Source organism: Micromys minutus (genome assembly GCF_963924665.1).
Source record: "Micromys minutus genome assembly, chromosome: 32".
Taxonomy (NCBI): domain Eukaryota; kingdom Metazoa; phylum Chordata; class Mammalia; order Rodentia; family Muridae; genus Micromys; species Micromys minutus.
Genome location: NC_137967.1, coordinates 8,888,979 through 9,031,254, shown reverse-complemented (window position 1 = coordinate 9,031,254; position 142,276 = coordinate 8,888,979). Strand labels below are relative to the sequence as shown.

The window sequence follows — 142,276 nt, the reverse complement described above, 5'->3', positions numbered from 1 at the left end:
ATCTTTTTAAAAACTAGCTAGGTGTAGACGTTGCCAAGATTGTACAGGAAACCCCTGTGTGTCCCGAGCCCAGTTTTAGTGTTAGTGGGAATGTGTTTCCTGGAAGGCTGTGGGGACTGAGCTCACAGCGCTAATGCGGTGCTGTGAGCCACCTCTGACTGACCAGCGCACAGCGGCCTTGCTTTTCTTCCGGTTGCCACTTTTTTTTTTAAACAGGGTCTCACTATGTAGCCCTGGCTGTCCTGGACTTCACTATGTAGACTAGGCTGGCTTTGAACTCACAGCAATACTGTTGCATCTGTCTCCTAAGCACGTACTGGGATTTAAAGGTGTGGGCCACTTGTTTTGTTTGAGGCAGGGTTTCCCTGTGTAGCCCTGGCTGTCCGGGAACTCATTCTGGCTGGCCTCGAACTCAGAGATCTGCCTGCCTCTGCTTCCAAGTGTCTCCCGAGTGCCCACAGTGCCGGAATTAAAGGTGTGGCAGCCATCACCTTGCAATGGTATTTTGTCATTTTATTTTGTATATGGGTGCACTGTAGCTGTCTTCAGATACACCGGATCCCATTACAGATGGTTGTGAGCCACCATGTGGTTGCTGGGATTTAAACTCGAGACCTCTGGAAGAGCAGTCAGTGTTCTTAACCACTGAGCTGTGTCTCCAGCCCGACACTTTGTTTTTATAACCTCATTTTCCTTAGTCTCTTCTGGCCCTGTGACAGTTTCTTAGCCGTTCCTTGTTTTCCTAACCATTGATAATGGGAGGGGGGAGGGTGCTGGCTAGTGTTTCATAAAATTGTCAGTTGTATGATGAGCTTCTTGTGAGTCTTGGGAGGGAACGCCCCTGAGGTGAAGTATCTTCAGTCCAGGGGTTCATGACATCTTGTGGTATCTCCAGTGAGGCTGACCTTGGTAGCTCCGTCAAGGTCATGTGTGCTGGGTTTTTTTCCCCCATTCTTAAGATTTCGGTTTCTCACCTTGTTCCCTTCGGGATGACTGACTAAGTTGATCCAGGCTGCATCCGTGACTATCTGGTTGCTGAAATGAATAACTCTTGGGAGGCTTTAAAGATACAGACCTAATGTGCCCAGTGAAGGCAGTTGTCTGGCACACAGAGAAACCACAGCTTGAAAAACAAACAGCAACAACAACAACAACAAAAAAAACCTAATAATCAAAACTAAAAACAATGTTTATAGGGGGGAGGGACTCTGTGAGGGGGGACCAGGAGGGGGTTTGGGATGTAAGGAAGACAGACAGATGAGGATGCATGGCTGCTAAGACGGCTTGGCTGGCACTTGGGAACCACTCTCCCACCCTTACCCACAATACCAAGCACCTGGAAAAAAAAATAATGAAAGCCGAAATCTAAAAATCATGTTTTCTGACCGGCCTAGGTTGTCGGCACACATTTACGATACTCAGCTGAGATGCTGAGGCAGGGGGGAGTCAAGAGTTCTAGGCTATCCCTGGCCCCATAACCCACAAACCAAAAGTAAAAGAAAGTAAAGCAGACCCCCCCTTTGGAAAGAGAAATGGTAAATCACGTTAGGTTCGTTTGGAAGGATGGAACGAAAGAATCTTCAAGAGAACTTGACTTGTTTCCAGGGTCATTTCCCTTGTGGGGAATTTCCTAACCTCAAACGCATGGTTCCTGTCACCCACTGAATTGATAAAGTGACTTCACACAAGCCTGAGTTATCTTGGAAGGGGAGCTCTTACTACACTGGCCTGTGGTCCATCTTCTTGATTGATGATTGGTGTGGAAGAGCTTGGCTCTCTGTGGGCTAGGCCGTCCCTGGGCTGGTGGTTCTAGGTGCTGTAAGAGCAGGCTGAGCAAGGGCCCCTCCATGGCCTCCGAATCAGCTCCTGCCACCAGGTTCCTACCCTGATTTCCCTCAGTGGTGGAGTGCGATCCAAGTTGTAAGATGAAATTGACCCTTTCCTCCCCACGTTGTTTATTGTCATGGTGTTTTCTCACAGCTGTAGAAACCCCTAAGACAGCCACACCGTGGAAACAGTTCCAGCCTCCCAGCTTTTCCAAGCAAATGGGTTTCCCCAGGAGGTGCACGTTCCTCTCGGCTTCTCCTTTTCGGAATCACAGGAGTGGGAGTGTTTTTCAGACATGAAGGGGACCTTAGGTGGCACAGTTCCGAGGTAGGGAGGGTGTAAGTGGGGGTGGGCACTGGGAGAAACAAATTTGAGGATCAATTATCTGGACCAAATGGAGTAGAGACCGCATCCACCTTTGCCCCGGTGAGTGCCCGGCAGAGGCTGAGCTTGCTGTGACTTGCTCGTGAATGTGCCCACTTGTCACGATTGTGACTGCCTTCTTGGCTAGAAACAAAGGCCGTTGTTAGAGAAGGAGGCTGACTAATTGAGCCCTTCCTTGTTTTCCAGGGGGGACCGTTGGGGGCCTGTTAGGTGCCTGGATGACAAGTGGGCAGTTTAAGCCCGTCCCTCAGATCTTAATGGAGCTGCCCCCTGCGGAGCAGCAGAAACTCATCAATGAAGCCACGGCCATCATTAGAGGCTTGGACTGGACAGACGCTGTGCAGCTGACGGCTCTGGTCATGAGCAACCAGGCCATGCAGCAGAAACTCTTGGCTATGCTCACAACCTACGTCACCAAGGAGCTGCAGGCTGAGATCCGCTATGATGACTAAGTCGCCGCTCCCCCCACCCCCGGGGGGATGGGGCCTTCGTTTTTAGATGATTCTTTTGTGGCTCTCAGAGAGTGACCAGGGAATGGGGGAAGCCTGACGGGAACATCTGAGAAACTTGCATATTACCGGCGTTGACTGTAAGCTGCAATGCTAGTCCAGCCCGTTGGACTGTCCTGATGGAGGGGCCTTGGCCAGGCTTCTTGGGCTCTGTGTGCCTGCTGGAGGCATTTCCCAAACAGCGTGGAGTCCTTCCGATCATGTGGGTCTAAAAGAAGGTGTCATTGGCTGGCCAACTGCACCAAATGCTCCTCTAGGTACCTGTCACAGGATTGGGTCCCTTAAACTCTGGGTCCCCTTAAACTTAGGGTTCAGAGCCAACTCTTCTGAGAACTGTGTTTACCTGCCAAGTGTCTCCCTTCCTTGGTCAGGCACTTCCCAGGGGTCTCAGGATGACAACAGTCCCTCTGAGTGAAGTCACAGATGCCAGGGAGCCCCCGAGCTCTCTTGAGTGACTTTAGTTTAAGTTTCTAGGATCTTCTGCCTCCTGGTGGAAAATCATGGCACTTCTTTATCTTTTCTTTTTAACGTTGATTCTGGACCCTTTCTGTTCTTCACACCTTTGTAAGCCTAAGTTAATTTAGCTCCATTTTCTTTTTTTCTCCTTACTATGTTTCCCCGGGCTAGCCTTGAAGTCCCAAGCTCATGACCCAGCTATGTAGCCGGGACTGTAGGCTTGCGCCACCATATCTCAGAGACTGTTCTCCCGGCCCCTCGTTCTAAGCCCTCCCGTGTTCTCCTCTCTGCTGGCTGCAATCTGCACATCATTTGTGTGAAAAGACAAAATCAGCAATGAATCGAGTTCAAAGACACTAACCGAGCTAGGTGCCTTGATGCACACCCACAGTCCCAGATAATGGAAAGGTCGAAGCAGGCGCATCCTTGGAGGCCAACTTGGGCACCGCGGAAGCCGGGAGATGAGACCAGCTGCACCTTCTTAGCTGGCTTTGATTTGCATTCACAGAATCAAGGGGCAGCAAGTGTTCTGATGAGATGGAAAGAGGGTAGACAGGGGAGACCAAGGGAAGGCGGAAACAACAACACTAGGTTAACCTCTCATGACGCTGGCTGTGTATGGATCAGGCTAGCCTCTCTTCCATTTCCCTAAGTGACAACGGCTAAGTGCCACCATTGTCCTTTCTAAGTGCACTCCTAGTGCTTTCTTGGTAGATCCTGGGCAAGTCCTCTGAGTAATCTGGAGATCTGCTGATCACCACTGAGCCTGGTCCCAGCCCTTGAGTGACTCAGCTGTGGTTTGGTCCGTTGGTTCTAGAGCTGGAGCTCAGTCAGTGACATCGCATACATTTGATTAAGCATTTGATACGCCCTTTTTATCCCTCATTGGAGATGTCACTCATGGAGGGCAGGAGCTGCGTGCGTATCTTGGTCACTTCTCCTGTCTCCAGCTTGCTTCTGCTCGGCACAATGGCTTTTATATAGTAGACACTCAATAAATATATTTTTTTCAAGCTACGTGTTTTATATCTTTCTGTTTGTTTATTTATTTTTCATGTTTTGTCTCTATTCATGTAAGTATGGTGTATGTGTCTGGTTCCCACAGAAGCCATAAGGTGGGCATTGGACCTCCTAGAACTAATGTTACTGAGAATTGTAAGCCACCATGTGGGTGCTGGGAACTGAACCCAGGCCGTCTGCAAGCGGGCTAAACCCTCCTCTAGGTCTGGGCCTTTAAACTTAGGTTTCTCTATGTGATTCTGATTGGCCTCAAACTCATCATCGTTTTCCTGCCTCAGCCCCTCAAACTCTGAGATTACTACCAGGCATTACCAAGCCAAGCAAATACTTTCTTTTGTTTTTTTTTTTTTTTTTTTTTTGCTGTTAGAAGTCTTTAAATTCTTATTCTGTTTTTGGTTGGTTTGGTTTTTCTGGTTTTGCTTGGTTTTTGTTTTGTTCTGTTGAGACAGGACCTCATGTAGCCCAGGCTGGCTTTCCACTCTACGTAGCCAAAGATGACCTTGAACTTTAGATTCTCCAGCCTCAGACACTGCTAATTGTTGGAATTACAGAGATACACCTTTACGTCAGACCAGTAAATATTTTTGGAAGCCATTGTTTTGAAACCACTTCCTATGGAATTCCTCCAGGACAGAAGAGACCTAGAATCAAATTCCAAGCTTTTTGAAGCCACTGAGCTACTAACCACAGAAGCTGGCGTTTGGCCTGGCATCCCTCGAACCTAGAGCCCTCGCTGGAGCACCGTGTGGTAGTCATTCAGTTTTCACAGACTTGAGATATGTTTTTGAGTGAAATAGTTTTAGTCAAATGTATGCTGTCTCTGAAGAGGGGGATCCCAACTTCAGATATTTCTACCCCAAGGTCTCCCCTGATGCTGTTATCTTTTCAAAACTACCACCTGACTATCATCAAATTACTAATAAATTACTTTTCCCCAAAAAAGTCATTTGTCTTGTGTATTCTTTTTTGGAAACCACCTGTGAAGCCTTAACATAAAAAGGAAGATTCTCGGTTTGTGGTTTTACTTGACAGGTAAAAGCTCCCAGGCCCAGTTCCTGACGGCCATTTCTGGGGTCAACTTCGACCACGTTGCTGTGTGGCATGCTCAGCCTCCTACAGCCCTCTGTGCCCAAGTCCTGCGTAGGCAGTGCTGGGAACTTGGTTACCTGCTGTGGTGGCAAGCCCAGACTTTCTGCAGTCCGAGGGAGATGCTGGACTAAGGGCGAGCCAGAAAGCTAGCATCTTTGTGTAAAGGAGGCCCCCTGTGGACTTCACCCAGTGGGGATAGGGTGAAGGGGGCGGAGCCTTTGTCTCAGAGACTGCCTCAGTGGGCGTCAGCTGGGTAGCCTAGGTGACACCTGGAACTCATGATGTCAGTGGGAAGGGGTTGGGTTGGCAGATTTCGTAGGGATACAATCACAAGATTTTTAGCTCAGTGTTTCGAGTTGGGGGAGGGGAACTTCTGTTTTATCGCGTGAAGTCAGGCCTCACTCTAATCACTGTTTAGTCCAGGCCACCATTCTCCTGCCTCAGCCTCCCAAGTGCTTGTGAGTAGAGGTGCGTTCTGCAGTTGCTTACACCCACGCCTTTAGAAAAGTCAGGAGCCGTGACGGAATCTCAGAACCAGCAGCTGTTGACGGCTCCGCCCCCGTGTCGTGCCATGCCCACCTCTAACTGTATTTTAGGATCTGTCCATGTCCTTGTATCTGTTACTGATTTTTTTTTTTTCCTTGCTGAAAGCTTAGAGAAATCCAGAAAAGTGTAATCTGTCTGCCTCTGCGGCATGCACCACCAACTTCATATTTCTTTTTAAAACGTATGTGTGTATGTGTGTATTTGTACGTATGTGGGTGTTGTGCACCACGGGTGTGTCTAATGTCCACATGGGCCAGAAGAGGGCGTCAGATTCCCTAGAACTGGGTTTACAGCCAGTCGGGAACCACCTTGCAGATTCTGCAGTTGAGCCTGAGTCCTCTGGAAGAAAGCCAACGCTCTTAACCATCTCTCCTATCTCCGTAATTTGGATTTTGATGGTCTTTGGATTATGACAGATTCCTCCAGAGTGAAATGGCTGGATTTAAAGGCATGCGCTGTTCAGTCAAAACCTTTCATTAATTTACCCTCCAAGTTTTGGCGTGCTGGTGTCGTTGCGTCCTCTCCCATAAACTCTCCTGTTTAATCTAGGTCCAGGCACCCTGAGAAGGGGTTCCTCCCCCACAGAGCTGTGTCGCCACCAGTAACTGGTGGCAGGGCACACGCGGCGGTGTGACACGCACCTGCTCCCGCTGGGGAGGAAGCAGAGGGGAGTAAGGCGAGACAGGGGCCCGGTAATTATAAAAAGCAGCCATCTGCTCCGAGGCCGGTTATTAACCTGCGTCGGGTGCTGAGGTGACAGCGCCAGCGAGATCCCACCCACCCCCCACCCCCTCCCAGACAGGCAGATGGTGTATTTTCAGCCAGACTTGACTTTGGCTCTGTGTTTGGAGATGCAGCCGGGGTCTGGAAGGAAGTGGGAGGGAGGGCTGCAGGGCGAAGGCACTATGGCTAAGGATGCAGGGCCTACGTCCCGTGGCCAAGGACGCGAGATTAAGACCCCCATGGCTAAGGAAGGATGCAGGAGGCTAGAGCGGGCGGCGCCCATTCAGCGGCGATTATGAGGCGCCATCTAGCGGCGAACTGCGCACTTGCTGTTGGGGTCTGGTTTATGAGCTAAGGAGCAGAGAGGGCTTGAGCACTTCCTGAGGTTTTACTACGTCATCAGTGGAACGTCGGCTGGACCTCCCGCAGCCCTTTATCTTTCTATAAAACTGGTTGTTTCTCGGTTCCGAGCAATCAACACAGGGTAATTAAGAGACAGCAGTATTCTTCTCACTCTGGGTCTGGCTGCCGTCTACGGTTTGTTGGGAGGAGGTAAGTGGCTTCTTTAGCCGGAAGAGGCTGCTGAGGTCGTTATGGTAATGGTGACTCCGAAGGCTGAGTTCTGCCCGGGCTAGCTGAATGACACACAGCCTTGGGGTGAGCTTTTGGAGTGAGCTCTGGCTGTCCCAGTCTCCGCAGGTGGAGGGGGGTGGTGTGTTTTTCTACTGTTGATGTGATGGCCATTCATTTTATTATTTGGATTTAAAAATTTTTTTAAATTAATTTTAAGACTTTTTATTTTGTATGTGTATGAGTATTTTGCTCACACGTATGTCCGATTCTTGGGCATTCTGAAACTGGGGTTGTGCACGGTTATGAGTCGCTATGTGGGTGTGCTAGGAATGGATCCTAGGTCCTTTGCAAAAATCAGCTGCTCAACCATGTCTCCAGTCTCCTTTAAGTTTTACCTTAGGGGGAAAATTAGATTTAGTTTTGTTGGGAGTGGTGGCTAATGATCTCTGGGTTTGAGACCAGCCTAGTTAGTCTACACAGCAAGTTCCAGACCAGCCAGGGATATATGATGAGGTCCTGTGTGGAGAGCGGGTGTGGCTGCAGTCCCAAAATGATGCTTGGGACTCCAGCACTAGCACCTGACTTCCTCCTGCCCCCTCCCCCAAGATTAGCCACTCCCACCGTGCGAACTGCGCAGGTGCACCCATGACTCGCGATCAGGATATAGGACTGCGCTTGGGGGCGGGGAGAAAGAGAAAGAGAAACTGAAAGGAAAAGTGAAGGAAAAACAGAAAGAGAAACTAAAAGAGAGACAGAAAGAGAGACAGACAGTGGACAGAAAGATTTTCACTGGCATGCTGTAAGGTTCCTGAATAAACCGCTTTGAGAAAAACGCTGTGTCGTCGCTCCTTTTCTGCTGGTCTGAGACGGCGGCGACAGTCCTGTAACAAATAATAATAATATAATATAAATGTACATATTTAAAGTGTTTTTTATACGTTTATGTCTGTGCACGTAAGTGCAGGTGCCCTCGGGAAGGCCAGATGAGAGGGCATCAGATCACCTGGAGCTGGAGTTATTTGGGTGCAAAGAATTGAACCCCGGTCTTCTGGAAGCTCAGCCGGTGCTCTTTAATCTCAGTAATATTTCTCCAACCCTATGACAAATTGACTGAGACCGGGTCTTGTTATGTCCCAACCCTGGATGGCTTGGGACTCATTATGTAATCCAAGCTGGCCTTGGACTCTCAGCATTGCCCCTTTCCCTGCCTCCCGTATGCTGGGAGTAACAGCGTGGGCCACCATTCCCAGCGTAACCGCGCTCTTTAGAAGAGTAGGAAGCGGTGGGATGGCTCTGTGGGCAGACGTCCTTGCAGCCGTGACCTGTGTCCGACCTTTGGAACCACATGATGGAAAGAAAGAACTGATTCCTGCTAACTGCCCTCTGACCTCTCCGCACTGTGGTATATGAGTGGGTGCACACACAACACAACACAGCCACACGGACACACCTTAGCTAATTAATCAATTAAAGAAGACCTGAGTAGGTTGGTGCGTACCTGTGATCCTAGCACTCAGGAGGCTGAGGCAGGAGGATTATGAATTCTAGGCCCAACCCGGGTTACTGGTATTTTATCTCAGAACCAAAGCAAGGACTGGGGAGGCAATGGAGCTGGGGAAGGCACTCGCTACCCGACAACCTAAGTTTGATCCTCAGGGCCTACAAGGTGGAAGGAGAGAATGGAGTCTCACACGTTATCATCTGACTTAAACGCACACATGCACGCATGCGCGTGCACTAAACATAATTTTTAAAACATAAGAAGCAGGGACTCTGAGGAGTGTTCAAACCTCAGCACCAGAGACAGACAATATGGTGTGGCTCTCTGAAGAGATCTGAGCCCCTGTGGCAGAGGAGGGAGAAATAGCTCTCAGAGGACTGGCTAGCATCACTCACATTCAAAAAAAATTTTTTTTTTTTTGGAGAGAAGGAATATGTTTTGGTGGATGTGTAGTCAGGTATGGGGCAAGGGGGTGCCTGAGCGGGGCCCATGCTGAGGTATCCCTTCCCCCTGAGGGACCAGCTACTCTATAGAATAGAGTTTATTCAGGATTCAGGGCATGGGGAGGGAAGTTGAGAGGGTAGTAGAGGTGGTGAAAGGCAGAGAGAGAGACAGAGACAGGGAGAGACAGAAAGGGAGAGAGAAGACAGAAAGAAAGGGAGGGAGGGAGGGAGAGAGAGAGAGAGAGAGAGAGAGAGAGAGAGGAAGAGAGAGGGAGGTAGAGGCTGACCATGAGCAGAGATGGGGAGGAGGAGGAGAGGAGGGAAGGAGCAAGGGGACAGAGAGGGAACAAAAAAGCAAAAGCAAGAAGAGCATCACATTCTTAAGCCTCCCTCTTCTCATCTCTGACTCTCATCCCGACTTCTGTCTCCTCCTCCTCCTGCTTCGGCAAGGGGAGGGAAGTGAGCAGAAGTAAACGCCCACTCCTGTCTGCACCCTCACCTGACCTCGCTCTCTGAGAACAGAATCCCCTTCCCCGGGAATCAGACTAAGTCCCCTTTCCCACCTGAAGACTCCCCCCTCAGAACAATGAAACCAAGCCCCACACCTAATGACATGGAAAAGTCTAAATCAAACAAACTAGGAAGTAAAAATATAAAATCCTCAGATGAACAGTGTACAATAACTCGAGGCTGGAGAGATGGCTCAGTGGTTAAGAGCACTGACTGCTCTTCCAGAGGTCCTGAGTTCAACTTCCAGCGACCACATGGTGGCTTACAACCATCTGTAATGGGATCTGATGCCCTCTTCTGGCATTTCAGGGGACAGCTACAGTGTACTCACATATGTAAAGTAATTAAGTCTTTAAAAAAAAAGTCTGTTAGAACACAACACAGCCCCACTCTGACCCCTCTGCCTTCCAGTTACTCACCACCCATCTCAGGGGCAGTGTCCCCAGCCTGTCTCTTCCAAACCATAGTCCTACTGTTAAGTCTGGAAGTGCCATATGGAGACCACAGCTCACACATGCAATTAGCGAAAACAAGACGTCTGCATGCAGGGGTCAGCCACTTACAAAAATAGCAACGACCCCAAAGATGCGCAAGCCTTTATAGGAATTCCTATAGAGGAATTTTAGCTAAGTCTAGCTAATCTAAAACCTCATTGGTGGGTTCGGGGGATGCTACATGGGTCGGTTTCTGATTGGCTTGCGTCCAGGTAGTTCATAAACTGCATTCTTGTATCAGGATTGTTTAGCCAAACGATCTAAGGCTGCCCAGCCTTGACTCCATGCCTTCCATCCACAGCCAAACCATACTCCATCAGTTCCTGAACCAAGACTGAGTCCTTCAGGTGGCCACATGCAGTGACCTTGGTGACACTGGTGCCCCAGCAAGGATGGCCCGTCCTGAGATATTTCTGCATCCCTGTAGGTATCTCTAGGCTGTTTTGTGGATGGGATATTTTATGGCTTTGTTCCTGGAATGTATGGTTTGTTCCTGGGGCTGGTGACTTATGGCCTAGTGACTTTGGGGTCAGTTCCTGGAGTGAATAACTTTCCTTTTGAGGTCAGGCCTGTTGGGATTCTGTAAACCCCACCCCTCAGTTACCTAGCAACAACCAGGTATACCTCACCCCTCAGTTATCTGGCAATAGCCAGGTATGCTCCGTCCCAGTGATCTGACACTATAAAAGGGGCTGCTTGCCCCTCCTCTCTCTTACTCTGTCTTGCTCTTGCTCTCCCACCCTTACCCCTCCTCTCCCACTTCTCTTCCCCCCTCTCTCTCTATGTGCTTATGACCGGCCTCTACTCCTCTACTTCTCTACTCCTCTCTTCTCTCTCTCTCTGCCTCTACTACCCTCTTAACTCCCCCATGACCTAAATAAACTCTATTCGTGTGGCTGGTCCCTCAGGAGGAAGGGATTCCCAACATGGATCTCCCAGAGACATCCCCTTCGCCACACCTCCACGGGCCATATCCCCCTACTCTCTCCATCCTTTTCCTAACATTGGTGCCGAAACTTTTAACAACAAGGCCTGGTCCTAAAATAAAGTTTATGTTGTTCTCTAGCGGCCGTCTTACTGAAGACCCCATCTCTGACCTCCGTGTTACCAAACCTGGGCTGGGGGGCTTGACCTCATCTGTCTTGGTCCAGAAGGTAGCGCGATACATGTTGATAAGGCTGTCATTAACCGGCTCCTGGACACAGCAAGATGGCCCTGGATCTAATGACCCTGCATGATCTGAAACTTGCTCCACAGACCAGGCTGGCCTTGAACTCACAGAGGTCTACTTATCTCTGCCTCCCCAGTGCTGAGATCGAAGTCCTGTCCCACCACACCTGGCCCTTCTCTCTGCTTCTCTCCCATGGTTCGGAGTGTGAGTTTTCATACCGATCTCAGCTGCCATGGCTGGCTGCTGCTTGCCCACCAGGCCAGCCTCTTAGCGCTCTGGAACTACAAACCCTGATTAACCCTTTCTTTTATAAGTCGACTTGGTCATGCTGGTTCGGCAAGGCAACAGAAAGGAACTAAGACAAGGGTCCTGAAAGCATTTTCTGAGCAGATTTCTGTGGAGGGAGTGGTTGCTCATAAATTAAGGCAGGGGGAAGGTGGGAGATTCCAGAGAAGGGTTGGTTATACCTAACTCTGCGTACTTTGGCACATAGGCTGGGCCAGGCTAAGTCACATGATGTGGAAGTTCTCACCTTCCCTGAAAAGCTGCAAGACTAAGAATTTCTTTTGTTTAGGGGATTTGAGGGGCTCTTCCCTTCAACCTTGAAATCTTGTACATAGTGGCTCTCTGCCCTACGCGGTTCCTCTTAGACCCCATCATGTGGCTTCTGATAGAAAGTCACATCTCCCTGGATGTTTTCTCTGGTGTAGGGGCTTTCTCCCATAGCGCACTCTGAAGGGTGTACCAGGCCTGCTCCTTTACTGAGAGCCTGCCTGTCTATTTCTGACTCCACCTGAGACCATAGCTTCATTATCTCCCTCCCTGTCTTGTTCTTTTCCCCATAGCTCATAGCATCTGTAAACATGGTACTGTACCTGCCTGCCCAGTTAGCTTTCTATTGCTGTAATAAACACCGAGACAAAAAAAAAAAAAATGGCAACTTGAGAAAGAAAGGGTTTATCGTGGCGTGGAACTTATGGAACTTATCTGAAGAGATAAGTGAAGAGAATCTAGGGTAGGAAGTTTTGGAAGCTGAAGCACAGGCCATGGAGGAATGCTGCTAGCTCCCCAAGCCAGTCCCAAAGCCTTGCTTTTTCATACAACCCAGAAACACCTGCCTAGGATGGTGCCGCCCACAGTGGGCTGGGCTCTCTCACAGCAATCACTGACTAAGAAAATGCTTCTGCCCGGCAGTGGTGGCTCAGTGGTGGCTCGTGCCTTTAATCCCAGCACTGGGGAGGCAGAGGAAGGCATATCTCAGTGTGTTCAAGGCTAGCCTGCTCTACAGAGCAAGTCTCAGGACAGCCAAAGATACATGGAGAAACCCATCTCAAAAAACAAACAACAACAAGAAAGAAAGAAAGAAAGACAGAAGAGGGCTGGGGTGATGGCTCAGCGGTTAAGAGCACTGACTGCTCTTCTAGAGGTCCTGAGTTCAATTCCCAGCAACCACATGGAGGCTCACAACCATCTGTAATAACATCTGATGCCCCCTTCTGGTGTGTCTGAAGACAGCTACAGTGTACTTATATATAATAAATAAATAATCTTTTTTTAAAAAAAAAGAAAGAAAAGATAAAAAAAAAAAGAGAGAGAAAAACACTCCCACAGACATGCCCAAAGGCTAGTCTGATGGAGGCAACTCTTGAGCGTTCCTTCTTTCCAGATGACCTAAGCGTGTGTTGAGCTAACACTAACCAGCACACTGCCCCTCCACCCAATGGAAACATCTGCATCCAGGGAACAGATGTTGAGACAATCTCTTCAATTTCATAAGCCATAAGGCACCCCAGCAGGGCTAACCTCATATTGACAGTCACGAGTGCTACTGACATCACGGGCCCTCTTTGCAGGAAACCTCCCTAGCACTGGAGAAGGTATGGGAGATCTGAGAGTTACGTGGACAGTGGAGAGGCAAAGGTGGACCTCTCCTCCTCTCCCCACAGAGCTCCTGTGAATGACATGAGACTAACATAGCAGGGACGGTCATAGTTACCTCTGGAGAACCAAGGGAGGCTGACAAGCTTTCCAGGTGCTGTTGTGTGTGTGTGTGTGTGTGTGTGTGTGTGTGAACTGAAAGAACATACTAGGCCACCTCACACAGTATCTCTCCAAAGGCCTTTCTAGTGATCACCAGGGGTGAAATTCCCTGGATTCCTTCAATAACAAACTTTAACTCTTTCCTGGCTCTCTCCCCGCACCAATAAGCCCCAGGAGGGAGTTTTACCTGTTTAGTTAATAGCTGAAACCCCTGTTCTATCTCAGCAGATGTTTGTTGAATGAATAAACAAAAGATGGAAAAGCACGGAGAGGGATCTGTTCCTCTTTCCCTTGGCTTAAGTGCCTCATAAACATTCATTGTCCTTTTGGAGGCGGGGCCGGGGCCCCAGCAAGACCTTGGGCTCAGATCGAGACTCAAGAAGGAGAAACAGTTTCCTCCCAGTGAGGGAAGGAAGGCAGACTATCACAGGACAGGATATGAGGCCAGAGTTACAAATGTAAGGAGAATGGTGATTGGGCCAAGAACTGAACACAGTGTTCAGGTGATAAACATCCTGCTGGACTCAGGCATTTGAATAAGTCCCCAGTAAGTGGTGCTGTTTGGAGAGGTTTAGGAGGTGTAGCCTTGCTTGGAGGCAGTGTGTCACTGGGGGGTGGGTGCTGAGAGTAGCTTTACTTGCCTTCCAGTTTGCCCCACTTTCTGCTTCCTGCCTGTGGTTAAAAAGTGACCCCTCAGCTTCCTGTTCCTTGCTCCGTGCTGTGCCTGCTGCTTGCTACGGATCCTCCCTAGCACAATGGTCCACACGTCTTTAATTCCAGCCCTCAGGAGGAAGAAGCAGGTAGATCTCTGAATTTGAGTCAATCTGCTCTATAGAGTGAGGTCCAGAGCAGCCAAGGTTATAGGGTGAGACCCTGTCTCAAAATACGTAGAACTGAAACAAAGAGTTAGCCTGGGGCTAGAGAGATAACTGTGGCCAGGAGTTCACATTACCTGGGTGTGGTGGCTGGTGCATTTTATCTCAGCGCTTGGAAGACAGAGGCAAGAAGATCTTTGTAAGTGCAAGGCCTGCTCAGTCTACAGGGTGAGTTCTAGGCCAGCCAGGGCTAGTTAGTGAGACCCTGTTTCAAAAAAAACAGAAGTACCTACTCCTCTTGCAGTGGACCTGGGTTCAGTTCCCATTACCCATGCCAGGACGCTCAGAGCTGCCTGTAGCCCCGGTTCAGGGGATCCGACGCCCACTTCTGGCTTCTGAACCATATACCCCTCACTCCACAGTGAAAAACAGTAAAAATAAAGCATTACACAGATGCACGTTCTTCACTAGGAGGAGGTTATATAGCAGTTAAAAGAGGGGGGTGGGGTGGAATTAAATCTAGTGGTTCAGACTTGGAACCCCAGCTCTTCAGGAGGCTGAGACAAGAGGAAAACAAGTCTGATGCTTGCCTGTGCAATTTAGTGATCCCTGTCTCAGGATTGGGATGTAGCTGAGCCAGGATATGGGTGAGGTCATAGTCACTTGCCTCGGCTGGGGCGTAGCCGAGTGGTACCCAAGTTCTCTCGCCCGGCCATGTAGGACTCTGGATTCCACCTCCGGCACCACAAAAAGAACCGAGACAAAACAACTCCAAGCCAGGGATGGTGGCTCAAACACATCATTCCAGCCGCCCAGGGCACCGAGGCAGGAAGAGGACAGGTCCGGGGCCATGTAGTGAGTCGCACATGGGCTAGCCTGGACAGTCAAGGGTGGCACAGTCTCAGTCTGTCTCTCGGTCTCTCTGCATCTTTCTTGGTCTCTCTCAGTCTTTCCCCCCAAGCCCCGGACTTTTGCAAGGAGGGGGAAGAGGGAAGATGGAGGGAGGAGAGAGGACTGGGGACTGACCCCTATTGTGTCCCATGTCAGGCCTCCTGCTGATGCTTCCCAGGACTTCTTTGGAGACAGATTTCCCCTCCTGACCAAATTTGAGGGCTCAGGCTGCTGAGACACAGTGAGTCTAGCAGGACACAGGTCTTCCTATGCTGCTGTTATTTTTCTGCCTTGAGGGGATGGGAAGCCTTTGTATCCCCAAATCAAGTTGTATCTGAATTGTTTCTTTGTAGGCTGATGACTCGTGGTACTGAGACTCAAATAAAGAGATCACTGTGTCCATTGTGGTTTTTGGACACGCTGTTATCCTCCTTGGGCTATCCGTTGTCAGATGGATCTCTTTCAGTAGAAATCTGCACAGGACTGGAGAGATGGCTCAGTGGTTAAGAACACTGGCTGCTCTTCCGGGGACTTAGAGTCACTCAAGATGGTCCAGCATCTGACACACTGTCGTAGGCTTTCCTACAATACAGCCTCTAACAAAACAAGGCTGTCTCGAACCCCTGGCAACAGGATTGTTTAAGAAAGCACACACATGTGGTGTGTGCCTGGGCAGACTGCGAGGGGCTCGTGCTGTGAGACCCAAAGTCCTTATGAGATTATCTAAGACAAAGAAGCACGTCAGCAGAGCCTATGGTGGTTCCGTGTGTGCCAAGTGTGTCCGTGACAGGATCAAGCAAGCTTTCCTTATCGAGGAACAGAAAATCATTGTGAAAGTGTTGAAGGCACAAGCACAGAGTCAGAAAGCAAAATAAATGTGCAACTTTTTTAAGTAATAAAAATCAAGACTTGGGAGAAAAAAAAAAAAAAAAACACTGGCTGCTCTTCTAGAGGACTCAGGTTCAACTCCCAGCACCCACGTGGCAGCTCATAATTGGTCATAACTCCAGTCCCAGGGGACGTGATAGCCTCTTCTGGCCTCCATGGGCACCAGGTTAGCCAGTGGACCCCAAGACAACACAGCTAAGTTGCTTTCCTTGAATCTGAGACTCAGGATGACACCTGCTGATGTGACCTCAGGATCATGTTCTCTGACACAGGGGACCCTGTTCTGTAGGAAGATAAGGTTGGCTCTCTCAGGATGAAGGTTTCTCTGGTTGCTAAGACCTAAGTCAGGTGTCTGTTTTTAGAGCCAGGATATGGGTAAGGTCATGATAAACTGCAAGGCTCCGGGGAGGAAAGAGGGCTCTCAGGGGTGATCTGCCGAAGAAGTCCGAGCCTCACAGGAGCCTCTGTCTTGTTCTAGACTCTCACTCCCAGCGGAGATGGGCAGGGAATGTGCCGGGTAAGAGTGTAGAAATGAGTAAGAGGAAGCCTCACACACGTGCCTCACGTGTAACCTGTATCCTTCAGCCCCCTGGAAAGCATCTTGTCAGCAGTCCAAGGGCAACGGAGGACAGGGCTCTTGCACAGCTGCCAAAGGCTTTGCTTCTGGGCAGTGGGAGGTCCCCACCCCCACCCCTGCCCCCCTAGAAGCCTTTGTTTCTTTTTGGAATCCAGGATTTTGGGGATTTGACGTTTCCATGGGTTTCCACAGCCAGGTATTGCTGTGGCTATGTGTGTGTGTGTGCGTGTGCGGGTGTGGGGTCACCCTTGGGGTGACTGGCTCAGATGCCACGTTCAGCTCCCTGCCAGTTTGGGAGCCACCCTGTGCAGAAAGGACACCCTGAGAGGCCTGCTCTTTGGAACCAGACATCTTCCAGACTCTCCATGATGCACCAGTGATTGAAATTTCCCCTTGTTTTTTTGCACAGAACCGTCTGGCTCTGTGTTTGGCCCGCCCCTGCCATCCCCCACCTCCACCCAGTGCTTCCTCTTTGTTGTGAGGTTTGGAACACTTGGCTCAGGTTGGTCTGGGAGGTCAAAGTGAGAGAGAGCAGGACACAGGAAAGGCTTGGGAAGACAGGAGACAGCGCTGCTCTCAGCTTAATCTCTTCTGATTCTAAGAGGGGTTGAGTGTCTGGTCCCTAGGCCTTGGCTTTCCTCACACTAAAGGTGCAGGGTGAAGGGAGGCGTCAGAGTCACTGGTCACTGGGGTATTCGTTCCTTTCCTGGGTCAGAGCTCCCTGGAGAGGTGGAAGGGGACTCAGGTGGAGAGGTGTGTGTTGGGAAGGACTCTGACAGGAGGCCTAGACTCTACTAGTGAGTGAGTGACCGAGGCTGTCAGTCAGTTTGAAAACCTTACTTAGAGTTCAGCAGCGAAGAGTCTGGGGGCGTGACTCAGCAGCACAGCCTTCAGTCCACCCTCAAGGGACTGGGACATGACTTGGCGAGAGGCCTTGCCTAGAATCTAGTAGCGAGGAGCTTGGGGCATGGCTTAGCAGCAGACCATTCACCTAGAGTGAGGGTTAGGGTCCCACAGGTCAGTGATAGAATGCTTGCCTAAAAGCCACTGGTGAGGGGGCTGGGGGTGTGGCTCAGTGGTAGAGCCCCTGCCTAGAATCCCCCAGTGAGGGGCTGGGGGCGTGGCTCAGTGGTAGAGCCCCTGCCTAGAATCCCCCAGTGAGGGGCTGGGGGTGTGGCTCAGCAGTAAAGTCCTTGCTTAGAAGCCTCCAGTGAGGGTCCTGGAGGTAAGCTTGGTGAGAGACTACTTGGCTAGCACACATGAGGCCTTAAGTTCAGTCTGCACAACTGAAGCTCTCCTAGCACCTTGTCTAAAGATGATCCAAGGTCAGATGCTGTCAGATCGTTTGGAAGCGGGAAGGCAGACAAACAGGTAAGTCGAGAGGTCAGGGCTGGAGCTGAGAGGGACTGTGGAGTGTGTGCATACAGAGGTTCTCTCCTTCAGGATAGGGACTCTACCTAACAGGGTGCTCCACAGTCTGGTCAATGTTCACCCCTTTGGTCTTGCTGGAAAGTCTTCTGCTCTGCCCAAGGGCACTCCCTGGGTGTTAAAATGTACAGACTCCATGCCTGTGCAAGATTCCTGTTTACTGGTGTGTCACAGATAAGGTATTGTGGGCAGTGAACACACCCACAAAACAGATTTGAAGAACTGGTTTACTGGGAGAGGTGGTGGTGATAGTATTTATGCCCCCGGGGAGGTGGCCAGGGGCTCTGGTGCAAGATTTGTGTGGCTGTGTACCACTGGCCAGGGCAGGGGTGTTGGAAGATGGGTTATTTACATTCTCAGGGGCTGAGGGGTTTGTGGGTACTTCCTGAGGTCAAACCAGGAGCAAAGCCCCCTGATAACTGTCTGGTAATAAATTTCTTACTGGAGCTGATGGTGGGGGAGGTGGCTTCATGGTGCCAGGTTGGGACAACGCAGGTAGCCAACTCCTGTAGTCCTTATGATTGAGGTATTGGAGTTGAAGCTCTCTCTACCCTTTCTCCATTCCTCCAGAACCTTGGGCCATTATTCTCCAGCACAGATTGGACAGGAGTTTCCGGACAGACTGCAGTTCATTTTGCCGATAGGCTGAGGCTTAAGGGCTTGCTTGGAGCTCTTATCTAGGTAGGTACCTCAGGACTTCTGCCTCAGCCTTTTCTTTAAACACTGCTGCAAAAGTCTGCTGGGGGGACGTCAGATCCACCACTGGGATTGGGCCGCCGAAAGAGTAACTCAAAGGCTGACCCAGTTCTCAGTCAGAATCTGAAGTCTTGGAACAGGTACAAACAAGGCTAGCCACTTCCCCTTGGCCTGTTTGTGACTGAGGCCTCTAGGAAGTGGGCTGCTTAGAGAGGGGCTGTGGGAAGGGGAAGGGCTATCTCTGGGTGTGGAACTTTTCATAGGGTAGACGGTCAGGTTCTGACAATCCTTAAGCCTCAGCCTTTGCCACTGTCTGCAGAGGTCCCCGCCTGTGAAAGCCCACATCCTCCTTGTATATGCTCTGCCTCAGAGCATAGGAACTGAACTCAGGAGTGGTACCAGAGGGCAAAAGATGGGGGCTGGTGCAGTGAAGAGCGGTCTGCCTCAGCCATGGCTGCTTTCTGGCTCTCCTTTCTGGCCAGGCCTCTCTAGCACCCCCTCCCTCTGTTCTGCAGCCTTGCTACATGGTAGGCTTGCCTAGCCTCTGCTCTGGTTTCCCCACCCTCCTCTGAACTGTCCCAGTTGGTCCCCTGAGAAGCACCGGGCAGCTGCAAACAATCCCTTTGAAAGTGAGATCAGTACCTCCCCTAGCTTCTGGGGCATTATGGGAAAATGTGGCGGTTCCAATGAGAATAGCCCCCAGAGGCTCATATGTTTGGGTGTTTAGTCACCAGGGAGTGGAACTTGTTTGGTAAAGCTCAGGTGTGGCCTTGTTGGAAGGATAGTCTTGTTAGAGGAGGTGTGTCACTGAGGGTGAGCTTTGAGGTTTCAAAAGTCCTTACCACTAGCCCATGTCCGGTCGTCCCCCACGCCCTCCTGCCTGCTGCCTTCTGATCAAGAAGATAGTGTGTCAGCCCATGCTCTGAATCTGTAAGCCAGCCCCCATTAAATGCCTCTCTCTTATAAAGTTGCCTTGGTCATGGTGTCTCTTCACAGCAATAGAGCAGTAACGAAGACAGCTCTCAAAGGCTGTTGGCATCTGTCAGCTTTGCCGGGCTCCTTACTCTGCACCTACCACCACCAGCACTGGGCAATCTGTCGCATGCTTACCACCAGTGGAGATCCTGCTCAGCCGTCCTCCCTCCAGCCCAGGTCCTCCCTCCAGCCCAGGTCCTCCCTCCAGCCCAGGTCCTCCCTCCAGCCTAGGTCCTCCCTCCAGCCCAGGTCCTCCCTCCAGCCTAGGTCCTCCCTCCAGCCCAGATCCTCCCTCCAGCCCAGGTCCTCCCTCCAGCCCAGGTCCTAAAGGGCCTGGCTTCTCCAGGAGAGAAGTGGACACTGGCGGGAGGTATGGTGGGCACTTCTGTTCCAGCTTGTGAGGGCAACTCACAGTGGGTGTCACGAAGGTAGAACCTGCCCTGCTTCTGCCGAAAGGCCAGGCCCACCAATTCTGGGACCCCATACATGACTTAGCTATTGTGACTTTGCTGTCGAACACACCCGTAGTGTTTGGGTGCCTCTCTGGTGTGCTGATGTCGTTTTCTTTTCTTAGGATTATTTATTCTCTTTATATATGAGCACACTGTAGCTGTCTTCAGACACACCAGAAGAGGGCACTGGATTCCATTACAGAAGGTTGTGAGCCACCATGTGGTGGCTGGGATTTGAACTCAGGACCTCTGGAAGAACAGACACTGTTCTTAACCACTGAGCCACCTCTCCAACCCATGTCATTTTCTTTGAACGAGATGGGAGAGCTTGCTCAGTTGTCAGATCTCCCATTGAACCAGGGGACCCCTCACATTGTCATAGAATGGCCTAGTGAAATTTCCCTGGCAGTGCAGGTGGGCTCTTTAACCCACAGCCTTTTAAAAACAGCAGGTTTTTAGCAGACATTCTAACGGGTGAAATGACAGGTCAATAAAGTTTTGATTTAATTTCCCTGATCGCTAATCACCTCCCAAGGATCACAGGCACCACCGCACTACAGCCGAAGGGGCAGAGGCAGGTGGATCTCTGTGAGTTCAAGACCAGCCTGAACTGCAAATTTTAGGCCAGCCAAAGCTATAGGGAGGCCCTTTTCGTTTGTTTTCTTTCTGGTCTTTCCGTCTTCTGATGAGTCTATCAGTTGACTGGGGTCCCCCTGTCTAGTTTTGCTTTGGGTGTCCTATGGAAAATCATTGTCTATATAAGTCTCATGAAAGTCTGCTGGGGCCTACAGTGGAAGGAGCAATCAGATTCCTACAAGTTGCCCTCTGACCCCTACTTAGCACACGTCACCCATCCCTACACAAGTAAATGTAATAATACATTGTTAATGGTTTTTGTTTGTTTGTTTGTTTTCTTTGAGACAGGGTTTTTCTGTGTAGCACCTCCTGTCTGTTCTGGAACTTCCTCTGTGGACCAGGCTGGTCTCAAACTCAGAGATCCTCCTGCCTCTGCCTCTCCGAGTGCTGGGATTCAAAGGGTATGTCACTATGCTTAGCCACTTCTAGTAACTTTTTTTTTTTTTTAAAAAAAGGAAATTTAATAAAACAAACAAGACCCAGTATCCCAGTCCTCATGGAAACCAAGAGGAAGTTTGCTGAGGCATGTTATTCTGAGGTGCCAATGTCACCTTTCCAGGAAGATCTCCTAAGGCCATCCTCACTGAGACTATTGGGTTTTGTGTGACCTACCTGTCTCTGCAGGGAGCACAGACCCTAGTGAGTAGATGTCAGCATTTACCCGCATCACCACAGAGACAGCATCCCTGGGGTCTCAGGATCCCCTGCCTTCCTCCCCACCTTGGCAGACCACACGTGGGAGTCACTAGTTCTACATAAGAAGCTGTCTCCATTAAGAAAACATGACACCTGGAGGAAGTCCCACACCCAAGTGCACACACAGGGCTGGAAAGGCCTCTCCTGTGTGGAGATTGGACCCCACTGAACTGCAAGAGCAGTCTGTCACCTGTCCCTGAAGCACTGGGTCACAGCTGCAGCCTTCCATCCTGCTCCAATTCTTGATCAGGGCTGCACCCTGCACAGCTGGTTGAGGCAATGCTGAGGCCCAAGTTCCTCAGGGTTCTGGCCTCAGACTCTCCCTTGTCTCTCATTCCAGGAGGGGCGAGGCAGGCTCCTCCCACGGGCCCCAGTGCTGCTGGAGAGTCACATGCTCCTGGCAGGGACAGTGTCCACACAGCTGGGGGGATACGTTCCAGGGAGACTCAGCTGGCAGGACAGTGGGTTCCCATGTCCTCGCCAGACCTTGTGAGCGGAGCCCTGGACAAGAGCGTGAAGCCTGGCCCCAACCCATGAGACACAGTGCTCTTGGATCCTGTTGTCTTTCAGCTCGGACCTGGGGGAATAAGACGTCTGCAAATGGCTGAAGTACTGCAGTCCATCCTGAGGACTCATGAGCCACTGGGTGGGGTGGCAGTCAGGGGCAAAGGTCAGCAGTAGAGCCTTGACTTAGTAGCACTTTGGCTGGAAGTCCCAATTGAGAATGGCCCCATGCCTGAGCTGCTCCCCTAACAGACCCCTGTCCGAGAAGAGCCTGTACAATGTGCCTACGACCCTTGATCCCAGCCTGGCTGGTCATGCTGCCTCAGCATGGGACTGAGGACAATCTCCCACACAGGTCCCAGGCTGCATTCTATGCCCACACGCTCAAGATCACTTTTTTTTTTTTTTTTTTTTTTTTTTTTTTTTTTTTTTAAATCAGAATCTGGAGCTGGAGAGATGGCTCAGTGGTTAAGAGCACTGGCTGCTCTTCCAGAGGTCCTGAGTTCAAATCCCAGCAACCACATGGTGACTCACAACCATCTGTAATGGGATCTGATGCCCTCTTCTGGTGTGTCTGAGGACAGCCACAGCGTACTCACATACATTCAATCAATCAATCAACAGAATCTGCCTACAAGAGGAAAAAACAAAACAAAAAACAAAACGTGGTCTTTGAGTCTGGCTTGTTTGATTGAGCCTGGCAATCTCTAGTCCATACGTTTCTCTGCAGGTGACAGAATTTCCTTCTTGGTGTTTGAATAGATCTCCAGTGGATATACACATTTTCCTTATCCGTTCACATGCTGATGGACACCCAGGCTGGTTCCATATTGGCTGTCAGGAATATTTCCAGGCTAACAATGGTACCCAAGTGTATGCTGGCCACCCCCAGCGCTTTTGTCTGCAGGGAGCCTGCACCATGACTTTGGTAGTGACCACACCATTACACCACGGTACTGGGTGCCGTTTGACCTCACACAAGAGCCCAAGGCAAAGATCCTGACCATCACCTAGGTCATACTGAGAGTTCCCTCAGGGAATGATGAGTCGGGGTGGGAGGGAGGCCAGGGAAGCCTGCCCACCACCATAGGCAGAAAGAGCAGAGGATGGGCTTTTGATAGATTTCCCCCTGGGGAATCGTAGGCTAGCTCTGGCTACACAGTCCTCACATCTGTCCATCTCTCCAGCCATCTGTCCCCCAAGTCAGCACAGGGTTCAGAGCAGAAGGCAGACTGTTGCCTATAGAGGTTCTGGGGCCTGCTGTTCTTCGGACTCCAGCATGATACTACAGGCCACACAGACCCCTTCCTCTTCAGGGCCTCAATACTAGTCACTGGAATGCTGTTTCTCCATTGGCATGGCTCACGCTCCCCCCCCCTCCCCCAGGATGCCCCTCTGCACCCGATACCAACCTTAGCCCACCTCTAGCCTCCCTTCTCAACTGAGAGCTGAGCCGGGACCCTAACCATCTTAGTCACAGCCGTGTCTCCAGCATCTGGCAGGATTCGCGAGTCTCCGCAGCTTAGCAGTGATGAAACCCCTTCCTAAGGTTGTTGATCACCAGGGCCTTTGTAGTCTCTCCAACATCTTAGTCTTAGGTCTGCGGGAGAGGGCGTCGGTCTGAGCTCCGGGGTGGGGGGGATGAGCCAGTTCCCATCTCTATTTCCCACAATGCCACACGGGTCTCCAGGGGAGGGGGGATGAGCCAGTTCCCATCTCTATTTCCCACAATGCCACACGGGTCTCCAGGGGAGGGGGGATGAGCCAGTTCCCATCTCTATTTCCCACAATGCTACGCGGGCCTCCACCATCCTGCTCGGACCACTCAAGCGCCTGCCACGCTGTTTATGTTGTCTGGTGGCTAAGGACCACCTCTCTCCCCAGCTCAGCCTCCAACAGCCCCCTCTGTCCATGGGAACTACCGCCTTTTGTAACCCGAGGGTTTCCAGGAGAGTGAGGTGTGTTGGCCGGCTCCCCTGGGAGGAAAAGATGAGGCTCTCTGACCTGGGCTTCTGAGAAGATGCCAGCCCCGGCTTCAGGAAGAACCCGCCTGACCCCGTGCCCTCTGCCCAAACAGGAGAAGCCGCTTGAACTAGTTTGTGTGGCTGGCAAAGGCCACCGAGGGAAAGGGCTGCCAACAAACACTCCCCAATCCTCCCTAACCCGTCACTGCCAGTGCGGGAAGGGTCACAGGCAGCTTCCGGGCACTCCATACTGAGGCCCCTCCAGCTGTCTATGAAGGATAACCATGTCGCTCACCTGCAGGCTTCATCATACCAGAAGTTGGAGGAGAGTTTTCCTAGCACCGAAGTCCCACGTGTGGCTAACAGTGACCCCACTCTGTGCACAGGGACTCCAGACAATGACAGCCAAGTATCAGGCAAAGACTTAATTCTTGAGACAGGGCTTTTATGTAGCCAGGGCTCTAAGTCCTGGGGGGTTACAGTATGGACTGTCGTGCACACATGAGTTTCTGACGGGCCCCGAAGCTTTACAGTCAACGTGAAAGGTTGGTGGCTTGCTCCCCAACTCCCAGGCACCGTCTGCGGTACCAGGCTGTGCAGGGGTCTACCCAGAGGAGTCTTTTCATCCCAGAAGGAGCGGGCTGAGCCAGACACTGTTTCCTTGGTCACACCCCTTTAGATAGCCCGCAGCAGTAAGCAGGGTATAGTGGCTCAGGCTAGATCCCAGCACCAGGGAGGCGGAGGGCAGAGGACCTCAAGTTTGTCTCAGCCCCATGTAGCCAGTCCTTGTCTCAAAAGGAAGGGGGAAATGGAGGGAGGAAGGGGAAGAAGGAAGGGCTACCAGAGCAACAATACGGAGCTCTGTTCTTGGGGAGCCAGCCTCCTGGTAGCTGGCATGAATGTCCCACTGGGTGGGAGGCACTTCCAGGAACGCCCAGAACAGCAGTACCAGTGATGGTTATCCGCAGAGCCCTGGTTTCTACCCTGGACTGGGCAGTGTCTGAAGCTAGGGTACTCTCAGCAACCAAAAGACTCGGCAGTTCATTCTTATTTATTGGTAAATCCATCTGGGTAGAGCTTTTTGTCCCTGAACCTAGAGTCCCAAGAGAAAAAACATTGATTCTATTGAGCGCAGACAGAAATGGGGACAGGACACATAGACGCCAGATACTTGGTGGTGACAGGGCGGTGGCCTCGGTGGGCTGGGCTGGGGGGCACACACAATACATCTGAATCCAGAATGGCAGGACTCAATGACCAGGTGATGGTATCTGCACGGTAGATGGCCTCATGCCCTCCCCTGGGCTGTCCCTCTTAAGGGTTGAAGGTGGGAATGGGACGACCCCCCCCCCCACTGTGGTCTGGTCTTCCCTTTGTCCTCTTCAACTCCCAACCTAATGCTTGGGGCACCTGGCCTGGTCTAATTCCAAGAACTGGGCGTGAAATGGAAAGGAAATTATCTGAAAAGAATTAGAAGAGGGCCTAGGAGCTGTTACCTAGCAGGAAGGCACTAGTGATGGCTCTGGAACAAGCCACTGGTCACATGCCCACTACCACGGGCAAGGGTCCCCCCGGCAGAGGACTAGTTTGATGCAAACACTCCGCAGGTGAGGGTCAACTGTGGAAGGCTGACCAGGAGACGCCAGACGCATAGAACTCCACCTGGGTGGGCCAGTCACCGTCTCCGCTGCCCTCTCTGTCCTCATCGGAATCATCGTCATCGCCACTGGATGCACTACAGACGGTGCCGCCATGGTGGGCCAGCTGCCCCGGAGAGTCCCTGAACCTCTCCTTGGCCTCCTCCCTCCGCTTCTGGGCGGCCAGCTCTCGGTAGCAGAGGCTGCAGACACGAAGGGGCTTGGGAGAGAGGCGTGGCAACAGAAACCGCTCCCTGGAGCACTCGGCGCAGACCACGAACCCGCATTTGCGGCAGTGGTGACGCCGGGTGAGCGCGGAGAAGCGCGTCTGCGTGCAGCGCATGCAGATGTCCGTGGCCTTGTCCGGGATCCAGGGCGCTGCGTGCTCCGTGGTGGGCTGGCGGCCCGTGGCCAGCAGCTGCCTCCGCACACACTCTTCGATGTGGCTTATCCATTCCTGGCGCTCCGTGGTGGAGGCTGCCGACACTACGAAGGACTTCTTGGCTGTCTTGATCATCCAGCGGTTCTTGGCCTGCAGGGTCTCCGGCAGTGGCTCCAAAGTTACCTCTTCCAGGGGTATAATGTGTTGGCTGCGGTACTTGCGCTTGCTAAGCACAATACTGCCATACACCAGGATGTCGTTGAAAAGGAAGAAGATGCGCGGCTTGGCCTTTTTGCGACACTCCTTGGTCAGCACTCCCTCGCCTAGGAGCACACGGCCCGGCAGGGCCAGCGGCTGCCCCGATGCCCCAAAACAGCTCTCCACCGCTGCAATCCGCTGGCTGTTGATCTCCGTGTTCGCCAAGTAGTCCACCATCTTCTCAACGGCTAAACTGCAGGAGGCAGAAAGGAAGGCCGTCAGCTAGCCTACGGAGTCACAACCATACTGCACCCCCCCCCACACACACACTTATCAGCTCAACTCACCCACCAAACCAGACAAACGTATTACCCCACTGTGCTTCCGCAAGCCCACCTAGCCTCCCAGGCACGGAGTGTTTCATTCAGAAGTTGGCCGGAAAGAATTACTGGGGGACTGGAAAGCGTGTGGAAGGAAGTCAGCCAGCCGGGGAGTTAACTCCGAGATGTGAGATGCCCCGAGGCCCTAGGATCCTTGGAAATCGAGCTCACCTCAGGCAGGCACCAGAAACAAGGAAACTGAAATAGTGAACTTCTAGCCCCCATCTGTCCTGGGGCACATACGGACCAAACAGTGTGCGTTGGACGATATGAGTGTCTGGGACCCAAACAGACTGGACTCTGCAATCCTTCATTTGCCCAAGGTATCCAACTATCTAACTGTCTGGGTGGCGAAGCTCACACTTATCACGGGTGCTCTATCTCTCCGCCAGTGGTGACGCTATCTCATTATTCTTCACGCAAACCCTAGCAGGCTAGAAAAACCCCTCCGCACCCCCTCCCCCTCATCTCACAGGAGGAAAACAGACTCTAGGATTAGTCGGAAGGAATACAGCTCATAACGCATTTCCACTAACGTATGGACAGCCATTTGTCAACCCGGGGATAACTTGTTACAGTCGAACTGAACTCCGTGGTCCACCGGCCCTCTCTTAGCTTTTGTGCCATCATCAGAAACATCATCCACCCAGTGGCTCAAACTCTAAATCTAGGCTCCATCCTCGGACCTCTGCTCTCTTACACAATGAATTTCTCAGCGTGGGACTCTTGACTCAAGACTCTGCCATCTTGACTCCCCTGGAAAAGGCCGTCCGTGCTGGCCCTGGCCCTGGCCCAGCTTAGCTCCCAGTCCTTTCAGAAGGATTCTCCATCAACCTCATCTCAGGTAGCTCTTTCCAGTGACGGCAAACTAGCCAGAGGTCAAATCTGGCCATTTTTTTAAAAAATTAAGTCTGATTGTATCATGGCTGTGCACATTTACGGTATGACTGAGCTAAGTGCTGACCGAAAATCAAATGTCCATAAAACCTGAAATATTGACAATCTGGACCGTTGTAGGAAAGTTTACTAACCCCTTAGATGCCGCCCTGCTTTTGGTTTTTGTTTCCCTTTGTGACACCTAACAAGACTTAGTCGTGGAGATGAGCTAGCACTTGGACTTGAGTCGATCAGGAGACCCCGTGTGTGTGTGTGTGTGTGTGTGTGTGTGTGTGTGTGTGTGTGTGTGTGGGATCAGGAGATCCCGTGTGTGTGTGGGATCAGGAGACCCCGTGTGTGTGGGATCAGGAGATCCCGTGTGTGTGTGGGATCAGGAGATCCTGTGTGTGTGGGATCAGGAGATCCCGTGTGTGTGGGATCAGGAGATCCTGTGTGTGTGGGATCAGGAGACCCCGTGTGTGTGGGATCAGGAGACCCCGTGTGTGTGGGATCAGGAGACCCCGTGTGTGTGGGATCAGGAGACCCCGTGTGTGTGGTGGAACATCTGTAGCTTCCACTGCCGGGAACGCAGAGATGGGCTCTTTGAAGCTTGCTACCGAGTTAAATAGCTGAATTTGTGAGTGTCAGTTAAAAAAACAAAACAAGAGGTAGGGGTCTATACTGCTTTCCCAGAGGATCTAAATTCGGTTCCCAGCTCCCAACCCCCCAAACTCCAGCTCCAGGGACTCCAGCCTCCTCTTCTGGGTTCTGTGGGCAAATAGCACTCAGGCTTGCTCATGCCCACCTGTGCTGGCCAGTCTTAATGTCTACCTGAGTTATCTAAAAGGAGGGAACCTCAAATGCAAAATTCCTCCGTAGGACCCTAACACATTTTCTTAATTAATGGCTCAGCCCATTGCAGATGACACTATCCCTGAGCCGGTGGTCCAGGGTCTATAAAAAGGCAGGTCAGGCAGGCCAGGGGGAGCAAGCCAGTGAGCAGCATCCCTCCATGGCCTCTGCACCAGCTCCTGCCTCTAGATTCCTGCCCTGTTTGAGTTCCTGTCCTGACTTCCTTCGATAATGAACAGCAATGTGGAAGTGTAAGCTGAATGAACCCTTGCCAACTTGCTTTTTGGTCATGGTACCTAATTTTAGCAGTAGAAAGACTAAGACACCACCCACACATATATGCTCATAATTAAAAGTAAAATAAAAAATTTTAAAAACCTGGACAACAAATGAGGAAGACGCCAGACATCAATCTTTGACCCCAACACACACACACACACACACACACACACACACACACACACCCCTACTAACACCACCACCAAGAACAACAACAGAAAACCTGGTATTTTCCTGTCCACTCACAGCACATGTCCCTTCTATTGCCCCCATTCAATCCTTAGCTCCAGCAAAACAGAAGCCTTTTCTAGCCAATGACTAGATCAGCAATTCTTAAAAACCGCTGTAATGTGCACGAACCTCTCTCTGTGACTCAGCCCTTACTTGTTGAAAGAGAGCAGGAGTGAGTTGAGCTCTTACCATACACAAACACCTAAACACACACACACACACTCCACACGCTTGCACGCACAGATTTCTAGGTCACCATTCTGTGGTTCTGCGTATGTGGCTGGCTGCCCGTGGGAACCTGGAGGTGGGGGTGGGGTGGGAAGGGAGGAGACACTGAACCTCTGCAGTCCTGCTTCACTCCCGGCCTCAGGCCTAAGCGCTGCCCACACCACCTGATGTAACTATTTTTAGTTAGCTGATCTTGGCTTCAAACTACAGTCTGCCACCTGATCATCAGTTCTTGGCTGAGGGACAATGTGACAAACCCAAATGTGCCAGGACACTACCTCCAAAGCCAACAGGCAATTGTGCTGGAGGTGAATGGCCCAGGGGCAGGAGGCCTGAAGGCTAAGGTGCAGTGGCTTATGGGTAACCTGGGACTCTCAGGGGCAGGAGGGAAGAACGAAAACCAGCCTTTTGGGTTTGAGCAGTGGCTCAGCACACTTGGCTGCTCTTCCTGAGGACCAGAATTTGGATCCCGGTACCCACATTGGGTGGCTCACAACTGCCTGTTAACTCTAGCTCCAGGGGTTCTTACACACTCTCCAGGCGCCTCCAGGACATTCACACACATGTGGCATTCAGTCGCACGGACACACATGTAAGTAGGAAACTGGCATGTAATTACACGCTACATCAGAAAGTGAGAAAGGTAAAGGACAAAATGCCTTGGTTTGGAATTCTCTTGTTAACACCCTTCAATCCCAACAGTTACAGTAATGGCTTTGCCCTTTCGGTGGCAGGGAGAGGGGATACTATTGTCACCCAGAGGAGTAGGTCCTTAGGACGAGAGAACCAGCTGAAGCAAGAGCAATGCCCCAGCCATAGCCAGCCACTAAGCTTTAACTATCACACATACAAAGGTGTGTTCACATGTGAGGCATTTAGCATCCAAAAAATTAAAATTCAAGCTTTTTTTTTTAAATGGCATCACCCGGTGGGTAAACAGTGGGTACTTGAGAAGTGAGATTTTCCTCTATAGAATAAAAATAAATCTTTAAATAAACAAATAAACAAACAGACAACCCAGACCCAGGCTCTCCTCAGACCATGGATAAATGGTCCAACAGGAGTGAGGAACGCTTGGTGGGCTGAGGTAAGCATCTTTAGGATGGTACATACAACTGAATGTCACTCTAGCAGAAAGCACACAATGTTCCAAACCGTTAAAGAAGGCCAGTCTGCAAGTAAAAGAAAACGGGAGATCTCACCCCTTAGAAACTTCCTAATGGGAGATCTCACCCCTTGGAAAGTTCCTAGCAAAGAAATTCCAGTTCTTGCCAGAGTGGAAAGGTGGGAACAGAAACTGTCACAGGCTGGGGGGATGGCTCGGTGGCTCTCCGTGCTCTTTCAGGGAACCAGGTTTTCAACACTCACTCAGGTGGCTCCCGGCCACCCGTAACTCCAGCTCCAAGGGATCTACGTATGTGCAGTGCTCAGAGGTGGAGACACTCGTAAAATTAACAGACACAACCTGAGGGGGGAAATGCCATAGCTATGAAGGGAAACAACCTGGAGACTCCTTAAAAAAATTAAAAATACATTCACCGCATATCTGCCTTTCCCGCTCCGCGTCTATCCATACTCTTGTATGTGGTGACTAAAGCCAAGAGGCAGAAGCAAACCAAATGCCCATCACCAAGGAACACCGATAGCCAAGGAGGAACCTACAACCAGACACTAAAAATCCAGACCCAATATGAACCACTGCCACCCTTCCTAAATGCAACCTTAGTGGATTACAGTCACATGCGGGCTAACACAACCTAAAATGTAATTTACTCTCTGCCCCTTACACGAAAAATGCACAAGACACCTTCTGATGCAACCGCTTATCTCTTGCCCACTGCAGTATAGCTCTTAAGAGAGGTCTGGGGCCCTGAACTCAGGAAGAAGACAGGAGAGGTACAGGGGTAAGAGGTGAGGTTACAGGAGCAGGCAGGACCTGTCTTGCAGGTCCCAAGGCTCCTGTGAGCATTCCGGAGTTATTACAGGGTAATGAGGGAGTGGCGCCACCCAATTGAGTCATTGAACCTTTCGAGAATCTTCCCCCCAGAGAACAGACTATAAGGAAAATGAACCCTTAGGTGCCACTTTCTTAGCGCCTAATGTTTGCCAGGTACAGTGTTAAACACATGCCATGGCTGATCCAACTCGGTCCCCACAAGCCCCTACACAGTCACCACCCTAGAACCTCAACTAGTGTCCAAAAAAAACCAAACAAACAAACAAAAAAAAAAAAAACTCTGAGCCAAGGAACTAAACCTTTGGCCCAGGGGGCATTCCTGTAATCTAGCAATTGGGAAGATTAGATAGGAAGTTAGAGTGTTCTAGGTCAATACAATGAGACCTTATCTCAAAAAAACAAATCTTTTGGGTAGCAAGGTTTGGTGCTTGTGGCCTGGTTCCATCCAGGAACTCACATGATGAAGAGGGGTCAGTGACGTCAGAACGGCATGCCTATAAAACAAAACACATGCCACCAACCTGACCCCCTCCAAAAAACCCAAAACAAAACACCACGCCCAGGATCAGAAGTTCTTAAAGTCCAGAAAGTGTAGTCTTTCCTCCTGCCTGACTCTGGTGCCTTTCGCCGCATAACACTCAGGGTGGCCCGTCCCAGCCCGGAGGCCACAATGCCAAGCCCATTCCTTGGCGGGACAGAGTTGACCCGGTCCCAGCGCTCAGGCAACTAACTGGCTAAGCTACTCTAGGCAGCTCTGAAGGCTGACGTGGTCAAGACGCAAGGCGAATAAAGCTTACAAAAACCACAGGGATCTTGACCCCAGCACTGATCGCCCCTCCCCCGCGGTCTCTAACCCGGTGGAATCTGATCTGGGCTGTGTTCAAATTCCAAGGCCTGCGCCCTCTCGGGCGAGCGCACTCGTTCCACGGTGACTCGGAACTGCCGGTTTCCCTCCCGCTGAGGCCTGGGGACACCTCTCTCCTGCACTTCAGTTGTTCCCTAGGAGAGTCCAGGCCCTGTTCCAACCCCAATAACTTCCTCTAGGAAGAGTCGCAAACTCAAACTCTCCAGGGTCCCAAATCGGAGGCTACCGAGAACCGCCCCTCCCAACCCAAGGCGTCTCTGGCCAAGACGTAGTTCCCGGAACATCATCATAGGATAAGGTGAAGGCAGAGACTCTGGAGAACCCTTCCCTTACTCACAGCTCGCACACAGCCCTGGGACTTAGTGGCCCTAGCGTCCCAGCTGTCAACCCCTTTCCAAGTCAGCAAACGGAGAGCACAGCACCCTCTGCTCCAGTGGAGCCCCAGATGCGGATTCCTGAGGCCACCTCCACCCGCAGCCGCAGACCTGGCAGGGTGGAGGGCGGGAGGGAGCGCTCTCCCGTGCCGTAACCTGCTTACCTCTCATAGGAACCCCAGCGTCCACCCAGCGCGTCCCCGAACTGACGCCCGCCAATCCCTAAGCCGCCCACGCCTCTGGGTTCCAATTCTCCGGCCACGCCCCTTCAAGGGCCTCTAAACCAATCGGAGCCCTGGCACGCGAGCGGGGGTGGAGCCGGCCCGAGTTCTCCAGAAATGTGCGCGGGCGTAGCTGAACCCCAGACGGCAAACGGGTCAGCGCCGGTTGTGCTTACGGACGCGCGGTTGATTTCTGGTTGGAGTCCGGTTCCCAGCTTTCCTGGCTGCCACACTCAAGACTGAATCGGCGCGGGTCCGAGGGACGGTCTGTGAGAAGCAGGCATGACAGGGTGGTGGGGGCCCTGAGATGCCCCTGCTGTCAGGATGGCTTTCTCTTTTCAGCACGTGTTTTATTAAAGACCTACAGAACTTTATAGTTTTTTTTCTCTAGTGGAAATGCAAAAGCACACGGGAGGAAATATATGAGTTTAGTGGACCCCAGGTATTTATCGTGTAGCTCCAACATGAACAGGTCACGTACCCCGCCCTGGCTGCTGGTAACACTCAACTCAGTTCCAAGGCTCCTTTTCTGTCTCACCTGCCCCCACGCAATCCTCATCCACTGTCTTCTTCTGGTTCCCAAAATCCACTGGGTCGGTTTCACTCCTACCCTTCGCCCCTTCCCTCCTTTGTCATTTCAGAGAGGTCTCCTTGGCTAAGAAGCAGGAGTTCTCTACCACATTCATTTCTTATTGTTGACTTGCTGTTACTGTTGTTATCCTTGGCTGGGCAGAAATTCTGTATGCAGACAAGGCTCACAACTCACACAGTAGCTTTGCCTCTGTCTCTAGAGGGCTGGGCTAATGTTATTAGCCTGTAGTGTAGGTTTGTGTTGCCAAAATGGTTACATTGGAGAGGGATTAGGTCTGGTTAGCCTGGTACCTGCTGGGCTAAGATCAAACCAGGAGAAGACAAGGGTTTTGAAAGGGATGGTGTGGCCCTCTAGTGTTAGGGTGTTAGGGGCAGACCCTTCCCTAAACTGTCCCTTAATCCCTACCATCCCACACACCCTTACCCCTAACATCACCGATTGAACATTTCTTTTAGGCTTGACGTTTGTTTAAACATTTACAAAATGCACTGCTGTGAACATTTCACATGGGGTGAAGTCCCCTAAAAATTGAGACTTTTAGTCCCCACCTTTCACCTTGCCCCATCAGTAGTGAGTAGGATTCAAACTCACGACCTCACCACGTACTAGAGAAACGCTCCACCAATGAGATCTATCCCCAGCCCCGATTTCAGCTTATCTTTAATTAGAAGATTTGGGGGTCCGGGTGGCCTATACCTGTGATCTCAGCACCCAGGAGGCCGAGGCAGGAGAACTGAGTTTGAGGGCAGCCCAAGCTACAAAAAGAGACCTTGTCTTGGTCACTCAGTCAAAGGTTGGGAAGTGTTGGTCTATTTCTGTTGAGGTTTGGTCTTTTGCTTATATTGTAATGCTAAATTACCATATAATTACCAGGCCTGGGTGTCTCAGGGAAAACTGCGAGTATCCAAGAGTGGTTCTAAGTAACCTTTCTCTCCCCCAGTTTATCCCTGATTGGGGAATAAAGCCGCCCATAGCCAATATCTGGGCAGACGAGAGATAGGCGTGGTCTTGGGTCCAGGGATCCAGGTTGAAGGAAACCACGAAAAGGAAGTGAGTTGGGGGCACCATGGGGTAAGAACCTTTAAAATAATCTCCATGTGGGCTGGCTAGTTGGAGTTAAGAGCAGCCCAGAGGAAACATGGCACATTATATAGTGAGATGACTGGCTGGGAAATACGCATAATAGCATAGAGGATAGATATCCGCCCAGCTCCGTGCTGATTAAAGTTTATTACAAATATGAAGGTTGTATGCATCCTTTATTTGGGAATTAATAGTCGAAGCCAAGGTAGAAATTCCGGATTGGGATTAAAAATATCCAACGGCATATTTCTCCACAGCAAATTGCCCTCTTTAGATGGGGCTTATCTCCTGCCGTCCACCACAGACCCCGCCACTCTCTAAGATGTCCCCCTGGATGCATCCCACTTGGATTTTTGGTTGGAGGTTCAGCCAACACTCTCCACTGTCCAGAGGGAAAAGACAGGGCCTGAAGTCCCCTGGGCTAGGATGTAACTATTTCTAGGCAAAGCTTACCTCTGGGTTTCCACTGCATAGGCTGGGCCACCTTTTTTTTTTTTTTTTTGCCAGGAGGAACTTCTCAGGGAGAAATGGAGGTGACCAAGATGAGGACAGTCCCTGTGAGGGCAGAGCAGTTTCGTTTATTTGTGCTGGCATCCTGGCATCCAACACTGTACCTGGCAGGGAGGGGCTGCCTGGAGGGGGGGGAGTCTAAAAGGCCAGACGTTGCTTTTGAAGTCAGGAAAACTCCTCCGGGTTTGTTCCACTGGCGACTCAGGACCCAGTTAGAAATCAGTACCTGCTGCCTCCTCGCCCCAGCATCTCCTGCTGCTGCCTGGAAGGGTGGGGGATCCAGCTGCCTAAGCAGATCTGTGCCTACTACCCACCCCTTCCCAGTGGGGGTGGGCTGTGGGTGGGGATGCCTGAGCAGGGGTGGGGGGAGCTCCCTCCCGTCTCCAAGGAAGAGAACAAACTCGTGACTCAGGAAAAGGCAGAAGTTGAGTCAGCCAAGCCACAGCTATGGAAAAAATGAAGTTTCCTGGAGGCCCTTTTCTGCTTCCTTGGCTAAAAAAGTCCATTCTGGGAAAAGCTGGTTTCCAGACTACAGGGTCCAAGGAACGGGGGAAACCCCAAGATCACGAGGCCCAAGCTAGTTTTTGTTTTGTTTTGTTTTTGTTTTGTTTTGTTTTTGCAAATCCCTGTGTGAGGAAAAAAAGCCTAGAATTATCACCCTTGCGTTTATCAAGTTCTGTCGAATACCAGACACTGTGAGCCTAACATTACATTATCTTGTCTCTCCTTACTCTAAGCCAGCTATTTCCTGCGTTTATCTCAAGAAGCAGAGAGCTGGAGCTGGAGCCCAGGGGTAGAAGAGCTGCCTCCTGTGCTTGAGGTCCTGGGTTCCATTGCAAGGAAAAAAATGTAAAAGAGCCACTAACATACTTGGGGGTAAAAACAACAAGGTCTCAATCCTTTACACACACACACACACACACACACACACACAAAACACAGACACACACACAGACACACAACACACACACACAACACACACAACACAGACACACACAGACACACACACAGACACACACAACACACACACACACAAAACACAGACACACACACACACAACACACACACAACACACACACAACACAGACACACACAGACACACACACAGACACACACAACACACACACACAACACACACACAACACACACACACATCATTTAATAATTAATGGGTAAATCTAGGTCAGGGGTTGGCAAACTTTCTGTATAGAGGGCCAGGCAGTAAGTATTTGGGGCTTAGCAAAGGGGTCTCGGGGACCAGCGTTGAGAGTGAAAGCGGCCGTGGGAAACACAGAGGCAAGTGTGATCATGGCACTGATGTTTGAATTCACTCTAGTTTTCAGGTGTTAGGAAGCGTTCTCTTTTCCTTTCGAACTTTCATTCTGTGATGGTTTGTACATGCTCGGCCCAGGGAGTGGCGCTAGTAAGGGGTGTGCCCCTGTTGGAGTAGGTGTATCACTGTGGGTGTGAGCTTTAAGACCCTCATCCTAGCTGCCTGGAGGTCGGCATTTTCCTAGCAGCCTCCAGATGAAGATGTAGAACTCTCAGCTCCTGCACCAGGCCTGCCTGGACACTGCCATGCTCCTGCCTTGATGATAATGGACTGAACCGCTCCGAGCCTGTAAGCCAGCCCCAGTTAAATGTTGTCTTTATAAGAGTTGCCTTGGTCATGGTGTCTGTTCACAGCAGTAAAACCCTAATTAAGACAATTTGCCTAAGTTCCGCCCCACAGTTACCTGGCAACAACCAGGTCTGCCTGACTCACTATAAAAGCGGCTTCTTGCCTTCTTGTTCCCACTCTCTCCCCATCCCCATTCCTCCCTCTCTCCCCATTCCCTCCACCTCTTCTCTCCTCGAGCTCATGGCCCACCTTTACCTCTCTCTCTCTCCCTCTTCCTCTTCCCCCACTTTCCCTCCCTCCCTCCCCCCTCTCTGCCTTTCTCTGCCTCTACTACCCTCTTAACTCCCCTCCCCATACCCTGAATAAACTCTATTCTGTACTATACCATCTGGGGTCCCTTCGGGGAAGGGATGCCTCAACATGGGCCCACCGACTCATCCCCTTTCCTCACACCTCACCACACATCCACCAGAACATATTCCCCTTCTCTTTATCTTTTTATAAACACATCACTAACCCCTTAAACATGTGAAAGCTCCTCTCAGCTCATGGATATTGTTGTGGCATTTGAATCCACTGGGGGAGAACAAGAGACTTAGTCTCAATTCAAATTCAGATTAAATGGATTTATTTGTACTGCTAGCAGAGGGACTGAAGCCTCGGAGCCTGAACAGCATGCCGTGCAGAAGACGGGTTTAAGGTGAGGCTTTAAGGCAGACATCAGAAAGGCGTGCACTGCAGCCATTCACGGAATTCACAGGTAGACAGGAAAAATTGTTTTGCTTCTCAGACGTTTCTAACTTTTCTGTTATACAGTAATAAGAGGATCATTTAATCCCTTTCCCACAATGATAAGCAGGTTTTACCCAGGCCAAGGCAGCTGTTAATATGGCTCACCTGAAGGCCACTATGGTCTCCCAGGCACTGCAGAGGGAAAGGGATTCCTGCCTACGTAATGCGTTCCTTTGGTCGTCACGGGGATCAGTGTAACTTACCCAGGTCTGAGCGTTGATGGTCTAATGACTGAGGTAAAGGAGGCAAAAGCACAGGGTCCTATGTTATAGGAAGCAGGCCCCCATTGCTTGGGTTTCTAAGACTCTGGGCAGGTATAAAAGTTCAGAGCAAACCGTTGGGAAAGCAGGGTTGGTTTGTTTGTTTGTTTTATTTTTTAAAGTGGCTATGGTGACTCATGCCTATAATCTCAATGCTTGGAAGGCTGAGGCAGGAAGATAATACATTCTAGGTCAGCCTAGGCAACTTAGTAGAACCGTTGGCTAAGGCATGGCTCAGAGCACTTGCCGAGCATTCACAGGGAATAAGGACCAGGGTTTTGTCCCTAGCACGTAGGGTAGGGTAAAGAAAGTTATGAGAATGAGGGTCATTTTTGGAAAGATTTCAGTTGTGATGGTTGAGAGGATTGGGTTTTTTGAATATTTATTTATTATATATAAGTACACTGTAGCTGTCTTCAGACACACCAGGAGAAAGCATCAGCTCTCATTACAGATGGTTGTGAGCCACCATGTGGTTGCTGGGATTTGAACTCAGGACCTCTGGAAGAGCAGACAGTGCTCTTAACCACTGAGCCATCTCTCCAGCCCGAGAGGATGGATTTTAGGATTGGAGAGATGACTCAGTGGTTAAGAGTGAGTATTGCTCTTGCCAAGGACCAGGGCAGGGTTTGGTTCCCAGCATTCTCTCACTGTTACTCCAGACCGAGGGGATCTAATTTCCTCGTCTGGCTTCCCTGGGTGCTCAGACTCACACACTCCCTCCCTATATATGAGCAGAAATAAAAAGATGAAACAAAGAGAATGTGTTTCAAGAGAAGACCTCAAGAAAAGCAGTGCAGACCTAGGCTGTGCCAACAGACTGTGAGATCCACCCAACTCTGAGGCTGCATGCTTCCCCTTCTCTTGCCTTTGTGAGGCAGAAGCATTTATCTTTGTATGTTCTCCTATGTGTAGCTGGCTACTGTGCCCCACCCTCCCAGGATTTCCCCCTTGATCCTCAATGTAGCCAGATAAGTAGAAAGAGAAATGAAAACAAAGAATGTTTTATAAAACATGCTTCAGAAGAATGAAGGCAACGTCTCAGGTAAGCATAATCTCCAGAATGTCAGGCACAGAGCACTGGACACCACGCCTAATTGCTCAGAATAAAACCATGAGGTCTTCGATAGCATTTTCCACAGAGTTCCACCTGGGTCACTCATTCATTTTAACAGTCATAAAGCTGTCCTTTCTATATCTGCCTGGCTTCTTAGGAAGATGAACGAGGCAGCCTCTGGCCTTGGGGACCATGCTGGCTTGAATAAGTATAGCCCCCATAGTCCCATAGTCGAATGCTTCTTCTGTAGTCAGTATGTGAAGTAGAACTTCTTGGGAAGGATCAAGGTATGTGGGGGGGTGTGGTTGGAGGTAGGCTCTGATGCTTAAAAAGCCCACACTTTTGTTTGTCTGTCTGTCTGTCTTGTGGTCATTGTTTCGATGGGAAAGCTCCCCGGCTACTTCTCCAGTGTCATGCTGGCCTGCTTGCTACCGTGCTGCCTGTCATAATTGGGATAGGTTCGAACCCTCTGGAATTATGAGCCGAGAACTTAGATGTTTTCTTTTACAAGTCGCCTTGGTTATGGTGTCTCTTCACAACAATACAAGAAAAGTAACTGAGACAGGGAGTTGTTCACGGCCAAAACATAATTAACCCATGAGCACACATTCATCCATGAGCAAAAGGACCAGGAAGGCCGTGGTGGTGGTGGTGGGAGGGGAGCAGCTACCCCATCACGCCCATCTCTTTTGGAGAACTGTGCTACTTTCTTTTATGATCACCGAGACAAGGTATGTGACAGACACGCTTAATGGAGGAAGTACGTATTCCAGGGCTCGGTGTCAGGAGTCCTAGAAGGGAACTGTCCTGGAAGGGAAGCATGGCAGCAGGACGGGCTGTCAGCCCGTGGGGGTGGGAAGCTCACAGCTGAGGCTTGTTCATATTATATCCAGCTAGAAAGCAGAGAGCAGGACAGGAGGAAGCCAGAGATAATGTCCCCCAGCAGTCTGCTCCCAGTGACCCCACTTGCTCTGTCTAGGTTCCATCTTCCAAAGCTGTACTCACCTCTCTGCACAGCACATTTCCAAGGGTTCCATACATGAGCATAAATAAGGGTTGGTTTGGACCCAAACCATGAGAAAAACCATCTTGGCAATGGACAGTTAGCCTTGGGTTAAAAAAGAAAAGAAAGGAACTTGCCTGCTATGTTTAAGGGAAGAACAGGAATTTTAGAGGCCATGGGCAAGAAGATGTGAGAGACAAAGAAATCCTAGCACACAGCACACAACTGTGGTCCTCAACCTGTGGGTCACAACCCTTAAACACCTTACAAAGGAGTCACCTAAGACTATCAGAAAACAGATACTTATGTTACGATTCCTAACAGCAGCAAAATTAAAGTTATGAAGTAGCAACAAGAACAATTTTTGGTTTAGGGGTCACCAGAACATGAGGAAGTTTACTAATAGGTCACAGCGTTAGGAAGGTTGACAACCCCTGGTACAGAAGAAAGAGAGCTAAGGGAAGAATGCGGCAGGAGGGCCGTCGGGATGGCTCAGTGGTTAGGAATACTTTCTTCCTTAGGACCAGAGTTCAGTTCTCAGCACCCATATCAGGCAACTCACAACCACATGTAACTCAAGCTCCAGGGGATTCTGCACCTTCCTGGGCACCTTCACCCATAAAACAAACAACAGGGATGAATGATATCTGATCTTAAATTTCTTCCTCTGCTTCCCATAGCTCCTAGCAGTTACCCAGTCTTTCCTGGGGGGGGGGTGGTTTGGGTAGCACCAGTTGTTACAAGCAACCTTTGAGAAGGTCACCATGGCACCATGAGTCATGGAAAAAGGGAGCAGGCCCTCCTGCAAGCTGGCCCATTTCTAGGAATTTATCTTTGATGTTCTTATTCTTGTGCAGAAGGATATAAATGTTTGTTAATTTAGAGCAACATTGTATACACTAGACAGCCTGAAGCCATCCACCCACTCAGCCACAGGGAGGGAAAACTGGCTATTGCATGTGAACACACAGTAACAAAAGAAGGACCAGTCACTGGTTCAGCCATGGGAAGGCTTCCCACCCATGGCGTGAAAAGATATACTCATGGGCAAATGCAAATGTGTGTGTGTCTTTAAAATACTGTGGGGAGCAGGCAAGATGGCTCAGCGGGTAAAGGTGTTTGCTGCCAAGTCCGAGGACCGGAGTTTGATCCTTGGAATTCACATGGTGGCAGGAGAGAATCAGCTCTCACAATCCGTCTCCTGACTTCTACATGCATGTTGTGGCATGAACACAGCCCTGACAAAGAAAATCAATAAATGCATGTTTTTTTTAAAAAGTTGCTGCTGTTTTGAGTGCTTGTCTCTGCAAGGACAGATGAGTGTCTTGAACCTGTGAGAAGAGTAGCTACATTTTGTTGTGTGCCCCATGACATCCTTAGGTTGGCTAGTCCCTTATCACTCTGAATGAGGTAGCTCATGTAACCTTGGGGATACTGGGAGCGTGACAGGCTGGGTGGCTTTTCAAAATTACTGTGTTATTTTATGTGTGTGGAAGTTTTCCCAGCATGTATGTATGTCTGTGCATCATGTGTGTTCCTGGTGCCCTTTGAGGCCAGAAGAGGGTATTGGATCCCCTGAAACTGCAGCGTAGTTGCTGGGAACCGAACGTGGGGCGTCTGGAAGAGCAGTGGGTAGTCTTAACTTCTGACATCTCAATTGTCAACACACACACACACACACACACACAAGTGTGTGGCTTTTAAGGTGAGGTCACAAAAGCTCCCTTGGCTCTTGTCCTGCTCTCTTGGCTCTGGGGAAGACAGCTTCTAAGTCATGACAATCCCAAGGAGTCATTTGGGAGAAAAGGGGCTTCGTGCCCATAGCTGCCATCCCCTGGCAGCTATGTGAACTGGTTGGTTTTTGTTATAATACAACCAAGTTACCTGGGGAAGGAGAGCCTTGGCTGAAGACTGACCTCCATCAGATTGTCCTGTGACCATGTCTGTGACAAGCTTTCATGATGGATTGATATGAAGGGTCCGCCTCACTATAGCGCAGCACTGTTGTTAGGCAGGTGGTCTTGGGTTGTGTAAGAAAGCTGAGTATGAGCCAGTGGGTACGCCGGAAACCAGCATTCCCTGTGGGCATATGTTCCTGCCCCGACTGACTCTTAGTGATAGACGTGACCAGGGACTTCGAGCTGAAAGAAACCACTTCCTCACCTGAGTGGCTTTTGACTGTGGCGTTCATCACAGCAACGGAAAAGCAAGCTGCAACAGGCACTTGGCAGGGTGATAATCGGTTCTAGAACGTTTTGGGGTGACTGCAGTCCGAATCAACAGCTCAGCGGGGATCATATGAGACAGACAAAGCCACTAAGAACAGCTAAGCCACTCCCTGTTTCTGACACCCAGGAACTGGGTGCTGTCGTAAGTGTTCACTGGTCTCTGCTACTCAGTTCTGCAGCAAGCTAACTCATGTACCATCTATACTTTGAATAATACATCTATACTTTGAATAATAATCTTAACATTGACCCATTACAAATGATGACTGGGTAGGACTGGGTAGGACTGGGTAGGACTGGAACTTAAGGCTACTGCAGATTACTGGGTATGAAGAGCAGATGAAACCCACCATAGGAAGCATGAGTCTAAGGAGGAGCTTCACTCAAGAACTGGGAGCTGTGGAAGCGGATGCTGACTTCCCTCTCTCTCTCTCTCTCCCTCCCTTCCTCCCTCCCTCCCTCCCTCCCTCTCTCTCTCTCTCTCTCTCTCTCTCTCTCTCTCTCTCTCCCCTCTCTCTCTCTCTCTCTCTCTCTCTCTCCTCCCCCCCCCCTCTCTCTCTCTCTCTCTCTCCTCCCTCTCTCTCTCTCTCTCTCTCTCTCTCTCCCTCCCTCCTCCTCTCTCTCTCTCTCTCTCTCTCTCTCTCTCTCTCTCTGTGTGTGTGTGTGTGTGTGTGTGTGTGTGTTAGGTGAACCTGTGCAGCAGATAGGTTCATGGTGGAAGGCTTTAATTAGCTGCCCACAGACCTTACAGACCTTTTCTTTTCTTTATAGCTAGCGCCTTGGATTTTAGAAATCTGAACCTGGCAATTATTCACCAGAATAATTGCAAAACCATAATGTCAGAGATTCCAAGTGTCAGAGGTGTGTAGAGGAGTTGTGCTCATCAATGTTGCTTCGGGAAGTGTACGCGGGCACAGGCATTTGGTAGTATCTGCTGAAGCTTAAGTCACCTTCAGAGATTCTCCTGCTTAGAGAAAAGTTCAAAAGAAGTAAGAATGGGGCTGGAGAGATGCCTCTCGGTGGTGAGGAGTACTACTGGCCCAGCATCCGCAAGGTGACTCACAACTGTCTGTTATTCCAGCTCTACGGGACCTTACGCTCTCTACTGGCCTTCACAGGCACCAGGTAAGCAAGCCATAGATGCAAACAGCACCCATAAACACAAAATAAGAATAAATAATATTCTGTATGTCAGAACAGACCCTTGGGAAACAAAAAAAAATTAAGTCATTTACAATACTATCAGATGAAATATTTGATAGTACTTGATAAAATATGTTCTAGATTTGCATCTTAAAACCCAGGAAACTCTGATAAAAGAAATCCAAGATGCCACCAGGTAAATTGAAGAGCTGTCATATAGTACAGTTTGGAAGGCACTGTTAAAAATCTCTGTTGTGGGCTGGAGAGATGGCTCAGTGGTTAAGAGCACTGACTGCTCTTCTAGAGGTCCGGGGTTCAAATCCCAGCAACCACATGGTGGTTCACAACCATCTGTAATGAGATTTGATGCTCCCTCCTTTCTGGTGTGTCTGAAGACAGCAATAATTAATTAATTAATTTTAAAAATCTCTGTTGTTCTCAACTTGAAGAGTGCATCCATCAAACGTCAACTTTTGTATTTCCATGGCAACACCGGTTGTTTCTAACATATGTGGGAAGTAGAATCATCGAACATTTCAGAAGAGAAGAAAGAAGGGCCAGAGAGATGGCTCAGTTATTAAGGACACTCTCTGCCTTTGCAGAAACACTTACGTGGAAGCTGTTGCTTTACTTCCAGGGGACCCAACACACACAACTCACACATATAAATTAAAAAAATCCAACCTTTTTTATTTTTTAAAAAGGAAAAAGGCTGAGCGGAAAGTTTACACACACTTTTCTCTAAAACTATAGATATTAAGATTGCTTGTTTCTTTTTCTTTCATTCTTTATTTTGTTCTCTCTCTTTTCTTTCCTTCCTTCCTTTCTTCCTTCCTTCTCTCTCTCTCTCTCTCTCTCTCTCTCTCTCTCTCTCTCTCTCCCCCTCCTTCTTTCCTTCTTCCTTCTCCTCCCCACCTTTGAGACACTTTCTCACTGGCTGTCTTGGAACTCTTTATGTAGACCAGGCTGGCTTCAGTTTTACAGAGATCCACCTTCCTCTGCCTCCAGAGCGCTGGGATTAAAAAGACACGAGCCACCACACCTAGCCTCATTCTGACGTCTTGAAAAGATTCATTGACCACAGAACAGACTCAAGTCTAAAGATAGCCCCAGATGAGCACAATGAATTATCTTCAACAAAACCATGACGTTTGTGCCGTACTTTATACGAAAATTGGCTCTAAATGGGTCGTTGAGTCATTTCTTGTAATTTGGTTTTTAAAATGTAATTTATTGCTAACTGGTCTGAATAGATGTATGGTTTTCTTACAGGACATTGGTTGCAGGTTTATGACCTGGACAAAGATGGAAGTCATGGCCAATTCCAGTCCACTGGTATTAAATACGTTTCAGCACTCGTGGGTCGGATGAAATGTTTACTGGCAGCAAACTGAAGGTGTTGTTACGTTGGTCTTAAAGACAAAAAGACTTCAACTCTGAAAGCAATATGTGTGAATTCTGGAATGTCTGACCACATCTGTCAAGTCAAATGCCCGGAGAAGTGGATGTCAACTCACTGTGTAATGCTCAGTTTGTCCAAAAACATATGAACCTGGGAAAATATGTTATTAATCTGTGTGTATCTTTACGTGAGTGGGTGCATGCATTCATTTCCATGGCTCAAGCTCTAGCGATTTTCCTGCCTCTTTCTCCAACTCCCTTGCTGAGGTTATAGGGAAGAGAAGGAGGGATTCCTGGTGCGGGTTTGGATAGAATGGGCCATAGGCTCCTATATTTGAATCCTTGGTCACAGTCGGTGAAGAAACTGTTTTTTTTAAAAAGAATTTGGAGGTATGAAATTGTTGGAGAAGGTGTGACACCGGGCGTGGGCTTTGAGATTTCACATCTATACCATCCCCAGTTAGCTCTCTGACTCTGTGCTTGTGCATCAAGATGTAAGCCCTCGGTTAAGGCTCCAGCATCATGCCTGCTTGCCTGTCACTACGCACTCCCTGCTACAGCAGTAACGGACTCACCTCTGAAAATGTAAACCCCAAATCAAACACTTTGTTTTACAAGCCGTCTGGGTCATAGCGTTTTAGCATAGCAACAGAAACATAGCAACAGGCACCTGGCTTGTTACATGGGTGCAGGGATCCAAACTTTCAGATCTTACGATTGCACGGCAAGTGATCACAACCACCGAGCCATCTCCCCAGCCTCTTCTTGTCATCGCTAATGTCTCAAATGACGGCGATGTAAAATACAGCTCTCGGTTCAAAAGGAAAGAGTAGTAGTTTGTCCTGAGCCAAATATTAGGGACCTTGGCCCACAAGCACAGATTCAAGTTAACCTGAAAGGCATATTCCATAATGGAAGTGTCTGCCTAACCCATTTAATTCTGATTTAAGGCTACAGGCTCAGAGGTAAGCCATCACCCTATTTTTTTATTGGATTTTTTTTTTTTTAACATTTCAAATGTTATTCCCTTTTCCGGTTTCCAATCCATACTCCGTATCCCATTCTCCCCTCCCCCCCTGCTTCTATGAGGGTGTTCACCCACCCACAAACACCTTTCCGCCTCCCCACTCTGACATTCCCCTACACTGGATCATTGAATCTTGACAGGACCAAGGGCTTCTCCTCCCACTGATGCCCAACAAGGCCATCCTCTGCTACATGTGCAGCTGAAGCCACGGGTCCATCCATGTGTACTCTTTGGATGATGGTTTAGTCCCTGGGAGTCCTGGTTGGTTGGTATTGTTGTTCTTATGGGGTTGCAAACTTTCTTATTGGGTTCAATTCTTTCTCTAACTCCTTTATTGGGGATCTTGTTTTCAGTTCAATGGTTGGCTGTGAGTAAACCATCATCTTAAATCTGAGGTTTCCTTAAATTGGAGGAATAAGAAACCCTGACAAACCTGGACAATTAATCACATCGAGGAGGCTGCGCCGAGGGCCAGAAATAATCACCTCCCAGGACCCAGAACATTCCCCTGAAGGCTTGACAAGATGGTAGCAATCAGGAGATAAAGATTTGCTGGAACCCGGTAGAACTGGAACAGAAGCAAGATCAACCAGACCACACCCTCCTCGGACCTGTTAACCACATAGTGCTCTGTCCCAGTTTTTTCCTTCTGTGTTTAAGCCCAAAGCTCGCAGCAATACCCTGACAATGGATGCTGCATTTTTGCACCTCTTTATCTGTTCTACCCCCAAGGTAGCCCTGTTAAATAAATCACTTCTCTCTGCCTTTCCAAATTTCTTTGTCTCTGACACTTTTCACATTTATATATTTATTGCACGTATGTTTGTACACATGCATGTGTGTGAGCGTGCCCATGCCATAGCCACATGTGAAGATTGTGGACAGCTTGCAGGAGTCAGTTTTCTCCTTCTAACACAGGGGTTCCAAGGATCATACGAAGGGCTTAAGTTGCCATCTCTGCTTCCCGTGTGCAGCTGTGACTTTTCAGCCCCATGCTCCAGCCACTGGCTGCCACTTTTCCTCTGACATATGGCACTCTCCCTCGGGAACCAGAAGCCAAAATAAACTTTCTTCCTTTCACTGTCTCTGGTCATGGTCCTGTAGGATTCCATCCCTCCATAGTCACAGAGTTCTTGTCAGTCACCCAGCCTGTAGCACTTGGCATGTGACGGTCCCCGAAAGCTAAGCCCAGACACCTCTCCTCAAGAGACGAGTAATAGTGAAAAGCAGAGAAAGGAGAGTGAATTTATCATGGCACACCGGGCAACTACAATCTCTTTTAATTTCTTTATTTCTTTATCTATTATACAGATCTAGGATGATCCTCAGCCCCAGACAGTAAATCTCTTTCCCCCGGAACATTAAAAGGGGAGGGTTCTTCTGAGAGAAAATGCTACAGGCCTGTAATCCCCCTAACTAGGAGGTTGAGGCAGGAGGATCAAGGGTTCAAGACCCAGGCAACAGAGTGGTTTGGGGCAGGAGGGACAATTTGATAAGATCTTGTTGCAAAACGAAGCATGCACGAGACTTTGAATTCCATTCCCAACACGGCAAACAAACCTCCGAGTGGGCAGCCTCCCCCGCCCCAGTTTCTGTGGAATTAATGAGTTGAAGCTACACAGAGAATGGGGGTGGCTTTCGGGCAGGAAAGGAGAAAGCTTGTGAAGAGAGATTCCTACGCCTGTCTTCATAGCTCTCTCTTTGGTAACGTCTCATTTCTGTGTCGCTGCCTCCCCAACCCCCTTCATTTAATGACGTTAACCTCTATTCAGCTAGAGGGCTGTCCATGGGCTCCCGTAGAGCATGCATGTGTGCACAGGTGGACAGAGATAGATCAGGTCTGGCAGCCCCCTCTGGCAATGAACAGCAGCCTCTGGCGCCTGAGGACTTGTACTGCCCCAGTGAGATGCTGCGGCGAATGCTCCTCTTCCGTCAACTCCGGGGAGAAATCATCTAATCACGTTCTGGGCTGATCTGAGGCACTCATGTGGACCGAATGCATCCCCTACAGCCTGGGGATGGCTGTATGAGACAGCAGCCAGGCCCTGCCAAGTCTTACTGTTTAATTAAAAACAAATTCCCAAGTAATTATTTTTTTTTCATTTGATTTCTTTTTATTTATTTTATTTATTGTTACTTTGGCATAGACCCTTCAGGCACTCTCATATGCAGGGTCTAGCTTTAAAAGATGGTGACGATAAGAAATGCATGTAGGAGAGGGACTATTTATAAAGAGGAAGGGGACAAGTAAGTATAATGGGGTGGTCATGATCAAAGGTAGTGTCTCAGTCACGGTTTCTACGGCTACCACAAAACACCAGGACCAAAAAACAAGTTGGGGGGATAATGGTTTATTTGGCTTACACTTTCTGATCATAGTTCATCACTGTAGGAAGTCAGGACAGGAGCTCAAACAGGGTTGAAACCTGGAGGCAGAAGCTGATGCAGAGGCCATGGAGGAATATCACTTACTGGCTTGCTTCCCCTGGCTTGCTCAGCCTGCTTTCTTATAGAACCCAGGTCTACCAGCCCAGGGATGGCTCCACCTACAATGGGCGGGGCCAGGGATGGCTCCACCCACAACGGGCTGGGCCCTCCCCCTTGATCACTAGTTGAGAAAATGCCTTACAGCTGGATCTCATGGAGGCATTTCCTCAACGGAGTCTCCTTTCTCTGTGATGACTCCAGCTTTTGCCAAGGTGACACCCAAAACCAGACAGCACAGGCATGCTGTACATTTATGAAAGCATTGTGAGGAGACACATTCTATTACACAATTATTAAGTGCCAATAAAAAGTGGGAAAGTAAGTGAAGGGAGCCTGTGTTGGGAGCAGATGAACACAAAACAGCTGTCCAACCCCACAAAGGGCAGCGATGGGGAGGAAGCCTCCGTTGGCCACTCTGAGTCTTGGTCATTTTCGGTGGGGTTGACCTCCCGTGACTCTGTGATGCATTGGGAGCTATGAAGAGTGGAGGTGGACACTTGGTATTTATTAAAACATACCGTCCCTTAGTCACTCAGGGTCATTGTCACTGCTCGGGACTGTGACAACCCATCAGAATGTCACTACCCTAGTGGTGTTCTTCATCCCTTTACCTGCTCAAGGCCAATGGCAAGCTACTTAGTGTCCTCCTGCAGGTGCAGGGGGCAGCACTGATACCTCCCACGCTGTGACAGCACCTGCTTGTGTTTGTCACAGGTGCAGTCTGATACGTGGGAGGCTGTGACCTGAGACCCTGGGCCTGCTTCTGTTTACCAGGTCTGAGGGGACCAGAGTGGACAATGGAATTATCTAGTCTGGGGTGCCTGTCACTTGGAGTATGCAAAAAATGGCGTCATGCATGGCAGGGGTTGGTCACAAAGCGTGTTTGTGAGTAGATGGTACCACTGAGGAGCACAGACTCTGAGGTCGTGATGTCATATGTAAGTTTCGGGTTTCATCATAGCTCCTGCCTGATTGACTTGTAAACTCCCTTGCAAGGACAGGCTGAAAAACTAGGATTGCTTTCCCATAGACAGGCCACAGACACTGTGTTGGGAGATCACCTGTTGTTGGTCTGTTCTAGATCATAAAGCCCTCCCATATCACAGACCACAGCGTCCTCTCAGCTCCCCTTCATTATTGGGCTCACCGCTTAGCCCAGGCTGGCTTAGAACTCATAATCTTCCCGCTTCAGTCTCCTGAGTGCTGGGATTGTAGACGCGTCTTAACCACACTTGGATAACAAGGCGGTGCTGGAAGAAACAAAATTCTTTGTTTTAATGTTGGGTTGGGTTGTTATATGGGACTTAATAAATCTAATAGTTCTTAAAATGACCAGGTCAGCCCCCCAGTAACTGAGACAGAGCCTAAGGATTTGTGTAATCAGCTTTAGCACAATTACAAGGGGATCACCTGTCAACTGTCTTTCTGCCCTCGTGTCTCTCCAGGGCTCTTTCAGCTAGCCTGTCCTCAGGGGCCACTTCTCTTGGCCACCAGTTCCTGGTCCATCTGGTCTAATGGATACCTTGTCTTTCTGTCTTCTTTCTCCTCCTCTCTCCCTTCCTCTCTCCTCTTGGTCCCTACCTGTGTCCCTTCACCCCAAGCACAGTAACCCAAACCCCACATACCTCTAGTCTCCCCAGTAACTGGCTGTCTGCCACTTTCACTTAACCAGTCAGAGAAGATGGAGCGAAGTTTATGTACCATCATTTGATTTGGTGTACATGAGAATGTGGTTGTCGGGACTGCAACTAGATCTTGGGGGCCACTATTAACATCTGACCAATAGGGTTGTGCTTTCTTTCTTTCTAATTAATTAATTAATTAATTAATTACACTGAGAAGAGAGCATTAGATCTCATAGACGGTTGTGAGCCACCATGTGGTTGCTGGGAATTGAACCCAGGTCCTCTGGGAGAGCAGCCTGTGCTCTTACCCACTGAGCCATTTCTCCAGGCCCACCACTTGTTTTTTTTTTTTGTTTTTGTTTTTTAATTTTTATTTTGATTATTTATTATCGACTGCTGGAACTCCCCTGCTAATGTGTGCCTTGAGCAGCTGTGGGGGAAAGCAATGGCTTCAGTACTAGAAACCTGGGTTCGATTCCCGTTGTTACATCTTTCCTGCTGGAGGCAGGTCCCTGAAGCTCTTGTGCACACTTGGATGCTGGCTAAATGTTAAGGTTCGAGAGCTCTGCAGGAGGTACTATTGTGTTAGCTTAATGTCTTCAAGAGTCTGTCTCCTCATGTCTTCCTGGGTGAATGCCCTGCCTACACTCCCCAGAATCCTTTCTGCCTCCTGTATACCCCGCCTCCTATTTCCTGCCTAAGCCACAGGCTATCAGATTTATTAGTGATAGAGGCCACATCCATACAGATATAAGATAATCTCTGTTCAGGGATCGTAACTCTCTGGAGAATCTCCCACTGGCCTGCAAAGACACCCATGCAAAGGCTTCGGTTCTTGGCATCAGCTAGGGAGTTACAAGCCCACCCAAACACAAAGGCACCAGGAAAAACTGGGCAAGAAAAAAAAAAGTTAAAAATTGCTACAGCTGTTCTCAACGTTCAAGACAGGGTCACATGCCCATTTTAAACCCAGTCCCTGGCAGGCAGTCTGGGATAGCCGTGAATGGTTGACAGCAGATATTTGGATGGTGGTAGGAAGTGAATGAACTAGCCCAGAGATCTCCACAGCCTATGAATGTAGTTGAGAATGTGGGAGTATACACTGTGAGACTTCTTCAACATTCTGATGGCCCTAGGGGACTCTGAGTCGTGTTTCCAACCAGGACTATTAGAATTCAAGCCCGAACTATTGCCTACAGGCACTGGTGTTTGAACAGTTAGATCTTTTCTGGTGGCAATGTTTAGGGAGTGTGGTGGTTTGAATAGGTTTGGCCCCCAGTGACTCATAGGTTTAAATATTTGACCCATTAGGAGGTGTGGGCTTGTTGGAGAAAGTGTGTCATGGTGGGAGGGGGGAGCTTTGATGGCTCCTTTGCTCGGGTTTTGCTCAGAGTGGAACTCAGTCTCCTTGCTCCCTATGCAGGAAGAGGTAGACATCTGGGCTCCTCCAGCACCATGACGGCGTGGATACTGCCGTGTTTCCCACCATAATGACAGCGGACTGAACCTCTGAAACTAAGTCACTACCAATGCGATGTTTTCTTTCTATAAGAGTTGCCGTGGTTATGGTGTCTTTTCCCAGCGATGACATCCTAACTAAGACAGGGAGGTTGTGGCCTAATCAAGTCAGGGGATTGCTTCAGGATGAGGAAATGCGGCTTGAAGGTCATCTACTTTTTGTGCTGACCAGAGATCTCTGCTCTTTGGTATACCTTCCAGGCCAGGAGCTCTGGGACCCTCTCCCTCTGCTATGGACTGAGCCCATCCTAATGTCCTGCCTTCCCTACCATTGTGTGTTATGCCCTCTGGAACCCCCCCCCCCCCCCCCCCGGCAACCACCACCCTCTCCTCACTTGAGTTCCTTCTGTTAGGTATTTAGTTCGGCTACAGTATGATGCCCCAACACTCTTCCAGAATGGCTTGTGTCCTGGCGGAGAGAAACCACTGAGTTCTTTGTGGGGTACTTGGGGAACCCTCAGGGAGCAGAGGGTGGAATGCTACTCCTGGTTGCAGCGATGGCATTTCCCCAGGTGTTTTCCCTGTGCCCACTGGAATGTGACCAGAGCAGGAAGTTCAGAACTGTTCCGTTAGTTACCCCCAGCTAAGGATAATCTGGGCCACAGACTCAGAGACAGGAATGATTGGTTGCAGGGCAGACTGGGGCGCAAGACTGACAGGTGTCAGTCACCTCACTGCCTCCTGGCTTCTAGTTTGTCTCAGAAGGGTGTTCTGCAGGAAAGGCTGATACCTGCTTCATGGTCCAGTAACCAGGCGTGTGGCAGGAGATTGAGCAGGGGCTGAAGATGTTGTGCTACATGCACAGAATCCTTACCCCGAGGCCATGAGCACAAGGGGGACACTGCCCCCTCCCCCAACCCTACGGCAAAACGCTTCTTCACAAACAACCAGTGTTGACTGCGATCTGAGATGGAGGAAATGTGACAAAGTATGTCAGGTGAGGTGGTAATACTCAGGGGTGACCCATTGTAGGGCCTATGATCTCTCCTGTTCCTCCTTCAGGAGTTCAGGTGAGGTGGGTGTGGTGGCCATGCCTGCAAGCCTAGTACTAGTAGGCAGAGGATTTCCTACTCAAGGGCAACTGGGATTATATAGGGAGATATTGTCTCGAATATATGATGTGTGTGTGTGTGTGTGTGTGTGTGTGTGTACACTTATCTGTGAATGTGTAGGTGGAGACCAGACAGGGTCTTTCACTCCATGTGGATCTTAATGTGTCGGTTATAAGAGCTGGCCATGAAACCCAGGATCCCCCTGCCTGTGGCCCCTCTTCCAGGGCTTGTAGTATAAATGTGTATTACTTGTGCTAAGCTGTTAGATGGTTCTGAGTACCTGCCCAGGTCCAAGCTAGCACTCACTCTACCTGGTTCTCCCCTAGCCCCATGAGCTCTGACCCTCATCCTGCACAAGGAACACTTTACCACTGAGCCACCTTCCTGCCTCCCCTACTTTCTTTAAAAAAGAGCACTGTGATATTCCCTTAAAGAAGTATTCTATTTCCTAATGATCCAAAGTAGACATATGCGACCCAGCTCTGGCCAGTCAGCATTCAGAGTATCCTAGTCAAGGGGTATCCATAGGACCTGACCCTAGTGGTTAAATTTGATCAAAGGAATTCTGGGACTAGAGGGAGGGATACCAGATAGAAAGAAGACTGTTATTTCTGGCTATCCTAGCCAGAGGCAGACACATCTGGGACAGCACAGAGTGCTCATGACCCTGAACCATGAGGGGAATGAGGAAGGGGAAGGGAGAAACGGGAGCCAAGTGCAGCAGCCAGGAGGGCGAAGGTACAACAGGATCCAAGACAGTGCCCAGTAAACAAATGTCTGGATTGTATAAGGAAGACAATACTGGGGGAGGGGCAGCCCAGGCCTTGGGACTGGAGAGTTGTGGGTTGAGGGTGGTATATGCAAGTCATACCCAGTTATAAGTAGAGGACCGAGGGATGCTGGGGGAATCTGGAGGCTAGGTCCGCATTGATATGTTCAATAGCACCCTCAGCTACGTGTTTCTGGGTTTAAAATGTAACACTTTGGCCCACTGAGGACCCTCGAAGTGACCTACAAGTGCCTGGTCACATCAGCTTTGTGGACTTTCACCAAACACCTGCAAGGACCTAGCTTTTGTGCTGAGCCCAAAGACTCTGTTAGATTTCTCAGGGTTCCAAGGTCATGACACATCTAGGTTCCTGCTATCTGGGCTTTGGTCGGAGGGCTCTCTGGCCCTGTTGAGGCTGTGGTTATCTTGGTGACCACAGTAAGGCATGGCTGATCTCCAAGTACAAGTCTTAAGAGTCACAAGTCATCCATTCAACCATAAGAACCAAGACAGAGAAAATTTGAGTATCTACTTGGGTTTGACCCTGTTTTCTTCCACTTCCTCAGTCTTCCTCCTTCTCCTTCTCCTCTTCCTCCTTCTTCTTCCCTGGGGCTGGAACCCAGAGTCTTGCCATATTCCCAGCCCTTGGTTTTCAGAGATAGCATCTTACTATGTTACTCAGGTTGGCCTTGAATTAATGCTCTTCCTGCCTCCGTCTGTCAAGTTTTGGGATTACAAGCATACAGAAGAACCACAGGCTCACAGAGGCGAATGCTTTATGAAGGCTGTATTAATTCAAAGAAGAGAGATGTTAGGGTTCATGTCCTAGGGGTTGTGGTTTAATTTTGGAGATGCAGTGATGCCTGGAATTTGGCTTTATTTTTTAGACACTCTTACATGATTCTAATATAGAGATGTGAGCTGGACATGGGATTTTCCGGAGATGTTAGCCTCACACTTTCCTGGAGTACCATCTGAGAACAGAGGAGGTGGAGCGGGGCAGTTTCTGGGAGGCCCATTCTCATGGTTTGAATAGGTTTGACCCCCATAGACTCTGTGTTTGAATGCTTGGCCCATGGGGAGTAACATGATTAGGAGGTGTGGCCTTGTTAGAGGAGGTGTGGCCTTGTTGGAGGAGGTGTGGCCTTGTTGGAGGAGGTGTGGCCTGTTTGAGGAGGTGTGGCCTTGTTGGAGGAGGTGTGGCCTGTTGGAGGAGGTGTGGCCTATTAAAGTGAGTGAGTCACTGTGGGGACAGGCTTTGAGTTCTAGTGCTCAAGGTCTGCTCAGTGTGGAATAGTTTCCCCTTGGCTGCTTTTGGATCAAGATGTAGAACTCTTAGCTCCTCCAGCGCCATATTTGCCTGCACTCTGCCATGCTTCCTCCATGACGATAACGGACTAAACCTTTGAAACTACAAGCTAACCCCCAGTCAAATGTTTGACTTTATAAGAGTTGCCTTGGTCCTGGCGTCTCTTCACAGCAATAAAACCCAAAACACCACCTTTTGCACATAGATGAGACTAAATTGCCCACAGAATGTTAGCTTCCAAGAAAAAGGGGACAGGCTGAGTTAGAGGGGCGGGGTAGGGCTCTCTGAAAGGTGACAACCAGCGTCTATCCCTCTGAGGCACCAACAGAAGCCAGGTAGACTGCTGAGCACTGAATATTTGTGTTCCCTCAAAACTCACATTGAAGCCAATCCCCAAATATAATGGTTTATTAGTTACTTTTATGTGATTGTGACCAGAATATCTGACAGGCCTTTTAGGGGAGGGATGGTTTGTCTTGCCTCGTGGTTTGAAGTTAATTTACAGCAGTGTAGTGGGTGAGAAGGGGCTGATTGTCCTGTGTGGTAGGTGCTTGTAGCTGTTACTTCCCATGGTGTGGACCACAAGACAGACAGGACAAGATGGAAACAAAGCCAGGCTATACTGTTGAGACTCCCAAAATAGCACCTCTTCCTGGGAAGCGTGTAATCAAACCCATGAACCCACGGGGGACTTTGCAGATCCACACTAACAGGGGATGTTAAGAGACTTGGTTGTGTGTGTTGGTTTGTGCCTGGTTCTGTATATATGTGTGTGTGTGTGTGTGTCTGTGCCTGTATGTGTATATGTCTGTATGTATGTGTGTTTGTCTGTCTGTCTGTATGTAGGTAGGTATGGTAAGTGTGGTATGTATGTATGTATGTATATAAGGTAGGGAGTTTGGGGCCATCTTGGATTGTATAAGCAAGTTACAAGTGCAGTCAGAGTTCCTTGTAAAACCATGTTTCACAGCCAAGCAAACACCAACCACAAAATTGTGGATAACATCCTTAGGAGAGATTGGGTCAAGGTTGATGAGCACTGTGGCTTTTTGAAGAGTTCCCAGAGACCCCACTGAACCTTGGCTATGTGATGTCTCAGTGTGGTAGCTATGTTATAGATTGGGGACTTAGTCTATATCAAACCTTAGGAAACGTTGACCTTGGACATCCCAGCATTCAGAGCATTGCAAAAGACTTTTATAAGGCACCTGGTCTGTGGTCCTTTTTGTGACAGCAGCCTGGTCAGGTAAAGACATAGGCCCAATGCAAGGAGACGTCCCAGTCTCGTGCCTCAAGCTTCAGCTAGTGTAGCTGAAGTAAGGAGACCAGTCAGGCTGGTTGTTTCAGGACTCTGGCAAACCTCCGCTTCATCTGAGCCAAAGGACAGAGGGAAGGCTGGCGTGAGGACAGGAGACAATGCACAGAGGCAGAAGTGCAGATCTAGTGAGATTTAGAGGATGAGCAATTTCTTTGTCTGTCCGAAAGGGAAGCCTAGTATGTGTCCCCGTGCCTTCTGAGGGGTAGCTGAGACTTAGCATCAGAAAAGAAGGAGCCATTGCTGGGCTGAGCTGCCCAGAGATTTCAGATTCAGTTTGAACCCCTCCCTGTCTTCATTATTTAAGACTATGTTTACCTCATACTCAACACAGCCAAGAAGAGGTTACTACCGTCCTAAAAAGCTCCTGGAATGGGGCCCAGGCGGCTGTCAGGGCCTACCCAGAGGAAAATCAGCCTCAACAGCAGACTGTAACTATCTGTTATGTTAATTAGGCAGCCGGATAATAGGGTGTTCAATGATTACTGCAGTCTGTAAACACTGCAGACCTGGTGGGGGCTCCTACCTTGCAGAAAATAGTCTTGGTTCTAGCTCGTCAATGGGGATTTTTACTCAGGGTGAGTTTAAGTTTTGGAGACACAGATGATTTGGGGGGGCGGGGTTCAGTCATGTGACCCACCTGCTGTTGCATGCTTCCAGGCAGACACATCTATGCCCTCAGCTTCCTAGGATCACCGATGCAGACTCCATAGGGCTGGTTTGTATTTCTAGCTAGAGTGTGCTGAGGCAGGGGCAGGTCTGCAAAGCACTTGGTCGTGATTTGGAGGACGGGTGCTGTAGGTGCGTAACTGTGCCGTGAGGCCACACACAAGAACTTTGTCAGAACATTTATTTCTAAATGACACAGGGGTACCACGAGGACTATGGGGCTTTGCCTAAGGTCACAAAAACAAGAGAGGTAAGGACACTTTTGCGGTACCACCCAGCTGTACCCCCTCCTTGATCCTGTTCTTTGGGGCTTAGCTGGCTTCTCCTGTCTCCCCACTGTCCTCTTTTTCTGAGACCTTGGTTGCTGTACTGTCTCCACCTCTTTCAGGGCTGTTTCCAGTAGGTCTCAGTGTCTCTACCAGTCTGGAATGCATGTCTCTCCTAGAAAGCCTTTCCCCCTTTAGGCCCTGGTTGTGTACGTGAAGGTTCAAAGGGACAGAGACTGTGTTTCTGAAACCTTGAGATGGCTGTGATGGAGTGGGCTCATCATAAGCCTAGAATCTTAGCATTTGGAAGGGTGAGGCAGGGAGATCCCCGAGTTCCCAGATAGCCTGGTATATAATAGGGTAAGTTTCAGGCTAGCCTGGGCTATAAAGGTAGAGATCCTATTTAAAGAAAAATATCAAAGCCAATCAACCAATCAGCCAATGGAAGATCAGAAAGGCTGGGCGTGTGGGTCAGGGTCATAGGAATTGACGTTGCAGGTTCAGTGGTGCGCGTTTCTTTCCCCAGCATCCAAACAAACAAAACAAAGAATGCCATATTTCTTTTATTTTTTATTTTATTTTTAAAGACTTATTTATTATATATAAGTACACTGTTGCTGTCTTCAGACACACCAGAAGAGGACATCAGATCCCATTACAGATGGTTGTGAGCCACCATGTGGTTGCTGGGAATTGAACTCAGGACCTCCGGAAGAGCAGACGTTGCTCTTAACTGCTGAGTCATCTCTTGAGCCCCTTCTTTTATGTTTTTTAAGACTTATTTATTTATTTAATGTACATGAGCACACCGTCGCTGTCTTCAGACACACCAGAAGAGGGCATCGGATCCCATCACGGATGGTTGTGAGCCACCATGTGGTTGCTGGGATTTGAACTCAGAACCTCTGGAAGAGCAGTCAGTGCTCTTAACCGTTGAGCCATCTCTCCAGCCCGAAAATCATATTTCTGCGCATCTCCAAGGCTAACCCTGGTCTAGGCTGCAGATATTCCTCATAGGCCACAGCCACCTCCTCACTGACCATATGTTTTTTTTTGTCCTGGTCCCTCTGTCCTTCCCTCTACTCTTGCCCCATTTCCCCTGGCTTCTCCCCAGCCCACTCACAGCCTGAAACTTCGACTTAGACCTCATCTGGGGACACCCTAGGTCCCACCCCATGCCTGTTTGCCTGCTTGCATTACGCCAGTGCAGATGTGTGGCCTCATCCTAAGGTCAGCTCCCAATGGACATAGGCATGTATTTTCCCTTTCCCACCCCAAAGTCACGTGACCTCTGTCCTTACTATTCACTGACTCACCCACTAAATTGGGGATGACCTATGGGGTGGGAACCAGCAGATTCAAGGTGACCACACCCTAGAGACTGAAACATGGCTGAACTCCTGGTCTCCAGAGGTCCAGGGTATAGAAAGCCAATAATTTGAGAGGTGGCAAGAGAGAATACATTTATATATTTGGGGACATACTGCATTCATTAGAACTTGGTGGGACTTTTCTTTTTCTTTATATTTGAAGTTCTTAGGCAAAGGCCCTTAGTAGCCCAGGCCCTACCATGTGGGATAAGATTGCCAGGGAAATGTTTAAATTATTTCACATACCAGCTAAGCTGGCATCCAGTAGGCTCAATATTCGTGTTCATTCTATAGACGACTCTCCCTGTCCCCAGTACCTTGGACTGAACCTAGGGCCTTGCACATATTAGGCACATTCTCTGTCTGTAGATTATAAAGCTATAATCCTGTTGTACAGGACTAGTCTCTGAGCAAAAGTGCAGCCATCTTTAGGAGTTTAACTGGGTTTGCTCTCCGAAGACTATCACAGCTAGGCCTGCTGAGTATTCATGTTTCCTCTTGGAAGGAGGGCCTAAGGGAGGGTCATGGTACCCTCATCTGACTACCCACACCCTCTCAGTTGTCTGCAATTCTGCCCTACTTCCTGTGGCCACTTGATTGATATGGGAAGGCCCGGGGTTATTAAGGATGGTACTGTGGTACTACTCCTGGGAATATGGTCCTGAATGGTAAAACAAAACAAAACAGACTGAGCAACCCATTGATAAGCCAGTAAACAATGTTCTTCCATGGTCCCTGCTTCTTTCTGTTCCAGCCCTGACTTCCGCGGATGATGGGCCACAATCTAATGGCTGTTGTCTTAGTCAGGGTTTCTATTTCTGCAACAAAACACCATGACCAAAAAAGCCAGTTGGGGAGGAAAGGGTTTATTTGGCTTATACTTCCACATGGCTGTTCGTCATGGAAGGAAGTCAGGACAGGAACTGAAACGTGGCAGGATCCTGGAGGCAGGAGCTGATGCAGACACCGTGGAGGGTGCTGCTTACTGGCTTGCTTCCCTTGGCTTGCTCAGTCTGCTTTCTTATAAAACTCAAGACTGGCAGCCCAGGGATGGCACCACCCAGCAATAACTAATTTAAAAAATGGCTTATAACTGGAATTTATGGAGGCTTTCTTTTTGTCAGTTTAGGCTTTCTCCTTCACCATAACTCTATCTTGTGTCAAGTGTCAATCAAGGCTATATCCATCACAAAGGAGAAATTAAACTGTTTCCTTCCCCAGCTGCTTAGGGTCACAATGATTTATCACACAATAGACACCAAAGGGCCTCCAGGTACACAGCCGTGGGGAGTGTTGGGTGCAAACCTTCCAGTGTGGCTGCTTTAAAGTCACCCATGCTTCTGCCTGCAGTCCCCCGCCCACTGCTCTGTGAGCAAGTCCAAGCCCTCACTGCTTCCCCATAGTGAGGTGTGGAATCCCAAATTGGTTCGCTGTTGGCACCATGGGAGGAGGGAATATGCATATTTTACATCTCCCGAAGGGACGAATTGCAGCAACAAAACCCTTCTTTCATTTCTACAGAACAGCATCTGTGTTGTTCAGGCTGACTTTGAGCTCTCTTGGTGTGATAGGCTGGCCTTTCTCCTGCCCAAGCTTCCTCCAGGCCTGAACTAACTGGTCTGGTTAACATTTTTTTTTTTTTTGATTCAAGTATGTATACATTTTTTTTCCTTGCAGTTACAAAATACTTGGCAGAAACAGCTTAAGCAGGGAAGAATTGGTTTGTCTCAGAGATCCAGAGGGCTCTGGCTCTTAAGGCATGGATAGCTTGTTCTTTGTTCAAATGGGGACAGGCAGGAGGCATTGGAAGCAGGTTAGAGCCAGTTATAACCTTCAAAGACCATCCTTCAGGACCCACCTCCCGGACCCCCACATGTGACTCCACAGCCTTCAAAATAATAGGAAACAACACAGGCCTGTGGAGAACACTTCAGATTAAAACTATAGGACACACATCATGAAAACACAGATATTAAGGTTATAATTCTCTCCATTTCCAATCAGCACATGTTCCTGTGTTTCCAGACCCTGGACTGTGGGGCTGTCTTGTGCATTCTCAGGGGTCTAGGACTGAAGGCAAGCTCTCAGGCCCAAGCAGGAAGGGCATGGCAGAGGCTGACACTGGGCCTTCAGAGTCTCCTACTTTTTGCTTGCTCTTCTTATTGCCTCTCCCGGCCATGACGATTTCATGTGGCCACCATAAAGACGGTGTCAGGTAGATATACACACCTGAAGCGTTTGTATGTGTGACCTGTGTGGTCATGGAAAACAGTACCATCACACACTGGGGGAGGAGTCTGAGGTAGCCAAGGCTTTCCACCTAATGATCCCTGCAAGGCAAGCTCTCTGATGACAGCGGGCCGGTGGGAGCCTTGTAGGTGATATCCTTTCTCCCTCGCTTTTGGGTGAAGGCACGGTTTAATGTGTGTAAAGTAAATGCTTCAACAGTGGACACCAGTCCCTACTCCTCATCCTCTGTTGTTGAAGCAGAGGCTTGTGTGTGAATTGGGCCTTGACCTGTGATCTGCATACTCTCAAAGGTCACAGCACAGAGGCTCACACTCGGTGTTCTAATGGTGGAACGAAAAGGGCAGGGTCCCACTGGCTACACCTCCCAGCTGTTGCATGGTCACACTGGTTACATGGTCCAGCTTTGGTGGAGTGCAGACTTGTGGTTCTGTGTGTCAGGACCAGACAATGGGGCAGTTTTAGTACTTGGGGACTCTTTCTGGATACAGTGCCTACTAGTGTGGAGGGTGGGTGGCATATGGCGAAACTGTGGACAAATCACAAGGGCACTGCCGTCATCATGGCAGCTGTGTGAACCAATGCCCATCCAACATTCTAGTCACACCTTGGTTCTTTTTTTTTTTTTTTTTTAAGAAGGCAACAACACTGACAATCCCTGCCCTATGTGTATGTGTGGGTATGTTTGTGACAGGGTATTATACTATGTACCCCTGGCTAGCCTGGTACTCATTGTTGACTTTGAATTCATGGCAATCCTCCTGTCTCAGCCTCCCAAGTAATTGTATTGCTGGTATGAGCCACTCTGACTGGATAAGCAACAAATGTGTATGACCATTGCTTCCCTGAGAATTGCTCCTAAGGCTTTGAGCACATTATGCCAGGGTCTCTACTACGAGACAACACCGGAGGTCTCCTTGTGTTTTTGACACAAGGTTTTTATGTGCACCTCAGGGTGGCCTGGAACGCATGAGCCTCTGCTCCAGAGGTTTCCTGAGCGCTGAGATTACAGGTGTGTGCCACCATGCCCAGTGACTGCTAATTATATTCTATACAAAGGGTGTTCCACATCATGTGAAGATATTTGAAGGTTCTAATGGCAAATAAATTAGGCAAAGTCCTGGCTTAAAAGGGCTATGGAGACACAAGAAATAACAGACATTGGTGGGGGAGGGCCATGAGGGAAACTAGCCAGTGTGACCATGCAACAGCTGGGACATATATAGCCAGTGTGACCATGCAACAGCTGGGACATATATAGCCAGTGTGACCATGCAACAGCTGGGACATATAGCCAGTGAAGAACAGAGACACATGTGGAGGATGAGGCTGACATGGGTTGAGAGACTATGGAAAGAAATAATTCTAGTGCAGACACTGAGAGTAGAGCAGAGGCACATTTGAGCAGTCTAGAGTGGACGGACAGGCGCTGGGCAGGGGGAAGCTTGGGGCCATCAGGGAGGGTCATGGGAATTCCGCTGAAAAGCATGACTTAACATCAAGTTATGGGGAAGTTATTTGTGGGTTTTTAGTGGTTATAAGGACGGAAGTCTGAGTCACATTACTCTATGTGGCCAAGTATGGAGTCAATGAAGCTATGGGAGATCTAAGTCATGACTGGGCAGTTTCTGTGTGGGAGGATGAGGGCAAGAGATGGGACTCTGAGAATAAGATCTGGGATCACTGGACACTTGAGTTCTTATGTAAGTTGACATCCAGTAGGGCTTCAAGAAAGATTGGGTTGGGGTGTGAACAAAAGGGAGGAAGCAAGGTATAATTGGGCCTTGGATCTGAGTTACAGAGACAATGAGACAATTTCCTGAGGTAGGTGTGGGTGTACTTACATGGAGAGGTCAAAGGGTAGTGTTTTCACACCAACCTTCAGTGAGCCTCTCCCACGACCAGGTTTTCTGGAGACAACTGGGGAACCAAAAGGATCAAAACACAGCTTTTTTCTTACTGAGCTTTTAATCCAGTTGGAGGGAGGAAGATAATGAAATCACACGTTCTCTTTGGTTGACAATATGTGATTTTGTAAGTCTCAGATGTAACCTGAAGTTCTGGCTGTGACCACACATGGAGGGAGGTTGGGAGAGAAGTCCGAAGACAGGGCTAAAGGCAAACCAGCATACACCTGTCTGGGCGATAAAGAGCCACTGAAGGAATTTAAGGAGTGGCCAGGAAGGTGGTGGGGTTGGAAGAGTGGGGATAAAGAGTTCTTGGGTGGGGAATGGTTATCCATGTTAAATGCCAACTGAAGGGAGAGGAATGACAGAAATTTGGAGAAACAATCTTGGGAGTTGAGCATCACTTGGTTGAGCTGCTGAACGCTGTCCTGGAGGCAGAAGCAATGTAGCATTTCGCATCTCATTCCATCCCAGCCAACCGGTGCTGTCCTAGTCCTTCTCACTGTGCCTGGTCCTTAGTCAAAAGTTATGTCCCACTTTTAAGCTTCTGTTCCTCCATCCTCTTTTCCCCAATTTTCTCTCTCTCTCTTCCACCTGGGGCTCAGCCTGATGGAGCAAAGGGAGAAAAAACATGTATTCTGTAAATGCGCAGAAAGGCTGAAGCCTTCTGTGTATCCACCTTGGTGACTGGAAAACATCTTTCCTCGTCGAAATCTCCCGAGACCCAGAATAGCGAACCCTCAGGGCCCGCTCTGGATTGCCTGCTGCTCCAACGCTGTCTCTTCTGTAGTCCGTCTGTGCCTGCCTACTTGGCTGCGTGTCCTTCACAGCTTATGAGAAATGACCATGAGTGTTACTGACTCTAATTTTGATTTGTCTAGCACTGTTGTGGATGGGATCTATTTAGGTCATCCATTAAAGGACTGTAAGTTTAATTACATGGACAATTCCAATATGGTTGTTGGGACCCCCCCCATTAAATTCATATTACAGATATTTAACAGATGTCTTAATGAGGCATTATACCTAAGAAGCCCTTGGAGACACACCAAGAAGCACCTTTTGAAGCACTTCTCACTCCAGTCAAGTTGACATTAGCCATCCCATTACTCTACACATGTCCAACCAGTCTGATGCCAGTGGAACTAGAACTTTGGCTGACACAACTGCAGAACTCTGGATACTGTGGCTGCTGCCCTAAGTCCATAAAACTCAGGAAAATGAGCTCGGAGTGTAGCTGATGAGTTGGCTGGTGGCACACCAAAGGGACCCCAGAGAACCCCAGGCCGTTTGTTTGCTGACGGAGTCCAGGCTGGATACTGACACCTTCCTGGGTGAGACAGCCACCTTTTTCTAATTAGGAACATTTCACAGCAGTTACTGTGGTGTGCAGTAGGGCCCTTCAAATTCCTATGTCGTAGCCCTAACCTCCAATACGACTGTTTGGAGATAGGATCTTTAAGGAGACAAATGGCTCATGATGTTAACTTGATGGACCAGTATCATTGTAAGAGGTACACTAGAACTCCCCTTTCCTGAGGACAGACCATATGAAGAATGGGAGGTGGCTGTTGACCAGTCAGGTGTTAGCAGAAACTCTGACAACAGCGAGCCCTCTTTAAGGTGCCAACTGCTCTACCCATTGGCTTCTTTCGGCACCCTCCCTGGCTCCCATTCCTATAGTGCATGGCTTACATTCAATAGAGCTAGCCATCTTTTCTACCACAGATCCTGTTCCTTGGAAACTGAGTCACGAGTGACAAGTACCATACCACCCTCCATGAAGCCCCGAGCTGTAGGGATTTGGCTGGTCATGCTCCATGTGGTCCCTTGGGGACGGGTTAGTGATACAGCAACATATTCTCAACAAGGCAAAGAGCAGACTGTGTGGCAGGTGAGCATCGCATTGCCTTCCCAGAGAACATCCTTAGTGGGTCAATGGAAACTTGAGTTGGGGCTGGCACCAGCAAGTTTTCTGGGACATAACTGTTTATGAAACATAGTGTGCCTTTTACATCCCAGAGGGGTGTGGATCAACAGTTCTGCCTGGAAATTATATTACGCATGCAGTTTCATCCAGGAAGAACAGCAGTCACTGTACACAGAAGACGGCGTTCCTTGGTAGAAAGCCAGGTAAATAAGGGACATATACATACTTTATTTAGTTATTTCTTTCACCTTCCTGTGGGTGTCCTGCTGGGAAGCCCATGACCCTGGAGCCAGGCTACCTGGTTCAGATCTCAGCTTTTCTTACCCAGTCAAGACCTTGGGCAATGCTTACTTTCAGGGTAAGAGTCCACATGTGTCCTCCTCCAGGGTGGTAGTGACTCTCTGATAACAGTTATCAGGTGGACTCAGGAAGTGCCATGGGGAATGTCTTGATGACACAGAGCCAGGGTCTAGTTAGCTTCTGTGGTACATAGTGCTGTGTTAGGATCTTCACTGCTGTGAAGACATACCAACCTAATAAAGGAAAATATTTAATTGGGGGCTGGCTTTCAGAGGTTTAGTCTGTTATCATCATGGTGGAAAGCATGGCAGCATACAGGCAGCCATTGTGCTGGAGAAGCTGAGAGTTGTACATTTTGATCTGGAGGCAGCCTGGAGACTATATTCCAGACTGTGCAGAGATGGAGACCACACATGAGACCTCAAAACTCACCTCTCCAGTGACACACTTCCTCCAACAAGGCCAGACCTAACAGTGCTGCTTCCTATGGGCCAAGTTATCATTTTAAGTATCCACACAGTTACAGGAGTCTATAATGGGGCCATACCTATTCAAAGCACCATAGGTGCACTTTGATTTCTGGAAGTAGGCATTCTGTCTTCCCCTCATATGAAGAATGTCAGCCTCACTCATTTCTCTTCCACCCAGTATGGTCTTTCAACCCAGCATAAGCACTGTAATTTGAATCCATTTATACCTGTGGTCTGGTTTTATCATTATCTGAATAACTGATTTAGCCAAAATGTTCAGGATACACAGAAGAGCAAAGACAGAACCTAAATGTTCCCCCACTTTCTGCTGTTGTTCACTGCTCTTCAGCCACGCTGCGTTCCCTGGACTGAAGGCGGCTACAGCCAGAGGCTCTTCAAGAAAAAGTGAATATTTAGGGTGTTTTCAGTTCTTGGGTGTCATCTGCCTCCAGTGGCAGAGTTCACAAGTCAATTGTTCCCTTTGCTTTGAACTTCTTGGCAGACCGCTCACTTGCCCGAAGCTGAAATTTGCTTCCATAAATGTAGGAAATGAAGTCATCAATTTCTATGGTGAACACACAATTTAGCTTGGGGATAACTGAAGGGAAAAAGAGAAAAAAGACAGTCATTTTTATGTAGCGCATTGTTCACAGATGGCTGTATTAAAGTGAGACAGGTGTGGTGGCTGCACCTTTAGTGCCTGCACTTAGGAGACAGAGCTGGGCGGCAGGCAGATCTCTGGAGTTCAAGGACAGCCTGTTCTACACAGCACATTCCAAGCTAGACAGGGCTACACAGTGAGGCTGTCTTTTAAAAAGTGTATAGGGATGTGGTGATCCAACTCAGAAGTACTAAGGAAGACATGGGCTGTTTGATTTAGACTAAATATAACTCAGTGCCTAATTATAGGTTTTGAGGTGATTAACTCCCATGACTGAAGGCTCCCAGACCCACCACCAGATCTGGTTTTCCATACAGTTTGCACTGGTTCTTGGATTTGTGCTCATGGGAAACTTGCATACCACTTCCTTAGACTTACCGTACAAAGAGAAGAACATACAGGGATAGAAAAAGAATGGAGCATGCTAAAACTCAAGTGTCCCAGCAAGGGTGCAGCTCTTAGAACTCCAGGTCCAGGCTGCTTTGGTTCCTCCTGCCTTTCTTTTACTCACTCATCTGAGAGGTGGTGACCTTGGCAGGTAGAGATCTCAAACAAACCTGGGTCCAAGAAACAACCAACCAGGCAGTTCTGTCCTGTTCATGGACAGGCTCCTGGGAGAGCCACATAGGCAGGGTCTTTCTCTGTAGTCCATAGCATGTAGGCACCTACAACCTGTGTGACTCTGCAGCCAAGCGAACCTGGGAACCTCAAGGAAGGGAGATATAGTGACATCTGACACCCCGGGACAAAGCACACACCTTTCAGCTGGTCTTCTTTGGTGATGATCTTGAAGACATGCTTGGTCTCCTGCAGGAGGATTCCTGTAACTCCCACATAGGAGGGGCACTTGGATTTCGTGACTGCAAAGGAGAAAGGCACTTGAAAGTAAGGCCTGGGTGGTGTTGGCAGTCACTGCCAAGCCTCAGGGACAAGACGCCTGGCTCTTCTAAGCTAAGGAAGAAAGTGCCCAGAAGATAGCGTCTCTTGGGCAGTGCCGAAGCTAGCAAGAGCCCAGACTTCCTAACCCCTTGTGCTTCACGACCTCTTGGCTGTTATTAGGTGTCCTTTAGTTTTGGGAAGGGTTCTGGAGATGAGCAGTAATACACAGAACCAACAAAAGTGTCTCTCCTTCACGTTTGGGCCTCCTGAACGCTGCCTAAAATGCAGTCCTTCTGTAGTGCTGCCCAGCAATGGGTGAGTCCTGCTTCCGTGCAGTCAGCATCCACAGAAGGAACTCTGTGCCTAGCGAGTTAGGTGGGTGCTGGGGCACTGAATGAGATGGCTTGTATTCTGCTCCTGTGGAGCTGAAGCTGTCACGGGGGCCAGGGTAGAGTAAAACATGGGCAATTCCACCTCTTGATACTAATAATGGCTATGAGGAAACTAAGAACTGGAGGAGGAAACTTTAATGCTGGTGGACTCTCAGGAAGTGACATCAGGAAAGGGAACCAAGGCACGTGAACCTAAGGACCCCTTGGCTGGATGAAGGACCCAAGCAAAGACACATGGTGTGTAAGCTACAAAGTGGCCAGCCACAGGACACTGAAGATATTTTTCTCTGACTGGAATGGGAAGGTGCTAGAGGCTCACAAAAGGAAAATGGCAGTCTGAAGTCTGACTACGGCCTCCATTCTGGGTGTTTAATCCTGTGGTGTATATGGGAATAAAACAGTAAGTGACTTTGGTAGGGTGTGGGGCAGCGAGAGGAAGTACTCACAGCAACTTGAAGGAGTGGGAGTTAGGTTAGATTTGGGAACTAGGTGTGTTAATGGATTGAGGTAGAGGATTATGAAGAGGTAATCTGTATGTACTTCCTAGGTTTCTAGCCTGAACAAGCTGTGCTATCATAGGAGATGAGGCAAGCAGGTCAGAGACAGCTGACCTCGGGGGACCAAGGGCTTTGCGTTGGATAGGTACTTTGAGGTATCATGGGATGAAGGAGTCTGACAGTCATCAGAAAGTACTGTACTGGCAGTGACCCCTTGGAAACCATGATGAAAGGGAATCTGTGCCCAAGCAAATTGTTAGAGGATAGATTCCAACAGTGTGAGCAGAGGCACAAAGAGACCACTTAGTGTGTGTCCAACAAGGGTTGGGTCAGGTCACGACCATCTCAGATCCTCAGTGCTTGTGACTTAGAGATAGCTCAGGATGCAAAGTGACAGATGACAGGTTGAATACTGTGGCACACACTTACACTGAGTAACAATCTCCAGATGACCACATGCTGTCATAGAAATTACCTGAAATAACGGCACCATGAAGATCTGCCTTCAGGAGCTTGGCCTGAATCATCTGTGGCTGCCTAGGAGGTGAAGAGATCCCGTACAGAAGAGTAGTAAGACAAAAACAGGATGACAAACACCCACAGCCCACTGGTTTCTCACAAAGTATCTCTAGTATTCTCAAGACTTGGCATCTCCTTCCATGGCAGGTTTCAGAAATAATACTCACGTGTCTGGCTTGAGCCCATTGCACAGGTCACGGATGTACTGTTTCCAGAGTTCATGTAGCGGGAGGAAGAGACTGTACCTGTCATAAAGTCAGGAACAGGCAGAACGTCAGCTTGGCATTTCCAGTGCTCAGCAGAGCAGAGCTGGGCTCCAGGCTGAGCGTAAGCATGAGGGAGCACTGGAGACTGTGCAAGGCCAAGGCTCCTCAAAGATCCAAGCATCTCCCAAACCCTATTGAACCTCAGTTTCTTCTCTGGCAGGACCTTTCCAAGGCTAAGTATCGGCTCTCAAAAAGTGGTCCTTTGCCTAGGCACCCATCCTCCTGGCCAGATGCAGGTATGACGGTGGAGCCACTGGCTCAGACTCCAAAGAACATCTGAAGGTGGCGGTGTACCATCGGCTATAATCACCCAGGTTCCTTTCACCCACATTCCTTAACCCACACTTACAGGTTAAACTAACAGCCCTTGGGAGGTACAGTCCCTTCTTTAAGGTGACAGGACTGTGTAGGAGGCGAGGGTAGAGCCTGACAAGCACTTCCTTCAAGGAACAAAGTGAGGCAGATCCTTGGCAACGTGACGCTCTCATACCGTCTGGGACATAGAAAGCTATGTGGCTGAAGAGTACTCTACAAAGCCAGGAAGCAGTGGCTACACACACAAACTCAGAACTATCTCAAAAAAGACATCCTCCCACAAGACAGTGACTGTGCCTTTCAGAAGGTCTGGATGAGTAGGCCGACCATTCCTTGGCAGTAACCTCTGAGTGGGCGATACTGTCTAGTTATATTCAAAGCTGCAGGAAAGTAAGTACACATTAAGGCATATCACTTCCTCTTTTCTAGAAAGCTCAAGGTCAAACAGCCTGTTGCCATGGGGAACAGACTCACTTGTTAATGAGGACAGAACAGAAGCTCAGTGATGAGAACCCTCAGTCTCACCAATGCCCACTTTTTAGAGGGCAAGCACGGGAACGAAAAAATAGGTAGGGGAGGCTGCCCCCTTGTGGCAAAAGGCAGAGGAGAACCCGAGCCTATGTGGGCACAGGTGTCCAGTGAGCTCAGGGCTCCCATCTACACCCTGACAAAGAAGACTAGGCAATGGTGGATGGCAAGCCCTTTAGGAAAGATGGGCATACCTCTGTTGCTCTGGTTTAATGTCAAAGAGCCGCATGTCTCTCCTCTGTTTGGCAGAGAGGCCTTTGGATTTCTTCTTTGGCCGTGGCTTCGGTTTCAGGCGAGTGAAATATTCCAAGACCACAGCCTTGCGCTGCAGATGGCTCTCACAGTCTTGTTGGCTCATGTGAGGTACGCTCTGCTTCAGGAAGGCCCGCACAAAGGCCTCTGCCCGCTGGGTTCCCAGCTCCTGCTCAGACACATAGCGGTGATGTTCACGGTTCTCCTGCCCACAGACACCAGGACGCTCACACCCTGTTCCAGAGAGCCACTATCTCTGATGATTCATCTCCCTACCCACCGAGACTCACGACTCTCTTCTGCCAAGTGTTTGCTACACACAAGATGTAAAAGAAACTCATGTGCTAACTGTGACTCTGTCCCACACTGCAGCCAGATCAAACACTGACTTCCTGTCCTGCTTCTTTGAGGTTCCTCTACTGAGGATTCAAAACCTATTGTAATTCAGTACTTCTCTAATCCTTATGGGGAAGGAAGCTTGAGACATGGATGATACAGGTTAATCAGTCGTGACCACAAGGCCAGCTTAAAGGGGAAGGGTGCTGGGGTTCTTAGGAAAATGAGCCACTCCAGTACTAGGGAAAGCTGCCTGGGGATTCCAGGAAAGTCAAGTCCTTTGAGGAGGAATTCTGAGAGTAGACATCATAGTCCTCTTTAATCACTTGTCCACTGGAGTTGCAGCAGCAACAGTGTATTCCTCACTGGGCAACAGGTACCTCACTTGGCCTCCATCAGCTGAAACCCTGTTACCTGAGGACCAACCTCTTCCCTGGGCCACTTGCTGGGCTCTTTTTGCACTAACCACACAGCAAAGACAAGTCTGGGCTCACTGCCAGCTGCAGGTTATCCTACGAATAGTGACTTCTACCCTCTCTATGCTAAAGCAAGGGAGTAAAGAACAGAATACACAACCTTCAAGGTACCTGAAGGCAGAGATGGCTCAACAATCCATCACTGATATGAGGACAATTCGGTTGTTTTAAATATCTACGTGGTTTCTCTCTCACTGGGAATTAAAAATTGAAGGCCAATTGGCCTTTTAAAATTCTTAATTTCAAGGCTATGTTCTCATTAGGAGTCACGGGTGAAGCTTTCGCCCAAACGACAAAGCATCCTGAAGTATCCGGACAGAATTTGTAACATGCGCTTAGGAAGTGGGATGAACACTGACCAGGCTCTGGTTTCAGGTGGGCACAGGCTGTCATTTCCTACAGAGTGGGAGATGAGAGAAAATCAAGGGGTCCAAGTCCCTCAGAGCTGACTCTGGTACCCTAAGAAAGGAGTCTGGCTCATGAAGACATTAGCACAAAAGGTTTTTTTACTACTATACAGACTATAAAGATGTGGAGTAATCCATGGGAAAGGACAGCTATACCAGCCTTAGAAGATACTGAGCCACTTTTGTCATCACCTCTGAAAGACTGTACCTGCACATCGTGGTCCTTGGCTTCTCTGTGGGAAAAGGCATGGTAGATCACAGCTGAGGGACGAAAGACAAAAACAAGGAGAAAGGATTATTCCTGTTAGGAACGAGTATAACAGCCAAGGCTTTTCTAACTATGATAAGAACTACACTCATTCGGAGAAGACTGGGTTAGCATGAAAAAGAAAAACTTTTGGACGATCCTTTTATCTCACGCTGCAGTGTTGGAGGACTAATGACAGGGGAGTGTAATGTATGCTAGGCAGGTGCTTGACAATGGATATAGAGCCCAACCCTCTTCATTTAAAGAGAAGGTCTTGCTTTGTATCCTAGGCTGGCTTCCAACCCACATCAGTCCTGTCTTGGGCTCCCAAGTGCTAGCTGCTGGGATCATATACATATACCACCACACTTATCTTGGATACCTCTTAGTCTTTCCTCTTGCCAACTTTGTCCTAGACATCCCCTGTTTTTAGAACGGCACCCCTCAAAGCTTCATGTGTTTAAGAATCACAGGGATCTTATTAGAATTTAGGGTTTTGGTTCCTACTGCAGACTCTGCATGATCAAAAAATTCCTCAATGAGTCACAATGAGAGTTGATCTGATTTTAAACACCCAAGAGCCACTGGGCAGTGGCTAGTAAGTCTAGACACTAAAAGGGAGATGATATTAATGAGTAAGGTGTATACAATTAAAACACTACATTCTGCTGACTACAAGAGGCTTAAAACAGATTTTTCACCCTTTAAAATTTATAGTGTATCCAGATAAAATACAATGTCTTTTTCCAAACTCTAAATACTATCTCCATTATGCCAAAAAATCTCATTAAACCTTAATGTTCCTGTTTTTTATTTGTTTGGAGGAAATCATCATGGTGGTATTGGGGCACAGACTACAGGAGTAAATGGGAAAAGGAAGGGCTCATGACCAGAAAATGCAGTTCACACTATACCCTATACATTTCACTTCTGAGCTAGGTGTTTATTCCATCCCTTGAGAAGTAGAGGCCAAGCTGGTTTTTACACAGTGAGTTACAGGCCAGTCAGAAGAACATAGCTGACCGTATCCCAACAGTAACAACAAGAAACAAAAAACTCCATCTGTTTCTCTGAGGACATGCATGACCAAGCAAACAAACCAAGGTACTCAAACGTTTTATATGCAGAATCTAGTTCTTTCTTGAACAATGAATTGAAAAGAACTTTGTTTTATTGACCCCAGATGCCTAGCATCAAAGCGGAACGTCTTTCTGCAACAGGCAATAGGTATGAAACACACATAACTTGTCAAGCGGTTGAGTGAGCATACATTTATTTTAATGTCACTGATTAATTCTAAGCAACTTTAAACAGCAGTTGTTCCTTGTTATGCACATAATAAAGTTGTAGCTGACACGTGCTAAGAAACGTGTTCTCGGATAAAAGGGCATGGATTGGGGTGTGAACCACAAGATCAGAGGCTCAATCTTTACCATTATCCCCTCTCTAATACTGCTCCAGTGCTTGATTGGCCTTCTGGCACAGGTCTTTTCGGCTCAAATTCCAACGCCTTAGGTGTGTGATACTACCCTTCAACAGATTTTTACAGGGGCAAGGGTGAAAAGCCAGGAGCGGGCCCTTGATATAAGTTATACGGGAAGGTAGTGGCTAAGTCCGATTAAGGACTTGGACCTACCTCTTCTAGTTCCCCTGAGAGGCCCCTGAGAACACACACACTAGATCCCGACGTCCATTCATTTCACAAACCAACTTCCAGCTCCCGTACCTCTATCGTCTCACTCCGGCCCCATTCAGCATCTCTCATCCCACTTACACTTCATGGTCGGTCACCTTCCGGAGCGCTCTGACGATGTCTCCTCCAGCCTTCACTCATTCCTTTTCTTTCTTCGCCTCGTTCAGTGGCTTTCTCCCGCCGGGATGCCTTCTTGTTTAAATTTCCACTGGAAAAATCCGAGAAGCCCAAGAAACAATTCATAAAGTAGACGGACTTGTTCCAGCAGGCGTCAACGGACGGCGACCGGATTCCGGATCGGGCGCCTCTCTGACGTCATCGGCGTGATGGCATCTCTGTGCGTCTGTCTCTGGCAGCACATGCGCCTTGGGGTTATCTCTGTGGCTGAGGCAAGGGCGAGGAGTGCAGGTTCGTTCGGTTTGCAAGTGTCTGTGGCTGGAGCAGTCGCGTTGGGGGTCAGGATTAATGAAGTATAGCGAGGCGAGCTGGCATAGAGAGGACGCGAGGTAGATTGGGGACTAGGGAGGACACAAGTGGACTGGGGAATATCGGCGGTAACGACTGTAATGAAGCCTTAGAATTCCATTTGCCTTAAAAAAAAATCATTTATGTGAGTACACTGTTGCTGTCTTCAGACACACCAGAAGAGGGCATCAGATCCCATTACAGATGGTTGTGAGTCACCATGTGGTTTCTGGGAAGTGAACTCAGGACCTCTGGAAGACCAGTCAGTGCTCTTAACCGCTGAGCCATCTCTCCGCCCCCCTCCCCCCTTAAAGTAAGGGGCTCACAGTGTGGCCCTGGGTGACCTAGAATTCACTCCCGACATTACTAGTCATACTTTGTACTGGTGGCCAGGGATTTACCTCTGTTTCTGCTACAAAATTCTTTTACAACCTCGTTTAAAAGTCTCTTTCTTATGAGTAAAAAAAGATGTTTACTTGGTGTCATAAGCAAGAAGGTAGATAAGGGTAGTCAGTGTATCTAGCATAACAAAAGTTACATTTTACTATGCTGAGGGTCATCACATAGGTTCACATTCTAAATTCCTAACTAAGCCTATCTCCCCAAGGCTAACCCTCCTGTGTGACTTACCTTAGCTGAAAGTCAGGTCCAGTCTCTAACAAGTCTTTGATTTGAGGGTCAGGATCCTGGGGGAGATGCTCCAGCCCCAGGACAGATCAAGGTGTCTTTTCTCCAGATGTGCAGGGCAGAGCATTGCTCTTGGTATCTGCTTATATACTGTCCACTGCTTGTCATGGAGTTCTAGGACCGTGTTTGGTTGTCTTGAGTGAGTGATGTAGCTGGGTTCTGGTTAAGAGGTGCTGCCTTGGGTGTACTGGGGTACCTTGACTAAATGTTTTCATGTCTAAAAGTCCTCTCTTTTCTCCTCCTCATCCTCTTCCCCACGTGTGTGTGTGTGTGTGTGTGTGTGTGTGTGTGTGTGTGTGTGTGTAAAATTATTTATAGAGGTCAGAAGAGAACTCCATTGGATCCCAAGTTACCTGTGGTTTGGAGTCACTCAGTGTGGGAGCTGGAACCTTTGGAAATGTAGCCAGCGCCCTTGATACTGGAACTATCTCCCAACCTCCCAGAATCTTTTAATCCCTTCATTTTTTTTTCATTAATTTATTTAGTTATTCACTTTACATCCTGGCTGCTGCACCCCTTCCCAGTCCCACCCTCATATCCCTCCCCCATTACCCTCTCTTCCTCTCAGTATATCAAAACCCCTCCCTGCACCCCCATCCCCGGGGATCAGCCTACCCTGGGACATCAAACCACACAGCAGGACTAAGTATGTTCTCTCCTACTAAGGCCCAACTAGGCAGCCCACCTAGGGGACGGGGGTCCAGTGACAGGCAACAGAGTCAGAGACAGCCTTTACCCCAATTGTTAGGGGACCCACATAAAGACCAAGCTGCACATCTGCTACAAATGTGTAGGGAGCCTCCATCCAGCCCCCTGTGTGTTCTTTTGTAGGTTTAGTCTCTGTCAACCCTCAGGGCCTAGTTTAGTTAACTCTGTTGGTATTCCTGTGGCGTCCTTGACCCTTCCAACTTGCTCAAGCCCGTTCACAACTTTTCCACAAGACTTCCTGAGCTCTGTCTGATGTTTGGCTATGGGTCTCTGCATCTGTTTTCATCCACTGCTGGATGAAGCCTCCCAGGAGACAGTTATGATAGGCTCCTGTCTGCAAGCATAACAGAGTGTCATTAATAGTGTCAGGGGTTGGCCATTCCCTCATCCTCTGCGCCATCTTTATCCCTGCACATCTTGTAGGTAGTACAAGTTTTAAGTTCAAGGTTTTGTGGATGGGTTGATGTCTACTTCCCTCCACCCGAAGTCTTGCCTGACTACAGGATGTGGCCACTTCAGCTCCATATACCTCACTGGCTGGAGTCTTGGTTACAGTCAACCTCAGACTCCTGGAATCTCCCCATTCCCAGGTCTCCAGCTAGTCCCAGAGATGTACCCCATCCATATCTGTTCTCTCTCCTGGCTCTCTCCTGCCCCACCCCACACCTTATCCTCATCCCTCTTCCCCTCCATACTCCCTTCCCACCCGGTTCCCTCCATCCACATCTGAATTCTATTTTATTTCCACTTTTGAGTGAGACACTACATCCTCCCTTGGACCCTCCTTATTGCCAAGTTTCTCTGGCTCTGTCGATTTTCGCATGATGATCCTGTACTTTATGGCTAATATTCACTTAGAAGTGAGTACACACCATATATGTTCCATCACCAAATTCCACAGTGACAGAGAAGGACGGACTTCAGAGAGTTGACCTCTGACCTCCAGACTCGTGCACTAGCATTCACGCACGCGTGCCCACTCCAGTCAGTACCAGCATGCTTCTAGATCTAACATGTTGCTACATTAGTGCAGGTCCCTCTTGCTGCCTCCAGATCCTCAGGCTGTCATAGGGAAGACCGAAGAGCATTTTCATCTAGGAACTCGAGAATAAGCTCCAGTTATTCTTCCAAGCACAAGTGTCTGAGAGTCAAAGTCAGGACATGACTTGAAGTAGATGCTTTTCTTTCATTGCTTCTACAGTTATTATGTGGTCGGTTGGCATGTGTGTCACAGCACATTTGTGGAGGTCTAAGGACAGCTGTAGGAGTCGATTTTGTCCCTTTACTATGCATGTCCCTGACACTGAACCCTTGTCATCAGGCCAGGCGGCAAGCACATATACCCACTGTTTTTGTTAAGGTTTCTACACTGTGATGAAGCACGGTAACGAAAAGCAGCGTAGGGAGGAGGGGGTTTATTACTCTTAAGTATCCAGAGCCACAGTTTATGCATGGAAACCAATGCAGGGCCTGAAGCTGGGCAGGAATCTGTTCTTATTAAAGCTTTATTTATATATTTTATATATTTGAGCGCTCTTCTTAAAGATTTATTGGTTTATTTTATATATGTGAGGTACACTATCACTGTCTTCAGACACACCAGAAGAGGGCATCAGATCTCGTTACAGATTGTTGTGAGCCACCATGTGGTTGCTGAGATCTTAGTTCAGGAGCTCTGGAAGAGAGCAGCCAGTACTCTTAACTGCTGAGCCATCTCTCCAGCCAAGTTCTGCCTGTTTTCTTATGGACCCTACCCAGGCCCACCTGCCCAGGGGCAGGACCATATACAATGGACTGGGCCCTCCCATTATCAATCACTAATTGAGAAAACTTCCTGAAGGTTGTGGAGGCACTTTCCTCAATTGAGACTCCCTTCTCTCAGATGACTTCAGCTTGTTTCAAGTCCATACAAAACTAGCAAGCACACCCACTGAACCATCTTGTCAGCCCCTTAGTTGTTCTGTTGCTGCTGTGACACCAGAGGCACAAGTGAGCAAAGGCATATTTTGGCTGGTGTTCAGAGCTCTGCAGTGTGTAGCAGCAGGCAGGAATGTGGAGTAGCTTGGTTTGTGGCACTGGCTGCTCATACCATGGCTGACCTGGAAGGACAGAGTACCCAGAACCATGCCTGGACTATAACCTTCCTAATCATCTACTTCTGTCAGGGAGGCTGGGCTTCCTAAAGTCACCATAGCCTTCCCAAATAGCACCACCAGCTAGGGAACAAGTGTTTACAACAGAAGCCTCTGGAAGACATTGCAGATTCAAACCATGTGTTCCAAAAGTGAACGATACTCATTCATCTAATGACTCCTAATGTCCCTATTGACAGCGTGAATTACTTTCAGTAGCTCACTTTTCACTTTCGGACAAGGAAAATAATTTCTACCGGATTCCTAGTCAGGAGTTTAAAAAAAAGAGTGATTTAAAAGAACTTATCTGCAAGCATGCAATAATAATCAGAATGCCTTGTTATGAGAATGGTAATCTACTAAATCTCATTCCTCTTTTATTTCATTTGTTGTATGAAATATGGATACACACATGCATACACGGGCCTCAGCCTGCCCAGTGACAGGCGACAGACCATCACCATCAAACCACATTCTGTTTCTTTTAAATGGTTGTGTGGGTGTGAGAGAGACAGGCGCTCTTGTGCTCCTGTGTGTAAACAGCTTGAGGACAACAGTGGGTGAGTTTTTCTCACTAAAAATGTTTGAAACCAGAAGTGTCTCGCACTTAGGAGTTTTCTCGACTTTTGGAGTATCAGCATGGATTTGCTGATTGGACAGTCCTGATCTGAAGTTTTAAAGCTGGAGATTGAGCTGAGATCTGAAGGTTTTACAAGATATTTTGGATTCTGGGTTACTTTGGATGTTGGATTGGGGATTCTCCTGTGCTTTCTTCATAGGGTGACTTGGGATATTCTGAGACAGCACTGCTCGACAGATGAGACCCTGCTTTCTCAGTGCCCTCAAAAGTACAAGGCACAAGACTGAACTTCCTGGACCCGCTGGGCACTTGATGCAAATACTGGCCTCAGTAGAGCGGACTGGCCAGTGGGGCTGGAGGTTTTGGATAGAGGAGAACATGGACACCGTGGTACCAGCATCCCCCAGGTTGGTTATTTATTCTGTCTCTGTGTGTGCATGTGTGTGCTCACCATGCATGTGGAGGTCAGAAGACAACTTACAGCAGTTACAGTGTTCCTTCTCTTATGTGAGTTTAGAAGATTGAACTCCAGTTGTCAGGCTTGGCAGCCAGCTTCTTGACTCCCTGATCCGTTTTGCTGGCCCCCGTCTTCTACTTTAACAGGGTTGCCCAAAGCCATGAGAAAATCAAGAGACTAACACCCAACCTTCCATCCCTCACTCTATGTTGTTATGCCTCATAGTGGTGGGGATGGAACCCAGGTTTCCTACTTGCTGCTTGACAGCTCTACTGTGGAATTTGCACTAGTTTGACTCTGGGCATATCTGCTGGGTAACCCCTTTCCCATATTGAATAAGCAGATACATTGGCAATAGAAACTGCAGGCCCGATCGATCACATGCACACCCATGCTCCAGAGCAGGCACTGTACTTTAATACTTGGAACTGTTAACAGTAGAAACTACGATATGTGCATAGATAGTCCAACATCAGTTTTCAAGTGCAAGTCGGGCTGACCTCATAGAGTAAAGCTCTGTGTGTGTGTGTGTGTGTGTGTGTGTGTGTGTGATGGGTTCACAGGAATTTGATCCTGTTTAGATTGGGAGGAATTCTCTTGATCCTGGAGGGGTTTCCAGGGTCCTCCCTGTAGGCTGCACAGGCACACACTCAGTTCACACTTGTACTCTCCTTTCTGACAAATTTAGTGTCAGACAAGTAACTGCTATCTGCAGGCCTCAGATTTCCCTGTGCAGCTTCCAGCTGGTTTGTGACACTGGGAAACGAGAGAGAAAGGAGTGAAAGTAAAAAGTAAGGTGTGGCTGTGTTTCTTGTGTCCTAACCCCTGGTTGGATGGAAGAGACCTACCTCCCATTGAGTTACTTAAGCCTCGTTCTGGGAGGCAGAGAGCCCCCAGCACAGCTGCTGCCAACAGTTTAAAAGTCATGTGCTTTCTGAGAGGTGGAAATAAATACCTTTAGCTTCTTCTGCCTCATCTGTCCTTTAATGTGTTGAATGAAGCTTAAAATTGAAAAAAAGCTTTAGAGGAATATATGGAAAATCAATGTGGAAAATATGCAGAAGCAAGAAACTTCAGGAGAAACCAGGAGAGAACCCATCAGACATAGGAAACTGCATGTGAGGCCAGGAGAGGGCAGAGCTGTAGATGTCCCAGATGCCTGAACTGGAAGAAAGAGCCATGAGATACAATGGCAAACTTATAAAATAGCTTAGAGGAAAAGATATGTTGTGGTAAATATTAAAATGGTTCTGTTGTTACTAGTCTCACTCTGTGGGAGCCACACCAGGTGCCAGGAGCTGCTACAGCCACACCAGTGCAAAGCTGGAGTGCAATCTCCTAAGTGGTTAGTTCCCAAGCCTGGTACCCACACATCTTGTTCCACAGGCCCGGTAAAAACATAACTCCACAATTATTAACTTATCAAACAGGTTTATATGTTAAATTCTCAATCCATAAACCCTCTACACAATAAACTCACAACCAGCGGTCAAAGGTATAAACTGCTCATCCAGAAAAGATAAATTAGACCCATAAAAACCCTTAGAAATAATCATAACAACTTCATCAAGCTAGAGATGTGCAGAGAGAAATATACACATCAGCTTCCATGTTGGCTCTGGGATCTCTCCTCCTCTCTCTCTCTTTCACTCCTCCAGACTCTTTTTCCCCGCCTACCTCTCTACTCTCCAATCATGTATCGCCTTAACATAAACCTACAAAGATGGACTCAATAAAGGATACACAAAAAGCACTAAAGACTAAGACACTGTTTTTGGTGGTGGTGGCTGAGTGTGTAAAGTTAACACAGTAATAATTATGGAGCATAAATTCATTTTAAGACAGCAGACACACTAGCAGGTTACACATACTGGACAAGTGTTCTGCAACTGAGCTCAATCAGTACCTTCTTTGTGTTTTATTTTGAGCCCGGGGTACCTTGCCCAGGCTAACTTTGAAGTTGTGCTCTCTTGGCTTAGCTTCTCTAGTGGGATAACAGATTTGTACCAGCAGGCCTAGCAACAATTGTCTTCTGCCTGCTCTGGGATCTCTCCCTGGAAATCTAGGACATGGAAATGGTAAACTTGGAAAACTACTAGTAATCAAAACTACAGGAGCCTTTAGAATGATACTTTAGGTGTCCACTAGATGTCAGGGAGCATCCGGAATGAAACAGTGCTGGGGCCTTCTTTCAGAGTCAGGGAGTGATTTCCTTCCATGCCTCATAGAATTCGGGTTTACCAAGTACTTCTGAGGATTCCAGATGGTCCTTGTGAGTAGGAGGTGGATGCAGTCAGGATCAGAGTTATTTCTCTGTAAACAATGTAGCTGGATTGTGCTTTAACACCTCAACAGAGACAGGTAGCTTCAAGGAAACAGAGATAAAGAGAAAGGATAAGATACATAATTGCAGAAGGCATTCATGAGTTGGTGGCTGCTCAAGGGAGTGGAAGGGCAGGAGTTTATTCCTCCTAGAGCGAAGGGTGATAGGTAGATTGTTTTGAGTCCAAAACAGGGCTGCTCCTATGAATGCAAGGGCTTTTCACTCTGGCTTTATTTTATGTTTATTTTTCTTATTTCTGAAGGTAAATCTATATCTTTTCCCTTTATCTATAATAGAATTTTCTGCCCAGTAACTTTGCAGTTTGCCATGGAGAGATCTCATATCTGCAGTTCCCCCAACACTGCTGAACTGGACTGCTGGTATCCTGACAAACATCAGAATTGCCCCAAGGGACCACTTCTAAGCAGGTCCACATCCAATTGTCCCATTTACCACTGATTATTGTCAGTGTTGTAGCGTTTGTCAAGTACCCTGCAGTTATCTGGTTCTTTCCTTTGTAGTGCTGTTTAATCCTCTGTATGTCCTCAGAGAGGGATTCATCTCTGTCCTCTGCCTCAGGTCATTCTCATGCCATCGTCTCCGTTCCTGACTCAGAGAGTACTGATTTCTGTGGTTTGTGTCTACAAGGGACGTTCTCCTTTCTTCAACCACAGGGTTAGCTGTGCTCTAGATACTCATCTAGGTTAGCTCTCGGTGTCTTCGTATGTTTATAGGTAGTTCTATATTCTCCTGCTGTTTAAGTTTAATCTATGCATTTCACTCTAATGCGGGGTGTGTGTGTGTGTATGTGTGTGTGTATGTGTGTGTGTGTGTGTGTGTGTGTGTGTGTGTGTGTTCTGTTTTGCTTTTCATGGCTGTGATAAAGCTATTAGCAAATGTAAGTTGGAGCAGGAAAGTGTGTCTTTCATATTTTTTTTTTTGTCCTGAACAAGATTTACTGTTGTAGTTAACAACCTATCAAGGTATGGGGTGAGGGTAACTGGTGAGATAGAAACAGTTAAAATTCAGCACAACAGTAGTTTTAGAATGCTTACATGACTGTAAGCAAGGTGCATTGTAACCTGGGATAGAACAGGCACAGACATCCAAGGCAGCCACACACTGGCAGCTTATCACAGAGGCTGGGAATGCTGGTTCCTATGGTTGTCACGATCCTCGGGACCTGGGACCTTTTCACAGGGTCCAAACGAGAGGTTTTGGACCTGCAATGGGGAGTTGGGGAGCTAGGCTCTCAGATCATGACATCTGATGGAGTGGCCTGACTGTCTACCCTAGTCATCATGAGAGGAAGAAATAGATTCTGCTGCCCTGTTCAGGAGCTGCTGCAATTACAAACACAGTGTGGTGTGTATAAATTCCCAGCTGTACAGCCAAGCCATGAAGTCACTACAGTGTACTGTGGCAGTCAGATGATCTTCTGATCCTTACATTTCTTGGGCAATAAGATACATCCACATATCTTCAAGTGTTCAAGGACCACCTTCTGTGTCCTAGCTAACAGATAGCTCTCTAGATTTAGAGGTGTGTTTACGTCTTTAGCTCCTTTCCAAAGAGAAGCCTGTCCTCTCTGAGTCAGTCAGCTTTTCCCATCCTACATTCAAAGAAACCAGAGTATAACATTTCCATTTAAATTATAGAATTGTGGTCCTGACTGCTTTATTCCCTATGGGGGGAATTTCTCTAATGCTATTACTATAGAATGCATAAGACCTCTATATGGTATATATTGTGAATATTGCAGACAACATAGTGCAATATTTTATATAAAATTAAATCTCATGGATTTTTCATTTTATGGCAGTGACCAAATTCATTAGCGTTTATTTGATACTGAAAGTGTGAAATTCAACGTGAAGCTCCACAGCCCCATGCTGTTCTAATAGTAGAGAAGTTCACTGAGCTCTGTAGACTTCAGGTCTGACTAATTTCACAATGTGCTGTTTGCTAGTGGGAAGTATTTTATAATAAAAATGGAATGGGTTATTTAAAATTTTAAAAAAGATGTTAAACTTTTCAAAGAGAACAATATTTGTAAAGAAGGTTCAGAAATCTGTCATCATCATCATCAATTTGACATTTCTACCTCAGTCTCCACTCTTTCATCTGCCCACAGTCCTTCTCAACAACCTCCCGTCTGCTCCCTCATCTCCTCCTCCTTTTCTATTCAGAGAAGGGCAGGCCTCTCAGAGATCTAAGCCAAACGTGGCATATCACGTTTTAGTAAGGCAATTCCCTTCATATTAAGGTTGGATAAGGCAATCCAATATGAGAAAAAGGTTCCCAAAAGCTGGCAAATGTGTCAGAGACAGCTCCTGTTTCCACAGGTGTCCCAGAAGATCACCAGGCCACACAGCTGTGACATACATGCAGAGGGCCTAGGGCAGTTTCATGCAGGTCCCCTGGTTGGCAGTTTAGTCCCTGTGAGCCCCTGTCAGCCCTTGTGGCCCAAGTTAGTTGGTTTTGTGGCGTTTCTTGTGGTATCCTTGATGCCTCTGGCTTCTACAATCTTCCCTCTCCCTCTTCTACAAGATTCTCTGAGCTCCACCTAATGGTTGGCCATGGGACTGTGCATGGATGCTGCTGGATGAAGCCTCTCTAATGGCAATTGGCTAGAGACCAATCTATGAGTATAGCAGAACGTCATTAGGAGTCAGCGTTCTTTAAGTAAAGCTCAACATGATTGGTAGGGGTGCAAACAACAAGGGTGGTAATAGGTTTTTCTGGTGGGGTTTTGGGTGGAATTGAACATTCTGAGACTAGTTTTTGCCATGTTGATAAGAGTGTGGTGTGCACTGAATATTTTTTCTCCCTGCAGTAGTCAGTGGTCCCTTTGTTGTATTTCAGCAGCATTCAAAGTAACATGGTTGGCAGGTTGTTTCCTGGTCTTTTTAGTTTTTCATTCTTCATGTTTGGAGTTCCCATTAGTTCCACGGACTGGAAAAATAACAGAGGATAGAGATATTGCTGGGAGAGTACATTGTAGGTGGTCTACAATGTCCACTTTCCAGAGATACATAGGCCTGCGTTCATGGTACTCTTATGGAAGAAGTTAATTCAGCAGGGACCCTGCGAATGGTGTGGGGCTTTCATGTCTGTGCTGGTTCTATTGATCTGTTATGGCCGTGTGCTTTTGAATTTAAATTAATAATCCACTTCTCCTCTGAAGGGGTGTAGTCCCTCTGATTTCCTCCCGACCCTGGTACATCAAGTCTCTGCAGGGTTAGGTGTATCCTCTCCCGCTGAAGCCGTGGTGAGAGGGCAGCCTGTTACCCAGAAACGGACCATGCACAAATCAGTTCTTGCAAGACTCAGGGATTTTCAGGCCAGCTAGAGTGTCAAAGAGTGTGAGAGCAAAGGCGTTCAGTAGTGTAGCCTAGCGTTACCACTCCATAATACAGTGGCCAGCCCACTGACATATTTTAGTGGCAGTTAGCTTGGATGAATGGAGACTGTTAAGTGCTTGAACAGATCTGCACAGTGGTAGCTTGGTCTGTGGCAGTGGACATAACAGTTTGGAGTCAAAGGAGCCATGGAAAGTCCTGATATTGTGGCTTTGCATCCCAACCTTTACTCACTAGTGAATCCAGACCCTCGTGGTATGTGATGTTTCTAGATGCTAGAGAAAGAAAAGTGGTGCTTTAACTGAAAGTAGGGGGCTCCCAAGTTCCGCCTTTATACAGTGGTGAAGTGCTCGTATCCCCCCCCCCCGAGTTTCTTTAAATAAGAAAAGCATGTCTATCACATACCCCATCTATACTTTTTAAATTGAATGCACTAGTGATTTGCACATCGGTATGAACTGTGGCATCATCAGCAATGTCTATGTTAGGGCCAGATGTTGGTGTCCAACTAGAGAAGCCTGGATCAGGAAGCTGTGATCTCTGCAAACATGGGGGCTATTTTCAGTTACAAAGGTGAAGGGAGTCCCCTTGGCAGGAGACTGTATGTAACTGGAAACAATGTTACTGTGACAAATGTATCCATTCCCAGGAGAAAAATCCTCTTATGATTTCTCTCATATGTTGATCCTTGATCATACATATAGAGCTATTCATGAACTGCTACACAACCACAACTGCTTCACAACTACAGCGTTGTGTAGGAGAAGGATGAGGACTCAGGGTTGTGGTGAGAGGTGAGGAACGGGCAAGTCTTGGTAACAGAGAGTGTCAGTATGTAGTGCACCCCTCAAGGAAGAAAGAGCGAGTTCAGTGGACGGTTCCATGAGAATTAAAACCAGTGAGGATAATTTCAACACAAGCCTAACATTCTGTTAATTGCTTTAACACTGAAAATTCTTTTCCTACGCTTTATGTTATGTTTTATTAGCACATGGTTCTTAATTTGGAAACACAGAGGTTCAGAGTATCAGAATGAGAAGACGTGCGTTCAGCTCTTCCATTTCACTCCTAGGATGGAAGGAGGCTTCTCTCCGGAGCTTCTGGAGCTAATGCAGTACACGGTGAACGCCGCCACCAGAGAGCTCCATCAGCTGCTGCTCCACAGCATGTCCCCACTGGACCCTGTCCTTGTGTGGGTCATTTAACACAGGCATCGGGGTATTTCATGCTGGCCTTGTTAAGTCATCTGGATGGGTGACCGTGGGCAGCAAATGGCCTGCGTTAGAGTGGGGTTATTGACTCTTGGTACGTGTTGGGAATATGGTATTTTGAAGATAACTACACCATGACTGTCTACCGCAAGTTGGATTTAATCACCCAATAAAACCCCATTTTCATTCCTTTCAGGAGTAGAAAGGCATCCTGACATTACCAAGGAAGCACAAAATACTCTGGGTAGCTTAAACACACCTCGTGTGACCCACAGCCGTATTACCTAGTATAGCCTAGCATGGCCTACTTCTGCCGCTAAATAGACTTTAGATAATTGAGTCTGAATTGAGTTCCAGTTAAAAACATGTTCCTTTAAATCCCACTGGGTTTTAGAAAGATAACAAATATGCCCCCTCCCTAAAATGTGGGTTTCTTCTCAAGCGATGCTGGGAAACCTGGATAGCTATCTGGAATGAAAGGAACTTGGTTCCACCTGGGGCAGTGGAGTACGTTTGTGCTCCCATAACTCAGACAGAGGCAGGGGCACTCGCAGAGGCACAGACTCAGGCAGAGAAAGGAGGAGCAGATGGACAGAGACACAGAGAGGCGCAGGGAGACAGAGACTTGGGAGTGTTGGGGAGGCAGGGAGGCAGAGACACAGAGGGAGAGAGGCACAGAGGTAGAGATGGGGGCAGAATGGAGGCAGATCCCTGTGAGTTCAAGGATATTGCAGTCTACAGTGTCTGCACTGTAGCCCAGGATAGCCAGGGCTATGTAGCGAGACCCTGTATCAAGACACTAAAGGGGTCCTTCCCAGCAATCGAAGCAGTTACTCAAGGGTATGACTGAGAGAGCAAGAGCCAGCCTTTGCTATTACTACTGCAGACAGGAAATCAACACATAGATCATTTGCAATTAAACAAAATATCTAAGTCATGGGAATGGAGGCAACCCAGTTTGTAAAGGGCAAATAAAAGACAGCCCTCAAAGTTTTAATACAAACAGAGCACGAATGCATAAAAGCCTGTGGATTTAGGAGGAGTCAGAGCAATGTATCAGAGAAGGAATGACAAACACCCCTGTGGGAGTGCACAGGAAGAAATGCTGTGTGCACTGCTGGTGGGGATGTGATGTATTTCTGCCTGCTTGGATGTCCCAATAACGGGACCTTCTAAAGCCAAAACCTAGCCTACCACATGGCTCAAATACACCATTCCAAAAACTCAACATATTAGAAAGACCCTTGTCATCAGTGTTGGTCACAGCAGTGTCTCCAGTACGTTAGGGAACCAGGCTTGGTGTCCAACAGCATTGTCATGGGCGAGGAGAATGTGACAGACAGAGAGAGGAAAGTACTTTAAGCCATAAAAAAAACGAAGCTATGTTTCTAGGGCCTGCTTTCGTCCTGGGTCAGGTGAGATGGCTGTACAGAGAACATTTGCTGCTCGTGCAGAGTCCCCAGGCTGAGTTCCCACCAGCCTCACGGTGCCTCTCAACCTTCCTCAGTTCCAGATCCACACGTCTGACATTGTCTTCTGGCCTGTGTGGGCACTGCAGACGTGTTGTTCCAGAATGCATGCAGAGGAGACATACACGCAAAATAAATATTAAATGCATGTTTTCTAAAATGGATCCAAATTGAGACAGACATACTAATCTAAATAAACCCATCTCAGAAAGCTGGTCGTCCTGATATGTTTCCAGCCTGATATGTTTCCTCTCAGATCTGTGTTCTAAACTGTGTATATACACATGTACACAAAAGCCTGTTTTCCGTTCCAAGAAGCAGCAGGAAGTGCTCTGTTCCTTACAAATTATGGTTAAGGGCTGGAGTGAGAGGTTTGAAATGGCAAGAACTGTGAGTGTTAAGTTGACAGGAAAATGTTTAGGAAACATCCCATATTTAGTGACTAGTGCAATGAAAATAAAAGCCAAGGAAAATAATTTTATTACCACCAGAACTATGATGGATTGCTTTAGTAGTAAATACATATTATCAGACAGAGTTTTATAGCATCTGATATAGTTATGTAACATATACTACGCTGTCAATAAAAATGAACTATATCAAAGTTACAAGAACAACAACAAAGCCCCTGTATATACTGTGGGTTAAAGAACTGACTTAAATTACCCCAGTTAATTTTACTGACTAAATATTTACAAGTATTATAGAAAATGTGTTCATTTATATATAAGCAAGCATCTACATATTTATCTACAAAGCTGCCTATTTCCTTATGTATCTACGTATTCATATGGCCCTTGAAGTCCTACATATATGTACCTGTATCTGTACCTTTCACTGTGCACATCAAGAGCACCGTGTTACAAAGACCTGGGCAGATATTACATTGCGTACCCATAATATTGGGAAATTTCCATATCCTCCTCCCTCTGCAGGAAAAGCTGCAGCTTCCCAGGACAGGGCTTCTTGGCAGCATTCTCGCGCTCCTGCTGGGCCCGCCTCTTCATGGCCTCCCTCTCTGGCCTCTGCTCTTTTGTGATGGGCTGTGAGACCACTGGCCCCAGAATGTCGACCTTCCTCCATGGAATGGGTTGGCGGCTGAAGTCTTGCAGCAGATACTGGGTCTGAGGTTTGGGGGGTGATGGTGCCTTGTTCCTGGGAGCAGTAACAGGCTCTCTCTGGAATGAAGTGTAGGGTACGGGCCTCATGTAGGCCGCCTGAGACACAGCACTAGACTGGATGGTGCTGGCTGCATTAGGTCGCGTAGCACTGGAGGAGACTGGCGGAGCTGGCTTGGCAGAGGGCATCAGAGCTGTGTTAGCAGGACCTGACTGGGATGGATGGTCTGAGTGGGAATGAGGCCGCACAGGGTAAGCTGCAGTGGACCTGTGTGAAGCCACGGGGAGAGGCTTTCTAGAAACAGGTCTGGCTTGAGGCTTGTCCAGGGTGGGGAAAGGCAGAGGTACTAACCTGACCTTCCCAGGCGGGGGCAGCTCGTACTGGGACTGAGATGGACACTCCTTATGGGCACTGGCCTCTGCTCTCTGAGCATTAGCTGGGCTTCTGTCAGGACCCTGGCCTTTGCGTGGCATATCCAGCAGGGTGGCTGGGCCTGGCTTGGGATCTTTGTTACTGGTGAAGGTTCGCAGACCCCTGAAGGAGGAGATGCCAGGCTTCTTCTCACTCCTCTTCCCCAGTGGGTGGAAGACCTGCACAGACTCCAGCATGTGCATGCCAAGGTGGGTTCGAGGCTTCTTGAAGCTGTCATGGCTGAGCTCAGGTGGATTCCTCTTCCTCTTGGTCTTGGGGATGGTGGCCTTCTCTTCTGCTTTGACTCTGTTCCTTGACTGCTTGAGCTCCTCTGTTTTCTTGGAGTTGTTCTCTGGTCCATTTGGTCTTCTTTGCCCCAGTCCGCTAGCTCTCCTATGCCTTCTGGGTGCATCTTTGGGAACTTTGCCCTTCAGATGCTTTGAGATGTTGTCAGTGGTCCTGTTCTTGTGCCCTGCACCGTCCACAGCCCCCTCCCCTTCCACCACGAGCTGGATTTTGGCCTGAGGAGCTTCATCAAGCAGGTCAGAGGCTTTTAGGTCATTCTTCCTCACCTTATCTGAGGGGGTGCTCATGACTCTCCAGTTCTGAAGGGGAGGGTCCTGGTCTATGTCTTTGAGGGTTTTGAAGAGTTGGGGAAGGTGATTATCTGCCTCCAGTGTAGTGATTTCCTCAAAATCAATAGTGGACACCATCAGACTGTCCAGTGCTCCTTTTTCTTCCAGACCCACGCTGACGCCTCCCAAGCTGGCATTGTCAGAAGCAGACTTCTGTCTTAGGCTCTCGGAGTCAGTGCAGTCAGGGTGCACTAAAGGAAGGTGTGGCAGGTCTTGGTTTTCTTTAGTGTCCTCATAGGCATCCCGAGGCATTGACAGCTCAGCTTCCACCCCATGCATGTTTTCGTTCTCTCTTTGTTCCAGTCCTGGAGCTGGAGGCACGGCCAGGATTTCTGAAGGACTGTGGATAGGGGCTGTCAATGACCTGTACCCACTGACAGGGGGTGTCCTCAGCTGGAGAACCTCGGTGGAAACAGGCCAGAATATCTGGCCTGAAGGTGGCAATCCTAGGGACACCTCTGTGTCCAGCACTGGAAAAGAGTGAAGGAAGAAATCAGTGCTGGTTCGTGAGTGAGATGCCCCCACCCCACCCCCATGTCACAGCCCCACAGCACGCAGCCCCTGCAGGAGGTAGGGGAGTCCTGTGAGCAGACAGACAGCAACTCTGATGACAGGTGGTGACTGCTCGGTTTCTGCTGGCCATGCTATAACATGTCCTTTCCGGGCTCTTTTGTGTTCTTTTGTGATTGTGTAGTGTGTGGGGCATAGCCTCCATGGTCAGGTTATAGAATTTTCTCAATGGTACAGTGATTCTCATCCTTGGGGCTTTGCTATTAGGACGGTTGTCCGGGTCATAATTTTCAAGAAATTACCTGGCTCTACCAACTTCTTTCAGTTTAAAGCATTGCTCAAACCCTCAGAAGCCTGACTTTTTATGTGGGTTTAGGCATCCAAACCCAGTTGGACCTTCCTTCAAAACAAGCATTTGAACAGCTGAGGCTTTCCTCCAGCCCCATGTTTTACAGACTTCCTATAAGTGATACACAACATGATATAAGAAAATGAAATATGTGGGCTTGGCCATGACTGCATTAGAGAAGACATCTACACGATCTTATATTGTTGGCATTGGGTTGCCTCTGAAGCACTCTGTCAAAAGAAAAAAGAAAAAGAGCATCTTTGGCTACCTTAGCGACGGAACATGGTCAGCATGCTACTCCCTCTATAAATTTTAAGTGTAAGAGAATGCCAGGACAGGTGCTGGGATCTGGAAGGAATTCTTCCTCCAGGACAGATGCTAAGCTGCATTGCTCTGGAGAGGGATTTCAACTGAAAGAAAATCCCGTGTTACCAAAACCAAAAGTCCTCATTGTCTTCTATACCCCAGAACCATAGTTCAGGAAGGAGTCAGATACGATGTACTGGTGCATGGCACTGATTAGCTTTTGCTATATGTTTGAGTATCATGTGCTTCTGGGCACCACTGAGTGCAGGATGGATACCACTCACCAAGGCTTTGCATCCTCTCTCATTCAGTCTGAAGATGAAAAGCCATGAGCTCTATTTAACCTGTAAAGACTTAGAATCTCCGGCTGTGTGTTCACTACTAAAAGGTAGAGCTGAGTATCCCTGGACTGCTGATCACGTGCCTTTCCCTCCTGAGTCTGTACTCACCCAGAAGACTGTTGTCTGGCACATTTTGAGCAGACAAGTCAGAGGTGGAGATTGGTTTTTGGAGATTTCTTGTCTGCGTCTCCTTTTCCACCATCACCGTCTCTGGTTGAGGGGCAGACTCCTCACGTGCAGGGTAGGAAACAGAGCTGTAGGGCTGCTGTCCCGGTTCTCCAAGTATCAGATGGTTCAGGCTGTTGTGGTGGTGGCACATGTGGCTGCCATCCTGGTAGGAAGGTGGTGTGACCTGGACAAAGCTGGTTAAAAGTGTTGGATGGAAGGGGACAATGGTATTGGGATGGAAAACTTTATCCCACTGGGCTGTCGGAGACAGGGAGGAGAGGGCAGTGTCCTGGTCAGAGATAGTCGTATTGAATTCCTGGAGTGCATCGCCCTTGTCTTTGCTTTCTGGGAGGTCCCATTTGAGTGCACCTGGATAGAAGAGTGCTGAGGTTGAGTTCTGCATCTGGTCAGTCAGCTCCACCAGCATGGCCGTGCTGGTGTGTGGGTTAAGGTAGGCTCTGCCCGGGATCAGCTGGAGAGAAGTGCTCGTGGTTGGTGGCAGGAACCACGCTAAACTCACAGCTGGGGTGGAGACCCTGGAGATGTCGCACATCCTTTCTGAGTGTGTAGAGTTGCTCAGTACAGGCAGAGAGGGCTGAAGAGCACTTTCTGTCCCAAAGAAAGGTGGACTTTGGTAATTTTCTGTAGGGAGAGAGGGGACAGTGGTTGAGGCTGATGCTTTCTATGTTCTGTAAGGAGCAGTGCTGTCTCCATTTTATACTGGCTGGGACTGTCTAAGACTGAAGTTCCCTCTCACATCACAACCGCATGTGTTCAAATCGATTCTTGGTACCATCCAGGATGAGACTCATTTGATGAAGCCTGTTCTTCCTCTGATGGCAAGGAGTTTCTAATTGATCTCGTTCAACTTCTGCTCCAATCTAGGCCCAGTCCTCCTTTGCCCTGGTTTGTCTTGCCCTCATATCTCCTATGATACTGCTTCATTACCATGTCCTAGAGCAGAACTAGAGGTAAGAGAGCCAGAGACCGCTGAAGCCTCTTGCTGTGCCCTGCCCTGTGCAGTTTTCACTCTGTGAAGAGACAGGTTCTCTTTACTATGTCAGGCTAGCCTTGGAATCACAGAGACAGGCCTGCCCCTGCCTCTGGAGTGCCGCTGTCATAGGTGAGTCCCAGCCCCACCAGGATTGTCTATATGCTATGAGTTTTTCTTTTAAATGATGCATACAGGATTTTATATGAGTACCATATTTACCTAATTACTTCTTCCCCTTCTAACTCCTCCTGTGTCCCTCCCACTCCTTTTATAATTAATGACTTTTTATGGTTGAAGTATAATATGCGTCTCACTTTATAAACACTACCTGCTGATAAACTTTTATGGAGCTTGCACATATTTATGCCTGACTTTTTTAGGATTTGCAAACCTATTTCTTAGAAGGTTTTCCCATAAATAAGATCGTTTCTTCCTTTCTTCCCAGTAATCATAATCTTATGGAGGGGAAGCCTTGATAATATCCGACATAACCCATGTATGCAAGAATCAGGGAATGACATAGTAAGCGTCAGGACTCAGAGTGGGATAGTCCCTCTGTGTATGACAGGGGACATGTACCCAGACAGATCTCAGCAGTGCAGCTGCTGTCATGGAATGACAATTCCTTGAGCCCTTTGGTTTGAAATTTGTGCCTCTCTGCAGCATTCAGTCCCAGACTATCTGTGTGTTCCCCTGGGATCATTCATATACTCTTGACTTCTTTTATTTCTAGCCCCTCATCTTTATACTTTGGGTTTTTTCCTCTCCCCAGTTCCCGTCTTTCACGTAACAGCCTCAATATTTCTACAGTAACTTCCTCCTCAGAGTCAAGTCCTCTCTTAGTCTCTCCCACATTCGTTTGCCTCTTAAGATTCAACAGTTCAGAGCCCAGAGCGTAGTGACACTGTAATCCTCCTGAGGTGGATGTAGAACACTTAAGACCAAAGTACCTGTCTAAAGTCACATTCTTAGTAAGAGCCAAATCTAAATGTGACATCCAATTTGAGCCGTCTGTACCTATGGCATCCCTAATATTCTAAGGTCTTAATCATATACTAAAACTAAGGAAAGATGTGATCAAAATAAATGTTTTAAGATTTTGTTTCTTACCTGACATGATGGTATGGTACAGGGGAGGGTAACAGTAATTCACACGAGAACAGGGCTGAATAAATAGTTGTCTTTGTCTGATCTGCTGACCAAACCAGCAAGGGTGTCCAGTATTAGACAGAGCCCACTGGTCACTGGTCACAGGTTATCTGTGATGATCCAAATTTGTTTACAGACAGCTCCATGGAAACCCCAGGATTCTACCAGGTGCTGGTAGGCTGGGAGGGAGAATGATGTCATAAATCAAGAAGTAGCCAATTGGAAGGTCAGATTCTGAGCTACAAGGCAGGATTGGGTGGGGAAGATGACAGAGGACCAGCTTCATCCATGAAGCTGAGGCATGTGCTGATCAGAGTTGACCATGGCTTGGCAAGTCTCACTTGCCATGACTTTTAGCCTCTGAGGTCGTGACAGTGCTTTTGATAAGGTTCATAGATGAACGTATTTATAATGTGCATATGATGTATAACATTCCAAAAGATTGTATCCCTTCAGTGCCCATTGTATACCCGGACAACCCTTCAGAAGGAAGGAGAGGGGCATATAGGTTGGGGCAACTTAGTTGAGAAACCGTTTCACTTGATCTGAGTTACTGTCAGCATCTGTCTATGACCAAAGGTAGAGATCTGAGGTTCCATTTTGACTGCGTTGAAGAGTAGGGTTGTGGAGATTATGAATGCTAAGACTCTTCTCTTTCAGTTTCTTCTCCAGGAGTTCCTCTTTCAGTTGTTCTGACCCCAGTTGACTTCCCATCTCTCTTCTCTGTATGTAGGCTTTGATCTTTGGACCAGCATGACCCCGCATCCTTATATCAGTGGGCAATAGCACTGAATTTTCAGAAGCGGTGGCCTTCATTTTATCATGCAGATGTGATAAGGCTGGCGGTGTGTGTCCCATTATTCAGATCTTCTTGCTTTTCTCATGCCTCTATGCTGCTATTTCTGCATACTTTTCTGGTATTTCTTTCCTTTATCCGAGACAGGCTTCTCCGCAGCTCACGTCCTGGATCCCAGTGTACATCACCATCCGTCCTCAGACTCAGGGACACGTTTGTTGTCTTTGCCTCCTTGTTTTTAGTTTCATGGTTGTAAGCTGGCTGCCTTCCCTCTTTGTCCCTAACAGAAAGGATTGTGACAGTTCCTGTAGCATCTCCCTTCTTGCAACAGCCTCTGTAGAATTCTAGGCTTCTCCCATTCCCTGCCATGCTTGACTCTGAGCCCCACCTAAATAGAGAGGGAATAGAGAAAGAAAGAGGTGGAGAAAGAAGTCCTTAATTGGTACAAGGAGTTGGGTTACATGAAAAAAAGCAACGGAGGCACTTTTCTTTGTGGATAAAGGACCAACCTTTCCCCCTTCTCAGTGTATCTTCATAAGCCTGCATGTTTTTGGCATTTTGTAGACATATACCCAAACCTTGTGTCTTTCCTTATGTGTGTGTGTGTTGTATCTCCAGTTTCTGTGACTCCCTGGTAGGTTCATAGACTATGTATGGATCATGGCTTGTGTCTAGTATGCATTCATATGCCATCTGTAGTCTAAGTGTGTCTTAAAGCACCAGCTCATGTGACTGTATCTAGAAGTCTTTATTAAAAATGACACTAGAGCCACTTAGCTGTGTTCCAGCAATTGCACGAGGCATCTCAACAATCTCCGTGAAGCTTTCAGTCTGAGCTGGTGCTGTAGCTGCGTGTCCAGCTCCATAGAGACGTCCCTCCATGTCCCTTCATGCAGACGGTGCAGTGTTGTGTAATTCTGGGCAAATCTCTGCTGGAAGGATGTCCTTTTTCACTTGGCACCCAAAGTGAGATATCTTCCTGACACATCACTTGTCAGACCATGGGACGTATTTGCCAAGGCTGTGTCTGAAAGTAGGCTCCTTGTTGTAGGTGTTTCAGAAACTGATGTTGGCATACTACAACACTGTAGACCCAGGATGAGTGGACCATCACCAGGACTGTAAGATGGATCAGTCTACGATGAGAGGGAGAGGGAGAAAAATACTGTTATTTATGTTTTACTATGTAATCCATAATTTCTGCGCATTTAAAAATCTTTTTCGTCATTTGTTTATGTTTCCTTTTATTGGAAATAGCTTATGTTCTCATAGACTGTATCCCAGTTTTAGTTTCCCTCCCTCTACTCTGTCTGACACATCCCCAGCCTCCCTGTGACCAGTATCCATTCCCCCAGTCTTTCCGTAGAAAAGAACATGCTTCTATGAGACAACTAACCAGTTCCAAAGAAAATACTCAGATGAAGCGCACCCCTGCTTTTCCACATTGAACACGGATAACTGAGGAGAGGAAACGACTCCTAAGTCAGAGGCTCTTTTAAAAGCCTCTACCGAGATGGTTGAATGTGTTTTTATACCAGTTTGTTTATATGGTGGGTTACATTGATAGACTCCTATATATTGAACCATCCCCACATCCCTGAGATGGTCGACTTGACCACGGTGGAATTATGTTTTTGATGTGCTGTTGGATTTGGTTTGCATTAACTTACTGAATATTTTTGCATCAGTGTTCATAAGGGAAATTGGCCTGAAATTCTTGCTTTGTTGAGTTCTCTCTGGCCACCAGTCTCTCTAGTTTCTTTATGAATGCACTTACACTATGACCTTTACTCTTAGCAGCACTTTCATTGTTTCTACTGCATTTGGGTACGTTGTGCCTGCATTTTTATCGACTATTAGAAAGTCTTTAATTTTTTTTCTTTATTTCTTCCTGGCTGAGTGATCATTGAGTAGCCAATCGTTTGGCTTCCAAGAGTTCATAGGCTGTTTCCTCTGTCGTTGAAGCTTGCTCTTAATCAATGGCGATCTGATAAGGTGCAAGGAGTTGTTTCAAACATCTGCTATCTGGTGAGATTCAGTTTTGGACTCACAACCCCACACTAGTCCCATCGTCCTTACTTCTCCTACCCAGCTCTCCACCTCTGTTGCCTCCTATAACTATTTTATTCCTCGGTCTAAGTGTGTTTCGAGCATCCTCCATTGGCCTTTTTTTTTTTTTTTTTGCTCATCTTTTGGGTCTGTGGAGTGTAACGTGGGTGTCCTGTATTTTATGGCCAATATCCATTTATAAGTGAGTACATATCATGCATGTCATTTTGGGGCTGTGTTACCTCATTCAGGAAGATATTTTCTAGTTTCACTTGTCAGCAAAATTCATAATGTCCTTGTTTTTAATAGCTTACTGGTATTCCATTGTGTAAGTGAACCACATTTTCTGTATCCGTTCTTCAGTTGAGGGGCATGTTGGTTGTTTTCAGTTTCTGGCTATTATGAATAAAGCTGCTACGAACATGGTGGAGCACATGTCCCTGGGGTATGGTGGAGCATCTTTTAGGTTTGTACACAGGACTGGTGTAGCTGGGTTTTCAGGTAGATTGTTTTCCAGAGTGGCTATTCAAGTTCACATTCCCACCAGCAATGTAGGAGTGTCTCCTGTAACTTTAATTTTTTAAAACACCCGTCTTTTTAATTATTTTATTTATTTATATTCTAGCCATTGCCCCACCTCCCAACTCCCCTTCCCACTGTTCTTCACCCCACTCATCCTCCCCTGCCTCCAGGAGGGTGCTTCTCCCCCATCCCCCAGGCCTTCTCATTCCCTGGGGCCTCAAATCTCTTACGGTTAGATGCATCTTTTCCCACTAAGGCCAGACCAACCAAGCAGATCTCTGCTGTATATGTGCGGGGGGGTGGGGGGTCTCAGACCAGCCTGTGTATGCTGCCTAGTTGGTGGCTCAGTCTCTGGCTGGTCTTGTGGTGTCACCCTTCCCTCCAGTCTCTTCAGTTCTTCTCATAATTCAGCCATAGGGGTCCCTGATGTCTGTCTCAGTCAGTTACTGGTTGAGCCTCTCAGAGGTCAGCCATGATAGACTTCTGTCTTCAGTCTCTTCTCCAATTTTGTCTCTGCAGTTCTTTTAGACAGGAACAGTCCCGGGTCGGAAATTTTGACTGTGAGTTAGTAAACATGTCCCTCCACTTGAGACCCTGTCTACCTACCGAGTGGACTCTTTGCTTTCCCTCTCCGCATTGTTGGGCATTTTGGCAAACATCACCCACACTGAGTCCTGAGAGTCTCACCTCCCAGGTCTATGTTACTTTCTAACCAGTCTCCCCAGCCTCCAGGCTGCATATTTCCATTCATTCTCCTGGCCCTCTGGGCTTCTCTCCTGTCCCCCACCCCCTGTTACCCCTTTCCATTTCCCCCACTCCCATTCAGGTCCCCTCTCTCTCTGCCTCCCATGATTATTTCCTTTCCCCTTCTAAGTTTGATTGAAGCCTCCTTACTCGGGTATTTCTGCTTGTTAAACTTCTTATGGTCTGTGGGTTGTGTCTTAGGTATTCTGTACTTTTTTGGATAATATCTACCTGTCAGTGAGTACATACCATGCATGTCCTTTGGGGCCTGGTTCAGATCACTCAGGATATTTTCTAGTTCCACCCATTTGACTGCAGTACCCATGATGTCCTTGTTTTCCATAGCTGAATAGTAGTACTCCATTGTATAAATGAACCACATTTTCAAAACAATCTCAGGGTTGTTTTGATTTACAATTTAAATTTCGCTGATGAATAAGGACTTTGAACATTTCTTTAAGTGGTTCTAAATTTTATGAAGGTGATCCTGATGAGATCTGATAAAGGGAGTCCCAACTCGCCATCTCTTGTCACCAAACAGGGGTCCCATGTAAATCCACAAATAACATACTCTGTTGCTACAGTGGGGCCCCACTGCTGAGAACAGCATCTCTATCGCTCATTGAACATGGAGAAGTCAGGCTGGTGCCTATAAGAACCCTTCACCCATGCGTTCCAATGGGATGTTGTTGTTGTTTGTTTTGTTTTGGTGTTGGAAGTTACTCTGCAGGCTACCAAAAGAGAAACATAAACATCAACGTAGACAAGAAAAACCTTTGATCTATCTGTCCTGCCAGAAAGACATGAAACAAGATGGTGGCATAGAACTTGTGGGAGTAGCCAGCTAAATCTGATTTGACTTAAGGCCTATTCCACAGGAAGGAACCCATATCTGACACTGCTTGGGTGACCAGGAACAGACACAGCGACCCCCAGTCAGACATTACCCGGAGAGAGAATCCTTGCCCACACACATGTAGGTGGGATGTCTCCATCACATCTCTGCCCCCCAGAGCTCAGGAAGATTTTAAGAGATGAGGGTGTGGTGGGGAAGTGATGTTGGGCACCAGAAAATGGCCCCCAGAGTCAGAAGCAGCAAGCTCAGGGCCTACAGGGCTCTGTACCAGGTCCTCTACGGAAGTATTACTAAGCTAATAGCCGTAACACTATATTTTTCATGGGATCCTAGACCTAAATATGAATTGCAAAGTGTGGAAATTGTGCAAGAGTGTTGCAGTAAATATTAAAAATAAAAATTGTTCATCTCTTTATCGGCCCCACGGTAAAATCGAGGTAAAAGCGGACTCTGTGGGTCCGATTCTAGCACGGAGCCCCACGCACCTCTGCTTCCCTGTCCGATGCCGACACCCAGGTCTCACTCCATTCCCTTGGTTTTCCTCCACCCTCCCTACTGTCTCCATCCCAGGGTGTTTCTCTAGCCCCAAACCCCACACAAATGCAACTCTATAGCCTGATAGCTTTTCACACAGCTTTATGTATTTAGTTCTCAATGCACAATCCCTCTACACAACAAGATCACATCAAATAGACAAAGATACAATTTACCCTTCTATATAAGATATTAGACCTATTAAATCCCTAATGCTCATAGCCATTTAATGCCAATTAAGCCCACCTGGATCTAGCTCATCTTTATGGAGGTTCACCTCGGAACTTCTCTTCTGTCCTCCTCCCTCCTCCCTGCCCAGTCACTGGCTCTCCTTTATTGTTAATTAAAATGGGAAGGTCCAGAATGGAAGGGTACCCCTGTGATGGACAGCTGGTCCAGACAACATTCACACCCCATGACTGGTATTTGCTTTGTTCCGTATGTGTCAACTCCACCGATTGGTCATTCTTTCAGTATCCATGGCAACAGAAGCTGCATCTCTCAACACTGTGTGCAGAAACTCTTCAAGTGGTCCACCTAGACCCTCGGATGCCACAGCTCTGTAGCATCCCATGTCTGCTGGCACTTTGCCCTGGCCACGTCTGGCATTTGGTGACCTTAGACCAGGAATGCCAACCAGGCTCATACCACATGCCTGGAAACCCAGATGCCATCACTGAGAACTGTGATTAGCAACATCTGCCATAGCAGTCCACTGGGTGGACTGTGGGACAGGCTATGTGCTGGACACTTTGATCTGTGTCCCACCCTTGCTTCAGATGGTGTTTCGGATGCAGTCTGATGTCCAGGTGGCCCCAGATGGAGCAGCACTGTGGGAACTTCTGTGGTGGTCCACAGGCAGGAGCTTCCTGTCCTGGCATTGTGGTGTAAGTGAAAACAGATGCTGCGGTGGGGGTGGGAAGGGGAGCAGCCTTCCATGGCCTTCACCCAGAGATGACCTCATCGTCTCAAGCACAGTGTCACTGTCCAAACAGGAAAGGGAACTATCCCCGAAACCAAATCCCAGTGAAAGGAGCGCCTGACTTTAATCAGGTTTCAGAAAGCTTGGTCTCCGCAGATGCTCCAGCCAGGTGTAAAAACATTCTAGAAACCACGGAGGGAAGCAATACAGTCCGTCCTGCCTTCTGCCCTTTGCACCCCGGCAGGCTACTTGGTCCAGCTGACTTTGGGAATGTCGTAGTGCTCGGTGAGTGTGTCCAGGTGTCGGTTGAAGTCCTCCACTCTCTGCTTGTGGGTTTTTGTCGCCTTCTTCAGGATTCTTTCCATTTGGCGCTTCTCCTGCATCTTTTCGAAGGCCGCCTGCGCCGGCGTGCGCTCATCCAGGCAGCGCCTCTTCTCCTCGCTCTTCTTGCTCGTCCCCATGGCCTCCAGCATCTTAGCCTTGTCTTTGTCCTTCTTCTTCCTCCGCTTTGCCACGCCAAGCTCTGAGATGCCTTTCAGCCTCAGGGGGCCCTTCTGAACTTGCTCGTATGCCTCAATAGCGCTCGCTGCCGCCATGATCACTTTTCTAAGTGCCCCCTTTTCTTCCTGTGACTTCTACTCGAAGGTTGAAAGTTAGAGCTGAGCAGTTCCTCCTGAGATAGAACAAAGGCCACATTATTTTATCCCCTGCTGTTAGGCTACAGGAGTTGGTGGCCTAAGCCTGCAGCTTTTTATTCTCAGAAAGAGCGAGAACGTTTTTTAGGACTTTTTAGAAGTTATCATCAGCATTTTAGTACCCTTAGCCAGAACATCCTGAGACCTGTGTTCCCTTTCAACCTGCTCCAGGCAACTCACTAGAGTTCTGCTTTGACCCAGTGATTTGTGAATCAATCAACAACTTTGGGTTCTGTTAAGTCTGTACTGAGTCTTTAGTCTATGAGTATTTATTATACCAGAAAGGAGGTAGCATTCTGATTCTCATAAAAATAGCCTTCCCCCTGGCCCCCGCCCTGGATTTCCATTGAACTTATACATTTCTCTGCCTTTCTTCATTTTGTGTAACTTGTGTATGCATCTGAGTGTAAAGTTTGTGGTGGCTAATCTTGGCTGTTGGCTTTATACACCTGGGAAGAGGAACACAGGTGGCTTCCAACCAATTAGCCTGTGAGCTTGTATGTGGGGCATCTAAAAAACTTGATTTAGAAGTGCCCCAGCCCAACATGGGCGGACCTGTCCCTAGGCAGACAGGCCTGCACTGTTTAAGAAAGGTAGCTGACTGCGATAATGTGGTCAGCATCATTTCTCCGTGGTTTCTGCTGCAAGCCTCTGCCCCAGTGGAGTTCCCACCGGCATTAGTCAGGGTTCTCTAGAACTTATGGGATGTCTCTATATATGTTAAGGGAATTTGTATGGATGACTTACATACAGTCTGCAGTCCAATTAACAATGGGCAGTTGTGGATGGGAAGTCCCAGAATCTAGTAGTTGCTCAGTCAGGCTGGTTGTTTCGGTTCTAACAGATGTGCTGGCAAGTAAAGCATGTAAAGAGCAGCTCTTCCTTCTTCCAAGGCCCCTATTTATGTCTGCAGCAGAAGGTGTGGCCCCGATTACAGGTGTGTACCGCCACGCCTGGATCTGGGACTTGCTTTGTCCCAGGCTGACCTTGAACTCAGAGATCTCCTTTCCTCAGTCTCCTGGGATTAAAGGCGTGTACTACTTTGCCTGGGCCTAAGCTTTTCAAATCCACTAAGACTCAAGATCTCCATGCCAAAATCCAGGTCAGAAACCTGTGTCTTCCAGCCTCAAGATCAGGATCACAGGTGAGCCCTCCAGGTCTGGAGTGTGGTTCATTCCAGACACGGTCAGGTTGACAGCCAGGAAGAGCCATCACACCACCCTTGAGGGAAGCAGCCCTGCAGTTGTCCTGGCAGGGAAGTGAACCCACGGAGACGTGAGAATGAAAACCTGGACCAGACTTTGAAAGTGTAATGTCAGGCAGTTCACTGTCAGCATATTTTAAATACAGTCCAGTTTGGGGAAAAGCTTCCAGGAAACAATCGTTCTAGTTCTAAGTGCACAATAAAGCTTAAGATTTTACCATATACTCTGTTACAAAGCACATGTGACCACAAGGGTGGGTTCTAGAGCTAAACATCCTAGAATCTAATGTGGGCTCTGACTAATAGCATAGAGGTCAGCAGGCCATAAGATATATGTGGCATCTCCACTAAGAAAGGGTTTTATTAATTAGAAGCAACAGAGGGAGAGATTTGGTCAGGTGAGCAAAAGGTGAGTTTGGTCTGCCTCCACAGACAGCACACATGTCAACAGGTCATTGACAATATCCACTTGTAGTGTTTTGGGTGGAAAACAGGCATTTTAATCTCCTCCATTGGGGAGAAAATCCTGTGTGTTTTAACAGTCCTGGTTCCCTAATGCTCTGTGGGCGCAAGAACTTTTGTGTTCCCAACATGCCCTGACTTCCCTCAAAGACAGACTCTAAGTTATGAGCCGAACAAACCCTTTCCTCTCTGGATTGCTTCTGGTCAGTTTCCACACAGCACCCGAAAAGCAAACAGTATGGCTCTCAGCACATGTGGAGGTCAAAGGACAACTTTCTTTCCTTAGAGTATCTGGGTTCGAGGAATGGAACTCAGCTTCTCTAACTTGGTGGCAAACTCCTTTACCCAAGGAGGCATCTTTATGGCTTTACTTTTAAATGATAAACAAAACCGTGTTATTTATGAACAACATGGCCAAATAACACCATTCGTATTTTCAGATAATGAAGTAATCTGGTCTGTGTAATATAAGTTTATTGCTGCCCTCCAGTGTTGATTAAAACAGAATCAAAACCACGCAGAGTAACACATTAACTCTGCATTAACTCTAATCACAGAAGTGTTCAGGCATTATAGATTACCACAAGTTCAAGGTCATATCTGGCTCTGTAATGAGTTCCCAGCAAGTCAGGGTGGATTACATACTGAGCCAGAGAGGGGCTGGAGGAATCGTTTAAAGAATACGGGTGAATTTCCAAGTGTGAAACCCGGAGTCTGAATCTCCAGTGCCTACATCAGAAAGTTGAGGGCTATGGGAGACAGGGGTCACTGGGGTGGGCTGGCTGCCAGCTTTCCTCCAGGTTAAGCAAGAAACTTTGTCCTAGGGGAATGAAGCCCAAGTGTCATAGACTAAGATATTCAGCCTCTTTCTCTGGCCACACACATATACACATAAATTTAAAAAAACATTAAGGGAGGAAACTTGGCCAATGGGATGACTTCAGTGAGTAAAGGGCCCTCCATACAAACCTGATGAGGTGACCCAGGCACTCACATGGTAGAAGGAAGGAACAGCAACCCTCACAAGTTGTCCTCTGAACACTACAAGTGTACCAAAGGCAGGTGATGCCCCACAAAAACCAATAAATAAATAGAATAGAGAGACAACAAAGAAAACTAGGCGAGAAAAGTCTGCTAATTGAAAGAAAAGGACAAAACAAAAGCAAAAATCACAGTTACTATTGGTTTGTTTGTTCGCCAGTGGCAAAGAAAACTTTGCACACGAGCACAAAGAAGTCACTTTCCCTTGAGAAGCTGCAGAATGGCCAGCAGGGACATGGGTTTTCATAGTTTGCTCAAGCGGGGCCTCTTAAAGCATTTTCTTAACACATTCTTCACCTCCGTCCTGTACAATGACTTCCTTCCATTAAGGTCAGTCTTAACTGGACATTACCATGTCACCTTCAGCGCTGTTGACACTCCAAGTTCAAAGATACAACTGAGGGTTCTTTCATGAAAAGCAGCTGGGACAGTAGTACAGGGTTCATCAGGAAGTATTCTGTATTCTAAGTGTAGAGAGAAAACCGGGCGAACCCTTGAGGCTGATATTTAGCAGTTACCAACGAAATGCCAGAGGGGCTAAGCAGCTCAGAAAGCTTGCTGCTCTTGCAGAGGATTGGAGATTAGACGCAGCACCCACATCACCACCCAAGCAGCATGTGTCTAGTTTGAAGGAAACCGATGCCCTCTTCTGCCCTCCCCACACGCTTCTATATGCACAGTGTGCACATGCATGCAAATTCTCAGACAGAAACATACAGAAAAGAAATAATCTTAAAAAAAAACAAAAAACAAAAGACAAAACAGCTGTGAGTGTGGTTGCCGGGAGATTCCTTTGTATTTCGAACGAGTGATTCATGCTGTTGTTGTTGTCTGTTTGCCATTTGAGACAGGGTCTCTCATTGCATAGCCTTAGCTGTCCTGGAATATACGGCGTAGACCAGGCTGGCCTCAAACACACAGAGATCCTCCTGCCTCTTCCTCCAAAGTACTGGGATTAGAAGTGTGTGCCATAATGCCCAGCTGTTTGCAGCTGTTTGTCTATTGAGAGAGGCTCTCTTTGTGTGCCCAAGGCTGGCCTCTGACTTCTGGGTATAAACGAGTCCCCTGCCTTACTCTCGGGAAGTAAGCTGAAATTCATGATAGCTGTGTATCAGCATGCACCTTCAAGTGTCCTAGTGTCCCATCCCCCCTGCGGGCGATTTAGATGAAGTCTTGGTATGTTAACTGTGGTGATTACTACACAGTCCATAGGGCAGGCTGGCTTCCAATCTTCTCTCCTCCAGAATTAGGCATGAGTCACTATCCCTGGTGTACAGAGTTTCTGTTTTTATATTTTTATTTAAATCATGAATACTGGAGAATCTCTGTGTGGAACTGAGGTGGAAATGCGTCCCTTTTCCAACCCAGTGAGAACCCACCCCTAACACTCAGGGAAAATAAGAGAAAAGAGCCCTTTAATAGTCTGGCTTTGGCTGATGCAGGAGGGGCTGGGTAGGAATAGAAGATCTTGTTAATTTAAGTACACATTAGGCTTATGGATTCTACTGATGTGGTCGTCCTTAAATCTCTTTCAAGTCCTGTCCCCAGATAACATTGACCAGTTTAAACAGAGACAGGAGACAGAAAGTCTGGCCACATGTGCATATGGGAGATTTACACAGCAAGAATATTCCCAGGATGATCTCTAAGTACAACCGTGTTGTCCTTTTAGAACTAGAATGGTTCTTACCAGGTCCATCTTGACCCCCTGGCAGAATTACACTTTTCCTGATAAGCAGGAATATCAATTTTATCCACGCTTCTCCTTTAAAAGTACAATCATGTGATTTCAGTGTCCCTAGGAGGCAGAAGAGTGTGTTAAATCCCGTAGAGCTCAAGTGACCCAACTCCAGTCTCTGCAACAGCAACACATAGACTTAACTCTCAAACATGATATGGGTCTGTGGTTTTTCAGAGACTCTGAGCATGAATATATCTTAACAATGAAGAGGCTCTTATGCAGATACTGGTGCCAAGAGACCCAGGATTCCCATATATATAGCCCATAGCCATAGTAGGTCAGGAGTTTATAAAGGAAGAAACGAAAACAGGACAAAAGAAAAACATATTTACATTCACAGCACCCTCCTGTGGCTTCTGGTGGCCCTGCTATTACGTGCTTGTACAGAGATCTTGCAGGCAGGTGTCCTGGGTATCTCCAGCACGACAAGCTTTGTTTACAGAAGCAGAAGCAGCTGTTAACCTTGGGACCATCAGTATTGTTAATGTGCAAGACCAAGCAATTGTCACAACAACCCTTAACATCTTGGAAGTCCAAAGTTGTGTACTTTGTAGTTAAACTTTTAAACATAAACCTAGCCATCAACATAACTAACGTTTGCTTTTAAAGGCCATCACCCCACCCCCACCCCACCCCCGCCAAGGGAAGTAAAGCATTTTACATTTGACAGCAGCAGCTACGAGAAAATAAAAAGAATCCTGCTTTGAATAAAATCTTCACTTCTGTCTGGTTTTTGCAAAGGCTAATGCAATTTCCCACTTACGAACAAGAAACATTTGTATATCAATCATTAGCTGATATACCCTTATACCCTTGAATATTCAATTAATTGCGTCTAAGCGTCTGTCTTAAAATACCCCCTTAGCTAGAGCTGATCAGTCGTTCCGCGTGGCTGGAGTGCTGCTGGCTCAGCACTCTAAGACCTGCCAAACATTTGCTGGCCACTGGAAAGACACTAATCTATCCTCTTCCTCCCGTCACTCTGGAGGGCAAGGCCTAAACCCCTGTCCAATCAAAAGCACTGTTATAGGAGGATCCAATCGAATTCCTTGAGAAAGTAGGGGGGCGGGCTTGAAACTTACGGTTCTTTTTCCCCGCCCACTAGCCAGTACCCACCCACCACCATCCCCGTTGGGATCTGTCAGGCGCTTCTCAGTCTCTGGGATTCCCTGCCTTGTCCTGTCGTCGCCAGTGTCTTCTTGCTCGCTGCCTAGGGACGCTCCATAATTAGGACCCCGGTGTTCGGGAACCGGAAATGGTAAGCGCGTGGCGTCCCGACCTGGGCTCAGTGTTGGCGCACCGCACCTTCCTGCTTGGCCTCTCAGGACCGTCCCGTCCAGCCCGGCACTGGTGTCCTGCCAGGGCTGATGGCTTTTCGGGCACCTGGGCCGGGGCAGCGGAGAACGGCTTTCCGAGAGTGGTCTGGCCAGGCGCGCTGCGGAAAGCGCAGTGGTCCCTGCATCTAGGCCAGTGCGTTCCGGGACTCGCGCTGTGTTTTCCGCTCCGGGTTCTGAGTGCGCCTCGGGGTTTGTGTGCCTGTCTCCGTGTCTGATTTTGACCCTGAGTCTAAGTCTAGGTGTACGATCGCTGGCCAGACTGTGGCTTTGCTGTCGCGAACTTTAGTTTCTTACCACCCATTCCTCAGGAAGCATTTCCTTAAGCCATTTGGGGTCTCTGGGACATAGGCTGTGTGAATCTTATACCACTATTGAGAAGGCAGTGGCTGATTGCCTCTCTGCTTCTCCACTACTCATCCATATGCATCTGGGGACGTGGGTCCAGGGCTAGCTTGCTTACCCAATCACAACACTCTGTATGCCTCTGTCTGGGTGTTGATCCGAATCTGTGTGATGTATTTCTCTGAATATGTGACTGGCTTTGACTGTCAGACCTAGGCGTGGGAACGGACAACACCTCTGCTGCCGCTACATCTTTGTTCAGTATTAGGATGCCTTACCATATCTTGGACAGGAGCGAAGTTTCTGGGACCCTGGGATTCTAGCACATGGGTTGGAAGTACTGATTCTTGCTTCATTCCTGGGTAACTTTTATTAGCCTCTTCTCTGAGCTGTTTCTGTGTGTATGCATGTATCGAGGATCAAATACCTGGAGATTTGTGCCTATTAGGCGAATTGTACGCCATGATAGAGACAGGGTCCCAGTGTAGACCAGTGTGGCCTTGAACTTATCTGGGATTATAGACCTACACCCACAGGGTTGGTAGTGGGTCATTTTTGTGCAGAAGTGAAGAGGAACCCAGGGGAAGGACAGACATTTGGCAGGCATTCAGGCATTAGCTGCTTCTCTGTCTCCCCTGCTACTCGATGAATTTAGGGGACAGTGTGTGTGATTGTCTATGCTCAGCCCAGGGAGTGGCACTAATAGAAAGTGTGGCCCTGTTGGAGTAGGTATGTCTCAGAAGTAAAACCCAAACTAAGACAGAAGTTGGTACCAGGGACTAGAGTATTGCTGTGATAAGCCTGGCCAAGCTTTTGTTTGGAAGGATTTGGATTTGGAGACCTTGGGTTTGGAAAACAGTGGAATGTTTTAAGTGGGGCTTAATGAACTATCCTAGTATGTGTGAATATGGAAGATTTTATTGCTGAGAGTGATTTGAACTGTGGAGATCTGGCCCAAGAGGTTTCAGTGGAGAGAGTAGAGCTTCAGTATATGTCCTGAAGACTTCTTTCTTTTGTAGTATTTTGGTGAAGACTATCTGCTCTTTTGCTCCTGTCTGAAGAGTTGGCCCGAGGCTAAGGTGAAGAGACTCAGATTAGTTGCATTGACAAAGCATGGTTGTGTGTCAACTTGACACAAGCTGGAGTTATCACAGAGAAAGGAGCCTCCAGTGAGGAAATGCCTCCATGAGACCCAGCTGTAAGGCATTTTCTCAACTAGTGATCAAGGGGGGAGGGCCCAGCCCTTTGTGGGTGGAGCCATCCCTGGGCTGGTAGACCTGGGTTCTATAAGAAAGCAGGCTGAGCAAGCCAGGGGAAGCAAGCCAGTAAGTGACATCCCTCCATGGCCTCTGCTTCAGCTCCTGCTTCCTGACCTGCTTGAGTTCCAGTCCTGACTTCCTCTGGTGATGAACAGCAATGTGGAAGTGTAAGCTGAATAAACCCTTTCCTGTCCAACTTGCTTCTGGGTCATGATATTTTGTGCAGGAATAGAAACCCTGACTAAGACAAAGGAATTCTCAGAAACACCCATTATAGACTTCATTCTCTGGTTAAGTCTCATGAAGAGCATTTGGAATAAGTATAGCAAGTGGAGAAAGAAGAAATAAATATAAAACGTATGGTTGGAGTATTAAAGGGGCACCAGGAAGTGAAACAGCAGAATCCTGTGTTCAAGGATATTAAATTGAATTAAGGGAGTGGTGACCTTGGGGCAAGATCCCACCCAGATATTTAGATCCTTTAATCCCTGGAGGAAGGACCTTGTAGATCTCTGAGTTCAAGGTCTATCTACAGCTCGAGTTCTAGGACAGCCCAGCTTAGGCGAGAGAAAACAGAAAGCTGATGATAAAGTAATAGAACAAGGGGGCCATGTTCCAGCCCCAGCAAGCAGCAGAAATTTGGCAGCTTCCGCCTTGCATCTTTGACTTTATAGTCAAGAGGAGAAGAAGATTACTGGGACAATTGATGCTGGTCAGCTGGAGCTAAGAAATATTACTGGTGATTAAGAGACCAGGATCACTGAGGTGAAATCTTCTGGGAAGTGTCTTCTGAGAGCACAAAGAAGCTGTGTTCCAGAGAGAGCCAAGGTTGTACCTCATGCTGTGGCTGGACGTGGTAATGTGTAAGACTCACCCAGGTGGTACTGGGTTTGAAGGCATGAAGGAGTCATGGAGAGCAGCTGAGGCTCGGCACTGTGAGAGGCCATGGAAGGCCATTGGTGGAGGTGCAGCCTCAGTTGCAGTTGACAGCCCGGGACTGAAGGGGTCATGCAAAGGAGTTGAGTCTTGGCACTATGAAGACAGCCCATGAGAGGCTATTGGTGAAGCCTAGTTGCAGCAGAAGACCCCAGCCTATTGGAGATGCCAGTGCCATGGGATGATCACCAAGAACAGCAGCTGCAGCAGTGGAGTGGATCAACCACAGCCCAGAGTGCTGCAAAGGGCAGAGCTGGTGATGTGAGACCAGCCCTAAGGAGGAGTTCAGATCATGTGTGGATCCCAGACTTTGGAACAAGATCTGTGAAACTGAAGTTGCCTTGGAGACCCCAAGATATTCAGATGCCAGAACTATGAGATATCTGCTGAGGAAAGCTGCTAACAGGGTGGAACCAGCCAAGGAGAAAGGTTTGCTACAGTCAACAAAGATGAAAAAGAAATTGCAGATCTGAAGACTACTTTGACATCAGACATGGAGACTCAGAGTTTGGAGTTTGCCCAGTTGGCTTTCTGTCTTGCTTTGGGGATTACAGTGAAGTGATTGAAAGGATCTCAGCAGAGATTTGACTTTTAACATTGCCGAGACAGTTATAGACAATGGGGGCTTTGGAAATTGGACTAAGTGTATTTTGCATTGTGCCTTGTTGAGGTATGGCCCCCATAGACTCATGTTGAAACAAGCCAATGGGGATCAGGGAACAGAATGTGATGGTTTCTTTAAGCTCAGACCAGGGCGTGGCATCTTTAGAAGGTGTGGCCTTATTGGAGTAGGTGTGTCACTGTGGGTGTAGGCTTTAAGACCCCCAGCCTAGCTGCCTGGAAGCCAGCATTCTGCTAGCAGCCCTCAGATGAAGATGTAGAACTCTCAGCTCCTTCTGCACCATCTGTACCATATCCCTGTCTGGATGCTGCCATGTTCCCACCTTGATGATAATGGACTGAACCTCTGAACCTGTAAGCCAGCCCCCATTAAATGTTGTCCTTATAAGACTTGCCTTGGTCATGGTGTCTGTTCACAGCAGTAAACCCTAAGACTGTATGAAAAAAAGGGTTATGAATGGGTCTGTCCTGTTGGGGTCTTGTTACTCTCTGGACAGAAGACCCAGTGAAGAGACTTGCAGACTGAGGTACAGCAATGGTTAGAGACCCAGATTACAGGACCCTCCAGATGGCCACAGTAAGAACCAGAGGCCTGACCCTGGGCTATGTTAGAGGGTCACTCCTGCTTCCAGTTGTCCAGTGCCTGGGAAGACTTGGCAGGTGGACAGCTGAAACTAGTTTCAGAACACGACTCAAATGAGTGGTTCAGGTGTTCTCTAGTTCCCACCTGAGGCGCACCCCGACAAGTGGAGCGTTTCCAGATTTCACTTGAGACAAGCCACTGCTGTAGCTGAGCTCTGGGCAGTCAATCCAGGGCAGGGGCTAGAGCAACGAAAAACAGTAGAAATCAAGGAGACGGGGTGAGAACTGTACCCCAAAGGGGCATATAGGCTGTCTGATTGTGTTCTGTCTGCAAATCTGTTTTATTTATTTTTTTGCTCCATCATCCTGTTTTTGTTTGTTGTGATTTTGCAGGTTAATAAGTCTGTCTGGGTTTTTTTTGGGGGGGGGGGCAGACTGATTTTTCCATACTTTATCATCTTGAAGCAGTGGCTTCTGGGACTGCCTAAGACTGTGGCTGCACTAGGCCCTGGAAGACATCTGGAGGCTGGAAGAGAGTATGCCAATGATCCTCAGTCTGTGAAGGTGGACTAGGAACAAGAGTGTCCGAGGGTGGCCTATGGGTGGCAGTGGGGGAAGCAGGCCTTCTGAGTGGAAGGGGAAAAGACAGCATCGAGAGAGGAATCGGGCTTGTTAGCAAGGAGGTGATTCTTGGGTAGGGGAGATGGCCTGCAGAAGTCTGAAGAGTAAGTGGGCAAAACAGTTCTGAGGAGGGACAGTGGGGGCAAAGGTGTGACAGGCTGAGGCTGTGAGTGTGTGAGGGAGAACACTAGCGTTCTGGTGTTAGGAGAAGTGGTTCTGAGGGAGAAAAGGAAAAGCACAGCCTGTTTATAGGTCATAGGTCTTTATAACATAACCTGAATGTGTGTGTCCAGGCTGAGCATGTGACACACTCTTCCCCAGGAAGGACAACTCCCGATCTCAGCAGGCTGTAGTCGCCCACAGTTATTTGTTGGGGTTAAGGCTCTCTGAGCTTTCCCTGTCCTTATATTTATCACTGTTTGTTGTTCAGGTCATATTTAGGCAGCCATGTTGGTGAGACTTTATGGATGTAGCTTCTGACATTTTGAGGAAACACGATCTCACATCAGACTCCACTTCTATACCCCTCATGGTCTTTTTGTCTCTTTGGCAATGGTCCCTGAGCCTTGGGTGCAGTTTTGTAGGTGTGTCTTGGGGGTTTGGGTCTACTGCTTTGCATTTGGAGGGAAACTGCCTAGTCAGCGACCCTGTGCTAGTGAAGTCATGGGTTTCGAAGGAGAACCTACAACTTCCGCTGTACTAGTGTGATCTCTACCTACATTTTAAACATTCACCTTCTACCCACAGATAAGCATAATTCTCACCCCTCATTGAGGAAACTCGTTGCAGGAGAAGGATGAAATTTTGAGGGAACCTGAGAGTGGATGTCAGGAGGAGGAGGCGGAACAGCATTTAATGGTGGAAGCACAGCCCATGGAGATGAAGGAAGGGCTGGGGAGATAGTTGAATGTATAGTATTTGGCATGAAGGTGTGAGGACCTGATTCCAACTTCCCAGAACCCACATCTAGGCTGGGCAGGTGATGTGAATGTTTCTAATTTCTGTGCCCCTATCAGTGAGGCAAAGAGCACAGAGAGGACTCTCAAGCTGAAAGACCAACTCTACTGGCTGGTTTTGTGTCAACTTGACACAAGCTGGAGTTATCACAGAGAAAAGAGCCTCAGTTGGGGAAATGCCTCCATGAGATCCAACTGTAAGGCATTTTCTCAATTAGTGATCAAGGTGGCAGGGCCCAGGCCATTGTGGGTGGTGCCATCCCTGGGCTGGTGGACCTGGGTTCTATAAGAAAACAGGCTGAGCAAGCTAATAAGTGACATCCCTTTGTGGCCTCTGCATCAGCTTCTGCTTCCTGACCTGCTTGAGTTCCAGTCCTGACTTCCTTTGGTGATGAACAGCAATGTGGAAGTGTAAGCTGAATAAACCCTTTCCTCCCCAACTTGCTTTTTGGTCATGATGTTCTATGCAGGAATAGAAACCCTGCCTAAGACAAATTGGAACCAGCATAGTGGGGTATTCCTGTGACAACCTGACCATGTTTTGGGGAGGGCTGTGAAAGGACTTTGGAACTTTGAGCTAAAAGAGCCATTGGGATGTTAAGAGCTCTGTGGGATGTTCAGTAGGAGTTTGGAAGATAATGTTAAGAACAGTGCAGCTGTAGGCTGAGGCATGTAAGAAGGCCTGGCCACTGTGGACAGTTCCTAATGCTGGCCATAATCTGATGCAAGAAGGGTGTCTCCACTGTGGAAGCCTCCCTTTGAGGCAGAAAAGGAGGTGTGCCAGCTTGGACAGCTCCCTTGACAATTGGAGCCTGTGGTGTGGTGGTTTAATGGTGGGGTGGGGGTGTGTGCACCATTTTGAACAGCTCTATTGGGACAGTTTACTGGGGTGGCCACCAGTTGGGGGAGGGGAGGAAGAAGCCTGCCAATGCCTTGAAGGCTTTGGTGGCCCAGTGACTTTTGTGGTGTGATGCCCAGGAACTGCAGCGCTTCATCAGGTGGTTCACCTGTAACTTCTTGGGGGGGGGGACCAATTCTTCTGGTTTCTGTGAGCACCTGTGCGTGTGGTCTACAATTAAAAATAAGAAAGATCAAAATAATTTTAAAAAAGGGATGCTGTCCTTAACTGAGTGTCAGTTCTGAAAACAACTGCTCAGGTTGCTGCAAGGAACACAGGAGAGCCACATCTCTGTTCTGTTTCTCACTACTGCTGACAAGGGGAGTGGTTTCTGAGGGTCCTATAAAGGAGGTGGAAGGGCAGAGGTCCAGCAACCCTTAAAACAAGAGGGGCAAGAAGGAAGCAGCAGGAAGGGGTGTGAAAGGCGAAGAACCAACTTTGTCCTGTTGTTGGTACATTACCTAGAGTGCTCTGATACTCAAAAGGGCCGGTGCCCACAGCAGCCTCCTGTCCAGTGTATGGAGATGCGGAGTCAGGGTGAACACCCTCCCGGGCCCGTCGTTCCTAACTGCTCACCTCCCTGTGAGCATTCCCATTCATCAGCCTCCCATTCCACACTGTGGTCAACTTTTGGTTCTGTATGGTATCTTTCAAGCAGTGTCTTGTCATTGTCCTCTGAATTCTGAGCAATATATTCTGAAGAACTAAATTGTGTTCACGAACATTTCACACAAGTAATCTGTGAAAATTCTCCCGGCCCAAAGTTAATGATCTCTGTGGCCCTGTTGTCTCCCCTGGGCACACACGTATTCCCAGGATGCGTTTGGTTTTAGCGTTACTCTTGCTTACCTTATGGGGGAATATGTCTTCATGCGTGTGGTTCCATGCAGAAGATACTGAGACCACCCGGAGAGAGTTTGTGTTCCCAAAGTTTAAAAAGGAATGTGTCCCTCCCAGGGTTCCGTGTCGTTTGAAGACATTGCGGTGCACTTCAGCTGGGATGAATGGCAGCATCTGAATGTCGCTCAGAGGACTCTGTACAGGGACGTGATGCTGGAGAACTACAGCAGTCTCCTGTTCTTGGGTGAGTGTGGCCTGCAACCCTCAGTACCAGTCACGTTTTCTGATGGTCGTCTTAGGAATTATTGCTGACTCCTGTTTTAATTAACTAATTTGTTTTTGTCTTTCAAGAAAAAAAGCAAAACAGCTTGTTCTCCAGAACAAGCTTGTGAAGAGTCAGGGTCACACTGAGAACAAGCTTGTGAAGAGTCAGGGTCACACTGAGCAGCCCTGTCTCGGGGTGTGGGTTACCCATGATTTCCATATGCCTCTCAGTAAATACTCCCAGGCTTTTGCCTTTTCCTCTCCCCTGTGTATCCCATTCCCCATTTTTCAGTGTTGAGAGTTGGATGTTTTATGACGTACAGATTATGACATTCGGGTTATGGCTTTGATTTTCCTGGGCAGACATAAGGAAACTTCTGCTCACAAGTGTGAAGTGAGTGGATAAGCCAGAAGAAAGGTTCCATCCGTTCCAGCTTAGACAGTAAGCGAACCCTGGGATCCTTGGAGAACAAGGGCTTCAGACGAGTGTAGCAACCCCTGCCCCACTCAGGTTCTACCTTCTTGTGTGGCACAGTTGGCTGACAGCCAGTCCTGAATGGAATGCTGGTCGTGTTTGTGACAATCCCACGTGGAAATGTCCAAGAGACCCACGGTGTTACCATCACCGCAGAGCTAGGCATCCTCTCTGTGGTCCAGTGTTGCCGTGGCTGTGGACGGGAGTCTCCTGCAGGTCACCACAGCTGCTGGACTTTAAGCTCAGAGGAAATGACAGCACCACAGCTTCCCATGACCCCCTGCATGTCACCATAAGACTTTGTTCTCCTCAGGGAGTCGTGCTATTCTGTGTACCACATGATCTCTGTCCGCTGTTGATGGACGCTTGCCTTAGCTTTTGTGAACAACACTGTAATACCCAGGGAGCTGCAGCTTTCTCTGCATGGTACCCTTCTTGACTGTTCAGTCAGCAGAAAAATAGCAACATGCGGTCGTTCTGGCTAGTTCTGAGAATGTTTTATACTCTATTACATGTTAGCTGTACTGGCCTGCATTAGCGCTGTCATCCCGGGGACTTTTCAGTATTTGTTCTTGTGAGTCTTTGGTGGCCAGGCTAAGAAGAAAGAAGCCACACTTCCTTGTGGTTGTGATTGATGTTTTCACGATGACTAGGTGCTGTGAGCTTTCTTTTTGTATTTTTGTGGGCTGTTTGTGTTTAAGAAATGTCTCTTCAGGCCTTTTACCCTTAGTTAAGAGGAGGGTGACTGTTCCTTCTCCTTAGGGCTTGGAGGTCATTAGTGGTTCTGTAAGTGACTGTCTCGGATGAATCCTTTGCCCGTGTTTTCACCCATGTAGAATTGTTTCTTCTATTAGTTGTTGGCCTTTCTGTAGAGACGGTATCGAGATGCATCATCATTTTGCTTTTGTCTGCTTTTTTATACACATATGAAAACACTGTATGGTTGCTCCAAAGTGTATTCTGTATATGTTAACAACTTTATAGCTTCTGTCTTGTGCTTAAATTTTGATCCAGTTTTAACAGATCTGTACAGGGAGAAAGAAGGTCTATTGCTTTTCCTCAGTTGGTTAAATATTCATGTTTCTCAACATGACTGCAAGTAAACTTAACAGGAGGAAAGATTTATGTTCGCTTGTGGCTTTGAAAAGTTTCAGTCGGTAATTACCTGGTGTCTTCCTTACCTTCCTGCCGCTGTGACAAAACACTGTGACCAAGGCAACAGACAGACGGAGGGAAGGGTTTGCTTGTTAGATCTGTTGTGTGTCATTAATGTTAGTGGACTGACTGCACCTAACCCCTTTGCAAAAACTTGTTTATTCTTCGACACTTACAGGACAGTGCGTGACCAAACCTGAGGTGATCTTCAAGCTGGAGCACGGCTTTGGGCCATGGCCTGTGGTGGAATCTTCTGTCCGCTGCCTTCGAGGTCAGTGAATGCACATTGGACGGAGGAAGGCACCAACGGGACAGTTAGCATGTTGTCCATGTTGAATGCTTACCCTGAGCAGACACTTCACTTTTGGAGTTTCTGGGAAGAATTAGCTGTATCAACCTGTCTCCCAGTTTTTGGTTCTTTCTGATGTATGAGGTGGTTTTTGTTTTTGGTATGAAAACATCCAAGTTTTTAACTGAATTCAGCTTTACTGCTAACAGGTAACAATTATGAGGCCAGCTGTCAGCCAACATACGGCACTGTGTGGTAAGGTGTGAATAGAGGACTGAGATTAGACCCTAGTCACACACCAGTAACTGTCACTGTCTTAATGAAGGTTCCCTTTACTATGAGGTGACACTGCCTTAGGGTTTGCATTGCTGTAAAGAGATACTATGAGGAAGGCAACTCTTTATAAGGATAAATTTTAATCTGGGCTGGCTTACAGGTTCAGAGGTTCAGTCCGTCATTAAGGCAGGAGCATGGCAGTGTACAGGCAGGCAGGGAACAGGCAGAGCTGACAGTTCCACATCTTCATCTGATAGAAGACTGGGTCCCACATGATTAGTAGGAGAGTCTCATCGCCTAAAGTCCCATAGTCTTTGACAGCCTCAACAATGTTAAAAATTCAAAGTCTAAAGTCGCTTCTGAGATTCATCTTGTCACTTAACTATAACCCCCAAAGAAAAATCAGGAAACCAGCTGGGAAAACTCCAAACTGCATCTCCAGGTCTGATGTCAAAATGCTCTTCAGATCTCCAACTCCTTTTTTTTTTTTTTCTTTCATCTTTTTGACCACAACAAATGTCTTTCTTCTGGACTGGTTTCACAGCCTGCTAACGGCTTTCCTTGGCAGGCATCCCATGACTCTGGCATCTTTAACATCTTAGTGTCTCGAAGGCACATTCAACTGCAGCATCCTGTTCCAATGTCTGGGATCCACACATGATCTTCTGGGCTCCTCCACAGGGCTTGGGTCACTTCTCCAGCTCTGCCCACTGGAACACTTCTGGCTCTGGTTGATCCACTCCACTAATGGTTCTGTTCTTGGTGATCATCCCGTGGTACTGGCATCTCTAGCATGCTGGGGTCTTGTGCTTCAACTAGGCATGGCCAAGAGTCTCTCATAGGTTCCCTCATGGTGCCAAGCCTCAACTGCTTTGCATGACCCCTTCAGTCTTGAGGCATCATCTACAGCGGAGGCTGCACCTTCACCAGTGGCCTTTTCTGGCCTCACACAGTGCCAAGCTTCAGCTTCTATCCATGACCCTTTATGCCTTCAAAACCAGTGCTAACTGATTGATTCTTCCTTTTATGCCCAGACCTCACGGTCACCAGAGATCAGCAAATACAATCAGGAGTCCAGTTGTATGCAAAAGCACCGAGTCTTTATTCATGCTTGAGCTTCCAACCTCTCTAGCGCAGTGGGCGGGTATAGAGGGTGCTGAGCTGGTATCAGCCTTGCTTTTTAAACAGTGTAAGCTGGATAAGGGGCTTTCCAACTTGGCAGTTACATGATTGGATGGCATTTTAGAAAGCACAGCTTGCAGAACATTTTAGCTAACATCATAAACTTTGCTATAGCTTGAGTCATTTGTCCTGAACAGGACACTCAGCATTTCCCCTTACCAAGAGTGGAGTGGATATCAAGGTTGGTATCTGTGTTACTTGGGTGTGTTCTGGTTCTTGGAACAAACTGTGGTTTTTCAATTTGCCAAACTGAGGACAAGCTAGACATATGATAGAATTAACTAGCTTGGTCCTTTACCAAGTTCAGCCTCAGCACAATGTACAACCTTGGCTATCTCTGGAACACAGCTTCCTTATCCTCTAAGAACACATTTCCAGAAGATTTCACCTCGGTGATGCTGGCCTCTTCTTAATCACCACTAATTTCTTAGCGTCAGCTGACCAGCATCTCTTGTCCCAGTAGTTTCTTCTATTCTTGACTCTAAAGCCAGAACCACATGGCTGAAGCTTCTGAGTTCTGCTTTACTGTTCTTGACCTTGCTTTGGAGAATGACCTTAAATTCAGAAATCTGCATGGCTCTGTCTCCTGGATTCTGTGATTATAGCATGTACCAGCACACCTGGACTTAAGCTTTTCTTTATCTGCAGTTTACTCTGTCTTAGGCTGGCCTTGAACTCCAAGCTCTGTTTGGCTCTGTCTCCTCAAGTTAAAGGCGTGTACCACCATGCCTGGATCTGAGATTTCATGGCCATTATTCTTCAAGATATGGATCAAAACCTGTGTTGTCCATTTCTGGATTGTAGTGCGTTCCAAATGAAAACAACAGGCAAGTTATTCCATGTTCCCTGGTGAACACGTAGACGGTAAGCTTAGCTGTGTGGGGTCTTACTCAGTGTCACCACTCCCTTAATCTGTTTCCTTAGACACAGGATTTAACTCCATTGTACTTCCTGGTAACCCTTTTTCATTTGAACCATACATTTTGTATTTATTTCTAACCTTGCTACACTGGATCAAAACACTTTTCATGAGAGTAAACCAGAGGACAAAGTCTATGCTGGGCTTTTCTGAGACTTTATCAGTGCAGTTAATTGAAATCTTTATACCTTAGCCTCAGATAGACTCTTTAGACAAGCTCAAAATGGGGCCACATTCTTCATTAAATATCACACCAATCTCCAGGCAGCATACTAAAACCCCTCCTCTCTGAAACCTCTAGAGCCAAGGTTCCAGAGCTCAAGTCACCCTCAGCAGCACAGTCTTCTACATTCCTAGGAGGACAGCCTATTAAGTCTCACGTAGAGCATCCCACTCCTTTCCAAAATCACAAAACCTACAAACCAAAGCATGGTCAGGCCGATCCCAGCAATACCCCAGTCCCTGGTACCAACTTCTGTCTTAGGGTTTCCATTGCTGTAAAGAGACACCATGACCAAGTGACCAAGGCAATGCTTACAAGGACAACATTTAACTGGGTTCAGGGGTCCAGTCCATTAGTAAGGTGGGAAGCATGGCAGCATCCAGGCAGGCGTGGGGCTGTTCGAGGTCAGAATGTGTTATACGAGACATGTCTGAAACAAAAACCAACTACAACAGCGAATGAATGCCTGCGTATGAAACTTCAACTTTCAAACCAGAAATACGAGAATGGAGGTGCATCATAAGATAGAAAAGTATGGTTGCCAGTATTCACTCGGTATATTGTGAATATGTGAAGGAAGGACCAGATACACCGTTGCTGATAACATCGAATTATACAGGTACTGTGGGGTTTTTTTTTTTTTTTTTTTTTTTTCAGTTATAAGAAATACAACAGCTGTATGATGTAGGTAACCCATCCTGGGTAAATGTACCATAGCCAAGCTGCAAAGTCAGTCTCAGTGCTCATAATGGGAATTTCAGGTGCATTACTTAACTGAAAAGAATTGGATTGTTTGTGCTAGGGACAGTGGCACACGTGCAAGGCGAAGTAATCGGTTTATATTCTTGAAGAACTAAAGTGTATACTATTATCATAATCCAGTGTTATTTTATACTTTGCACAAGGATAGGAATATACACTTTCATGTTTGAGTAACATGAGAAAGACTACAGACTTATTCACCAGGAGGGATATTTTTAATATCATTTTAGGTATTCGTAAGGTGACTGCCCCAGTTGAGACCCACAAGGACAATCACAAGGAATATTTATGGCAAGTTGAAATCACTAGCAGCCAGACTCCAAATGAAGAAATCACTGAAGTAAGTAAAACATTTAACGTGAGTTTTTAACAGAGAGATTGAAAATTACTAAGTAATGTTCCTTTAAGAACCTAACCTAAGTCAACAAGAATCAGTGGGTAAAAGGCTTAACTACTGAGCCTGACCATCGGAGTGTGATTCCCATGCTCACGTGGTGGGCAATGAAGAAAAACTCAAACTCATATGTGTGCCCTGCTGTGCATACGTGTATACACACAAACACAAGTGTAGTTTGAAAAGTAAAGTAACTCAAGCCTGGGAAGACTGTTTAGTCAATAAAGTGATAGAGTCAGGTTCATGAGGACCTGAGTAGGATCCTCGGCTCTCATAGAAAGCTAGTTTTGAATCTTTAACCAGTGCTGTGAAAACTGAGATTAGGGCCTGTGGGCTTTGCTGGCTATCCTTCTCTAATGAGACCTGATCTCAGAAAATAGGGTGGATACTGATTGATGAAGACACCTAACAGCAACCTGACACGTGCACGCACACACTTGTTAATAAACAGGTTCCCTCCCGTCTACCCACAGAGCAGTGTCTGTCTCTATTATGTGGCTGTTAAGTTACCAACTAGAGAAGAATGTGATAACGGTAATCATAATAGAAAATTATTCTGACATCATGATTAAAATAATTTGGCCAAACCTCAGTCAAAGTTGAAAATGGTGTTTTCAATATATTTGGCCATAGGTATTGTTTTAAATAAAGGCAATAAATATTATTTACAAATGTATTTCCACATGAAAGAGCTATCTGGTCAACTCAGTAAATATTTGAAATCCTTATATACTCCAAAGCAAAACCAGAAAGCACATCCTAGGAAAAAGGCCCATTGCTATATGAAATATAACTGATTCCTCTCATTCAAGGCAGACCTGAAGGTGGCACGGAAGATCCAACAAGGGACAGCATCCCATGAAGATGAGGAATGTGTGAAGCCATTTATCCAGCACTCAGAGCCCACGAGGAGGCAGATGAGTGACACATGTAAGAAGAGTGTCTGTTATAAGTCACCTCTCAAGAGCTGTCAGAGGCTTCTTAATGAGATGCTGTATACACACAGACAGCACAGGAAGTCACATGTGACCGAACAGAGAAGTCACGAAGGGGAGAAGCCACGTGAAAGCTCAGGATGTGGGAAAACTTCCCATACCAAGTCTCAGTGTCAGAACACTCACAGAGATGAGAAGCCCTACAAGTGTCTAGACTGTGGGAAATATTTCTACTACAAGTCACAAATCATGGAGCATCAAAGAAGTCACACGGGGGAGAAGCCCTATGAGTGTACAGAATGTGGAAAATCTTTTAGCTATAAATCACATCTCACTGTTCATCGCAGAAGTCACACAGGCGAGAAGTGTCATGAGTGTGCAGAATGTGGAAAAGTTTTTTACTATAAGTCCCAACTTACTCGACACCAGAGGAGTCACACAGGGGAGAAGTCCTATGAGTGTGTGAAATGTGGAAAATCTTTCTACTGTAACACACACCTTTCTCTGCACCAGAGAGTTCATGTGAGTGTGAAACCCTATGCATGTACGGACTGTGGGAAAACTTTCTCTTTCAGTGCATGCCTCACCAGACACCAGAGGATTCATACAAACGAAAAGCCCTATGAATGTGCACAGTGCCACAAAGCTTTCTACTTTAAGAAACAGCTGACTCATCATGAGAAAACTCATGCTACAGAGAAGCGCTTTGAATGTAAACAATGTGGTAAAGCATTTTACTGGAGGGCCAACCTGACTGTGCATCAGAAAACGCATGGTGGGGAGAAGCCCTTTGAATGTAAACAGTGCGGTAAAGCATTTTACTGCAAGTCCCATCTCACCGTGCATCAGAGAACTCATATAAGCGAAAAGCTCTATAAATGTTCACAGTGCAGGAAAGCATTCAACTCTCAGGCGCAGCTTGCTGTACATCAGAGAACTCACACTGATGAGAAGCCCTATGAATGTAAGCAGTGTGGAAAAACATTCTACAGCAAGTCTGGGCTTACTGCACATGAGAAAACCCATACGGGGGAGAAGCCCTATGAATGTAAGGAGTGTGGGAAGGCGTTCTACAACAAGTACTTGCTCATTGAGCATCATAGAGTTCATACAGGGGAGAAGCCCTATCAGTGTACAGAATGCAGGAAAGCATTCTACTGCAAAAAATACCTTTCTCTACATCAGAAAACTCACGCAAGTGAGAAGTCGTTCCATTGTGCGGAGTGTGGGAAAGCTTTCTCCTGGTTGTCACACCTCACTCAACACCAGAGAATTCATACAGGTGAGAAGCCCTATGCATGTGAACATTGTCAGAAGACTTTCTACTTTAAGAAACAACTCACTCGGCATCAAAGAACGCATGAGAAGTCATGAGGTGTAAGGGACGCACGAGGCCGTTCTGCTGCAAATGGAGCCTCAAGGGAGAAACCCTGTGCTGAGTGTACCAGATACAGAAAATGTCCTTCCTCAAGCTTACCTTGCTCAAAGTCAGATGAGAAAGCCTAAGGATATAAAGAATATATGAATTCTTACTTAACTGTATAATCAGAAAATTATACATGAAAATATGATGAATGTACAACCTGTGAAACTTTTCTAGTGTAAGTCAGGTGTTACTCAGCCAATAAACATACTGTTGTCTGTCTGCTGACTTTGTTGGAAGGCACGTACTGTCTGCTAGAGAATTCATGCATGGGGCTGTCTCCTATGAAGTTAAAAAACTGTACAAAAGCTCTCTCTACTTTTGTTCCTGTTTTTATTGGATATTTTATGTATTTGCATTTCAAATGTTATTCCCTTTCTCCCCTCTCCTATCACATCTTCCCCTCTCCCTGCTTCTGTGAAGATGCTCCCATTCCCACCCACCCACCCCCAACTCAATACCTTGACAATCCCTTTTACTGGGGAAATGAACCTTCACAAAGCTTTCTCATTCTTCACATTACTTGAGTATATTTTAGGTGATTAACACAGAATGCAAGGAACAGAGGAACACTAACAGGAACCCCATCTGGTCACAGGTGTGGGCCCAGTGAAATTAATGAAAGTAGACACATTTGAGATAGAACTTGGGCCTTTACATAGGAACTTACGAGTCGAGCAAAAAGTAAAGTGAGACATATGTCTTCATGCCTTCAATTCTAGGTCCTGCTACTGCAGGTTTACTGGGACTCAGTGACTGAAGATTGAACCTCGCAACATAGGCAGGTTGAAGTTCCCCTTGTCAGATGATGACATTGTAACCCATAAGTGCCAGAAGTTTTGACGTTAACTTGACATGTGTCTGGCATTAGAAATCCAACAGAAGTGATTAAACAGGATTCCAGTATGAAAATATACTTCCTTAGCTCTTGTGACTTTTTTAAACAAGGGTTCACCAACTACTCCTGCACAAAACATGACCAAGCTGGGGAGGAAAGGGTTTATTCAGCTTACACTTCCACATTGCTGTTCATCACCAGAGGAAGTCAGGACTGGAACTCAAGCAGGTCAGGAAGCAGGAGCTGATGCAGAGGCCATGGAGGGATGTCACTTACTGGCTTGCTTCCCCTGGCTTGCTCAGCCTGCTTTCTTATAGAACCCAAGACTACCAGCCCAGGGATGGCACCACTCACAATGGGCTGGGCCAGGGATGGCTCCACCCACAATGTGCTGGGCCCTTCCCCCTTGATCACTAGTTGAGAAAATGCCTTACAGCTGGGTCTCATGGAGGTGTTTCCTCAACTGAGGCTCCTTTCTCACCAGTCTTGTGCCGTATGGCTACACACAGAACTTTCCATGTGTCATCTTGATTTAGGATATTTTTGTTCATGTCTATTTGTAAATCAGTTCAAACTGTCCACAAGGTTTAATGCCTCATTAGGCATGCAAATTATAAATGTGTTCACATTTATATCATACATTCACATCAACCCAGTGAACAGCTGTCTGTCTATCCATCCAATTATTTTGAATCAAGGTCTCATTATGGAACCTTGGCTGGCCTTGAGCTTGCCGTGTAAACCAGGTGGCCTCGAACTCATACAGACCTGCCTGCCCCTGCCTTTCGAGTGCTGGGATCACAGCCCTATGCCATGCTCTTTTGGTTTGTTTTGGATTCAGGTTGCCCTGTAATTCCATCTAGCCAGGCCTCATAAAAAGCATCCTGTCTCAGTGTCTTGGTGCTGGAATGGCAGATGTGAAACCAAATGTTCAGCTAAAAGATTTGTGTGTTCTGGAGTGTGAGAGAGGGGGAGGGAGGATTTTATATGCTCCTGGAGACCAAAGGATTTGAATCTCCCTCATTGTCAGTAGCACGAACTGAAAACCAAATGTTAGGTAAAACGGGTTACATGCAGATTTGGGACAAAGGAAGTTGAGGCAATGTCCTTCCTATGAGAGCTCTATTGGGAGCCTTATAGCCTCACACTACAGGAAGTATGGTGGGTCCAGGAGGGGAGAAAAGCCTTCAGTTCAAACAGCAAGTTTCTGACTTCAGGTTTTTAAAAGAATGGGTACATTTCGCATCATGCAATCTAACCTATGTTTCAGGAGTTGAGGAGGAAGGCATTACACAAGGGCCAACTTAGAATCCAAAATTGTCTCGGGTCTAGGCACCAGAGGCAATGGGAGGAGAGAACGCAGCTTTCTGTGAGGGCTCAAGGTCAGCAGGGTTTGTCAGCATCTGAAGAGGGAGAGCATATAATGAGGTGTGGCTGGATTTGAGGTCGAGCTGCAGCAAGGAGTCTGTCTTCTTCCAAGAAAAACTTCAAATATGTAATGCAATCTTCAAACATGTGGTGCATCTCTTTTTGATAAACACAGAGAAGACCCAATGCTGAGCTTAAAGTCTTCTCAGTAAATGTTATTAGAATGCACAAGCATCTACCCACACACCAAACAGTCGCACACAGATTTTTCCATCGTTCACAAAACTAACTCAGACCGGATTCTAAACCTAAATATGAACTGCAGATACACAAGTTGTGCAAGAGAACCTGGAGAAAGTAGGAGCTGGATAACAGGCGTGGTCCACAACTCCAAGACAACTGAACCTGCTAGGAAACCGCTACTACCGGCAAAGGTGACCAATGGCTGCCGGCCGGGACCAGTTTGCTGCTAGAGATGCCTTGTCTGGTTTTTGATTTAGTCCTGGCCCAACCCCTAGCGACTCGGCTGCCTGCTCCTTCCTGTCTGAGTTTGTGGCTTGTTCCCCGTGCCTGCTTCTGATCTCTCCTGAGGGTTCCCCACATCTTTAGCAGCAGCAGCAGCAGCACCATTCCAAGAGCATCCACAAGTGCCCCGCCTCGCTCTCAGAGACAAACCTACACCTTGGCAGATGGGATGAGCCTGCCTCCCATCGTTTCCCGGAGTTTATGATTGGATAACACAACCACATAACTCATAGCTCATTGGCTATGGAGCAGCATGTGGGGGGGTGGAGCAGAAATCGTGGGTCAGTGCGACTGGCAGGGCAGGCTCAAACCTGGCCCAGCTATGGGTAGATTTACAGGTTAGTGGAAAGTTTTCCTTCTTCCCAGAGCTCGGGGAATTTTCCGTTCAGTAGGTACTTTCCGTTATTCCTGCTTGATAATGAGTAATTTCTTTATGTATCCAAAGTCTCGGGCTACATAATTTCATCCACAAAACAACTCAGCAACAACAACAAAAAAAAAAAAAACAAAAAAAAAAAACCGCCAAGTAGAGCCTCGAGCTTGCAATCGGCATCGGGAGGAAGAGACGGGAAGTCCATGAGCCCATCCTGGACTACAGAACTTGTGTTTTTGTTTTGTTTGTTTTTAAACCAAAAAAAAAACACCTTTGTAACAAAACCAACTCCACAACTGCACACAGAGAAACAAACGTGCTAATAAAACAAAACAAAGAAAAATTAATGTATGAAAAAAGTGTGGTTTAGGAAAAAAGAGATCCCCGTGCCTGCCTGGCCCATGTTGGGCACAGCCAGCAGAGGTGAACACCGTCCTTTGAGCTTTGTCGTTAACTCCACAGCTCTGTCTGCCTTCCAGAGGAGACTTGCAGGGTCTAGGTTAGACCCCTCCCCACCAATCCCCTGTCTGTTGGGTCTACTTGAGGCAGACCAGAAGAGGTGATCAGCATGCTCTTCCCTGATCTCTTGTCAGACCGGTGGCTCTGCCTGCCTTCCGGAGGAAACTTCCTGGTACCAGGACTAGTAAGCTAACACCAGGTGAGAACAGGGTGACTAGCAGCCAGCCTGAGAACACAACCAACACGTCAGGGCAATATGGTAACACCAGAGCCCAGCTATTGTACCCTTCAGACATCATGTGTCCTTCACGTGCCTTGCCTCAGCACGGGTGTCTGTCTCAGCTGATATCACTCTGCCAATCAGCCTGAGTTCTCGGAAGTGCCAAGAAACTGCAGCTCACCATCAAAGATTTTTTTTTTTTTTTTGGTGTGTTTCTTTCTACATAGTCCCCAAGCATGCAGCTCAACTACACAACGTAAGGTGGACCGATGCATGCATGTTTGTTAGCAAAGAATCCTCCCTCCCGTGTCTATTTCAGCAAAATGTTCCTTCACATGTTTGCCCCAGCAAAAACATCATCTGACGCTACTGACTCCCCAAAGAACTCTTGGCGTTTCCACTTCAGTCGGGGATCAGGGTTACAAGGCACACACCTAAACTTAATAAAGGCCAGACGCAACGAGCAAATAACCAACATCAAATTAAATGGCGAGAAACTCGAAGCAATTCTACTCCAGTCAGGGACAAGAGAAGGCTGCCCCCTCTCTCCCCATCTATTCAATGTAGCGCATGAAGTCCTAGCTAGAGAAATAAGAAAACTTAAGGAGATTAAGTGGATAAAAAAATTAGAAAGGAAGAAGTCAAAGTATTTGCTGTTTTCAGATGATAAGATTAGCATACATAAGCAACTCCCAAAATTTCACCAGGGAACTACTGTGGCTGATAAACAACTTCAACAAAGTGGCTGGATGCAAAATTAATTAAAAAAAAATCAGTATCCCTCCTTTATACAAACGATAAAGGGACTGAAAAAGAATTTAGGAAAATGACACCTTTTACAATACCCAAGAATAATATGAGATAACTTGGCATAACTCTAACCAAGCAACCAAAGACTTATATGGCAAGAACTTCAATTCCCTGAAGAAAGAAACTGAGGAAGATATAAGACGAAAAGATCTCCCATTCTCATGGACCAGTGGGATTAAAATAGTGAAAACGGCTCCTTAACAAAGGCAGTCTAAACATTCAATGTCATTGCCATCAAAATTCTAACACAATTCCTTCCAGACCTTGAAAGAGGAATTCTCAGCTTCATATGGAAAAACAAAAAACCCAGGATAGCCAAAACAACCCTGAACAATAAAAGGCTTTCTGGAGGAATCCCTGACCTCAAGCTATACTACAGATCAATAGTCATAAAAGCTGCATGGGATGAGCAGGTTGACCAATGGAATCAAATCGAAGATACCGAAATTAACACATGTGTCTGTGCACACTTGATCTTGACAACGAAGGCAAAACCATACAATGGAAAAAAGAAAGCATCTTGCACAAATGGTGCAGGTCTAACTGGATACCTGCAAGCTCTGTATCGATCACCCTGCAAGTCCAAGTGGATCAAAGACCTCAACATAGTACCAGATAGACTAAATCTGATAGAAGAAGTAAGGAATAACCTGGAATTCACCGAGACAGGGGATGACTTCCTAAACAGAACACCAGCAGCACAGACACTGAGATAAATAATAAACAAATGGAACTTCACAAAACTGAAAATCACTTGTAAGGAAAAGAACACCATCAAACAAACAAAAAAGCAGGCTACAGAATGGAGAAAGATCTTTATCTGACAGAGGGATGATAGCCAAAATAAAGAAAGAACCCAAGAAGCCAACATAACCCAGTGTACGAATGAGGCACAGAGCTTAAGAAAGAATTCTCCACAGACCTATCTCTAGTAGCATTTACAGAAATGTTCAACGTCTTTCATCACCAAGGACACACAAATAAAAAGGACTGTAACATTCCACCTTACACCCCTCAGAATGGCTAAGGTAAAAAACTCACACGACAGCATGTACTGGCAAGGTTGTGGAACAAGGGGGACACCCCTCCCTTTCTGGTGTGAGTGTAAACTTGTACAGCCCTTTGGAAATCAATTTGGCAGTTTCTTAGATAATTGGGAATAGTTCTAACTCAAGACCCAGATACCCCCAAAATGGTCCACCATACAAAAACCAAAACAAAACAACGATAAACAATAAAACACTTGCTCAACTATGTCCATAGAAACTCTATTCATTGTAGCCAGGGACAGGAAACAACCCACATGTTCCTCAACTGAAGAATGGATAAAGAAGACGTAGTTCATTTACATAATGGAATACTACCTAGCCAGGAAAAAAAAAGCACATCATGAATTTTGCAAGCAAGTGAATGAAACTAGAAAATTTAATTCTGAGTGAGGGAACCCGGACCCAAAAGGACATGCATGATATGTGTGGATATTATTATAATATATTATATTTATTATAAGTGGATATTAGCCATTTGGGTACAGGACACCCTAAGAAGCTAAGCAGCAAATAGTACCCAAGAGAGAATTCTTCTTCATCCTCTTCTTCTTTTTCTTCTTCCTCTTCTTCTTCTTCTTCTTCTTCAGATTTTTACATTTTATTTATATGGGTACACTGTTGCTGTCCTCAGACACACCAGAATCAGGCATTGGATCCCATTATAGATGGTTGTGAGCCACCATGTGGTTGCTGGAAACTGAACTCAGGACCTCTGGAAGACCAGTCAGTGCTCTTAACCACTGAGTCATCTCCTGAGCCCCACCTCCCCAAGGGAAGATTCTTGAATCTCACTAAGAATGGGAAGAGAGACCAGAACCCATAAGTAATCTTTAAACAGGTGAAAAGAAAAGAGAGAAAACAGCGTTGCAAATTGTTGCCAGGAGTTTCATTTGGACTTTATACAAGTGCCTCAGTTTTGTTGTTGTTATTTGAGACAGGATCTCCCACTACACAGCCCTTGCTGTTCTGAACACACTGTGTAGACCAGGCTGGCCTCAAGCACACAAAGATCCACCTTCTTCTTCCTCCAGAGTGCAGGGATTAAAAGTGTGTGCCACAATGCCCAGCTGTTTATTGGGAGAGGGTCTCTTGCATGCCAATGTTTTTTAGAATGGTTCTTACCCAGGTTCACCTGAACCCCCTTGTCACGCGCCCACGCTTCCCGCAGATAGGAACAGGCTTGCAACAAACTAACAGATTCTTCTGCGGACAACTTTTATTGTACAGCAATCTGAGCAGGGGACTTCTTGAGCAGGAAACTTCTCTCTGAGCCGGGACTCCCTACTGGGGTCTACTGTATAGGCGACCTCTCACGTGCAGTCTCCCACATGCGATCTCTCTGCCCAGTCTCTCTCCACGTGGGATCTCCCGCAATCTCTCCTATCGGGTCTCTCTCCACGTGGTATATCTCTGCCATCCCTCCACGTGGGGTCTCCTGCAATCTCTCCACTATCTCCCTCTCCACGTGGGGGAGAAATGCACTGCTATATATGCCTAGGAGACTTGGGTCGCTACCTGATTGGTGCGCCCTCCAGTAACTCAATAGTATGCCCCGAGAGCAGGCTATGACGTATGTGGCGCATGCACATTAAGTCTCTTGGCTGTGCACCAGCTCTGTTTGCTGAGTTCTCAGCGGGAAGCCGGCGCCATGTTTGGGTGTGGCACAAACGGCTCCCTACACCCCCTGGCAGAATTATGCTTTCCTGATAACCGTAGCGGACTTCATGGTATCTGTGAGCCTATGCTGTCTCCAGCAGCTACCCCCTTGAGCTGCTTCTTAGAGCTGTGTTCTCTGATACAGCAAGATAGGAGTGGGGCGTTTATGGAGGGCAGTCTTAATGAACAAATGTTAACATAAACTTTCTCAGCAACCCTAAACGTTAACAGTAGCACGAAAACAGGGCTGGAGAGATGGCTCAGTGGTTAAGAGCACTGACTGCTCTTCCAGAGGTCCTGAGTTCAAATCCCAGCAACCACAGGGTGGTTCACAACCATCTGTGATGAGATCTGATTTCCTCTTCTGGTGTGTCTGAAGACAGTGACAGCGTACTCATATAAAATAAATAAATAAGTCCAAAAAAAAATAGTAGCACAAAAATCTTCCAACAGTTTCTAACAAGCCTGGTTACTACATATACTAATCTTCCAGACCAACTGAATACAGAGCTCCTTTATTTGAGGTCAGTTATGTGTAACAACATACCCTAATCAAGTTCATCCACATGTCCTTTACAGTATCGATTTATTTAAGTTCTCCCTGTATTGGTACAAGCATGTGATTGCCTTGTCCCCAGAAGCCACAAGAGAGCGTTGAATCCCTTGGAGCTGGAGTCACAGGTAGTGAACTGTGGGACAGTAACTGGAATCTCAGCTTCATCCTCTGCACCAGCAGTTTACGGTTTTGACTGCTGAGCCTGTTGCGGGTCTGTGGGTGCTGAGATTCACCAGTGTGAGCGTGAATCTATTTGAACAAAGAAGAGGCTTTTATGCAGCTTCTGATGCAGAGGCTTCACCTGGTACTCAAGATTCCCAAATGTAGTCGGGAGTTTATAAAGGAGAGAGAGAAAAAAAAAAAAGAGCACAAAGTTTCATTTAACAACGTGCTGTTCTTCTGATCTCTGGCCCTGCAATTACATGCGTGTACAGAGATCTTGCAGGCAGGTGTCTTGGGTATCTCCAGCACAACAAGCTTTGTTTACAGAAGCAGAAATAACGGTTAACCTTGGGACCATCTTGTGTAAGCAACAATTTTCTTAAAGATGTACAGGACCAGAATTTACCAAAACAACCTTGAGCATTTGGAAGTCCAATTTTGCTTTGTAGTTAAACTTTTAACTAGCAAATTAACAAAAGCTAGCAAATTAACATACCTAATGTTTGCCACAAAGAGCTACCTCCCTTACCACCTTAAGGGTTTATTTTTATTTTCTATTTTTGTAAACATTTTAACATTCGACACCACCAGGTATGAGGGGAAAAAAAATCCTGCTTCTAATTTGAATATGACAGAAAAGGAAAAAAAAATCTGGGAGTTTTTACATATTAGTCCTCTCCCCCACCCCAAATCTCAGCCTCTGTGTCTGGTTTTTGCTAAGGCTGGTATTACTTCCACTTATGAGTAAGAAACATTTGTATATCAACATCAGCTGATATAACCTTATGTAGAAAGTTCATCTAGAAGATTCAATTAATTGTGGAAAGGCTTCTGCCTTAAAATACCCATAAGCAAAAATTGGCCAGTCTTTCCATGAGGCATCAGGGCTTGCCCAGAAGGCATCCTACAACTTCTCTGGCTTTTGTGGACACTGCCCTTACACCCCCTTGCTAGTCTAGCCCTCCACTCAGAAGTCCAAGGTCTGAAGCCCTGTCCAATCAAAAGCACTGTTAAAAGAGCATCCAATCAGATTCCCTGACAGATAGGGAGCTGGCTTTGTTCATAACTAAGGTTCTCTTTTCTTTTCCCATCCACTCCCACCTGCGCTGGGCTCTGCTTCTCCTCCTCCTCTCTGGGATTCTCTGCCTTGTCCTGTCGTCGCCAGCGTCTTCTTGCTCGCTGCCAAGGGACGCTCCATAATTAGGACCCTGGTGTTCGGGAACCGGAAATGGTAAGCGCGTGGCGTCCAGACCTGGGCTCAGTGTTGGCGCACCGCACCTTCCTGCTTGGCCTCTCAGGACCGTCCCGTCCAGCCCGGCACTGGTGTCCTGCCAGGGCTGATGGCTTTTCGGGCACCTGGGCCGGGGCAGCGGAGAACGGCTTTCCGAGAGTGGTCTGGCCAGGCGCGCTGCGGAAAGCGCAGTGGTCCCTGCATCTAGGCCAGTGCGTTCCGGGACTCGCGCTGTGTTTTCCGCTCCGGGTTCTGAGTGCGCCTCGGGGTTTGTGTGCCTGTCTCCGTGTCTGATTTTGACCCTGACTCTAAGTCTAGGTGTACGATCGCTGGCCAGACTGTGGCTTTGCTGTCGCGGACTTGTCTTTAGTGTCTTACTTAAGGGACTGCTTCCTGAGGAGAGGACAGTGGCTGATTGAATTTCTGCGCCTCCACTCACCTTACCTGGGGAGGTGGGTCCAGGGCTAACTGGACCTAGGCATGTGAACGGACTCTGATTTATCTCTGCCGTCACTTCATCTTGGCTTAATTAAAATTTTTTATTTTAAAATGGTATTTTTATTTCACATGTATTGTTTTACCTACACAATCTAGACAGTGTGTCCTTGGGTTTCCCTTCCTTGATTCCAGATCACGTCAGGTCTTCATGTGTGTGGTTCCATGCAGAAGATGCTGAGACCACCCGGAGAGAGTTTGTGTTCCCAAAGTTTAAAAAGGAATGTGTCCCCCCCCAGGGTTCCGTGTCGTTTGAAGACATTGCGGTGCACTTCAGCTGGGATGAATGGCAGCATCTGAATGTCGCTCAGAGGACTCTGTACAGGGACGTGATGCTGGAGAACTACAGCAGTCTCCTGTTCTTGGGTGAGTGTGGCCTGCAACCCTCAGTACCAGTCACGTTTTCTGATGGTCATCTTAGGAATTATTGACTTTGGGAGGTGGGGACGGACTGTTCACGACAGCCTGTGCTACAGAGCCAGTGTCTGGGCAGCTAGGTCTGCACAAGGAACCCCTGTCTCAGGAAGGGGGGCTTGCTTATAACTTCCTTTTCCATCTCAGTAAGAACTCCCTGTTTTCCGTCCATTCCTCTTCCATGGATGCTTTCAGCGTTCTAAGTGTTCCTGGTTTGTTGTTGTTGTTGTTGTTGTTTTTTTTTTTTTTTTTTTTTTTTTCTCACCACTACTACACAATAAACTTCACTTGGAAATAGATGAGGACTGTCCATCGATTTTTTTTTTTGTTTTGTTTTTTTATGTTTTGTTTTGTTTTGGGTGTGTGTGTCTTGTTTTGCTTTTGGTGTTGGGAGTGGGATGTTTTATACCATATTCAGGTTATGTTTGATTTTCCTGGGCAGACATTGCTCACAAGTGTGACGTGAGTGGATAAGCCAGAAGAAAGGTTCCATCCGTTCCAGCTTAGACAGGAAGAGAACCCTGGGATCCTTGGAGAACAAGGGCTTCAGACGAGTGTAGCACCGAGAGACCCCTGCCCCATTCAGGTTCTACCTTCTTGTGTGGCACAGTTGGCTGACAGCCAGTCCTGAATGGAATGCTGGTCGTGTTTGTGACAATCCCACGTGGAAATGTCCAAGAGACCCACGGTGTTACCATCACCGCAGAGCTAGGCATCCTCTCTGTGGTCCAGTGTTGCCGTGGCTGTGGACGGGAGTCTCCTGCAGGTCACCACAGCTGCTGGACTTTAAGCTCAGAGGAAATGACAGCACCACAGCTTCCCATGACCCCCTGCATGTCACCGTAAGACTTTGTTCTCCTCAGGGAGTCGTGCTATTCTGTGTGCCATAGTGAGTATGTTATGTACCAACACCAGCATAGACTGGTACCAAAGAATCAGCACCCAGTCTTTGGAGGACATTTTAGATCCAGAGGATAACACTGGACATGCAGGCTTCTATACTTAAGCTATTTAATTGTTAATGGTGTGTGTGTGTGTGTGTGTGTGTGTGTGTGTGTGTGTCTTTATGCCAGTGCCTTGGTATTTTCGTTACTGTCTGTGGTTGTGTTGCTATTACAAGGACTTCAGGGTTGCTCCTTCTGGTGGCTTTGACAATTGGCAGTATTGTTCCCTGAATGTTTTAGTTGTAATCTTGGTTTGTTTTTCTCTTTCTGGAGACTATCATTGGTATTAAAATTGAGGATTTTAATGAACTGGAAAGTCACTTTGAGCAGTGTCACTATTTAAAGTATTTTTCTCATCCATAACACCAAATGGAGAGTGATTCATGTTTTTCCACCCTGGGGAAGCAGATCCTGAAACAAGGTTTTACTGTTGGGCACACTTACTATTGTGTGAAAGTATAATCCTGTGTCTAGTTTATCGTAGCTTGCACACTGTATACTGTATAGCTGAGGGCAACCTTTAAATATATTCTTTGAATATTTATTTTATGTGTTTATGTGCCTGAGTCTATATCTGTGTGTCCAGGAGTCTGGGGAATGGGCTCAGAAAAGGGCATGAGATCTGGAACTGGAGTCACAGATGGTTGTGAGCTGACATATAGGTAGGGCAAACTGAACCTCAGTTCTCTGCAAGAGCATTTAGGGCTGTCTACCACTGAGTCATCTACTCAGCACCTCCTATTCAAGTCTGTTTATTTGTTGACACAGGAATTCTCTGTGTAGCCCCAGGTATCCTGGGACTCTATCGAGCAGACTGACCTAGACTTCGGATTCACCTTCCTCTGCTTCCTGTGGGATCATTTAGCATTTATATGTATGCCTTCAGGGCCGACTGTTTGGCCTTAGATAACACATGAACGTATCTTGACCACTTCATTTGTATGAAACAGAATCATGGGGCTGGTGAGATGGCTCAGTAAGTAAAGGTGTTTGCTGCCAAGCCTGACCACCCAGGTTCAATGCTTGGGACCTTCGGTGTGGAATGAGAGAAGTACCTGCTAATAGTTGATCTCCATCTTCCACATATATGACAATGCATGTTCATGCTCACACACATACACATGCTCTCTCTCTCTCTCTCTCTCACACATACACACACATACTAAATACATGTAATAAACACATTTTAAAAGTGGATTTGTTGAGCCTAAATAGTTGTTGCTCTCACTAAGGATTCAAGTTGATTCCCAGCACACACATGGTGGCTTGGTCATCTCTAACTCGTTCCAGGACATCGGATGACTTCTTCTGACCTCTGTAGGCACCAGGCAGGCATGCACTTGGTGAACATATACATACATGCAGGAAAAATCCTCATACACAGAAAAGGAACCAAATGTGAGAGAAAAGTTGATTTGTTAGTGTTGCTGCCTTGATAAGAGGCTTATGTGGTGTGACTGAGATTTCACATGTGGTTGTCGGCATGCCCAAATGAAAAATGAATAAACAATTAAAAATAAACATTTAAATAAAATCCAAATAAAATTTCCAACATAATAGCGTTAATGATTACTTGGGAATTTTACATGATGCACCCTGATCACACTCGATTCTCAGACTACTCAGGTGTTGCCCCCCTCTCCCATTCCCCCCCACACCCTGTGCCCTTCCCCCAGAAAAAAAGAAAAGGAGGGGGATAGATCAGGTCAAGTTTCTGTTGCCCATACAAGCATTAGAGCATAGTTAAATTCCCAGTGGCCAGCCCTTCAAAGATACTTGATTCCTTTCCGGTGCCCCACCCCCACCGGAAGTAATCAGCTGTGAAGAGCCACACATCAGTATCTCCATCACAGTTTTCAAAGGCTCTTTCGGGTAGCTTCCTGCCAAGACTTTTCCTTATTGGATCTTGGGGGTGGAGGGTTCTCACGATAGCCCCCAGTGTCTATTTTGGAGTCTGAGGCTTTCTCTTTACAGCATGAATTATAGGTAAGCTCAACTTTACTTCCCTCTTTCTGTTTTGGGTGTTCTCCTTTCCTTACCTTGCACCCACCAGGCATATGTTTGTAGACCTCGTTAGTAAGATCCAAGATTGCTGAAAGGCCACATCCTGCTGTGTTCCTAGAGGAAATCCTCTCAGCTTTGCTCCAGTCCCCAAGCTGTGGGCTGTGGCTTTGGTGTATGTAGACAGCCGTGTTTCAAGCTATAGTTGACTGAGCTTTTTCTCTGAACAAAACAGTACTTTTGATGCATCCATTGTTTGAATATGGCTAGTTTTGCTGCAGTGGCATTGGTTATTTGACACTCCCTGTACAAACCTGGCTAGCTTGGAACTCACAGAGATGAACTTGCCCTGACTCTCTTGGGATTAAAGGCAGGTGCCACCATAATGTAGAAATATAGCTGTTTATTATTTAGTACGTGGATGTGTCTCCCATTTCCATATGGTGAGTGCCACACGCATAACCATAGCTTCTAATTATTTTATGTGCTGGTCGATTTTCTATATCGTTGAGAATTTTTGTTCACTGGGGTTATTGTATCTGCTGTGTCCATGTGAAGCTTCGACGTCATTGTAATGCTGGGGAGTATGGTGACAGCTAAACATGGCCAAGGTGTGTTCTTGTATATACAGCATTACATCACCACCTCCTCTTCCCCCCCTTCACCTGTTCCCTCCTCGTCCCCTCCCTCCTCACTTCCCATTCCCCTTCCTTTTTCATTTTTTTGAGACAGGGTTTCTCTTTGGAGCCTTGGCTGTCCTGTAACACATTCTGAAAACCAGGCTGGCCTCAAACGCAGAGTTCTGTCTGCTTCCTCCCGAGTGCTGGGATTAAAGCCTGCACCGTTACAGCCCAGTTTAGGCTTTCCTCTCGAGTGTTTGGAATTCTCTCTGTTTTGCTGCTGTGCCTGTTTGACTAGAATGTGACAGAGGCATTTGCTGGCATGTGACCCATCTCTCCAGTCCCGTTTGTTTGATTGGTTACCTTGCCTTCTAGAAAACACAGGGAAGACACATTTTCTTTTCAACGATGATGCGTGTATATTGAATGATCCTTATATTTTATTGATTACTAAACTCTGCCTGGGCATTTAATTAATTAATTAATTATTTTAAAAAAAGAGTCTCCCTATATGGCTCTGGCTGGCCTTGAACTCAAATTGATCTGCCTGCCTCTTTCTTCCAGGCGCTGGGATTAAATACATGCTCCACCAAGCCTAGGGATTTATCTTCTTTAAAACATTTTTAAAATGTATTTTTTTAAAACTTATAGCACGTGCACTCAGTATGGTCAGACTGAAAACAGAGTGTCAGATTTGCTGGAACTTGCCTTACGGGTGTTGTGTGCAGCCTCATAAGGTTGCTGGCAACAGACCCCAAGTCATCTACATGAGCAGCAAGTGTTCTTAACCGCGGAGGCGTCTCTTCAGTCCCTTGTAGAAAATGCTCTTTCATTGTGTTTTCTACTCGCTTCTGCTTTCTTAAAATTTCTGGAAATCATCGTGCTGTTTGAAGATGATATCCCAGGCCGTGAAGAGTGTGAGCACAGACTCTCTGAGGAAAGTTTCGGATTCACCGATCGAAGCGCAGAATTTGGTCTTTCTCGAGTGGACTGGCTGCACCTAACACCTTTGCAAAAACTTGTTTATTCTTCGCCACATACAGGACATTGCGTGACCAAACCTGAGGTGATCTTCAGGCTGGAGCACGGCTTTGGGCCGTGGCCTGTGGTGGAATCTTCTGTCCGCCGCCTTCGAGGTCAGTGAATGCACATTGGGCGGAGGAAGGCACCAACGGGACAGTTACCATGTTGTCCATGTTGAATGCTTACCCTGAGCAGACACTTCACTTTTGGAGTTTCTGGGAAGAATTAGCTGTATCAGCCTGTCTCCTAGTCTCTGGTTGTTTCTGATGTCTTTTCCTCGTATGAACGCATACATGTTTTCAGCTGAATGATGCCCTATTGCTGACGCATACCATTAGAGGCCAGCTGTCAATCAGCGAACAGCACCGAGTGGTAAGGTGTGAACGGGACTGAGATAAGACCCTAGTCACACACACTTCATTGGCCCCTAATTGATAGTACTCAGAGAAGACAGATAAAAATGCCCCCTCCCCAACCTCTTTACTTCATGGTTAGAGTCTTTATTTTCTTTTTTGATTCAGTTCTTCTGTGTTTGTGGGTTTTTTTTCCTTCCTTGCAGGCTCATATAACCTTTTAATTTTTTAATGTTTCCACCAGCTGCATCTCTCCTGTGGTTTTCTGTTCCTCTTTCACAGATTCCCTTCCATGTTTGTTTTTGTTTCTATTTTCCTGTTACCTAACCCTCTCTTCCCCTTTTTTTATCTGTCCCCATTTCATTTTTCTTATCTCTTATACATTTCTTCTCTTTGGTTGGTTTTTTTCAAGACAGCGATTGTATTTTCTCTAACTGTCCTAGAACTGTCTCTATAGACCAGGCTGGCCTGGAACTGAGAGATCTACCCGTCTCTTCATCCCACATGCTGGGACTAAAGGCCTACCCCAAAGGCCCAGCTATCCATAAAGGCTCTTAAACATTACCTACAAGGAACAGGTTATGCAGTCAGAATAGCACGTCTGCAGTTTTTCCTCCCGCCCCTTTATAGTAAGGATAAGTGTCCTTAAGTGTCCTGTGTCTTGTTTGTACCAGCCAAGTCCAGTAATCCTGAGACAGGTCTTCAACCAGGAGAGTAACTTTATTTTTCTTTAAGCAGCATTTCATGCAGCCCATGATGACCTTGACTTTACTGTCTTGGTGAGGATCACCTTGAATTTCTGAGATGGGTACCACCCTGCATCATTTATGTAATTTGGAAGCAGGACTGTGTGTGTGTGTGTGTGTGTGTGTGTGTGTGTGTGTGTGTGTGTGAACACTCCACCAGCAGAATTTCATCCTTAGATTTCAGTATCTTTTCCACATATGAATAATAGACGTGGCTAGAAGGAAACAAAGAAAACAGCGGGATTTAAAATTGCCTCTGAGCTACATAGGCATATTCTAAGAGGTGCGCAGTTAAACCTGTAACAGTGGTGAGCTTGAGCTTAGCATGCTGGCCCGACAGATAGAGGCTGGAGTTCAGTCACTGACACCAGTATGGTGGGAGGAGACAGCGGACTCATGGGTGTGTCCTCTGACCTCCACACTTGTGGTGTGGCATGTGTGCATGCTCATGTATAGACAGATAAATAACTTTTAAAAGGAAATTGAGGAAGACAGGAATTAAAGATGTCACATGTTCATTGATGAATGCAGTTAGTTTAAAGTGTCTTTAACTTTTAAGAGAGTGATGGTGTTGGTGATGGTGATTGTTATGTGTAGACCTGCTGTGTGTGGCAGGGGCATATGTGCCAAAGCATGTGTGTGGAGGTCAAAGGCCAACTATGTGGAGCTTTTTTCTTCCACCTTTATGTGCATTCTGCAGTTGGAACTCACAGGAGCATCTTTTCCAGATGAGCCATCTAGCCAGCCCCTAAGGTATTCTCGTAATAAAATCGATGAACACATTCAGTGCACACTGAGGAGTGATCGAATATTCTCTAGACAACAGAAAACATAAACCTGTAATTGTCTTAAAGAAGAAGTAATACAAGCCAGCCAACGGACTAACCCTGCAGGAAAGGTGATGCTGAACTTAGCCCTATCCTGTCTTTCCAATAACGCTACAAGGGCCATACCAACAGAAACAGCAAGCCGTTGGCAGGAACTTTTAGCACAGACCCTGTGATGGACCTTCACATCTTTTTCTCTGTGGCATTACCAAGAAGGTAATGCTTCAACAAAGGGACTTTAAAAGATGATTCTGTAAAAAGAACATATCCACCAAAAAAAAAAAAAAAAAAAAAAAAAGGACTGAGCCTAGAACAGCTATTTCACACTGCACGCATGGAACGGAGACCTTAACAGGAGGCCTTTGGTCTTGAAAGCGCTGGAGAAATGCACGCAAACACAATTGCGTGAGCATTGTGTGTTGGCTTCTGAATAGAACGTAAACAGTTCTGGGGTACAGAGCATGGTGGGTCATGCCTATAACTCCCAAAGGGAGAGGAGCTCACGGTCATTCCCCACATAATAATGTTCAAGGCCAGAATGTGTTAAGTGAGACTTGTCTGAGACAATACACAACAAAAAAAAGTGAGCGCCTATGTGTTAAGTTTAAATTTTCTAACCCACGATACCCAGAGTGGGCAAGCATCATATAGATTAAACAATATATATGTTTGCCAGTATTCACTCGATCTAGGATTAAGATTGTGAATATATAAAAACGGAACCCATGCTCACAATGCCAAAGAGATGAGGTCATACTCACCATTGGATTCATTAAAAGGTGATGGTAATTTCAGGTGTATCATTAAGCTGAAAAGAACCAGATTGTGCTGGGCATGGAGGCATACATGTGGCGGGAATTACATACATTTATTATAATCCTCAAAAGAACTGGAGACGTATACTGTTATCACAGGTCAATGTTATTTTATACTTTCCATGAGGATAAGAAAATGCACTTGTACATTCAAGTTACATGAAATAGACTTCAGAATTATTCATGGACAGTGATTTTTTTTATATCATTTTAGGTATTAAAATGCTTGCCCGGAATGAGACTAACCTGGGAAATCACCAAGGACATTTGTGGCAAGTTGAAATTGCCGACACCCGGACATCGAATGACAAAACTGTTGACGTAAGTGAAATGTTTAACACGCGCTCTTTATCGCATTTCAGATCTAAACATACATGTTGGGAATTACTTAGTCATGCCTCTTCAAGAGCTTAACCCAAATCAAGAAGACGGCTCACTGTGTAACAGGACCTGTGCCCTTATGGTGGACAATGAAGAAAAGCCCTGAAACGTGTTCTCTGACCTTGGTGTGTGTGCCCTTGGTGTGAGTATGTATTCACGCACAGAGAGACATTGTAATTGGAAAAAAATAGAAGAGAGCAACTCAGGCCTGGGGAGATGGTTAACTTGGTGAAAAGCTTGATGTAGAAGAGCATGAACTGTGGTGATGGGGTAAAGGCAGGGCTGATCTTCCCCAGTGAGGTGGTGGGAGATAAGCCTGGGAAGTACCCGGCGTACAAGACAGTTGACTTCAGCCGGGTATGGTGGTGCACACCTTTAATCCCAGGACTCAGGAGGCAGAGGCCAGCCTGGTCCACAGAGTGAGTCCCAGGACAGCCAGGGTTATACAGAGAAGCCCTGTCATGAAAAAACTTTAAAGAACCAATGGGTTTGTACACATTAAGTGACAGGTTTGAGGGAATCTAGAGCCTCAAGAAGTCATTTTGGGGCTGGAGAGATGGCTCAGTGGATAAGAGCACCAGCTGCTCTTCCAGAGGTCCTGTGTTCAAATCCCAGCAACCACACAGTGGCTCACAACCATCTGTAATGAGATCTGCTGCCCTCTTCTGGTGTGTCTGAAGATGGTGTGTCAGTGTACAAACATATATAAAATAAATAAATATTAAAAAGAAAAAAAGAGGAGAGCACGGGGTATTCATATAGAAAGCCAGTTCTTCTCTCTGTCTAAACCAGTGCTCTGAAAGAAAGATGATGGTCACCATGCTTGGCTGGCTGTCATTCCTCCCGAGCTAGGGACTTTCAGGTCTACCCTGATCAAAAAAACAGGGTAAACTGTGATTTATGATGTCTCTGAACATCAGCCTCTAGTAACCTCACACATGCCCACACGTCTACATTTAAACTTGTGTGGACACAAATGTGCCCTCGTGGCCAATTAGAAAGGAACCCATAGCTTGGTACTGCTCTCTGTTGTATAGCTGTTAAGAGCCAGTGAAAGAAGAATGTGATAAGTTTAATGATAAGGGAAAATTACCCTGATATCATGATCAAATTAATTTTCCAAAAACTTCAGTCCAAGTTCACAGTGATATTTTCCAATATATTTGACCAGGTATGTTGTTTTACATGAAAGGCAGAATATTAATTACAAATGTATTTCCACATTAAAGAGCTATCTGGTCAACTCAGTAAATATTTGAAATCCTTACATACTCCAAAGCAAAATCAGAAAGCACATCCTAGGAAAAAGGCCCATTGCTATATGAAATATAACCGATTCCTCTCATTCAAGGCAGACCTGAAGGTGGCACGGAAGATCCAACAAGGGACAGCATCCCATGAAGATAAGGAATGCGTGAAGCCATTTATCCAGCACTCAGAGCCCACGAGGAGGCAGATGAGTGACACATGTAAGAAGAGTGTCCATTATAAGTCACCTCTCAAGAGCTGTCAGAGGCTTCTTAATGAGGAGATGCTGTATACACACAGACAGCACAGGAAGTCACATGTGACCGAACAGAGAAGTCACAAAGGGGAGAAGCCACGTGAAAGCTCAGGATGTGGGAAAACTTCCCATACCAAGTCTCAGTGTCAGAACACTCAGAGAAATGAGAAGCCCTACAAGTGTCTAGACTGTGGGAAATATTTCTACTACAAGTCAAAAATCATGGAGCATCAAAGAAGTCACACGGGGGAGAAGCCCTATGAGTGTACAGAATGTGGAAAAGCCTTCAACTATAAATCACATCTCACTGTTCATCGCAGAAGTCACACAGGGGAGAAGCCTTATGAGTGTTTAGAATGTCGAAAAGTTTTTCAGTATCAGTCACAACTCACACAGCACCAGAAAAGTCACACAGGGGAGAAGCGCTATGAATGTACGCAGTGCCCTGAAGCTTTCTACTTTAAGAAACAGCTTTCTCATCATCAGAAAACTCACAGTCATGAAAAGCGCTTTAAATGTAAACAGTGTGGCAAAGCATTCAACTGGAGGTCCAACCTTGCTGTGCATCTGAAAATTCATAGTGGGGAGAAGCCCTTTGAATGTAAACAGTGCGGTAAAGCATTTTACTGCAAGTCCCACCTCAATGTGCATCAGAGAACTCATACAAATAAAAAGCTCTATAAATGTTCACAGTGCAGGAAAGCATTCAACTCTCAGGCGCAGCTTGCTGTACATCAGAGAACTCACACTGATGAGAAGCCCTATGAATGTAAGCAGTGTGGAAAAACATTCTACAGCAAGTCTGGGCTTACTGCACATGAGAAAACCCATACGGGGGAGAAGCCCTATGAATGTAAGGAGTGTGGGAAGGCGTTCTACAACAAGTACTTGCTCATTGAGCATCATAGAGTTCATACGGGGGAGAAGCCCTATCAGTGTACAGAATGCAGGAAAGCATTTTTCTCCAAGAAACATCTTTCTCTACATCAGAAAACTCACGCAAGTGAGAAGTCGTTCCATTGTGCAGAGTGTGGCAAAGGTTTTTCTTGGATGTCACACCTCACTCAACACCAGAGAATTCATACAGGTGAGAAGCCCTATGCATGTGAACAGTGTAGGAAGACTTACTACTTTAAAAGACAACTCACCCGACATCAAAGAACACATGAGAAGTCATGAGCTGTAAATAATGCAGGAAAATGCAACCTCTCTGCATATGAATGAACTCAGACAAGGGAGAAACCAGATACAGAAAATGTTCTTCCTCATGGATACCTTACTCAAAGTCAGATGAGAAAGCCTAAGGATATAAAGAATATATGAATTCTTACTTAACTGTATAATCAGAAAATTGTACATGAAAATCTGATGAATGTACAACCTGTGAAATTTTTCTAGTGTAAGTCAGGTGTTACTCAGCCAATAAACATACTGTTGTCTGTCTGCTGACTTTGTTGGAAGGCACGTACTGTCTGCTAGAGAATTCATGCATGGGGCTGTCTCCTATGAAGTTAAAAAACTATACAAAAGCTCTCTCTACTTTTGTTCCTGTTTTTATTGGATATTTTATGTATTTGCATTTCAAATGTTATTCCCTTTCTCCCCTCTCCTATCATATCTCCCCCTCTCCCTGCTTCTGTGAAGATGCTCCCATTCCCACCCACCCACCCCCAACTCAATACCTTGACATTCCCTTTTCCTGGGGAAATGAACCTTCACAAAGCTTTCTCATTCTTCACATTACTTGAGTGTATTTTAGGTGATTTCTAACACAGAATGCAAGGAACAGAGAAACACTAACACTAACTCCATCCGGTCACAGGTGTGGGCCCAGTGAAATTAATGAAAGTAGACACATTTGAGATAGAACTTGGGCCTTTACATAGGAACTTACGTGATATACCGAGTCTAGCAAAAAGTAAAGTGAGACGTATGTCTTCATGCCTTCAATTCTAGGTCCTGCTACTGCAGGTTTACTGGGACTCAGTGACTGAAGATTGAACTTAGCAACATAGGCAGGTTGAAGTTCCCCTTGTCAGATGATGACATTGTAACCCATTTGTCTTAGACAGGGTTTCAATTCTTGCCTAAAACATCATAACCAATAAGCAAGTTGGGGAGGGAAGGGTTTATTCAGCTTACACTTCCACATGGCTGTTCATCACCAAAGGAAGTCAGGACTGGAACTCAAGCAGGTCAGGAATCAGGAGCTGATGCAGAGGCCATGGAGGGATGTTACTGGCTTGCTTCCCCTGGCTTGCTCAGCCTGCTTTCTTATAGAACCCAGGTCTACCAGCCTAGGGATGGCACCACCCACAATGGGCTGGGCCAGGGATGGCTCCACCCACAATGGGCGGGGCCCTCCCCCCTTGATCACTAATTGAGAAAATGCCTTACAGCTGGATCTCATGGAGGCATTTCCTCAACTGAGGCTCCTTTCTCTGTGATTAACTCCAGCTTGTGTCAAGTTGACACAAAACCAGCCAATACACCTTGCGTTTAAAACCCCAAGAATCTAAAGAGTGTCACAACCTTGACATTAACTTGAAATGTATCTGGCATCAGAAACCGAACAAAGGTGATTAAACAGGGGATTCCAGTATGAAATATACTGGACTCCAGGTGGCTCCATTTACAAAAATTCACCTATTGATAGTGTAAGTATTCTCCAAAAGGCATACTGCCTTGCTTCCACAGTGCCAGCTCTCGGGTATCTCATGAAATGAGCACATGTGAAGTTTACAGATGATCTTGTCTTAACCGAGGCTCAGAGGCAGCGTGCGCACCAGTCTTGTGCCGGATGGCTACATATAGAACTTTTCATATGTCATCTTGATTTAGGACATTTTTGTTCATGTCCATTTGTAAATCAGTTCTAACTGTCCACTAGGTTTGATGCTTCATCAAGCACGAACATTTTAAATGTGTTTACATTTTTGTAATTGTTTAGTTTTGACACAAGCTCTTGATGTGTAGTCTGTATTGTCTGACTTCTGCATGTCCATTGGTATGAACCCACACACGCATGTACAGGACATTTATGTACACACAACAGAAGTACAACATATTCTTTACACATTAACAAATTGTACATCGTAACACCAATATATGTGATTTTCATCTTAATTTTCAAGTGGAATTTTGCTTAAGTGTGCTATTGGAGATTAAAACATTAAACCATATAACCAAATAAACGTAATAATATTCCTTGCCAATATTCACTTGGCAATTTTTTTTAGATTTTATTCTTTGTAATGCACTGGACAGAACCCACAGACTCATGCATCGTAGGCAAATGTTCTACCATGAGACTTTAGCATTCTAGGCAATGTTCTGAGAAATTACTTGTCATTACGAGAGATTTGTCAGTGAAATTAATTAAGTTGATGTGCTTTCTGGATAATAGACTTTATTTACTTGAGTGTCTTCATTCTAGCCACAAAGTATGTGAAGTTTGTCTAAATATACACAATCAAAGGTTACCTTAATAACATGGCATCTGCCTTTGCAAGTACATTTTAATCCCCAACGCACACAAATAATATAGAAGCACTTAAAGACCGAAAGC

General features: G+C 47.2%; 6 protein-coding genes and 1 pseudogene across 16 annotated transcripts in view; 3 read left to right on the top strand and 4 right to left on the bottom strand.

The window, feature by feature from the left end:
* Window positions 1-4,189, top strand: part of LOC308413263 (protein C19orf12 homolog) — a 12,273-nt gene extending 8,084 nt beyond the window's left edge. For all 5 annotated transcript variants that reach the window (XM_080908183.1, XM_080908180.1, XM_080908182.1 and 2 more), the window contains exon 3: window positions 2,398-4,189. In XM_080908183.1, coding sequence (XP_080764309.1) covers window positions 2,398-2,663 — 266 coding nt within the window. In that variant the 3' untranslated portion in view covers window positions 2,664-4,189. The remainder of the gene's footprint in view (window positions 1-2,397) is intronic.
* An 11,350-nt stretch (window positions 4,190-15,539) lies between these two features.
* Window positions 15,540-15,867, top strand: LOC308413504 (large ribosomal subunit protein eL34-like; annotated as a pseudogene). The gene has a single exon. The product of its transcript is annotated as a large ribosomal subunit protein eL34-like (transcript).
* An 8,408-nt stretch (window positions 15,868-24,275) lies between these two features.
* Window positions 24,276-32,293, bottom strand: PLEKHF1 (pleckstrin homology and FYVE domain containing 1). Of its 4 annotated transcripts, none has more exons than XM_080909127.1 (2): window positions 32,232-32,293; window positions 24,276-26,278 (listed from the first exon to the last, which is right to left on the bottom strand). In XM_080909127.1, the coding sequence occupies exon 2, from the start codon at window positions 26,260-26,262 to the stop codon at window positions 25,423-25,425; it is 840 nt and encodes a 279-aa protein (XP_080765253.1). In that variant the 5' UTR covers window positions 26,263-26,278; window positions 32,232-32,293; the 3' UTR covers window positions 24,276-25,422. The 4 variants fall into 4 exon arrangements, with proteins under 4 accessions (XP_080765253.1, XP_080765252.1, XP_080765255.1 ...); XM_080909126.1 differs by lacking the exon at window positions 32,232-32,293 and adding an exon at window positions 32,031-32,198; XM_080909129.1 differs by lacking the exon at window positions 32,232-32,293 and adding an exon at window positions 28,885-28,908.
* Window positions 32,294-63,568: 31,275 nt separating this feature from the next.
* POP4 (POP4 homolog, ribonuclease P/MRP subunit) lies at window positions 63,569-71,999 on the bottom strand. The gene is made up of 7 exons (XM_080909005.1): window positions 71,789-71,999; window positions 69,976-70,028; window positions 68,491-68,717; window positions 67,355-67,432; window positions 67,144-67,205; window positions 65,659-65,760; window positions 63,569-64,837 (listed from the first exon to the last, which is right to left on the bottom strand). Exons 1-7 carry the CDS (start codon window positions 71,793-71,795, stop codon window positions 64,701-64,703), a joined length of 666 nt encoding a protein of 221 aa, XP_080765131.1. The 5' UTR covers window positions 71,796-71,999; the 3' UTR covers window positions 63,569-64,700.
* A 4,493-nt stretch (window positions 72,000-76,492) lies between these two features.
* On the top strand, window positions 76,493-119,581 carry LOC308413474 (uncharacterized protein). 3 transcript variants are annotated; one of them, XM_080908471.1, is made up of 5 exons: window positions 76,493-76,686; window positions 111,159-111,285; window positions 113,114-113,206; window positions 116,817-116,926; window positions 117,793-119,581. In XM_080908471.1, exons 2-5 carry the CDS (start codon window positions 111,252-111,254, stop codon window positions 119,287-119,289), a joined length of 1,734 nt encoding a protein of 577 aa, XP_080764597.1. In that variant the 5' UTR covers window positions 76,493-76,686; window positions 111,159-111,251; the 3' UTR covers window positions 119,290-119,581. The 3 variants fall into 3 exon arrangements, with proteins under 3 accessions (XP_080764597.1, XP_080764596.1, XP_080764598.1); XM_080908470.1 differs by lacking the exon at window positions 76,493-76,686 and adding an exon at window positions 103,781-103,907; XM_080908472.1 differs by lacking the exon at window positions 76,493-76,686 and adding an exon at window positions 114,069-116,443 and having other exon boundaries at window positions 111,244-111,285.
* LOC308413252 (uncharacterized protein C2orf78 homolog) lies at window positions 85,983-95,558 on the bottom strand (the record flags this gene model as incomplete). The annotated part of the gene is made up of 3 exons (XM_080908166.1): window positions 85,983-87,736; window positions 88,881-89,582; window positions 95,444-95,558. The coding sequence occupies 3 exons, from the start codon at window positions 95,556-95,558 to the stop codon at window positions 85,983-85,985; spliced, it is 2,571 nt and encodes an 856-aa protein (XP_080764292.1).
* LOC308413250 (protein FAM32A-like) lies at window positions 97,752-98,102 on the bottom strand (the record flags this gene model as incomplete). Its single annotated transcript, XM_080908164.1, has 1 exon — window positions 97,752-98,102. One exon carries the CDS (start codon window positions 98,100-98,102, stop codon window positions 97,752-97,754), a length of 351 nt encoding a protein of 116 aa, XP_080764290.1.
* Window positions 119,582-142,276: the final 22,695 nt, after the last annotated feature.

Coding starts and splice junctions, on each gene's coding strand:
- POP4 (XM_080909005.1), bottom strand. Junction 67,433..68,490: donor ATTAAACCAGAGCAACAGAG/GTATGCCCATCT, acceptor ACTTTATGACAG/GTACAGTCTCTTCCTCCCGC. Junction 65,761..67,143: donor TCATGGTGCCGTTATTTCAG/GTAATTTCTATG, acceptor TCTCCTTTGCAG/TCACGAAATCCAAGTGCCCC.
- PLEKHF1 (XM_080909127.1), bottom strand. CDS start 26,262: ATGGTGGACTACTTGGCGAACACGGAGATCAACAGCCAGCGGATTGCA.
- LOC308413474 (XM_080908470.1), top strand. Junction 113,207..116,816: donor TTCTGTCCGCTGCCTTCGAG/GTCAGTGAATGC, acceptor ATATCATTTTAG/GTATTCGTAAGGTGACTGCC. Junction 116,927..117,792: donor CAAATGAAGAAATCACTGAA/GTAAGTAAAACA, acceptor CTCTCATTCAAG/GCAGACCTGAAGGTGGCACG.